The sequence below is a fragment of the Lepus europaeus genome, chromosome 10, assembly GCF_033115175.1.
Source record: "Lepus europaeus isolate LE1 chromosome 10, mLepTim1.pri, whole genome shotgun sequence".
Classification (NCBI taxonomy): domain Eukaryota; kingdom Metazoa; phylum Chordata; class Mammalia; order Lagomorpha; family Leporidae; genus Lepus; species Lepus europaeus.
The window spans coordinates 46,371,472-46,515,650 of NC_084836.1; the positions used below are offsets into that span (position 1 = coordinate 46,371,472).

At 37.7% G+C, this 144,179-nt stretch overlaps 1 protein-coding gene and 1 pseudogene across 1 annotated transcript; one reads left to right on the forward strand and one right to left on the reverse strand.

Moving 5' to 3' along the window:
• The first annotated feature begins 39,221 nt into the window (after nt 1-39,221).
• On the forward strand, nt 39,222-106,095 carry LOC133768026 (thiopurine S-methyltransferase-like; annotated as a pseudogene).
• Nucleotides 106,096-114,602: 8,507 nt separating this feature from the next.
• On the reverse strand, nt 114,603-118,187 carry ATXN7L3B (ataxin 7 like 3B). The gene has a single exon (XM_062203212.1). It carries the CDS (start codon nt 117,890-117,892, stop codon nt 117,599-117,601), a length of 294 nt encoding a protein of 97 aa, XP_062059196.1. The 5' UTR covers nt 117,893-118,187; the 3' UTR covers nt 114,603-117,598.
• Between the last annotated feature and the right edge of the window lie 25,992 nt (nt 118,188-144,179).

Genomic DNA, 144,179 nt, shown 5'->3' on the forward strand with positions numbered 1-144,179 from the left:
TTGTCTTATTGTAGCCTAAGAATTGAGAGAAAGGTACAGAAGAATTAAAGGCAGTATATTCATAAGGAATTGAGAGAATATATTTACCTGTATGTCATGTTTACAAAATTTTAAAGCTAGAACCATCATGACCCAACATTTATGCTGTAACTAACTTATACTATGGAAGTTCAAACATTGTAGGGCAAATTAATAAAGATTTCGTATGTTACATAAAAATTATATAATCCATGTGAAAAAGCTGCCTTAAAAAGTTTCAGTTATGGCCGGTGCCGTGGCTCACTAGGCTAATCCTCCGCCTTGCGGCGCCGGCACACCGGGTTCTAGTCCCGGTCGGGGCACCGATCCTGTCCCGGTTGCCCCTCTTCCAGGCCAGCTCTCTGCTGTGGCCAGGGAGTGCAGTGGAGGATGGCCCAAGTACTTGGGCCCTGCATCCCATGGGAGACCAGGAGAAGCACCTGGCTCCTGCCATCGGATCAGCGCGGTGCGCTGGCCGCAGCGCGCCTACCGCGGTGGCCATTGGAGGGTGAACCAACGGCAAAAAGGAAGACCTTTCTCTCTGTCTCTCTCTCACTGTCCACTCTGCCTGTCAAAAAAAAAAAAAAAAGTTTCAGTTATGCAGCAATTATTTAAGAACTGAGATATATAAAAGAATAACTACAACATATTTTCTAAGGTTTATGACAAAGACAAGAATCAGATTCAGATGTATCAGATTCTGAAACTTACACACTTCCCACGTTGTTAGACCTTAGTTCTGTATAACCTACTTCTGTTTTTAAAAGATTGTTGCTTCCTTACTTGGAGCTATTCTTAAGATTATGTGCAAAAATATGCATCCAGTATTCAGTAATAACTAATATACTATTTCAATATACTGTTTTTGCCACTAAAGCTTTTGAAACAAGTCATTTAAAAGTAAAGCAAAGATCACCACAGGAAATGTATCTTAAAAGAGTTGAGTTATGCTGCCATCTAGTGATCATCTGGTTGTTTGATAGTCAACTATTTAGAAAAAAGGTTAAAGGTTTTCTATGTACAAAGTAGACTAACAATTCTGGTGAACAGGTTAACATAGATTTGTATATTGGAGTTTATATAGATTGATATCGATAAAAATATAATAACATAAATACACTAACTGAAAATTTATTAATTGTTAGCACTTTCTTCTTGCTAGTATAATCTGCAACAGTTTACAAAAAATAAAACTAACAAGGTCCTTAAAAAGAATTTCTATGTCTCTTAGATCATGAGGTATATATTTCTTGTCTTATCACTTAGAATTTTCCTCGCAATTTATATCAGGGCATCAGTTTAGAGACATTATGTTTTAGGGAAAGTGGTATCTCTCTTCATAGTCTGGAGGTGAAGAAAAGAATTCAGAACAATTGAATGAAGTGTTCTTGTGAGGGTTGTGGGCAGAAGAGGAAGTAGCAGGGAATTCAATCATCGCAGAGGAAACTTTCAGGAAGATTTGAACAATAACCAAGAAGCAGGGGTCTCAAGACACTTAAATGTACAGGATTTCTATTTCAAACAACCCTATCTGAAACTCTCCAGGCATATGTGATATTGATTCTGGTTGATATGGGATTTTAAGAAGAAGACAGAGATTTAGATAGAACCTTACAGCTTTTCTCAAGGTAAGTGCACTAGGAACAGGAAAGGAAGGAGAGTCAATTCTGCTGTTCTGGAATGCATTCGACCAGAGTATTGACACTGCTGGAAACATATGAGAGCTGAGCACTGTGTTAAGTACCCTAGTGCACGACACTTCTCACTGTCCTGGAGGAATGTATAATCAAGTGGCAGAGAAAGACATCCACACACTACTGAATACACCAAATGTGGAGGCATGATGGTGGGGTTCTAGAAGAGCCTCATTTACTTCAAGATCCCGACAGATTCGAGTTAAAAACCTTTCTCTCTCACCTAATTCAATACTTGTTACCTAAGGTAAGCTCAGGGAGGGGACGCAGGAAGGGCAAACCTGTTCCCACCACCGGGCTCTTACTGACTTCTGGCAAGTACTGGGAGAACGGAGAAGGGAAGTTCAAAAGAAAGGTCCTTGGATTTGGCCTGTGCCATCTGTTGTTCACCATGGTAGGTGACGTTCTATCAAAGTGAACTGTTGGGGATGTTGAAGGTACCACATTCCACAATTTTATGAGTCACTTTTAATTTGTGACTTCAAATGTTTGATATTTCCATTTTCCTAGCCATAGGTTCCATGAGGGCAGAGGGAACACACATTTTCATCACTGTTGTACATTTAATTTAGTGCTCTGTGTTTGAACACACTGAGAATCGGAGGATCATGGAACTTCATAGTTAAAAGGAATTTAAAGCAAAAGAGAATGACAAACAGCCTGTAATTCATGTGTAAATGAACTGGAAACATTTGGAATACAAAACTTGGAATGCATGTTCATCATTTTTTGTAAAAAAGATCTATTTGAAAGAGTGACAAGGAGAGGGGTGGGGGAGAAAGGAAGAGCTTGGTGGAGGGAAAGGGAGTTGGGAGAGAGAGACAGAGAGTGAGAGAGAGTGAGAGAGATTAACTTCCATCTGCTGCTTCATTCTCCAAATGTCTGAAAAGCCAGGGCTGTGCCAGATTAAAGTCAAGCGCCCAGAATTCTATCCTGGTCTCCCATGGTGATGGCACAGGCCCAGCCAGCTGTTTGGGGGTGTTGTTTGCTGCCTTCCCAGGTGCATTTGCAGGAAGCTGGATTGCAAGCAGAGGAGCCTGAACTCAAAGCAGCACCTTGACATGGGATGTAGGTAGCTTAACCTGCTGTGCCACAACACCCAACCCAGTTATTGGCTTTATTTGATGTGCTAATTGGTCAACTTCACATTCTACTACTCTCTACCACTGTGTGGCACTTCACAAACAAAACATGGCCTGAGAGGTGGGAAAGAATCCATTCCCACCTTCGCTGACAGCTCACAAGGTCCACCACTGTGATTGCCAAGCAAAAAATAATCTTAAATAATTTCAGGTTGGAATAAATTTATCCTAAAGTCCAGGAACCCTTTCAGGGAGGGTTTGATTTAATCAAGTCTGATTTTGGCTCATTTTGTTCCAGAACTTCACATCAATTTAAGGCAGCTTTTGCAAATTAATTGTTTCCAACTGACTTTTCAAGTGACTATGTACACGGATGAAAGAAAACAAAAACAAAAAACAACGTTTGGAGAAGGAGAGGACCGCAGGGTATGGCACCACTCTATTGAATAGCCCTCTGAGGTCCAAGAAGGTAAGCAACAATGCATATGTGGCTGCTGAATACTAGAGTGTGACTTGTCCCAATTGAGATGTGATGCGAGTGTAAAATACACAGTGGACTTTTCACACTTGGTACCAAAGAAAATAAAATATATCTGTAATAGTCATAATGATTATAATTTTTAAAATCATAGGTTGGATATATTGAATTAAAACACACTGTTAGGTTTACCTGCTTCCTCTTACTTTTATTAATGTGGCTACCAGAAATTATCAAGTATCATGTGTTATTTTTATTGAATAGCTCTGGTCTCAAAGATTTCTCCTGGACTGGAAGAGCAAAGAGATCTCTACCCCTGAGGGTGAATTGTCCCTTTGTTCTCTCATCTGGAGATTTCTCTCTTTTAGTGTTGCTGTCTGCATTCTCCTGGCCCTCATTGAATATACATCTTTGCATCTTCCTTAGTCACTTTAAGTAATTTCACTTCAAACTCAGGCTGTTTGCAGTTCTACCCTGTAATGTGTATTTAGACCTCAAGATCTAAAGGGGAGCTCCTTATCTATGAATATACCATCCAAACAACTTCATTCCTCAGTGTTTCTAATTCCTGCCTCTGGAAAGGAGATCACAAAAGATTCAGGAAAGACTTATATTTACTTTGATGTGGCAGCATTTCCAGGCCTTGACAATGAGGGAACTTTTACTAACCTAAAACCAGGGCAATGGAGAGTTTAGCTTCTGAAGTTTTACTTCTCTGAATTCTAACTTGGTGTACTTCTGATGAGATGCATTTTTACCCTGTATTTCTTGGTAATGTTTTGCTTGCCAATACCAGCAACTTAAATCTATCTAATTGAATCACTAAGTGAATTGGCAAGATACTCAGATCCTATGAAACAACAAAGTTGTGTGTAAGACAGGCATTATATTTATGTTCAGGAATAACAGAATTAAGACTTAGAAATAAATTAAAAATCTCTACTCATTTCTTATATTTAATTATTTTCCTCTTTTGTTTCATTTTATAACTCTTGATTGACTTTCTCTCAAAAAACATGATTACTGGATCTTAGGTAAAAATTAACAAATAAAACATTTTCGTCCTTTCACTGAATTGGAGTCACTATTCTCCTTGAACCCACACAGCTTCAAAACTCTTAGCTTAACTCTAAATTCCCTTGTGTGCTGTTTCTGTGTAAAGTGAGTCTAACAATCTTCTTTATTTTTCCCCTTGACTTTCCATTGTGACCATCAATTCTATTTCTCCCCAACTTCTCACTTTGCATTCTGCCTCTGCATAATTTTGCACCCACTGTATTGCTATTCAAATTACAATTATTAAAAATCCTCTAATTGCAAGGATTTTAGTAGCTGAGTTCATCTGAGGCTTCTTTGTATCCATGGATAAATATTATTATAAAAGTAATATAAAACATTACAATCAATTAAAGAAAGAAAAATATTGATTTTTTTCAAAAGATAAATTAAGAAAAATATTTTACCTTTGAGTTTTATGAGTTCCATGATAAATAAGTTATTCATCTTCAAACTTCATTGCTTTAATATAATAAGCAGAAAAATGTTGCAGTTAGAGTCACTTGATTTCAGAATGAAATTTCCAAAAGAATAAAGACAACTATTACTAAGTGCCACGTAATTTATAAATACACATTCTTAAATATGGTCTTCTTCCAGTATGGTCACAGTTTGGGGGGAAGTTATTTGGTAATAAATGTCTGTACTTGGAAGTTAATGAAAAAATGAGAAATGAAATTGCTTTTTAAAAGGTTTCTGAAATGATAAAGACACATAGGAAAAAGGAACTAATTATTTTATCTAAAGGTTAAGCAACAATACAGAAATAATTGCAAGTTTTGTGAGCATTGCTAATATTTTTCATCTAGATATGTTCATGCATGATTTTTCCTCCCCAAATTCCTTCAATAAGGTGGATTTCTTTTTTGATCTTTAGGTTTCACTTGCTCTAGTTACCCTGAAACACAGGCAAAATGGTCAGAACTAATGTGCCAGGTAAATATAGTAAATACAGACAGACACCATTAGTGGAAAAGAAAAAAGGACTTTAATGCCTACATGACTTTATCTATAGTATCACAAGAAATCTGCCTGAAATGCAAAACAGGTTTCTTTATCAGAGCATACTATTAGGTGCAGAGGATGGCAACTATTTTTCCCTTTACCTCCAGACTGGAAAAATATTTGTTCTTAGCAACAAATGACTTAACGTCCATCAACTCAACACAGGCACCACAAGATTTTGGGCAAGGGGATAAATGTGATTTTGAGTTTAGTTTCAGAAAGATACAGTTTCATTAAGAGAAGGGACAAAATTATAGTTACATTTCTTCAAATACCTATACTCACACAATCTTTGTTATTCAAATATATTTATTTTTATATAAATTCATAGAAAGTCCATGAATAAGTAACACAATAAAGGCTTATGGAATAACTAATAATCATTTTTTTCATTCCTAGAGCTGAGAATTGGAAGAGGAAGAAGTTTAGTGTGACTCATTATAATGATAACATTCATAATTGGAGAACTTTTTTATTTAAGGTAAATAAATTTCATGTGATCCACATATACAGATTTAGGAACATGGTGATATTCCCCACCCTACACTCCCTTCCACCCATGCTCCTACCCATCCTTATTCTTCCCCTCTTATTCCCTTTCTTAATTTTTACAATGATCTACTTTCTGTTTACTTTCTACTCATAAGATAAACTCTACACTAAGTAAAGACTCCAACAAATAATAATAAGAAAAAAACACTGTTCCTCAACAGTAGAGACAAAGCTTTAAACAAAGTTATTGCTTTTATAAGAAGAATTATTAGAACATGCAGGTTTCAGTTCTTTTAAAAAATTTCTGGCCGGCGCCGTGGCTCAATAGGCTAATCCTCCGCCTAGTGGCGCTGGCACACCGGGTTCCAGTCCCGGTCAGGGTGCCAGATTCTGTCCTGGTTGCCCTTCTTCCTAGGCCAGCTCTCTGCTATGGCCCAGGAGTGCAGTGGAGGATGGCTCAAGTGCTTGGGCCCTGCACCCCATGGGAGACCAGGAGAAGCACCTGGCTCCTGCCATCGGATCAGCTTGGTGCGCCGGCCGCAGCACACTGGCCGCGCCGGCCATTGGAGGGTGAACCAATGGCAAAGGAAGACCTTTCTCTCTGTCTCTCTCTCTCTCTCTCACTGTCCACTCTGCCTGTCAAAAAAAAAAAATTCTGCATAATTTTGAAAAATGTAGTAATAATTGTTAACATACGATCTACTTTCTTAACAAATTCTTCAGTGCACAATGCAGTATAGTAGATCTCTATCTAGAACCTGCTCATTTTGAAGAACTAAAACTTGATACCCATTGGATAACCATGACTTGATCCCTTGTTCCTGAGCCCCTCTAATTCTGTTACTGTGAGTTTGACTGATACGCATGTCGTATGTAAGTGGAATCATACAGTATTTGTACTTCTGTGAGTGGCTTATTTTACTTAACACAGTGTTCTCCAGACTTACCATACAATTGACAAGATTTCATTATTTTTCAATTCTGTGTAGTATTTTTGGTATGTATAGGCCACATTTCTCTTTATCCATTCATCTATTCATATCTTATCTCTTGTAAATAATGTCGCATTGAACATGGGAATGCAGATACTTTTCTAGATCCCATGTGACATTGTTACAACTTTGTAGGAAATGTATGATCACCAGCTTAAAAATATTTTACTTATGTACTTATTTGGGATGCAAAATGACAGAGAGAGAGAGATATATATATACAGAGAGAGAGCTTTCCTCTTCTAGTTCACTTCCCAAATAGTCACAATAGTAGGAGCTGAGCCAGGCCAAAGCCAAGAACTTCATCCGGGTATCCTATATGGGTGGTAGAGGCCCAAGTACTTGGGCTATATCATCCACTTCTTTCTCAGGCAGATTATGAGGAAGCTGGATTGGAAGCAGAATAACCAGGATTCAAACCAGCACTCCAGTATGGGATGCCAACATCACCAACAGTAGCTTAACTCACTGCACCACAATGCAGGTGCCAACTGAGTTAATTTAATCTCCAAATTGTTAAAAAAATTCCTTACTTTAAGAATACTGATAAGACCGAGAGGAATACTCTCCTTGTAAAAAAATTTAGAATGTCAGTTACTTATGATCTCAGCCTTCCCCACAGCTAATTTTGACTTGGTACCTTATAAGCAGCTTCTCTCTTTCTCTGCTGGTGAGAATAGCAGCAGATTATAAATGCTAACAACTTTGAGAATACAAAAGTCTACCATTTGAAGGCATATTCTTCAACATATAAATTCCATACTGTGGTTTCATGAATTGCCTCTGGAAATTGTTTCAAAAGTTGACTTTTTGATCTTTTCAATGAGTCTTTAAAATTTTTTTTTCTACATTTTCAGATAGGGGAAGATTCTGTTAATTGAACCAAAAAATCTGATGTGTTCCAATTTCATGCTTTTTTTTTCCTTCCTTTGGAATTTGTAGAGCATTTAGTCTATTTGTCTTTGTTTCTCCATTTAATTATAAACTGCTTGATTATGGAAAATGTATCATATATTCCTTATATAATCTATAATATTTAGAAAAATGCCATCTTAATATGAATGCTTCAATGAACATGTGATCACACAGAAAAGGTGTAGGGCTGAGAAACACTGAAATTCTCTGCTAACATTCTGCCTTGTGGGAGCCGTAGTATCTCTGGTCACACATTTTTCAGATTTAAAATGAAATGGAAAGATGAGTTTTATGGACCTAGAAACTCTGTATTATTTGTCTTAGCCTATTTTTTTTTTCTGTTTATACTAAAGTTAAAGATCCTCTAATGTGATATTATTTGCTAAGATTTCTGGAGCAGGTGTACCTAAAATGGATGCACAGTCCAAATTTAATCCATGTTTGTCATGTTGTTTTCCTGCCCCAAAACCAAAGATTGATTAAACAGGTGTCAGATAACCTGCACTCAGAGGAAGAGAGTACTATGTTCCAGCATAGTACTACTTTCACCCACTCCTCTTTTTGTTATTTCACCTCCTCTTGAGACCAAGCAGCTCAAAAATTAGAGCAGCATAGTGTTCTAAAATCTCCCTTCCCTATAATTATTCATCTATTTCAACCCCTGAGCTCCCATCCCAAGCAGCCTCTTTATCTGATCTTTGCTTGCAGATGAAACAATAAGCGGCAGGTGTATCCAGACTCGTTTTCTCTGTATCTCCGAAGAGATCACTAATGAATCACTTCACTCTTTCTTGCTGAGCCTGCATATGTTCAGCCAGTCCTTGGAACAACATTCCAGAAAGTCAATACCATTCAAGGTTGCCACAGTTTGTTAAAGACACTTCATATCAACTCACTCACCACTCATTTTAATACTTTTTTTATTGGCTTGCTTTCTTGAGCGATACAGGCTAGCATCACACAAGCTGAATTTCCCCAAATCTTTTTGACTAGTGTGAAGAAGTGGGACTTAGATTCAGCTAAGCAAATGTACTTACATGAAAAATGAATGAAGAGATCAAGGACAGGAAGTAGCTGTGTCATGTACTTCCCCCTGACAGCTGTGGTAGAGTTTCCAGCTTATATTTCATTTGTGGGGCAATGCAAATGGCCATTTTTTTTTTCATACCAATGACCTCATGGCATGAGTAGACATTTTTCCTACATATGCTGTCCTTCAAGTATACTAGTTTCTTCCATATATGTAGCTTCCAAGTTTAAAGGATATCCCAACAATTCTGTGTTATATGCCTTTCACTAACCAATTCTTTAATGAATGAGCCAGTTAGAATACTTTTAATTTCTGTTACTCAGAATGGTGACGTATACAAATTTGAAAGGTCCTGGATGAATACAAATGGTTAACAGATACATGAAAATATACTCAGGATCACTAGTCATCAAGAAAATGCCAAAAAAAAAAACAAAAAAAAAAAAACAAAAAAAAACAAAAAAACCCACAATGACATTTCACCTGCCTACAGTTAGAATGGCTATCTTCCATAAATTTAAAAATAACAAGTGCTGGTAAGGATGTGGAAAAAGGGTACTCTAATACACTGTTGGTGGGAATGCAAAACCATTATGGAAGACAGTATGGAAATTCCTGAAAATATGAAACCTAATCTACCATATGACCCAGTCATCCCACACCTGGGAATTTACCCAAAGGAATGAAATCAGCATATGAAAAATCTATCTGTACCCACACGTTTATAGAACTCATAATAGCTAAGATATGGAATTGATCCAGATCACCATCAACTGATGACTGAATAAAAAAAAAGTGGTACATATACACCATGGAGTACTATTCAGCCATAAAAAGATGCAGTCCTAACTTTTGCAACAAAATGTGTGCAACTGGAGACCATTAGGCTGTTGAAATAGGTCACTCCCCAAAAGGCAAATATCATGTTTGATTTGTAGCTAATACATAGAGTACAAAAATGTATGAGTGAAATTATCACCTTGAGATTTGATTATTGTTTATAGCCATTGTCTGTACACCTGTGCAATAGTGGCCCTTCTACTTTCTGCTTGTTGAATTCTTTATTTAGTGGAGGATTAAGCCTGTGACTATAAAGTAAATTGAGAGTATGTTATTGTAAAAATTAAAAGAATAGAAAAGAAGAAAGAAAGGAGGAGGGAGGATCAAAGGGAGGGTAAGAAGTATTATGAGTTTGAAATTGTATGTATGTGTTAAGCCAACAACAGGAGTCACTGTGTACTTACTTCTCATGTGGGATCTGTCCTTAATGTGTTGTCCAATGTGAAGTAATGCTATAACTAGTACTGAAACAGTATTTTACACTCTGTGTTTCTGTGTGGGTGCAAACTGATGAAATTTTTACTTAATATATACTAAATCAATCTTCTGTATATAAAGATAATTGAAAATGAATCTTGATGTGAATGGAATGGGAGAGGGAGCGGGAGATGGGAGGGGTGCAAGTGGGAAGGAAGTTATGGGGGGGAAGCCATTGTAATCCATAAACTGTACTTTGGAAATTTATGTTTACTAAATCAAAGCTAAAAAAAAGAAAAAAACAGAAAATGTATATATGAATTACACTAAATCTGTTCTGTTTCTATCAATTAAAAACATTTTAAAAGGTATTGGTTCTTCTTTTCAAATAGTTATGTGTTGTAAATAATAGAAAATTTACCAGTCACTTAAATAAAGGGCTCACATTTTACATGGTGGGTGAAAGGGAACTATCTTCAACATGTGATTTCCCTTCATTTTTGCAGGAGGGATTCTACATTCTTATTTTGTTGGTCCACTAGATGAGGGAGAGGGGAGGCACCAAAAGCTTTCTACTAACTGCTTTATTTGAAAAGAGATGCCATACCCAGAGATTATTATTGAAATCTCATTGGATAAAACTCTGTCATGTGTCCTCCATGAGTCATAGACCTGACAGTCCACTACTCCCTGTTTATAGTGGAGTTTGGAAAGGGAATGGAAATTATCAGTTGTGTTGAATTAAACATCCTAGAGTATCTGCCATGCCAGCACTGCCTTAGTTGCTAGTTTCACTTGGGATCCCTCTGATAAGCTCTTATCAAATCTGATATATTTAGATGAAATATTTACTTATCAACTTGATGGAAGGAAAGCATACCAAAAAATCCATCTGTTCATAAGCAACTTCCCCAAAAGCTTGCCACTGAATGCAAATTTTCTACTTTTAAATTCACATATTGGAATTAAGATATTTGATGTCTAGAATATTTGCTAGACTGCATATGTTCATTGGTGACAACTCAAAAACACATCACCACTCATCTTTTTATTACTACAGAGAAAATTATTACATAGACTTGAATATCTTCAGGCAGAATAGAACAGAATAAAAGCTTGGTCTGAGGAAGGTCAGCCTAGAGTAAGCTACTGGGCAATATAAACAACTGGATTCCAGAAACCATGAAAAAAACTAAGGGAGGCAACTAGTCACACTAAACTTCCTGTCCTTTGCACCATAAAGCCAACCAGCTTTAATTAGGAATACACATGAAATAGTTCCTTCATATATTAGAGTTTTTGGAGATTAGTTCGTACTAGTGCTCTTTTCTGTGCTTGGGATTGGAACTGAGAAATGGACTGATAGATGGTAATTACATCAAATTTTTACTCATAATGATTTCCATGTGTGTTATGCTTAAATTTTAAGCCAAGCAAATCAGTAATAGTTGACCTCTGTATTGCCATTATTAACAGATCCAGTCCATGGCACACTTGGACAACCCTAGGATTAACAATGCCTCTTCACCCCCAACACCCAGCATTGGACCATGCCTTTTCATGAAGGCAGGAAGAACTAAAGAGGAATCAGAATGATTCCTTATGGGATCAGTCAACTTATATTTGCAATTCACTCATGAGAAACATAATTTCCCTTGATATTGGTTGTGGGATGGGGGAGAGTGCAAGACAAAACAAAAGTGTCATCTGGTGGAATGTCCTCCCTATAGAAATGTCAAGAGATGGGAATATGCATTCCCCATTGAAGATTCTTAAGAATTAAAGTCAAAGAGCCAAGGTAGGTGATGACAAAGCAGTTACAGACAATAATACTGTCACCATCCATGTTGCAATGTCCTAAATTATTTTTAAAAGAATAATGATAATTCCTATGTTGTTATTCTTGTAACCTTATCATAGCACTTACAGAATTTATTTTTTTAAAATTTATGTTAAATGATTTTACTAAAAATATTTCTAATCTATATATTTTATTATTATTATTGTACCTTTTCTTGGGTATAATGTGGTAATTTGATACATGTATACAAAATGTAATAATGAACTATATTATAACTTCATGTATCCTTTCAAAGATTTTCATTCTATGAAGCAAATAAGAGATATATTCAAAAATTGCTTCTTAAGTACCTCTCTATCATCAACCCCTTCTTGTTTTGAATTTATTTTATAATCTAGTAAAAATAATCTGCCTGTAATGAACACATGACTGTTCTTTGCCTCTGCACTTGTGCACTGCTATTTTCCCTGAAATGTGTTCAGATGCTGTGAGCATTAAGTGTCCTTCAAATCTCAGTTTAGGCGCTATTTTATCCCACTAAAAAGATTTTTCTGAATCTTCAGCATACAAAAAGTGATCATTTCTCATTTCATAATAGCACTTTTCTCACTGTTTGAAATTGTGTGTGGTATTTGTTAAGGACCTGGAGTATAAGTGGCTTAAGTTGAGGGTTATTTTTTAATTAATGTTTGTATCTTTATAACTTATCACAGAGCTTGTTCTAGTGAAGGCACTTAAGTGCTTTTTGAATGAAAGAGAAGACAGACAATGGAGTTATTAAGACAGAAAAGAAATTCAGAGAATGGCAAACTGAAGGAAGAGACATTCAGTGAAAATATTTTAGATGATTGGGTAATGGCATAATTCTCTAAACAGTAGATATTTATCCTTATAATTACATATTAATGTTTAAAACATTAATAGTATAGTATTTTTTTATATTTTAGAGGAAACACCCTTAAATGACACTGAACTCTTTATAAAAAAATTTCCAGGGCCCAGCATTGTAGTACAGCAGGTTGAGCCTCAGCTTGTGATGAAGCATCTCCTAGCAGAGTGCAACATTCAGTCCTAGCTGCTCTGCTTCCCACCCAGCTTCCTGCTAATGCACCTGGGAGGGCAGCAGAAATGGCCCAGATACTTGGGCCCCTGCCATCAATGTGTGAGACAATGATGGAGTTCTTGGCTCCTGGCTTCAGACTGCACCAGACCTGGCTATTAAGGCCATTTTGGGAGTGAATCAGCAGATGGAAGATCTTTCTGGGACTTTCCTTCACTTTCTGTTGCTCTCTTTTCCAAATAAATAAATAAATCTCTTTTTGAAAAAGTTTCCAAGCCAAGCATTTGGTACAGCAGTTAGGTCACCTCTTGGAATGCAGGCATCCAATATCAGAGTGCCTCATTTGAATGTTGATTCCCTCACTTTTGATGGATACAATTTCCTGCTAATCATTGCTTTGGAGGCAGTAGGTGATGTCTCAAGCTCCTGGGTCTCTGCCACCTATGTGGGAGAGCCAGAGAGAGTTCCAAGCTGTTGACTTCAACCTGGCCCAGACCTGGCTGTGTCAGGCTTTTGAGGAGTAAACCTGGGGATGGACGATCTCTCTGTCTCTCACTTTTTTTTTTTTTTTTTTTTTTACAGATAGAGTTAAACAGTGAAATAGAGAGAAAGAGAGAAAGCTCTGTCTTTGTTGGTTCACCCCCCAAATGGCCACCACGGCCAGAGTTGCGCCGATCCAAAGCCAGGAGCCAGGTGCTTCTTCCTGGTCTCCCATGCGGGTGCAGGGCCCAAGCACTTGGGCCATGCTCCACTGCCTTCCCTGGCCACAGTAGAGAACTGGACTGGAAGAGGAGCTACCGGGACTAGAACTCGGCACCCATATGGGATGCTGGCGCTGCAGTCAGAGGATTAACCAAGTGAGCCACAGCACCAGCCCATGTCTCTCATTCTTTTAGTCTCTCTGCCTTAAGTATACACATAAAATATCAAAAAAATTTAAAAAAGGACAGCTCAAAATAATGATTAAAATATGATTTCAGAGACAGCTACAAAATGATCAGAGACTTTAGATACACATTTATATTGTTTCATTTTATTTTGAATTATGGCCATCATCAGAGATTTGAAGATTTAATTATGTTCAACTACATTGTCATTCAGTTATATGTATTGCTTAATCCAAATGCTAGAATAATAAAGAGTAAATGGTTTTTGAATTCTAAGGTATAGCTTAAAAAAATAAGTGCAAATCATAATTACATAGATATTTATCATTCATTCTCTATTAATATGTTTTCAAGCCCTGTTTCTTTAGGAGCACTTTTGAGCATACAGTCTGTTATATTTAAATAACAGTAGGTGAAACTCAATTTCTGAAATTATATCTATAGAGGCAAAATTAATAGAACACCTTGGACAATAAGAAGTTAGATCTGGAGCTGGCGCCATGGCTCAACAGGCTAATCCTCCGCCTTGCGGCGCCGGCACACCAGGTTCTAGTCCCGGTTGGGGAGCCGGATTCTGTCCCGGTTGCCCCCCTTCCAGGCCAGCTCTCTGCTGTGGACCGGGAGTGCAGTGGAGGATGGCCCAAGTCCTTGGGCCCTGCACCCCATGGGAGACCAGGAGAAGCACCTGGCTCCTGGCTTCAGATCAGTGCGTTGCACCCGCCGCGGCAACCATTGGAGGGTGAACCAACGGCAAAGGAAGCCCTTTCTCTCTGTCTCTCTCTCTCACTATCCACTCTGCCTGTCAAAAATAAATAAATAAAAAAAAGTTAGATCTGATTTTTTATGCCAGATTTTTGAAACTGTTTTCTTCCACACAGATGTGGTAAGATTGAAAGCTTTCTGTTTAATTCTTTTATCTGAAGTCCATAGAGGAAGCATTCCTCTTGTGTATCACCATATTTAGGCAAATTTGGTGGGACAACTCTAGTTAACAGGGAACAAAATCTCACAACTCAGTCTTGTTTGTTGAATTCTTGCTTGAGGTTCAGTGTTCCTATTCTAGAATTCTACACTATTTACTACTTATTTAAAAATAAAAATATAAAAGGGGCTAAGATTTATACAGAATCTTTTTTGTGACTTTCATAAATTATTAACATTTTTAGGGGAATATTGACTTCAAATTTTTCTTTTATGATTTACAATTCACTAGGACAAAGTTGGATGGATGCCTTACAGTTAATGTAAACAACGCTTCCTCACTTAAGCAGTCAAAATAAATGATAAAATTGCTCATTGCTAAACCAATTATTTATTTGAATTTTTCTCAGTCATTCATGTACAATTAATCATTCTGAGAACTGTTAAATCCTAAAGAGGTTTGCCAAATGGTGCACTAGAAACAGTCTGGTTTTCCAAATTACATCTTCTGTACTTTTATTTTTTTATTACTAAACATATTTGCATAAAATAACATCAAATTAAATAAGCTGTCAATTTCATTTTAATGAAGCTAGAATCCTCTTGAAATTGCTATAAGTCAACAAAATGTAAAATTGTTTGCATTAGCATGTATGCCTCAGAGAGAAAGCATATGGAACTCACTTCCTAGTTGTAGCTCTGTAAAAATACTGCTTTAGTTTATTATTCAAATGAAGGAACAGTAAAATATGCCTAAAAACTGCCTCAACTAATGTTTGTTAATTTTTGCAAATGCAAGAAGAAAGCATAGGATTCCATGAAGATTAAAATGAACTCTTGGAGACGGCGCCGTGGTGCAGCAGATTAATCTGCTTGTGGCACCGGCATCCCATGTGGGCACCGGTTCTAGTCTTGGCTGCTCCTCTTCCAATCCAGCTCTTTACTGTGGCCTAGGAAAGTGGTGGAGGATGGCCTAGATGCTTGGGCTCCTGCACCCACATGGAAGACCAGGAGGGGGCTCCTGGCTTCGGATCGGCACAACTCCAGCCATTGCGGCCATTTGGGGAGTGAACCAACGGAGGGAAGACCTTTCTCTCTGTCTCTTACTCTCACCATCTGTAACTCTGCCTCTCAAATATATAAATAAAATCTTTTTTAAAAAACTGAACTCTTATTAGATTTCAGCTGTTCTATCTCTCTGAGCATGATTGTGCAAAGTCATTTTTAGATTACCTATGAACATTGCAACAAAAAGTCACATGAAGACTACAGACAATGTATGGCCAAGATAGTTTTACAGATTCTATTTTTCATGTCTTCCTTCCACTAACTTTTCTTTAAATTTTTTATACAGCAGCCATTAAAATATCAGAATTATCTCTGAAAACTCACATTTATTCTTATAATTTGTTTTCATTCCATTTCTTTATCATTTTCACCATAGAAATATTCAGGCTAATATAGACTTAAGCACAACAGTAACTTACTTTTCTTGATTTGCTTACTGGTCAAGGCGAACTTTTACTTTTGAAAATGGTTAATGTTTTCTGCCTTTACAGGCACTCTTACTGAAATAGATACCAATCTTTTAGTAATAATAACAGACAATGTAATTTCAGGATTTCCTATGGGAAAAGACTTTTATTTACAGTTCCCTAGTTTCTCCTTCTAACCTAATCCCCCCGCCCCCCATCAATGTCTTCATCACTAGTTTAGTTTAATTTATGGTATGCTTAAGCCTGAATGTTGCTATATCTTTTTGACTATTGTGAAAACTTCCCCCTGCATAAAATTTACAAAACTATTTTACCAAATAATAAACAATCGCTGTAATTACTCCTCTGACCAAAATCCATAAAAATCTCACCTGTTGCCTGTCATTTCAATTATAAAACAGTTTCCTTGCTTTGAACCCTATTAAAATAGGTTCACGGAAGCTTCATAGAGCAGCTAAAGAAATGATGCTGAAAAAATTGGTGAGTAAAGTTATTCAACAGCATCACTTTGCCTGGAATCTTCCCTATTCCCTGTCCTCAACTGTGGGTACTTTTCCTGCTTAAGGTAGAGGGCTGATTTTGACAATCCTAGTGATCTCATTTTTAAAATTTATTTATGTAATTTCTTTATTTTTATTATTCAAAGAAATATATCACAAAATTGTCATGATTCTGAAATACTTTCCATTTTAGCTCCTTATTTTATTACTTCCTCAAATAAAAGTTTCTCCAAATGTTTGCAATTTTAGGAAGTAAAACACTATATATCTTTTGATCTCCAATTTGTTGTCTGAGGATCTACTGGGAAACCGTGAAGATTTTTATTCTGGAAAGAGAAGATGTTATACCAGGCAACCTGAATCAAGCTAAAAACGGGGGAAAAAGAGAAAGAGAGTGCATAAACATATAGCCCAGTCACACCGGACATCCAGGTGACTAACAGTTTATTTAATCTCTTTTTTCTGTAGAAAGCTTTACTGGAATGAAAGTCTGTGTTGTCTTTCCTTGGATATCCTTACCGCCATCAAAGTGTTCCTTCTGGTATAAGGATAGCCAAGAAGATGTGCTGAAGAATGTTTTAGCAGAGCTAATTTTTTTTTTTTTTTAATTTTTGACAGGCAGAGTTAGAAAGTGAGAGAGAGAGAGGAAGATAAAGGTCTTACTTCTGTTGGTTCACCCCCCAAATGGCCGCTACAGCTGGCACACAGCGCCGATCTGAAGCCAGGAGCCAGGTACTTCTTCCTGGTCTCCCATGCGGGTGCAGGGCCTAAGCACTTGGACCATCCTTCACTGCCTTCCTGGGCCACAGAAGAGAGCTGGACTGGAAGAGGGGCAACTGGGACAGAATCCAGCACCCCAACTGGGACTAGAACCCAGGGTGCCGGTGCCGCAGGTGGAGGATTAGCCTAGTAAACCGCGGTGCCGGCCAGCAGAGCTAATTTTGACCCAAGTTTTACCTAAATTATTAGCAACATGTGTATAGATAAAGATTCAAGTATAAATATAACTAAAAACAATTAAAGATTAAATCCAAGTTCTGGGGCCAGCGCTGTGGCTCAGCGGGTTAACACCCTGGCCTGAAGCGCCGGCATCCCATATAGGTGCTGATTCTAGTCCTGGCTGCTCCTCTTCTGATCCAGCTCTCTGCTATGGCCTGGGAAAGCAGTGGAAGTTGGCCCAAGTCCTTGGACCCTTGTACCCACATGGGAGACCTGGAAGAAGCTCCTGGCTCCTGGCTTTGGATCGGCACAGCTCTGGCCGTTGCAGCCATCTGGGGAGTGAACCAGTGGATGGAAGACCTCTCTCTCTGTCTCTACCTCTCTCTGTAACTCTGCCTGTCAAATAAATAAATAAATAAATAAATAAATAAATAAAACAAGTTCTGTTAATCTCAATCTTATACTTCGTCTACTTATTAGTATGATCTCCTCCATGGGTGAAGTATGAGTAGATAGTTTTTCCCACATTGCTTAATTTTAGCCAATCTTGCAAAAAATACAAAATTAAATTTGAATATTCTGAATGGATGTTTTCAAAATTTTATTTCGCACACTTACATAAATGCATATTTCTCATATTTGGAAATATGAAGGATGGAGAAAACATGATTTTCATTCACTTTTGAGTACAACTTAGTTTCAGAATACATAAAAATATCACCCAGCTTTGTAAACTGTAAAATAAGGTTTAAAGCATTGCATCTTTACAGTGGTCTAATATATGCAAGGCCATAGAATAGTGAGTTGTACTCAGATCTGACAAACATGGTGTTAGTTATTGTTATCATTATCCTCATCACTAGTGAGTTTACATTCTCTTGTGCCTGATGGTTCCACAGTGTCTGAAGAAAATGATGGTTCACTCTCCTTCCCTGCTTTCTAATGAAGGAAGCACATGTCACTGTGAAGGTGTGACACTGAGCCCCATGGTGAGAGCTGCCCTGGAAGAGATCCTGTTCTGTGGCATACTGCATGCATGAAAAATATACATTTTCTTTTGTGCTGCAGAGATTTGAAAGTTATTATTACTTTATCATAACTTAGCATTGCCACTAATAAATGACCCTACTGGCAATCTAATATAACTTAGGAGTATTCAGAACTGGCTGTACCTTCACCAGTTTCTAGCCATGTGAATTTAGCAAGCACTCTATTGCTTATTTTAAAAAAAATCTATATAAAAAGTGACACTTTTATTTATGGTGAAAGATGAACATGACAGTAAAGCAATATGAACATGATAAATGCTTCACATGTAGTAGCCCTCTGCAGTCATTACTATTTTTAATGTGGAAAGTGTTACTTTTATCTGAAATAAGTGTATTGGAGGACTTTTTGATAATCAATAAACAAAATGGAAAATTTATGGTAATACCTGATCCGTAACTGTGGGAGTTGATGAAGTTGTAAATTGGAATAATTCCTATGGAGGAAAATCTGACAAAATTTTCCAAAATTAAAAATAATAGTCATACTTTCCAGTATGTCTGCTTATGAATATTATTCTCCATATTTGAAAAAATCTAGATACATAAATATTCATTAAAATATTATGTAAAACTAACAGCAAAGCACAAAAACTAAGTAAAATTAAGCAGTTATTAATAGGGAATCGACTAACTAAATAATGATAAATTCTTACATTGGAAATAGTATTAGATTATTTTATTTTATTTTTTAGATTTTTATTTATTTGAAAGTCAGAGTTACAGAGAGAGAGAGAGAGAGAGAGAGAGAGAAAGATCTTCCATCTGCTGGTTCACTCCCCAAATGGCTGCAACAACCATGGCTGGGCAAGGCTGAAAGGAGCCAGAAGCTTCATCCAGATCTCCTACATGGGTGCAGGGGGTCCAAGCACTTGGGTCATTTTCTGCTGCTTTTCCACATGCATTACCAGGGAACTAGATCTGAAGAGTTACAGTGGGATTCGAACTGGTGCCCATTTGGGATGCCGGCACAGTAGATGATGGCTTAAACCACTGCACCATAGCCAAAGACCCAGTTTATTTATTTTATTATTATTATTATTTTTTTTGACAGGCAGAGTGGACAGTGAGAGAGAGAGACAGAGAGAAAGGTCTTCCTTTTTCCATTGGTTCACCCTGCAGATCAGCTGCAGCTGGCACACCGCGCTGATCCGATGGCAGGAGCCAGGTGCTTCTCCTGGTCTCCCATGGGGTGCAGGGCCCAAGGACTTGGGCCATCCTCCACTGCACTCCCTGGCCACAGCAGAGAGCTGGCCTGGAAGAGGGGCAACCGGGACAGACTCCGGCGCCCCGACTGGGACTAGAACCCGGTGTGCTGGTGCGGCAAGGCGGAGGATTAGCCTAGTGAGCCGCGGCACCGGCCATCCCCCAGTTTATTTTTGAAATGAAGTCATCAGAAAACTCTAACATTGAAAGTTTCCCAAATACACAGTCAAGTAAAAAAATGTAAGGTGTGGGGCAATGTCTAATATGACACTAGGCATATGAAGAGAAGATTTATCTGCATTGAGTATCTTTGCAGGATTCAGTATGCACAAAAAAATGATAAAATTATATTTAGGGAAAGGAGCTATGATTTGAGACAAGAAATAAATGAGAAATCTATTCTACATTGTATTTCCTAAGGTAGGTTTTTATACTTTCACTCTAACTTAAACAACACAGTGCAGGAATACCAATGTTTATATAAAATAGAATATTGTGTAACCTGGAATATGAATTTGCATATGCAGACAGGTTAAGAAACTTGACTAAGTTCATAAAACTAAATAATAATAGATTTCAATCTAGAACTATCTGATTCCAACTCTACATCCTTCATACCATCCTAGCTAGCTACATTACCAGATATACTAGAAACTGATTAAAATGAATTTTATTAACTCATGCACTGAAAAGCTTAAAGGGTAGGGCTAGCTTCAAATGGAATTGGTTATTGGGGTTGAAAAGATAGTCCCAGTGGCCGGCACTGTGGCTCAATAGGCTAATCCTCTGCCTGCGGCGCTGGCACACCAGGTTCTAGTTCCAGTCGGGGCGCTGGATTCTGCCCCGGTTGCTCCTCTTCCTGTTCAGCTCTCTGCTGTGGCCTGGGAGTGTAGTGGAGGATGGCCCAAGTGCTTGGGCCCTGCCCCTTCATGGGACACCAGGAGAAGCACCTGGCTCCTGGCTTCGGATCAGCACGGTGCGCTGGCTGCAGCAGCCACTTGGGGGATGAACCAATGGAAAAAGGAAGACCTTTCTCTTTGTCTCTCTCTCTCACTGTCTACTCTGCCTGCAAAAAAAAAAAAAAAAAAAATAGTCCCAGCATCCATTTTCACCCTCATTCTCTTACATACCTACTTCCTGTGTTGGCTTCATTTTTAGCTGCAGAAACAAACACTACATCTTTCTACTATTTAATCAAATTCTACTCTTTCATTTTTCTGAAATTCACCAGCAAAGACATAATTGCATTGTATTGCCCTATTTTAGGATTATCTACATTCCTTAAATATACTCATAGAGATAAAATATGATAGCACTTCAGAAAATCTGTAGAAAAGTAAACTAAAATATGGGTTTATTTTGGTGGAAAACATTTTTTACAAAAATATTTCTTAATTTATTTGAGAGTCAGAGAGACAAAGAAATACTTGAGTAATCACCACTGCCTCCCAGGGTTTGCAATGGCAGGAAGCTGGAGTCAGTAGCTGGAGCTGGGTATTGAACCCATTTCACATGCAATATGGATGTGGGCATCTTAACCACTGGTCAAATGCCTGCCCCTGGTGCAAAACATATTTGAAATCTATTTTGTCATTTTACATATTTTCCATGGACACTTTGAAGTTCCCTCATATAGTGATTTACATAAACAAGTAAAGATTGATCTTTGGAATGAGGGATTCTGTTTTACCAAATCATGTGGATAGTGAGTACCAATAGGAGAGTCTGTGATAGAAATGACAGGCTGGTAGAAGTGGTGGAAGGGAGAGGACCTGTGGTTGGAAAAGTTGATTCTACCCAACATCCACTATCTTTGTTATTATAAAACTTGTCAAAATTCCAGAGTCACCTACTAAAATTGAAACACATGCTTTAAATCTAATAAACTGACACCTTTAATGTGATATGGCTGGCAGATATTGGGGGTTGAATAGTGGTCTATTTGAGAACAACACAGGTTTTTCAGAGTAAACAACAGTGGATCAACAGACAGCTGGTTTGAAGAACTTGAACAGAGAGAAACATATGGAAGACACACGCACACACAAAAATTTGCGTCAACTGACTTTTCGCTATTGGCAGTCCTTCAGAAGATAGCCAAATTCCACTTAAGCTGCTAGATATTGGATCAAAGCTAGAATCCTGACTCACTACTTACAGTAAGTAGATTTGACTGGTGTAAGAACAGTTGGACCTCTAAGCACATAGTTAAAACAGAGACTAAGGACAAGATCCTAAGAACCAGAGGTTGTGTAAGACAAGACAGGACAACAAGGAAAATTTTATAGCTAGAGTAGTAACTGCAGATTTCATAAAAAGTGAGAATTTTAGTCTCTCTTGCTTAAGGTCTGTAATAGTTCTGATAAACAGGTATCCAGGCAAGTGATTTCAGACTTGACGTTAAGTTTTGGAAACATGAGGCCTGAAAACTTCCAACCAAGATGTATTACATCCTAGTGTCATTCTTTTGATCTCTTCAATTAAAACATAGATTTTCTTCCCCTTCTCAAAATACTGGCAAGTCTTAAATTTTCTGTCTTCAGGATTTAAATAATTGAATAAATGCATGATTAATGTGTTAATGTGTACTTGCACAAATTACCATTTTTAAGGATTGGTATAGATAACTATAAACCAAGTAAACAATATTGATCTTAAATAGTTATTTTTAGAATTGTACCAGTGTGGATATATAGCATAGGTACAAGAATATTCTTGGTGATTCACAAATTAATTAAAAAATCAATATCGATAGTTGACTCATTGTTGAAGACAATAAGGCTGATTCCACTCTTATTTTGGGAAAATCTGCCCAACAGTACATGGAGAGCTGAGTGTATCTTATAGTAGCAGAATGAAAGGAAGTGATTCTCAGGCCGGTGCCTCGGCTCAAAAGGCTAATCCTCTACCTGCAGCACCAGCACACCAGATTCCAGTTCCGGTCGGGGCACTGGATTCTGTCCCAGTTGCTCCTCTTCCAGTCCAGCTCTCTGCTGTGGCCTGGGAGTGCAGTGGAGGATGGCCCAAGTCCTTGGGCCCTGCACCCGCATGGGAGACGAGGGAAGCACCTGGCTCCGGGCTTCGGATCAGCGCAGCGCACCGGCCACAGTGGCTATTGGGGGATGAACCAACAGAAAAGGAAGATCTTTCTCTCTGTCTCTCTCTCTCACAGTTCACTCTGCCTGCCAAAAAAAAAAAAAAAGAAAGGAAGTAATTCTTAAAAATGTCCACAATGATGAAAACAGAGCATGTCAAAAAGGCACACACAGGGATCAGCTAAAAGAACTCCCAATGGCCAAAGCAGAAACAATTTGAATAATAAATAAATACTGTATTATAGTATATAACCCAAATCAAAAACTAATATGGGGTATGGTATTTTGTTCTGTGGTCAAAATACTGCTTAGGGCACCTGCACCCCATATCGGAGTGCCTGTATTCAAATCCTAGCTCCACTGCTGATTCAACTTTCCTGATAGTATGTACCCTAAGAGGCAAGAGGTTATGGCTCAAGTAGTTGAGTACTTGACATTCATGTGGGAGACCTAATGTGAGATCTAGAATTCTGACTTCAGCCAGTCTAGCACTGACTGTTGTGTGCATTTGGTGAATAAACCAGCAGATGAAAGATATCTCTCTGCCTTTCAAATAAATAAAAATAAATACATTTTAAAATCTTTAAAAAATAAAAATAAATATCTGTGTATCCATTCTTATATAACATGATTAGATAAATTAATAACTGATAGAGAATAGATAATTATTCTATGAAGAATTGTGATAATTTATGTAGATACTCTACCCTCAAGAACATTTAATATGACTCCTCTCCCTGAGTAGGGGTGGTACGTAGTCAGAATACAATATGGAAAGGGAAAAGAATGACTTTGCAGAGGAAAAACATGGCAAACCCATGTTCAGCTATGTGACTCAGAATAACACCAATAATGATAAGTCATGCTGTTAGTATAACCCTTGATACATTTTGATAGAAGGGCACTTTGTTTCTGTGAGTCTTCTTCCTAAGAAGACATAACACCAAGAAAAATATCTGCAGATCTTAGAACTTATTTATCTTGCATAAGTGAAATTCTATAAACTTTGGACAACTTTCCATCTTCTCCCAACCCCCAGAAGCCATCATTCTATTTGACCTAGGAGTTGATTACTTTTTTTTTTTTTTTAAGATTCATTTATTTATTTATTTGCGAGGTAGAGTTACAGACAGTGAGAGGGAGAGACAGAGAAAAAGGTCTTCCTTCCGTTGGTTCGCTCCCCAAATGGCCGCAATGGTCAGAGCTGTGCTGATCCGAAGCCAGGAGCCAGGTGCTTCTTTCTGGTCTCCCATGTGGGTTCAGGGCTGAAGCACTTGGGCCATTCTTCACTGGAGATTTGAACAATAACCAACAACCAGAGAGCTGGATTGGAAGAGGAGAAACCTGGACTAGAACTGGCGCCCATATAGGATGGCGGCACTGCAGGTGGAAGATTAACCTATTGTGCCACGGTGCCAGCCCCGGAGCTGATTACTTTATATTACCTTTTTTTCTTGGCTCTACTTATTATTTTAATTTTTTTAGAGATTTATTTATTTATTTGAAAGTCAGAGTTACACAGAGACAGAAGAGGCAGAGAGAGAGAGGTCTTCCATCCACTGGTTCATTCCCCAGTTGGCCGCAACAGCCGGAGTTGTGCCGATCCGAAGCCAGGAGCCAGGAGCTCCTTCCTGGTCTCCAACGTGGGTGCAGGAGCCCAAGGACTTGGGCCATCTTCTACTGCTTTCCCAGGCCATGGCAGAGAGCTGGATCAGAAGTGGAGCAGCTGGGTCTCGAACCTGCGCCCATACGGGATGCCAGCGCTTCAGGCCAGGGCTGTGCCACAGTGTTGGCTGCTTCTTCTTCTTCTTCTTCTTCTTCTTCTTCTTCTTCTTCTTCTTCTTCTTTGACAGGCAGAGTGGACAGTGAGAGAGAGACAGAGAGAAAGTTCTTCCTTTGCCGTTGGTTCACCCTCCAATGGCCACCGCAGCCGACGCACCGCGCTGATCCGAAGGCAGAAGCCAGGTGTTTCTCCTGGTCTCCCATGCGGGTGCAGAGCCCAAGGACTTGGGCCATCCTCCACTGCACTCCCGGGTCACAGTAGAGGCTGGCCTGGAAGAGGAGCAACCAGGACAGAATCCGGTGCCCCGACCGGGACTAGAACCTGGTGTGCTGGTGCTGCAGGTAGAGGATTAGCCTATTGAGCCATGGCGCCGGCCTACTTATTCTTTTTATGGGTAAGGAGAAAGTAAGAAAAAAAAAGGTTTGGTTTCTACTTCAAAGAGCTTCCACAAAGGATGGAGATGTGTTTCATTATGTGTCATCATGACGAACACCATTCTCATGGTTTTCACGATAGTTTGGATTAAAAACAATACATATAGCATGATTTTTTCTAAAATTCAATGTATTCATTTATACATGGGTATTCCTTCTGCTTTTTTTTATATGAAAGAAATTGACACTTTGACTTCAAGAACAAATAAAAATCACAAATCTAATTTGTCTTTAATTTGGGTCTAGACTAATTACTAAGGAACCATGCAACAATAATGGTTTCAAATATTTAAATATCCTCTAAAACTGCAATTAATTTAGAGGATGCTGATATAAGAACTGCACAAGGAATTGTAAGTCTATATCTATTCCTATGAATTCTCTATTAATAAAGTAGAGAGAAGGGATAACAATCATATGAATAAGGCTAAAATATGTAAAAAGAAGTTGGAAATTTTTTCCATTAAATCCCCACGTAATTTTAGTTCATTAAAATGCCTATAAAGAATCAAAGTAGAAGATTCATTAGTTACATTGTCATCTAAGAACTTTTGAGAGCAAAAAAAATAAGTATCTGTCAACTTCCTTGGTTTAAGTTTTCATTTAAAAAATTTTTATTAGTATAGAGAACAGATTTGATGTATTTAATAGGTACAATTTTAAGAAGATAATCATTATTCCTGCCTTCCTCCCTCCTTCCTCTCCCTCCTTCAATTCCTCAAACATGTCATTTTGAAACTTGAACATCATGCTTTGAAAATTTAGAGCAAAAAATAAAATCATATCAAAATCCAGAAATCTCACAATAATCTAGATAGATTCTAGATAAATGTTTGCTTGTAGTTTTTCTGAATCCAAAAATCTTCTTTCCATATAATGCACGGATGACCTTTTTGTAGGTGCAGTCCTTAAAATAATGAGAAACTGATTAGTGCACAGAACTTCTATAAATTATGCAAGTGGAGAATTTGTTCTTTTTATTTGATCAAATCTTGTTTTATTTTTAATTTTTGCTCAACTTTCTTCTACCACTTTCTGTGGTAGTCCTTGTATCTTCTTTTCATGATCTAGAGTGGCAATAGCACCAAGTTTCTTTTCACATTTTTGGCACACCATCCTTCCACCAGCATTTCTCTTACCTGCAGAAGCAACAGCAGTTTAAAAATATCAGTGGAGTTTGACTATAGTTGACACTTCATGTAAGTGGAATCATGTCTTTCAGTGACTGTTTTTTTGTTTTTGTTTTTGTTTTTGACAGGCAGAGTGGACAGTGAGAGAGAGACAGAGAGAAAGTTCTTCCTTTGCCGTTGGTTCACCCTCCAATGGCTGGTGTGGCCAGCACACCGTGCTGATCCGAAGGCAGGAGCCAGGTGCTCTCCTAGTCTCCCATGGGGTGCAGGGCCCAACCACTTGGGCCATCCTCCACTCCCGGGCCATAGCAGAGAGCTGGCCTGGAAGAGGGGCAACCGGAGCAGAATCCGGCGCCCCGACCGGGACTAGAACCTGGTGTGCCAGTGCTGCAGGCAGAGGATTAGCCTATTGAGCCATGGCGCCGGCCATCAGTGACTGTTTATTTCATTTATAAAAATGTCCTCCAGGCTTATCCATGCTGATGATAGGATTTCCTTTCTTTTAAGGCTAAATAGCAATTAAATTGATATAAGTATCACATTATCTTCATTAATACATCCACTGGTGAACATTTTTGTTGTTTCTATATATTGATTATTGTGAATAATGTGGCAATGAACACAGGAATAAGATTGCATTCTTTGGGGTATTTGCCCAGAAGTGGTATTGCCGGATTCTCTTACAATTTTTTTGAGGTAACACCATACTGTCTTCATAGTGATTGAACTATTTGACATTCTAATCAACATGTTGGACACAAAGATTTCAATTATTTGATAATCTAGCCAACACTGCTTATCCTTTGTTTTTTGATAATGGTCATCCTAACAGGTAGGAGGTGATATCTCCTTGTGATTTTGATTTACATTTCTATGATGATGATATGAGTATTTCCATTATGATGATATTGAGCATCTTTTCATAACCTGTTAATCATTTTCCAGATTATGTGATTTTATATGTAGAAATTCATAAAGGCTCCACATAAGAGCTATTAGAACTAATAAATACATTTGTTAAAATTGTAGCATACAAAATCAACAAACCAGTTATGTTTCTACACATTAGTAATAAACTATCTGAGCAGGAAACTAAGAATAATAATCTAATTTACAATAGCATCAAATATAATAAATTACTTAAAAAGGTAGAAGAATTATACACTGAAAGCTACAAAATATTGATTAAAGGATAATCCAAAGAATATCTCCACAATGCCAAGCAACAAACTCAGAAGAACAAGGAAGACATTATGACATCCCCAAATGAACAAGACACCCCAAGCCAAGATTATGAAGATGATGAGATGGAAGCAATGCAAGACATGGACTTCAAAAAATTTATGATAAGAACAATTAGAAGTGTTCAAAAACAAATGCTTGAGCTACGGAATTCCTTACTAGACAGGATAGAAAATCTTCAAGAAAATGAAATCTTAAGGAGGAATCAAAATGAAACGCAGAAACTAGTAAAACAGGAAAGTGTGATAGTGAAGAGTAATCAAAATGAAATGAAGAACTCAATAGATCAAATGACAAACACATTAGAGAGCCTTAAAAACAGAGTCAGTGAAACAGAAGAGAGAATATCGGACTTAGAAGACAGAGCACAGGAAAGTATACAGTCAAACAAAAGAAAAGAAGAAGAAATTAGAAATCTAAAAAATATTGTTGGGAATCTACAGGATACTATTAAAAAACCCAACATTCAAGTTCTAGGAGTTCTTGAAGGCATGGAGAGAGAGAAAGGATTAGAAGGCCTTTTTAGTGAGATACTTGCAGAGAACTTCCCGGGTTTGGAGAAGGACAGAGACATTCTAGTACAGGAAGCTCATAGAACCCCTAGTAAACATGACCAAAAGAGATCCTCACCATGACACGTTGTAATTAAACTCACCACAGTGAAACATAAAGAAAAGATCCTAAAATGTGCAAGAGAGAAACGCCAGACTACTCTCAGAGGATCTCCAATTAGACTCACAGCAGACTTCTCATCAGAAACCCTACAAGCTAGAAGAGAATGGCGAGACATAGCCCAGGTACTAAGAGAGAAAAACTGCCAGCCCAGAATATTATATCCTGCAAAGCTCTCATTTGTGAATGTAGGTGAAATAAAGACCTTTCATAGCAAACAGAAATTGAAAGAATTTGTCGCCACTCGTCCAGCCCTGCAAAAGATGCTTAAAGATGTGTTACACACAGAAACACAGAAACATGGTCATCAAAATGAAAGAAGGTAAAGGAAGGAAACCTCACAGCAAAAGATCACATGAAGTTCAAAGTATATATTAGAAATCATCTTTGGCAAATGGCAGGGCAAAGTTACTACTTATCAATAGTCACATTGAATGTTAATGGCCTGAACTGTCCAGTTAAAAGACACATTTTGGCTGATTGGGTTAAGGAACAAAACCCAACTATTTGTTGCTTACAAGAAACACATCTTTCCAACAAAGATGCATACAGACTGAAAGTGAAAGGCTGGAAAAAGATATACCATGCCAACAGAAATGAAAAAAGAGCGGGTGTAGCCATCTTAATATCGGACAACATAAACTTTAACACAAAAACTGTTTAGAGAGACTAAGAGGGGCACTATATAATGATTAAGGGATCAATTCAACAGGAAGATATAACAATTATCAATGCATATGCACCTAATTACAGGGCACCGGTTTATTTAAAAGATTTGTTAAGGGACTTAAAGGGAGACTTAGACTCCAATACAATAGTACTGGGGGACTACAATGCTCTACTCTCAGAAATAGACAGATCAACAGGACAGAAGATCAACAAGGAGACAGTAGATTTAAATGACACTGTAGCCTAAATAGATCTAACAGATATCTACAGAACTTTTCATCCTACACATAAAGCATTTACATTCTTCTCCAATGTGAAGCAATGCTATAACTAGTACTGAAACAGTATTTTACACTTTGTGTTTCTGTGTGGGTGCAAACTGATGAAATCTTTACTTAATATATACTAAATCGATCTTCCATATATAAAGATAATTGAAAATGAATCTTGATGTGAATGGAATGGGAGGGGGAACGGGAGATGGGAAGGGTGTGAGTGGGAGGGAAATTATGGGGAGGGGAAGCCATTGTAATCCATAAGCTGTACTTTGGAAATTTATATTTACTAAATAAAAAAATACTTAGAATATTTTAAAAATAGAAACAGAAATAATTCTTAAAATTTATATAGAACCTTGAAAGACTCCCAGACACCAACGTAATCTTCAGAAAAATGTACATAGTATTGCAAAGCTACAGCAATTAAAACACTATGGTTCTGGCATCAAAAGAGATATCTAGATCAATGGAACAAAGTAGAGAGCCCAGGAATGAACACATGCATATGTGGTTAGCTGATTTTTAACAAGAAGGGTGCTGAAAATACATAATGGAGAAAAGCTAGTCTCCTCAATAAATGGTGTTGACAAAACTTCAAAGTGTGTGAAAAAAGGAATTTCATTTTTGTGAAAAAAATTGAAATCTGTGGACATAAAGAGTCTTTAATAAGTTAGTGAAAGTTATGTGTTACAAGAAAAATCATGAATGGATTTCATAAAAATTTTTGTACCAAAATAAACTTACTTTTAATTTAATTTTCCATGAGCTTTTCTGAAATACCCTAATAGATGAACAACTCAAATAAATTACTTATGATGGTAAACCAAAGAGAGAAAACAATAAAGACCGCAGACATAAGGCAAATAATCAGCAAGATACAGAGGAAAGAATATTGGAGTTGTAATGGACAGTGCAGTTGTAGTCTTAATTCTGCCACTTCATGTAACATCCATTGTTTACCTCACAAATGACAACTAACTTTTCTGCATGTTTCATATTAGACCAGAATCCTTTTTCCCATAGCTCTGGTCTCCACAAGAAGGAATTTTTTTCCCCCTAAATACCCCTACCTCTTTCCCTTCCATTACTCCTGGTACAATGGAATGAGTTTCCTTGATGGGTGATAGTCATGAATTCATGATTTTTAACTAAATGAGACCAATCTAGAAATATTCCAAATGGGAAAGATTTGGTGACTTATTCACTCCTTTCTGTTGTGGAACAGTGTCAGGCAGCAGAACAACATCTGCAGCATTTGCTACTGGGGCTAAATGCTCCATTGTGATTCACCATCTATATTTAATTTCTCCTTACCAAGAATTTGCTAAAAGACTTATCAGAAAACTATGTAAAATCCCAGGATTCTGCCTTCTAAATACCGGGAAAGAAAGTTCTTCCAGCTTGATAAACTCCCTAAAAGAAACAGGGTAAACAAATTAGTCTGTAATTAAATTATTTTACACATAGGGAGTGGGCAGGACCATCTGCATTTCATCCCATGTCCTCCACTCCAGTTTTATTGGGAACAAGAGATGTTTTCGATTTCCATTTTGCATTTGTGTTAGTGTTCACCTGGTCCAAAACTTAGATGAGAAAAAAGGAGATGTTAGTCCTAAGATCTTTAAATCAACCCCAGTAGTTGAAGACCCAATATAATCACTTATACTGTGGTAATTTGAAAATAATGATTCACTATATAAATATAATTTGTTATCATAATAAAATTGAAGTTTTTGAACACAGCAGCCATATGCATTCTGCATCTATGTGAAGAATATTGAATTGTTAGAACTTTTGGTACTATGCAAAATAATGAAATTCTCAGCTTGTTTAAAGTTTGTAGCATGCATGCTTAGCCTTATAGAATGGACTCTCAAATATTTCTAATTGCCAATTATTTTCTCTCTCATTCTTTCAGTGCATGTTCAATATAAAACTATGCTTTTAATTAACTTCTGCTCAGTAAATAGGTATTCAGATGCACATTTTGTGCATCAGAATCACAAAGCTGTAGGGTTAGATTTTGCAACATTATTCTAATTAAAATACTTTTAGCTGTATTTGGCATGCATTAAAATGTCAAATAATTGACAGCCCATAAGTGAAAAATTGATCCAATTATCATGCCAGCTAGAACTCTTCCCCCTCCTTTTTCAACTGCTAAGATTTATTATGGCCATTGGAATTACAGATGTTTATATGTTTGCTTTTAGTAATTGAAATTCATTTAACTTTGCCATGCCCTAAGTGTTGTTTCTGCTCTTTGGTAGGATAGACAATTCCTCAATCTTTGAAGTGCACATTTAGAAAGGCCTCTCAAATCTCTCTTCACATGGAGTGGGTAATCAGGCTTTCATTGGAATTTAGGGACTAGATTTTTCTTTTCAATTCTCCAGATGGTCCTTTTGGTAATGAGTCACAGAGGAACACAGCTTGTCCTAAGATATGTCTTCTATACAATGTGCTATATGTTTAAATTAATAATGCCAACCTTTAACAAATTAATTAAGTTGAGTCATGCAAATGGGAAAAAGGAAAATTTAATGAATGTTAACTTCTAATTGCAGCCATTTAGTTTTTCTCTCCTGCAATGAAATAAAAATATTCAATCCTCTCAATGAAAGTCAGCCACATAATCCCCCAAAATATCAGTTATGTACATGCTTTAAAGGTATTTAATTTGAAACAATTATCAAAGAAAAAAATGGGATTTAATATTTACTCAATTATTTATATTGAATTTTTGGATCAGTACTGTCAGGGGAGAAATAAAATTTATTTCTAAATAACTTTTATCAATAAATATAATTTACTAGAAAACATTTCTTAATTTTAAAGAATTATTTTTTTTTTGAAAGGTGGAGTTTGAGAGAGAGGGAGCAAGAGAGGGAGAGACATAGAGACAGAGTCAGAGAGACAGAGAGAGAGGGGTCATCTGACCACTGGTACCTTCTCCAAATAACTTCAGTGACTGGGGCAGGACCAAGAAGAAGCCAGAAAAAAGGAACTCCTTCTGCATTTCCCAAGCGGGTGGCAGGGGCATAAGAACAAGGGCCATTTTCTGCTGCTTTCTCAGGAGCATTAGCAGGGAGATGGATCGGAAGTGGAGCAGCCTAGATGAGAGCTGACAGTGCAGGCAGCAACTTAATCTACTGCACCACAACAGCAGCCTGAAAAAAAAATTTCTTATGGGGTATAGTATTTAGATACTGAATTTATCTGGATCTGTTTAATTACTACAACTGGAATAAATATCAAACATAACTTCCAGTGCCTTCCATCACTAGTCCCTCTACTAATCCAATCACAGCCCTAAGATCTCTGATCCAGGTTACATATTTTCATCCAGGATATCTTGATCAATTTGCCCTCTTTGCTTTTTCTCTGCTGGTTTCTTATTTTTCTGTAGTCTTCCCTTTTCCTATAAATGGTTCAAAGAGGACTAGGCACAAAACTTACTTTCGCCAAGAACATTCTTTGGTGAACCCATTCTAGAAATAATTGATGATTTTAACTTTTACAGTAGTCTTATAGGATGTGGTTGACTATGAGAGATGTCTTTAAAGTCAATTCTCATTATTCATGGTAGCTATATCCTGTAAACCACTGTGATCACTCAATAGTCTTTATTAAATCATTGCTGCTTTTTTTTTTTAAGTCTTTATTTATTTGTTTGAGAGGCAGAGTTATGGAGAGAGAGAGGAAGAGACAGAAAGATCTTCCATCCACTGGTTCACTCCCCAAATGGCTGCAATGGTCAGAGTTGGGCCAGAGCATCCAGGACAGGAACTGGCACCAAATGGGATTCCCATGCCACAAGTGGAGGCTTAGCCTACTATGCCACAGCATTAGGCCCCAAATCATTGCTTCTTGATGAAATAAAGGATGGGTGCCTGTGCTGTGGTGCAATACATTAAACCTCCACCTGCGGAGCCAGCATCCCATATTGGCACCAGTTCTAGTCTTGGCTGCTCCTTTTCCAATCCAGCTCTCTGATTACGGCCTGGTAAAGCTGTGGAAGATGGTCTGAGTCCTTGGCCACTGTACCTGCAAGGGAGACCTGGAAGAAGCTCCAGACTCCTGGTTTTGGATAGGCCCAGCTTTTGCCGTTGCAGCCATTTGGGGAGCAAACCAGCAGATGGAAGACTTTTCTTTTTGTCTCTCCATCTTACTGCCTGTAACTCTACCTCTCAAGTAAATAAATACAATATATAAATAAAACTATTAAAAAATAAGAAGAAACAGAAGATTAAGTTTTTAGGATCTTCTGATCACAAGATTTTTTTTTATTAATCCAACAGGTAACCTTGTTTTATGTATGCTTCTGTTTCAAAACACCTTACTTAATATATATTGTTTATTCAACACCATTGAATTCATGAATAGCATCACTATACCTCATGACTATATGAAATGTATCCAAAACAAACATTTTCTTCTAAGACACACCACAGCCTTCTTTTACTTGGGTGGGAACACTAGACAATACTGCTGTAATAGGCTTAGGGAACATTTTAAACAAGGAAATCACCAAGAAAAAGTACAAAATGAGAAAAACACAGCATTAAAATAGAATACAATAACACTTTTTCCATTATGAGAGTTGAAATAAGATGGCAAAACAATGCCTTATTCTGCATGAGCTGGGATCATGTGTATTGCCCAACTGAAATTTACACTACACTGAGCAAGCACTGGTTCTGCAAAACTGAAACCCTTGAGTATTGACTTTGGGTTTCCAAATAAATTCTAAGAATGAAATCTGTAAATTTAAAGATCAACTCTAGATTTCTTAGTTGCTTAAACCATTTTATCTTTTTCCCATGTTCAGAAGCATGAAGCAAGACCCCTACCTTTCACCTTACACAAAAATCCACTCGACATGGAGTAGAGATCTAAATCTATGACCTGACACCATCAAATTATTAGAGAACTTTGGAGAAACCCTATAATATATAGGCACAGGTAAAGACTTCTTGGAAAATACCCCAGAGGCACAGGCAGTCAAAGCCAAAATTAACTATTGGGATTGCACCAAATTGAGAAGTTTCTGTACTGCAAAGAAACAGTCAGGAAAGTGAAGAGGCAACTGACAGAATGGGAAAAAATATTTGCAAACTGTGCAACAGATAAAGGCTTAATAACCAGAATCTACAAAGAGATCAAGAAACTCCAGAACATCAAAACAAACAACACACTTAAGAGATGGGCCAAGGACCTCAGTAGACATTTTTCCAAAGAGGAAATCCAAATGGCCAACAGACACATGAAAAAATGTTCAAGATCACTAGCAATCAGGGAAATGCAAATCAAAACCACAATGAGGTTTCACCTCACCCCAGTGAGAATGGCTCACATTCAGAAATCTACCAACAACAGATGCAGGCAAGGATGTGGGGGAAAAGGGACACTAACCCACTGTTGGTGGGAATGCAAACTGGTAAAGCCACTATGGAAGTCAGTCTGGAGATTCGTCAGAAGCCTGAATATAACCCTACCATACAACCCAGCCATCCCACTCCTTAGAATTTACCCAAAGGAAATGAAATTGGCAAATAAAAGAGCTGTCTGCACCTCAATGTTTATTGCAGCTCAATTCACAATAGCTAAGACCTGGAATCAACCTAACTGCCCATAAATAATAGACTGGATAAAAAAATTATGGGACATGTACTCTATAGAATACTATGCAGCAATAAAAAACAATGAAATCCGGTCATTTGCAACAAGATGGAGGAATCTGGAAAACATCATGCTGAGTGAAATAAGCCAGTCCCAAAGGGACAAATATCATATATTCTCTCTGATTGGTGACATCTAACTGAGCACCAAAATGGAAACCTGTTGAAGTGAAATGGACACTATGAGAAACAATGACTTGATCAGCCCTTGCCCTGACTGTCGATGAACAACTTTTATTCCTTTTAGTATTTTTTTGTTCTACTTAATACCATTGGTTGAACTCTGTAATTAACACACAATTATTCATAGGTGTTTAAATTTAAACTGAAAAGTGATCCCTGTTAAATATAAGAGTGGGAATAAGAGAGGGAGGAGATGTACAGTTCGGCACATGCTCAATCTGACTTACCACTAATGGGAGAGTTAGAAATGTGCCAGGGGATTCCAATTCAATCCCATCAAGGTGGCATGTACCAATCTCACTATTCCAAGTGATCAGTTTCAGTTCACAATTGATCATAATGATAGGACTAAGAGTCAAAGGGATCACATAAACATGACTGCTAATACTAATTGATAGAATTAAAAAGGAGAGAATGATCCAACATGGGAAAAGGGAAACACAGCAGACTCATAGAATGGCAGATTTCCTAAACAGCACTCTGGTCTCAGAATCAGCCCTTAAGGCATTCAGATCTGGCTAAACAGCCCATGAGAGTTTTGCACCCATGGAAAGCCAAGACACTCTGGTAAAAAAAAAAAAAAAAAAAAAAAAAAAAACAAACAAAAAAAAAACCTAAATGAAGATCTTTGTGAGTGAGATCCCAGCTGAAAGAACGGGCTATCAAAGAAGGAGGTACCTTTCTCTGAAGGGAGGAGAGAACTTCCACTTTGACTACAGGCTAAATAAGGTCGGAGTTTGTGAACTCAAGAGGTTTCCATAGCCTTGGCAGTTCATGACAAGAACCTCAGGTGATTACTGACGTCATAAATAAGAGTGTCAATTGTTAAATTAACAACAGGAATCACTGTGCACTTACTCCCCATGTAGGATCTCTGTCCTTAATGTATTGTACTATGTGAATTAATGGCATAACTAGTACTCAAATAGTACTTTATACTTTGTGTGTCTGTGTGGGTGCAAACTGTTGAAATCATTACTTAGTATATACTAAATTGATCTTCTGTGTATAAAGATAATTAAAAATGAATCTTGATGTGAATGGGATGGGGGAGGAAGCGGGAGATGAGATGGTTGCAGGTGGGCGGGAGGTTATGGGGGAAAAAAGCCGCTATAATTCAAAAGCTGTACTTTGGAAATTTATATTTATTAAATAAAAGTTAAAAAAAACTATTTTATCTTTTTCGTTATGTTCCCCCTTCCAAATATAAATTAGAGTCCATTATAATATCTTTAATACATACTTGCTTAATGTGAACATAATTAAATGTTACTTTAACATAAGCTATATTATACCTCTGAATGTCAAAATCAAATTATTTCAATTTCAAAATCTCTTGGCTCATTTGAAAATATGCACTGATAGGTCCTTATTTAGTACTCAAACTCAGATATAGAGGAAAGAACCTAATTATGTCAAGTGATAACTTTTGAAAAAAATGTGAATAATATTGTTTTGCTGTTTTTAATATAATGCTGGACTATCTCACAGGGTAGAGAACACATAGATATACAGAGCATTTAGGAGGTTCTTGAAATATCTACACTTGAGATGACATGAGGAGGCACTCCACTAAGACTGTCTTTGGCAGAATATTAATGAACTAACAGTTGCTAGTAAAAAATCACTATGACTTAACAAGCTTCTCAAATAAAGCTAACCAACACCCCAAGTCCAAATTAATTGCTTATTTGAGTGAGAAAGGCTCTGAATAACACATGCCTCCTTCCCTCATCTGTCTCAACTGAGAAGATTCTTCATGGATTGCTAAGCCATCATGAGGCTGCCGGATTGGAAACTAAATGCTTTTTGCTGTAATTTCCCCATTGTGTGGGATTTTGTTTCTGTCCATTACATAAATGCAATGGGCAGTTTTCAAGAACCCAAATTTTCTTCAAAGCTCGATTTTACTACAGTCAAATTTGGAAAAAACACTGTCTTGCTTTCCATTTCATTAATACATATGTTCAAATTGTTAATGAAAAGGATTCATAAGTTGCTTCCTTTAGGAAACTAGTGTAAAATATAATCTAATAACCCTAAGTGAGTATTTTCCTAATACTCTACATTGTGCTGTTATTAGAGATGGCTAGTTTATAGTATAACCAGTATAAAAATTAAACTGATCCTTTTTCTTTTGTTTCTCTGTCCATTGGGAGGAGCCATTGCCCTTTAGAAAGAGAAGAGAGGATGGTAACAGAGAAATTCGTCTGTTTCTACTTTCCTCTGATATTCGGCCTTTATGGCTCTGGATAAAAATTCGTTCTAGGAAACACGAGTTTTTAGTAATGTCTGTGTTATTACTGACTCTCTCCATAATAACAAATCCACAAAAGCAGTTTATTTCAGAGGATGCTTAACACAAAGCACGGTACAATTTAACTATTTCAGACATAAAGAGCTAAAGTGAATACATGGTTTTACTTGTTTGTTTTTAGAATAACATATAACAGTGAGTAAAAATAGTTACTAGAAAACCATAGGGCACATTGTTCTTCACTGATAAGTAACTCTCAATTTTTTAGATACTTCTTCACTTTCAAAAATGTGTAAACATTAAATTTGCTTCTTCTCTAAATGAATTTTTAAAGGAGATTTGAATATTTGGCTAATTGAAATAACCATATGAAAACATGAGATATTTGAGAATCAATCATATACAAACTGACAGTGGAAAGTATGAAAATATTAAATTGAGTTCCATGATACTGAAAAAACCATACAACTAGAAATTGAATGTTGTATCTGATGTATAATTAGGAAATGATCTTTTGGGTTTTTTTTCTGGTAAAAGACTTGTTATTTAGGGCTGGCGCACTGGGTTAATCCTCCTCCTGCGGTGCCGGCATCCCTCGTGGGCACCGGTTTTAGTCCTGGTTGTTCCTCTTCCAGCCCAGCTCTCTGCTGTGGCCTGGGAGTGCAGTGGAAGATGGCCCAAGTGCTTGGGCCCTGCACCCACATGGGAGACCAGGAAGAAGCACCTGGCTTCTGGCTTCTGGCTTCTAGCTCCGGCTGTAGTAGCCATTTGGGGAGTGAACCAGCAGAAGGAGGTCCTTTCTTTCTTTCTCTCTCTCTCTCTCTCTCTCTGTAACTCTACCTGTCAAATAAATAAATAAAATCTTAAAAAAAAAAAGAACTTGTTAACTTAAAAAACTGGTGCAAAGGAATAGGCAATGACACATAAAGCATGGACAATGAATAGCGTCAATAATATAAAAAATTGTTTAAATAAATTCCAATGACAAACATTAAAATATGTAGGCCCAGGTCTCCAAGGAATTAAAAAATAATAACTTTGGCAGGGCAGATTTCTAGTTGATTGTCTGGAATTGCAACTAAGAAAAATAAAATCCATTGTCAGTGGTTTGGCTGTCCTCATCACTATGTGTTAAAACATTAAAAAAATCTTCTTTTAAAAATCTGTGCACATTCCTATTCAGTTATTCATATTGCACATAACATTTGTTCAGTATCTGCCATGTGCTATTTCATTAGTTTCTTTACATTCATTAATATCTTTAACTCTTTGAAGAAACCTCGAAGATAGGAGCTATTATTTTACGGTCTTGGGAATTCTAGGTACATTAAGAAAAATTTGGGCCCCAGTCACTGAGCCGCCACTGACGACTCAGCAGCTCCCCCCTGGGCCCCTGGCTTCTAGACACAGACGCTCAGCCCCCCGCCCGCCTTCTCTTGCCCCAGCCTGCCGCAGGCAGATTCCACCGAGGAAGAGGAATGCTATCCTACCTCTGTTACCCAGAACCTCCACATTTTCGACCCCTTTGCTGATGCAAGTTAAGAGCGATGACCCGCTTCCTGCTGGCACTGGGGATTATATTCATGTAGGATTTCAACAGAGAACCGGTAGGAAGCCCCTTACTACTGTCCAAGGGATCGCTGAGGATGACCATAAAAAAAAAAAAAAAACTAGTGAAGGCGCCTGGCGGTGAGAAAGGCTCTGAGTAACATGCCTCCTTCCACGCTGAAACACAGCGATATCGTGATGTTTCAGCCAAGCCCGCAGCTCCGAGAGCGGAGATGGCTGTGTCTACCCAGAGGCTCATCGCCTGTCTCTCTGCAGAGTCCCCTGCCCTAAAAGATGCCACCACCTGCACAACCCTCAGTGAATCTGAGGATGGGGTAAGGCAGCAACAGCAGCTGCCCTGCTAGAGAGGCGAGATGGCCTGGTGCCTCCGACCTGACGAGGTGGGAGACACACATGGAGATCAGAGGCCACCTACCTCCAGTGAGGTGACCAGCCGTACCCTAGCCGGGGGTGGGGGAGGGGTGAGGGTTTGTCCAAATGCCAGTGCGAGGCCAGCCTTCTATAGTTAGACTTTTGACAAGGGAACAAATCCAAGCGGTTGTCATCAGTTAGAGCTAGCTATAGAGAGCTTGCTGCTTGCTAGCACCACCTGAAGTAACAAACTGGTTTTTACCTTCAGTTTTAATATAATGCAATGGACTTAAATCATTTAAATAAAACTTGTTTTCAGGAAAAAAATGAAGAAAGGTATATGGAGTTTTCAAATCCAGATCTACATCACTTCAAAGCCTGTCCTCTATCCACTTGAGACCATTCCTCCAATTAGCTAAATCTAATCTTCAGTTCTCAGACCTGAAGGGCATTTGACCCGATTGATTGTTCCCCCTGGAATCACTTTGCTTTGCTTCTGAAACATCACAGTTTCCTGTTTTTATTCCCATCTTCCTGACTTCCAGAAAAGCAAGCTTTGTCTGCTTTATGCACTATAAGATCCTTGTCACTTAGCTCAAAGAATACAGAACATGTAAGTAGAAAAAAAGGTTACTGAACTGAAACTATTTCTTCTAGAAAACATTGAAAATAGCTTAATCCTTAAATATACTAACATTTAATAGAAACATACTAGTAAACCCCCAAAATATACGTTTTACATGTATCTTTATAAAAATGATACTTAGAAAACAAATATTAAATATTATTTTTCATTTAAAATGCAGAGACAGAGACAGACACAGAGAGATGTTTCATCTGCTCGTTCACTCCTAAAAGGCCCACAGTAGCTGGGCCAGACCAGGACAAAGCCAGGGTCCTGGAACTCAATCTGGTTCTCCCACATGGGTGACAGGGACCCAGCTATTTGAGCCATCATGTGTTCTCTTCCAAGGTGTGCTTTGGCAAGCAGATGGATCAGAAGCAGAATAGGGGCCAGCACTGTGGCTTAGAAGGTAAGGTCGCTGGCTGCAGTGCTGGCATCCCATATGGGCACTGGTTCAAGTCCTGCTGCTCCACTTCTGATCAAGCTCTCTGCCATGGCCTAGGAAATCACTAGATAGCCCAAGTCCTTGGGCCCCTGCCCCCATGTGGGAGACCTGGAAGGAGCTTATGGCTTCTGGTTTCGGATCAGCCCAGTTCCAACTGTTGAGGCCATCTGGGGAGTGAACCAGCAGATGGAAGACCTCCCTCTCTCTCTCTTTCTCTGCCTTCTGCCTCTACCTCTCTGTAAGTCTGCCTTTCAAATAAATAAATAATTTTTTTTAAAAAAAGCAGAGGAATTGTAACTCAAACTCAGAAACTCTGATATGGGATTAGGACATCCTGGATGCTCCACTGCTGATCTAGCTCTCTGTTAATAAGCCTGGGAAGGCAGCTGAACATGGTCCTAGTATCTTGGCCCCAGTCACCTATGTGGGAGAACCAGATAGAGTGGCTCCTTGCTTCAGCCTGAGACAGATGTGGCTATTGCAGCATTTGGGGAGTAAACCAGCTGATGGAAATGACCACAATGGCCAGAGCTGGCTCAGGCCGAAGTCATACACCAGAGGCTTAATCTGGGTCTCCCATGTGGGTGCAGGGACCCAACAACTTGGAGCACCTCTCACAGCTTTCTGAGGCAATTAGCAGAGAGCTGGATTGGAAGTGGAGCAGCCATGACGTGAACTGGTGCCTATATGGGGTGCTGGCCTTGCAGGCAGTTGCTTCATCAACTATACCATAATGTCGGCACCATTGGTTCCATGATATTGAGAAATACTGTAAAATTTGTTGATAAATGACTAATAATAAGGATATTGCATGTTTAAGGGGAAATTTGAAATATTAAAAGACTTAGATATGACAGTTGTATAAATGAAAAATGGAAGAAAACTCAGCTACATACCTTACATATTTTGTGCTTTTAAAATATAAAATTAATAAATCTTGGAACCATGGGTGGTATAGTTTCTTATTTATGTTCATCATACGTCATATTACTAATTTGTATCAATGTAGAAACCAGATCTGTTTCCTCATAAATCAATCTGACTCAGAAATTAATACATACTGGAGTGCAAAAAAGGAAATAATTGAATGTCAGTGTTCATCCTTTCAATGCCCTAGTATGGTAAACATATATCAGCTTTAGAGACTTTTATAAAGATTTATTTATTTATTTGAAAATAAGTGTTACAGAGACAAAGACAAGCAGACAGAAATCTTCCATCCAAAAAATGATGCTGAAATTCATATGGAGACACAGAAGACCTCGAATAGCCAAAGCAATCTTGTACAACAAAAACAAAGCCGTAGGCATCACAATACCAGATTTCAGGACATACTACAGGGCAGTTGTTATCAAAACAGCATGGTACTGGTACAGAAACAGATGGATAGACCAATGGAACAGAATAGAAACACCAGAAATCAATCCAAACATCTACAGCCAACTTATATTTGATCAAAGATCCAAAACTAATCCCTGGAATAAGGACAGCCTATTCAATAAATGGTGCTGGGAAAATTGGATTTCCATGTGCAGAAGCTTGAAGCAAAACCCCTACCTTTCACCTTACACAAAAATTCACTCAACATGGATTAAAGACTTAAATCTACGACCTGAAACCATCAAATTATTAGAGAGCATTGGAGAAACCCTGCAAGATATAGGGACAGGCAAAAGACCCCAGGAGCACAGGCAGTCAAAACCAAAATTAACATTTGGGATTGCATCAAATTGAGAAGTTTCTGTACTTCAAAAGAAACAGTCAGGAAAGTGAAGAGGCAACTGACAGAATGGGAAAAAATATTTGCAAACTATACTACAGATAAAGGGTTGATAACCAGAATCTACAAAGAGATCAAGAAAATCCACAACAACAAAACAAACAACACACTTAAGAGATGGGCCAAGGACCTCAGTAGACATTTTTCCAAAGAGGAAATCCAAATGGCCAACAGACACATGAAAAAATGTTCAAGATCACTAGCAATCAGAGAAATGCAAATCAAAACCACAATGAGGTTTCACCTCACCCCGGTGAGAATGGCTCACATCCAGAAATCTACCAACAACAGATGCTGGAGAGGATGTGGGGGAAAAGGGACACTAACCCACTGTTGGTGGGAATGCAAACTGGTAAAGCCACTATGGAAGTCAGTCTGGAGATTCCTCAGAAACCTGAACATAACCCTACCATACAACCCAGCCATCCCACTCCTTGGAATTTACCCAAAGGAAATTGAATTGGCAAATAAAAGAGCCATCTGCACCTCAATGTTTATTGCAGCTCAATTCACAATAGCTAAGACCCGGAACCAAGCCAAATGCCTATCAACAGTAGACTGGATAAAGAAATTATGGGACATGTACTCCATAGAATACTATACAGCAGTAAGGAACAATGAAACCCAGTCATTTGCCACAAGATGGAGGAATCTGGAAAACATCATGCTGAGTGAATTAAGCCAATCCCAAAGAGACAAATATCATTTGTTTTCCCTGATCGGTGACAACTGAGCACCAAAGGGGAAACCTGTTGAAGTGAAATGGACACTATAAGAAACAATGACTTGATCAGCTCTTGTCCTGACTTTAGATGTACAATGTAATACTTTATCCTTTTTAGTATTTGTTGTTGTTCTAGTGCTAGTGGTTGAACTCTGTAATTAACACACAATTATTCTTAGGTGTTTAAATTTTAACTGAAAAGTGATCCCTGTTAAATTTCAGAGTGGAAAAAGAGAGGGAGGAGATGTACAATTTGGGACATGCACAATCAGACTTACCCCAAATGATGGCGTTAGAAATGTGCCAGGGGATTCCAATACAATCCCATCAAGGTGGCATGTACCAATGCCATCTCACTAGTCCAAGTGATCAATTTCAGTTCACATTCGATGGCTCGGATAGGTCTAAGAATCAAAGGGATCACACAAACAAGACAAGTGTCTGCTAATACTAACTGATAAAACCAAAAAAGGAGAGAAAGATCCAACATGGGAAGTGGGATACACAGCAGACTCATAGAATGGCAGATGTCCTAAACAGCACTCTGGCCTCAGAATCAGCCCTTAAGGCATTCAGATCTGGCTGAAGAGCCCATGAGAGTATTGTAGGCATGGAAAGCCAAGATACCATGGAAAAGAAAAAAAGAAGAAGACCTAAATGAAAGATCTCTGGGAGTGAGATCCCAGTGGAAAGAACGGGGCCATCAAAGAAGGAGGTACCTTTCTCTGAAGGGAGGAGAGAACTTCCACTTTGACTATGACCCTATCGGAATAAGATCAAAGTCAGCGAACTCTAAAGGCTTCCATAGCCCTGGCAACTCATGACTAGAGCCTAGGGAGATTACTGACGCCATGAACAGGAGTGTCAAATTGTTAAGTCAGCAACAGAAGTCACTGTGTACTTACATCCCATGTGGGAACTGTCCTTAATGTGTTGTCTAATGTGCAGTGATGCTATAACTAGTACTGAAACAGTATTTTTACACTTTGTGTTTCTGTGTGGGTACAAACTGATGAGATCTTTACTAATTATATACTGAATCGATCTTCTGTATATAAAGATAATTGGAAATGGAAAAAAAAAACCTGGTGTTAAATTGGAAATGGCATAGAAAATTAATTAATTTTTTAAAAAATATTATGTAGGATCTCTGTCTTTAATGTGCTGTACACTCTTATTTAATGCTATAACTAGTACTCCAACAGTATCTTTTTTTTCACTTTGTGTTGCTATATGGGGGCAAACTGTTGAAATCGCTACCTAATATATACTAAACTGATCTTTTGTATATAAAGAGAATTCAAAATGAATCATTATGTGATTGGAAGGGGAGAGGGAGCGGGAAAGGGGAGGGTTGTGGGTGAGAGGGAAGTTTTGGGAGGGGGAAGCCATTGTAATCCATAAGCTGTACTTTGGAAATTTATATTCATTAAATAAAAGTTTAATTAAAAAAAAAAGAAATCTTCCATCCACTGGTTCACTCCCCAAATGGCTGCATCAGCCAGGACTGAGCTGATCTGAAGCCAGGAGCTTCTGGGTCTCCCATGTAGGTAAAGGGGCCCAAGGACTTGGGGCATCCTCCACTGCTTTCCCATATAGATTAGAAGTGGAGCCTTGAACCAGTGCCCATATGGGATGCCAGCACTGCTATTTGTGGCTTAACTTGCTGTTCCACTATTAAGTGATTTGTTTTTCTTTTAGCTATTTTTACAGATGTATGTGTGTGGGTATGTATGTTTAAGTGGGTAGAAAAAAACATTAGGAAGTATGACTTCATCAACTGTTTATAGTGCTTCATGAACAGAAAGAGAAAAATCCCATGTCCCTTCACCATGAAGAACAATGATACATTAGGGTTTCATATCCTGTAAACATAATTCCAAGTGAAATTTACTGGAAATATGTAAATTAGTTCTTTCCATTAAGATGATTTCTTATGAGTTTTATTTGCAAGCAGAGTAAGACATGGTGACCTTTTTCTGCTAACTATTTGGAAAAGAATCAATTTGTGCATGCCCTCTCTGTCTCTCTGGGATGCACAACTGAATGATCATCAGCCTGAACTCCGAGTTACATGACTGTAATTAATTACATCACAATTGACCTGCTGGTCTGATCCTCAGATCTCCATTTGCCCTTGCCAACCTGGACCCATAATGTTCTACTAATAGACAAATTGCATTTTGGACTCCTTCACTCTAATGGAGAGAGAGAGACAGAAAATGCACAGTGAATGCTTGAAAGCAACATGCTGGGAGCAACCTTCACAATACCCAAGTGTAAGACACCAAACTGGAGCTCATATAGAGAGCTTAGGAAAAAATATTCTAAGAAAATTGCATAAATGACACTTTGACAACAAAACAAGATATGAACTAAGTGAAACATTTGTGTTTACTATAATCTACCAAAGAAATGTTCATATTCAAATTGGGATCAATTATTTGATTGCAAACTAAATAAAAAGATGAAAGTTGTACCTCAGTGGATGGTGTTATGAATTTTTTTCATGATTTATTTTATTCATTTGAAAACAGAATTACAGAAAGAGTGAGAGACACATGCACACACACACACACACAGAGAGAGAGAGAGCGAAGGGAGAGAGAGAAAGAGAGAGATATCTTTCATCTGCTGATTCACTCCCCAAACGGCTGCAATGGCTGGCGTAGGACTGGGCTAGGCTGAAGCCTGGATTCAGGAACCCCATCCATGTCTTCCATGTGGGTGGCAGGGGCTATCTTCCACTGCCTTTCCAGGTGCATTAGCAGGGAGCTGGATCAAAAATGGAACAGCCAGGACTCGAACTGGTGCTCAGGTCGGGTGCTGGCGTCACAGGCAGCAGTTTAACTTACAGTGCCACAATTCTGCCCTCAAATGTTGTCTATTTCCAAATAATAATTTTATCTGATTAGAAGACAATATGTCTTCTTTGAGTTAGTGAGATTTCTCCTGAGAAACAGAACAGTATATTATTACATTATAATTATATAATATATATATATACATATAGAGGTATATAGATATATAAATGGAGATATTTTGTATATACATATATATGGATATATATGTAGAATACTGACTAATATAAGTAACAAATATATTGTCTTATAAAGCAAGGCATCCTTTAGTCTGTCAAGTTGATTCATAAAATTAGCCATCAAATGCCTACCCTTTAGGAACTTGGCACAAAAACATATCTCCTTAAACTGTGCTTTATGTCCAATTGAAGTCTTAACAAAGCCATAAGCCTATATAACATTATACCTCTCCACCAAACAACCAAAAAATATAGTAATCCCTTCTCTAGAAGAACAGGTAAATTCCTTGAATTATATTTACTCTTCTCTTTATAGCCCATAAATTATTATTATGTAAAATTAACAATCCTTAAATACTGATATAAAGTCAGTACATCATATGTTATATGAAGTGGGAATGAGGGAAGAAAGGAAAACAATGATATTAGATATCTACTACCCACATGAAAACACACATGAAAATGTATTTATAACAAAATAAGAAGGAAATACTCATGAGAATTAGTCTTCACTTCTGTAACTGGGCACAGGACTGTGATATTTATCATTGCCTTCTTCTACTACTCACTCTTTAGTTCCTTTGCCTTCTTCAAATACTCCCGGTGGTCATGTTCTTTGTCTGGTGTGCAAACTTCCATTCCTGAAGGGCCTGGACTATTTGTTTCCCATTGAACTTACTCACAGAGAACTATAACATTAAGGGACACCATAAGGATCTTCTCTATTCCAGACCTACACGTCTTTACTTCTAATGGAAGTAGTGGTCAAATGCCTCATGGGTAGTGAAGATCAATCACTTCAACCAACACTGTGTCTGTCAATCTTCCTTATCTTGACTCAGAATCACCTAGCAGAAATGTTCTTTCCTTTCCAGTTAAGTTCTTTAGGCCAGAAAGGCAGAAATAATCAGGAAAACAAAGCAAAAAAAAAAAATTTAGTGTATCATTATGGGAGATTACAAGTGAAGTCATTCCCATTTTCATCCCCTGATGCCTGGATCCATTAATACTGGCTAGAGAAGAAATAGTACTATCCACTGCAGAGCATATACTCTTTCTGAAGAACCTTGCCCTTACTGCAAAGTGCTGCCAATCACTAGAAATGTAACAAAAAACCATTCCTCCACTCTCAAGCCAGCTGCTGCAAGGTGTTGGAGAATATGGTAAGTCCAGTTAATTCCATGAACACGCTTTCCATGTTGCACTTATTTGGCTGTGAAGTGAGTTCTTTAGTCAGAAATAAGGCTGTGTGGGATAGCATGATGGTAGATAAGGCATTCTGTAAATACAAAGATGGCAGTTTCTGCAAAAGAATTATATGTAGGACTGGTAAACCCACATTCAAATTCAGCGTCTGTTTCAATAAGGACAAAGAGCTGCCTCTTCCGTGATGGAAGGAGCCCAATGTAAATCAACCTGCTACCCTGTAACTGGCTGATCACTGGGGATGTTGCCATTTGGGAGCCCCAGTGTTGGTCTCTGCTGCTGGCAGATTGGTCACAATGTCCTTAGCCAGATCATCAGTGGTGAATGGAAGTCTAAGTTGTTGAGCTCATGCATAACCTCCATCCCTGACACCATGGTTACTCTATTCACCAGTCCACTGAGCAATGACAGGAGTAGTGGGGGAAAGAAGCAAATTTTTATTCACAGAATGGGTTATCCTACCCATTTCATAATTAAAATTCTTTTTATGTCATACTTTGACATGTGTTCACATGGAACACAAGTATCTTCACATTCTTTGCCCATTCACAGATATCTATCCATATATACCTTTCCAAATTTCTTCTGTCATCTATTTTCCAAACATATTCTGTCCAAATCCATTAATATCCAGCTTTACTAAATTATGAATTGCAAGTCTAGCCATTTCTCCTTCCCAGTGTACAACTGGGTGCACCGCCTAAAGTTCTGTCCACAGGAAGCATTTCCCTTTCCCTGCCCTTCAGTGATGTCTCAGGGAGGATATTTAGTACTGCTGCTGTCAATATCGAAGTGAAGCATGCCTGTCTCGCAGAATCATCTGTAAAGAAGGCCTAAGTCTTTTCTTCCTCTGTCAATCGTCTTTGGGAACTCTCCTTGAGGCCATAGGTGCAAGTTGGGATAGTGAAGGCAGGGTAGCAGGAGTGGGATTATGGAAAAGTAGAAAAAAAAATGTATTTCAGGGTTTTAATGATTGCATACTTTTGAATATAGTGTTTTGTAATTTCAAGTAATGATATCATCTTATAAGACCCTCATGCTTGTGGACAATTTAGTAGCTAAAATAAAAAATAATGACAGGATTAACTAATACAATATCCTATCATGTAAATATATAAACACAATTAAGTATTTTAATTTTTGTCAAGACCATAATCATTGATCATGAAGTTTTATGTTTATTTTAAATTTTATATGGATCTTTATTCTCTTTTGTTTTCCCTTAAGAGATACTTTTAAAATTCCTATTCATTTCTAACACAGGGATACAGAATAAAATGGTTCAATTTTGGCACTAATCAGAGGATCTAATTTTACATTCTTAATTACCTCTTATTATTTTTGATTTTTCAAAAATCTGCTATTATAAGTGATATCTTGTTGGATATCATGAAAATATATAAACATTTTAATTTTTAAAATCCTTCAGATAATTTCTCAGAAATGTATAAACACTTTTAGCACTCTTTTTTTTTTTTTTTTGGACAGGCAGAGTTAGACAGTGAGAGAGAGAGAGAGACAGAGAGAAAGGTCTTCCTTTTTCCGTAGGTTCACCCCACAATGGCCGCTATGACCGGCATGCTGCGGCCGGCTGGCTGCGCCGATCTGAAGCCAGGAGCCTGGTGCCTTTCTTGGTCTCCCACGTGGGTGCAGGTGCCCAAGCACTTGGGTCATCCTCCACTGCACTCCTGGGCCACAGCAGAGAGTTGGACTGGAAGAGGAGCACCCAGGACAGAATCCGGCGCCCCAACCAGGACTAGAACCCAAGGTACTGGCACCGCAGGTGGAGGATTAGCCTAGTGAGCCATGGTGCCAGCCATTTTTAGCACTCTTAATATTGAAAATTTTAATTACATGTCCCCCTGTATCCCACTAGTGTCATTTTTGTGTGTCACAATTTATCTATGAAATTATGAAAGGTAACATCTTGCTTTAACAAGAATTTCTTATGCTATTAATAATGCCAATTACAGGAAATTCTCATATTTTTAATTTTATGGACATTCATATTAAAAATTAATTTCTGGCCGGCGCCGCGGCTCAATAGGCTAATCCTCCACCTTGCGGCGCCGGCACCCCGGGTTCTAGTCCCGGTTGGGGCACCCTAGTCCCGGTTGGGGCACCGGATTCTGTCCCGGTTGCCCCTCTTCCAGGCCAGCTCTCTGCTGTGGCCCGGGAGTGCAGTGGAGGATGGCCCAAGTGCTTGGGCCCTGCACCCCATGGGAGACCAGGAGAGGCACCTGGCTCCTGCCATCGGATCAGCGCAGTGTGCCGGCTGCAGCGGCCATTGGAGGGTGAACCAACAGAAGGAAGACCTTTCTCTCTGTCTCTCTCTCTCTCACTGTCCACTCTGCCTGTCAAAAAAAAATTTTAAAAATAAAAAAAAATAATTTCTATTTTAGAACAATTGTTTCCAGACAGTGCTTCATGGAGATGTAAGGATCCAGGGAAGATCCCTTGTGAAGCAAAGGAAGTAGGAGAGAAAAAAATGTGTAATCACAGTGAGACACCAAATGTTGACCTGAGCTGACATGAGTCTATCAACTTTACAATTTAAGTATCATATAAATTTAAAATGTGAAGTGGATTTTAGTAATCATTATATTTTATTGTTAATTACTGATTTGTAATAGCACTCTATATATATTTGAAATGTAAACATATGCATTAAACACATTGACATTGTATTCTTCATAAATATTGCTTAGTCTACTGGTTTTTGATGATTTATAATGACAAGAAATTGTTCTGCTTAGTTAACAAAATGCATTTATTAATTTTATTCATAGAAATGACAGCAATTTTATATATAAAACTAAGGAGTTGTAAAAGGGGACAATCAGGAAAAATAGCACAAAACATTTCCGAGACATTAGAAAAATAGTTTAGAATAGAGGTGAGGTGTCCCATCTTTATGAATGGGGATATCAACAATTGACATGTCTTATATAGGGTGTCACTAGGAACCCACTCCAAAGGAAATTTGTGTGAAGGCAGTTTTTTGAGGAATACTTTTAGAAACAACATTTTTGAGGAAACAGGAATTTGGATTAGGCAGAGAAAGAATTTAAACTAGTCCAGTCACAAGAAACATTTCAGCCAATCCCATAAGGGGCTTTGAGACTGGGATGGTCCTTTAGGGATGTCTTGGAAAGTCAAGGGGCTGGGGGCTTGTTCCTCTACATTAACCAATATTATCCAATAGGCACCCTGTGAGAGGTATAGCCTTGGACAATTTTTAGGAGAGAGATGAAGATGTACATGACTAGCAGCCAGTATTCCTAGTAACTTTGTAGTAAGAGCCTCACATTCACTATATGTTTAGATGTCAGTTGCCTTCCTACAGTGGAGTGTAAATTGGTTTAAATATCTTTAAAAGAAATTTTGTTAATGTAAGTCAAATTTTGTACCAATCAGTTTGGTTGTAAAATTTTTTCTAATAAAATAATTAAATGTTTAAGAAATATTTTTAGGCAAGTATTAACTTTTGTATTCTTGTTCTCTACCTATAAATAGCTATAAATACATAATTATAACTAAGTTATATAAAACAAATACTACAATAAACTATATTTCTTAGCATATATTATATATACTATAACATGATAATATGTTTATATTATGTATGCCAATATAAATGAAAATATACCAGGGTATTTATGCAAATTGTTCCCGGGGGAGGAGGGCGGCGCTGTGGCACAGTGGATTAAGCCTTTGCCTGCAGCCCTGGCATCCCATGTGGGAGCTGGTTTGAGTCTCGGCTGCTCCACTTCTGATCCAGATCCCTCCTGGTGGACTAGGAAAGCAGTGGAAGATGGCCTAAATGCTAAGGCCACTAAACCCATGTGGGAGACCTGGAAGAAGACCCTGGCTCCTGGTTTTGGATCAGCCCAGCTCTGGCCATTGTGGCCATTTGGGGAGTGAACCAATGGATGGAAGACCTCTCCCTCTGTCTGGAGATCTGCCTCTCAAATAAATAATAAAAAGTCTTTAAAAATTTTAAAAATTACTCCTTGCTTATGTCTGCTTTAGATTATCTCTTGGCTAATTCATAGCAAACACATGAGTAGAATGATTTTTTGTCAGTTTGTTTTCAATGTAGTTCTGTTCCCAAGCTTAATGTTAAATTTCACAAACGCATAGAAGGCTTGTCTTCCCTATGCAAATATGTCTCCCTTGGGCATGCTGTGAAGTTGTTTTTTACAAATGGGAGAGAAGTCAGGTGGTTATTTTTCAAATTTTTATCAGCTTATTGGGAAGCAACTTGTCACTGAACTTACCTGTGATCCCCCAGAGTAACAGTCTTGGTAGAGAGCACAGGCCACAGCTTCCAACAACTGTCATCTGGGCTCCCAGCTCTGTTGTTTGCCAGCTATGTCATCTGGAGAAAACCTTTTATTTTTATTTATTTATTTATTTATTTATTTTGACAGGCAGAGTGGACAGTGAGAGAGAGAGAGACAGAGAGAAAGGTCTTCCTTTTGCCGTTGGTTCACCCTCCAATGGCCGGCCGCTGCAGCAGGCATACCGTGCTGATCCGATGCCAGGAGCCAGGTGCTTATCCTGGTCTTCCATGGGGTGCAGGGCCCAAGCACTTGGGCCATCCTCCACTGCACTCCCGGGCCACAGCAGAGAGCTGGCCTGGAAGGGGGGCAACCGGGACAGAATCCGGTGCCCCGACCGGGACTAGAACCCGGTGTGCTGGCGCCGCAAGGCAGAGGATTAGCCTGTTGAGCTGCGGCGCAGGCCGAGAAAACCTTTTAACTTCTCCATTCTTCCGTTTCATCATCTGTATAATGGAGACAATAATTCATTTCAAAGAATGATGTGTACATTAAATGAGAAAATATTTGAGTAATCCTGATGATTTTAGCCAAATCTGTGGAAAAATTAAGTGGTCAAAGTGATAGACATTTTATTATCATTCAATGTAAAAAAATTTTCTTAGAGTTACTGACTGGAGCCAGCAATGCAGAGTAACGTATAAATCTATCTCCAGTGATGCTGGCATGCCATTTTGGAGCACTGGTTTGAGTTCTAGCTGCTCTGCTTCTGATCTAGCTGTTTGCTAATATGCCTGGGAAAGCAGCAAAAGATGATCTCTGTGTTTGGGTACCTGCCACCCATGTGAGAGACACAGATGGAGGTCCTGGCTCTTGGCTTCGTTTGGCCTGACCCAGCTCTGGCCATTGCAGGTATCTGGGGAGTGAGTCAGCAAATGGAAGATCTCTTTGTCTCTGTCGCTCCTGTTTTCTGTCACTCGGCCTTTCAAATAAATAAAATTAATCTTTCCTTTAGAGAGTTGTTGGCTTTCATTTGTATCCAAACTGAAGAAAAGAAACTATAAAGAGAAGTACATGTCACAGAATTCTTACAATGCGTTGGCCTAATTACTGTAATTTAATGAGTGGTAATCAGCAGTTTGCTTTGCTTTATTTAAGTCAGAGGAAAATATAAAGCCTAACCAGTAATTTTGAGGAAGAATATCACTAGTGCAACAAAAGAAGGTTAAGTTATGAAGAGAAATGAATGTCCATGTGTATTGCTATGTTATTTAAATTATATTGTATATACACTTTTTTCTTACTCTCCTTGAAAACTTTGTGCCTTTATTTGTGTCAGAAGAATAATATATTCTTGTTTTGAGGTGTTACAAGAAATCTTTGCATAAAAATAATAGGGTTTTCCAGGACTTTATGAAATTAAGAGGAAGGGAGAAGTACATATGTTGAGAGTCTAGAAATCTGCCCGAAGCATTCATTACCAGCAGTTAAACAGAATTCTGACAAGCTTGGTCCCACCTGAGATCTGCCTTTCCCCTTCATAATTATTGGGCAAAGCTGCCAATAAATTTTAATGCAGTTTTAAAAACTATTTAGTTTTTTTTATTTACTTTTAAAAGTATTTTCGATGAACAATTATTGTACATAGCGTTTTTCTCTTTATATATAATTAATCAGATTCATAGTCTTGCAATTCAACAAACACATTCATTGAAAAACTCTACATACAAATACTGTCACATTTCTTCAATCCTTTTGAGCCTTTTTCCTCTGAGATTGATTAAAATTGAAAGATAACCTAACAAGCAATTTCACAAAGTCCCTGAAATGGCCATTAGCAAAGCAGTCTTCTTCAATTAAATCTTCAGGCTAGTGAAATGAAAGGGCAGCTGATTCATCCACTAATGCTCTTTAGACATGACATGACCAAATAAAATCTCTGTCAACAAATGGAGAGTGCTTATCACAAGTGGTTTATTTGTAATGCTAAATTGTGAAAAGCAATTATTTTTCATAACCCATCTGGAAACGAGTGAGAATTTGACTCAGATTTCTATTTTATTTTCAGAGTGGGCCTTTTGTATAATGCATTTCATAATGTATTTTAGTGGATCTTCATGAAATATTTTTTCACCAGCCGATTAACATAACTGATGCTTCATTAATTTCTTCTTCATAGTTTAAGGAGTAGCCTGTGTTAAATTAATCATGTGGCTTTGCATTTTCAATCACAATATGCAAATTTAGATCAGATTTCAAATGAATCTTTTTTTCATGAAATGTAATAATTTATTAAAAGAAAGAAATAGGTACTAACACTGTGGCATACAGGGTAAAGCTGCTGCCTGCTGTTCCAGCATACTGTATGGGCACCAGTGCTTCACTTCTGGTCCAGCTCCCTGCTGGTGCACCTGGGCAGGCAGCAGAAGATGGCTTAAGTGATTGGGCCCCTGCATCCATGTGGGAGACCTGGAGGAGGCTCTTGGATCCTGGCTTCAGATCAACTCAGTTCTGGCCATTGTGGCCATTTGGGCAGTGAATCAGTGGATGGTTGATTCTCTCTCTCTCTTTCTCTCGTGTGTGTGTGTGTGTGTGTGTAATAAAAAAAATTAAACTGAGAATCAAGAGTCATGTAATTAAGTCTAGGCTCAATTCCAGTCTGTGATTCTGACCACAAAATTTTCTTCATATTTTCACTTATAAAATGTAAAATCACCTCTCAGTTGTTTTCTTTTTTCCCTTTCCTCTAAAATGTCGTGCTTGGGTTGTGCACTTGATGCAAAGATTATGGGAGTGCCAGGGTTCAGGTCCCCGCTGTGCTTCCTAGTCCAGCTTCCTGCTAATGAGCACTCCGTGAGACATCAGGTGGTGGCTAAAGTGGTTGGGCCCCTCCCACCATATGGAAGACCCAAATAAGGTTCATGGCTCCTGGCTTCAGCCTGGTACCTTGCAGCCACATGGGAGACAAGGAAGAAGCTTCAGGCTCCCGGCTTCGGATCAGCCCAGCTCCAGGCACTGCAGCCATCTGGGCAGTGAACAAGCAGATGCAAGAATCTCTCTCTCTCTCTCTCTCTCTCTCTCTCTCTCTCTGCCTCTATTTCTGTAACTCTGCCTTTCAAATAAATAAATAAATCTTTAAAAAAAGTTAAGTGAGAAATCTTCATTTATTTCTTGTTATAGGACACAAAGAAACAAAAATGAAGGAATCATAGCAACATCATTAATATGTCTATTGTCCAACTCCTTTTTCTTTTGGAAATCTGGAAATTCACTCATCCTTAAGTTTCAATCTACCTTAAGAAAGTAATCACTTTCACTCTATTTTTTTTAAATTTTTAAGCCTACTACAAATGCAATTTAATTACACACATACATTTCAATAAAAGTTAAAAACAGTTTCAGTCTTAAACTTTTTTAAGATTTGTTTATTTATTTGAAAGAGTTACACAGAGAGAGGAGAGGCAGAGATGGAGAGAGGGAGAGAGAGATAGAGACAGAGACAGAGACAGAGACAGAGAGGTCTTCCATCCACTGGTTCACTCTCCAATTGGCCCAACAGCTGGAGCTGCGCTGATCCAAAGCCAGGGGCCAGAAGCTTCTTCCAGGTCTCCCACATGGGTGCAGGGGCCCAAGGGCTTGAGTTATCTTCTACTGCTTTCCCAGGCCATAGCAGAGAGCTGGATCGGAATAGGAGCAGCTGGGACTAGAACCGGCATCCATGTGGGATGCTGACATGTCAGGGGCCACAGCGCTGGCCCCTTAAACTTAAGAAAAAACTTACAGAACTTACAGAAAAACAACTTACTCAGCAAAATGGGGTGCACTGGGGAAAAGGTCTAATAAAGAATAAATATGAAGTCTTGGGAATTTCCCAAACTTAATACTAATAGCCATAGACAGTTTCTTTGTTAGTAAAATTGGTGCACAATTTCTTTAAAATATAAGGTAATATAAATTATATCAAATTATATCAATTATATTTTAATATGCTGTGGAAATTATATATATGTATATATATAAAATATAAGATATACTTTGAGCAAATTTAAAATATTGTTTATGCTGGCCGGCATTGAGGCATAGTGGGTAAAGCTGCTACCTTTTACAATGGCATCTCACATGGGTGCTGGTCTGTGTCTTGGCTGTTCCACTTCTGATGCAGCTTGCTGCTAATGTGTCTGGGGAAAGCAGCAGAAGATGGCCTAGGTGCCTGGGCCTCTGCCACCTATGTGGGAGACCTGAATGAAGTGCCTGGCTCAGCCCTGGTCACTGGGGTCACTTGGGGAGTGAACCAGAGGATGGAAGATCTCTCTCTTCTCTCTGTAACTTTCAAGTAAATAGATTTTTTGAAAATAAAAAAAGATATTGTTCAGGCTATGTCTATGTAAACCACATATGACCTTGTCGTTAGCAGATCTGACACGTATCTTCTAGTTTGCCTGTCTAGAAATGAAACAGGAAAGAAATTTTTGAGGTAGCCCTAGTGTATTATTTCATATTAAAATAATCTTTTGATTTATGATGAAAATCCTGTTTCTAAATAATTATGGGTCCATTTTACCCTAATGCTCTAAGAAACAGCTTAAAATGCAAAGATAGGTGTAACAATATTGTGTTAAGATAGCAAAATGAGGAAAATTTGAAATACAAAATAATAATGTAAAATGTACATACAAAAATTTTGAAGTAGGAAAAAGAAAAGTAAATGTATCAAATATGGAAAAACTTGAAGGAAGGGATGTTACAAGTAAAATCTCTGGAAAGGCACTCTCCCTGGCAGAGCATGCTTTGATGTATGTAGATTTATTATTAGCTAGAGGATAATTACTTCATGGTTTGAAAGCAGTGAAAAGCAGCCTAGGGTTTGTTTGGTTTTCTAAGATCAGAATGATCTACCAAAAAAGGCTTGGAATAAGGGCCAAGCAAAATTCTGGTGGAGATGGCCTATGAAGTTAAAAAATCATTGAATTCAGAAAAAATAACATCAACCTACTATTCAAGAATGACATAAAATCTACAGTGGCATGATTATCTAATGACACATCTCACATCTCTCAGGAAATAGAGGTCTAGCAACTGAAAAATCATATGACACAACATTACTAAACAGAATTAGTGAAAATTATTTTACTCTTTCTTTACATTTATGTAACTTTTATTCAATTTTTTTTCTGGGTTATAATAATTTTCTTTGAAGAAGCCAGTGACTTCCTGAAAAAAACGATGAGAACAGTTCGAAGGAATTGATTTCATAAAATAGACCCTTTCTAAATCCTTATCAGAGATTTCCAATAGTAGTAGTAATAACATTGAGAATTTCCAAGAATCTTCTTTCAGATGCTACTGTGTACCAATGTAAAACCATCATCACTACAGTTTCAGTTTAATAGCTTGGGAATTAAGGGTATGACACTTGAGAAGTGTATAGTTTCCAAACTTGATTTCATAGATTAATAAGTAGTTTTGTACCACCTGCTCTTCTTATTGAAAGTTCAGAATTTGTCCTGTTCTTGCATATTGTTTTATTTCATAATGAACATATCCAACTTTTTATGCTTCTTTATTTTATTGAAATTTCAAAGACACTTCCCCCTGATTAAGTTCCAGAGGTCTTAATGGTTGATAGACTAATCAAATGGAACTAGTAGAAGATGGCAGTTTTCTTATATCTACTTTTTCCATAAATCAGTGCTAATTATTTAGCTTTACTGAGACTGAAAAATGTTAATATCTACAATTGATACAAATTTTAATTTTTATTGGCGTTTTAAAGAATGTCTAATTTTATTATTTTTTTAAAAAATTATTCATTTATTTATTTGTGAGCAAAAGACTGACTTATCTTCTGGTCCACTCCCTGAATGTCCACAACAGATGTGACTAAACTGTGGCTGGAGATAGAAGCCAGGAACACAATCCAGCGCTCTCACATGGGTGGCAGAAACCTTACTTGAGCCATTGCTGTCTCTCATACCCTGTATTAGCAGAAAACTGAAGTCAGTAGCTGGAGACAGAAATTGAACCTGAGCACTTCAATGTGTAGATGGGCATTCTAACCATTAGGATATAGGCTGGCTCCATAACTGATGTAAAAAAAAATTTAAAAAAAATTTACATCTCATGTAAGATATTATATCTTACAGTCTACAGCTTCCTATAATACAAGTTTAAATTTCCACTAATTCCAAAATTATTATGCTTTTGATTGTTCATGATGACATTATAAAATTAACTATGGAAGAGAATTTAATAAAGGGTACAGTATTTACCTTATAACTATTCCTTAGGTGATTTAAATTTTTCAGTAAGCTCATGTAATTATTCATGATGGCAGGAAGGATTATTTTAGAAGTCTATCTTTTCAGTTTATATATTGAATTAACATGTACCAGTGGAAAGAAGTAATTGAAACTATTTTTGAAAAGGAATAAAATCATTCACAAATATCATTATCAATGCATTTGCAAGTATTTCCATCTATATTGTACTTAAAATCAAATATACGGAATGCTATTGACACTTGGTTACCCTCTGTCTTGCTGTTGAATGTTTAAAATGTTATTTTTGTGTAAATGTTAGTCTGAGTCCTTAGTTTTCCTAGTAATTATATTTTTCATAGTGCCAGAGTCTCAGGATAGATTTTAAAGTATATTAATCTGTATTTTTTCATGAGTACTCTGTTAATCTATCTCAAACTGGAAGCTCTATCATGACTTTCCTCAACTTCATGGCCAACGTCTCAGAAATCAAAGGTTATTTGAAGTCATTGGTTCTTCTTTTCTTTGCAGAGGATTTAAATTATTGTAATCAGAATCTAGGAAAGTAAATTCTTTCCAAGTTTTTTTTTTTTTTTTTTTTTTTTGACAGGCACAGTGGACAGTGAGAGAGAGACAGAGAGAATAGGAAAGTAAATTCTAAAAGCAAATACAGTGGGGCTAATTAAGACTTCTACCAGTATGGCTGTTCATGACATAACCTGCTTGCATCTCACTGACCCAAAAATCAATACACCTCACAAACGCTGACTAAGGTCACTTCTGATGGTCAACATCAGTGTCACATAAACGAGGTACTCCCTTTGTGCTAGCCAACCTCCCTCCAAAAAGCTACAAAAAAAATCCACTCATAATGGTGAAGTCTCTAAGGATCTGCATTTTAATAAGCTTTCCTTATGCATTTTATGAACCCTAAAACAGAGAATCACTGCCTTAGTGGATAGTTTTAGTATGGTTATAGGAGTAATAATCAAACTGCCGCAGGAAAGAAGGTGCATAAAGTTTGTAACTATTGAGGCAGAAAGTAAAAAACCGCATGGAGAAATTCTGAAGGAAAGGAGAAAGAAACGGAATTTTTATGTTGTCAAGTATGAATTGCACTAACTAATCAAAAAAATCAAAATTTTTTAGAAAATTCTGCCCCTAATTCCTGCATACAAGGAATTTTTTATACTCTGCTTTTGTGTAATTGGTAGAATGTGTCTGAATTAATAACTCAAAGGGATAGCAGTTTGAGTTCCATTGCAATGTAAATACCAGAATGTGTTTTCTTTTACCTATCTTTATTGCATTTTGTAATGTTTGAATCGGGGTAAATGTATGTATTTCCTCAAACTTTTATCTTTAAAACTTTTCCTGAAAGTGATGATACATATATTGTACCCCTGTTAATTTACCATAATCTGATATTTTTGTTCTTTTCAAAATGTGAAGGAACTCACTATTTTTAATAAATCAGAACTCTGGTGATTCTCTCTGGACAGCTGGCACTCGTGTTTATAGCCTTAAAGGGAACGTGTTAACATCTGCGTTTGATGAATGACTCCATGTGTATTGTAGTTCTTTCAACAGAAATTGTTTGGAGGTTTGGAGAGCTAGTGATAAATAATTAATGAACACAGAAACAATAGGCTCACTTTATTGCCCAACTTAGAAGAGATACTCAGCATGAGCTGTAAACCAGGCTTTCTTTCCTCTTTTGTCTTCCTTTTGACTAGTCATTTATTTGATTGCAGACTCTGCCTCTCAGAAAACCTTCAGGCCTATAACATATCTTCATTTTATCTTGTCTTTAATTCATTTTGTCGAATGAATATCATGAATATTGAAAGTTTCTGTCCTTCAAACGCCACTGAGACATGACTTTGGGAGGCAATAGCTTATATGTGGATGGGTAGTTGTGAGCACATCTACTTACTGTAAGAGACTTTTTTTGGTCTTATAAAGGAATTGAAAAATTAGAGAAATTAATGGAAGAATTCTGTGTAACTTCTATATAAATCTTAGAAGCAATGTATGAATATAACTAGTGACAGTTTCACTGACATAAGGATTCATTTCTAAAGACTTGCTCAAGATTGGAATTCTTACAAGGCTATAGTAACTGAAGTTTAATATAAACCTTTATGAATAGAGGGATACAATCACTGAAAAAGAGATAATTTAGTATAAGATAAAATCTTACAAGGAATTATGTATGCTACCAGCTAAATGGATACAATGCACAAAGGGGTCTTCTATGACCTTTAATATAGGTATTATTAATTAAAAAATAAAATTTCTTATTCAAAAAGTCATATTTACTGTATGTTAATTTTTATAACATCCTGCTGAAAGTTTTGAATTCAAAATATCCCTCAAGAATGGGTCATTGAGGACCTGTATTGTGGCACAGCAATTTAAGCCACCACCTGCAACATTAGCAATCCCATACAAGCACTAGCTGCTCCACTTCTGATCCTGCTCCCTGTTATTGTACCTAGAAAGGCAACAGAAGATGGCTCAAGTACTTGGGCTCCTGTCACCCATGTGGAATACCTGGATGGAGTTCCTAGCTATTTAGTTTGACCTGGCCCAGCTCCAGCCCCAGTCCCAGCCATTGCAAGCCATTTGAGTAAACAAGCAGATGGAAGAGCTCTCAGTCTCTCTCTCTCTCTTTCTGTCTCTCCCTCTTGCTCTCTGTAACTCTGACTTTAAAATAAATACATCTTTTTAAAAAGAATGATAGTAATTTAGATGATGAAATCTATGGATCAGGAAAATCTTAATAAATAAGTATATTAATATATATCATTACTATATATCTCTATATATTCACATATATATATATATACATATATCTTTATGCCAGGCACACTATCACAAATATTATCTAATTTAACCCTCCCAATAATTTATATAATACATATGATGTCTGTTTTAAAGATGAATGGAAAGAAACTAGGAGACTATATACTTTTCTCCAGTTATCATGGCTCATGAGTACCATAATCTGGACTCATATCTAGAAATAACTTGCTCTAAAGTTCATGTTCATTCTATTGTGTTTCCTTGTAGAATACCTGACTTTGCTTTGTTTGATATTAATACTGTATTCATGATGACACAAGACTCTTTCCTGGCATCAAATACTGTAAAACATACTATCATTCTATAGCTCACAGTAATCAAATATTAATGCTATATGTTTTATAATACTTATATTACATTTTGGAATGTGATTTATGATCATTTTCATAGTTTTTCCTTATTTTCTTTCTAAAAATCACTTCTTTATTTTTTAAGTTGATAAATAAAAATTACACATATTTATGGTGAACAGCGTATGCTTTTGAAATATGTATACATGTTAGAATGTCTAAATTGGGCTAATTAATGTGCATAATTTCTTGCACTTATTTTTTGTGATGAGAACACTTAAAAATCTACTCTGTAAGCAACTTTCAAAAATACAATTAATTGTTACTAAGAGTAGTTACCAGGTCATACATAGACCTCTTGAATGTATTCTAACTGAAATTTTGATCTCCTCTTTTCTATAATCTTTCTATCCATCCATCCACTAATTTGCCAAGTATTTGTTTACTCTCTTACTAAACATTGTTGAATTTATAATGAAAGCTGGAACTGTATCACATTCAATATTGTTTCTTCTTCGGTGTCAATCACAGTGGAACGGAAGTTTGTTTAATAGAAAATAATGTAATCCTTTAGTTATGACAGGATTAATATAGGGAGGCAGACTAATGCCCAAGATTGTTGTAAATCAGTAAAGTAGCAATGGAACTGAGAATTAAAAGGAATTTACTGGCTCAATTTTTAATTTAATGACTCTTTGTACTTATGAAGGGTGAATACTCAGAGAAAAAGACGTTCTTGGTAAAGGAAAATTGTGATTCTTGTGATTTACTTTTTCAGGTGAGAATCATCCTTTGGACAAGGGTTTCTGCTAATATTGACTAAATTTCTACGTTATAGAAATATTGAATCAGTGTTTACTACTGGAAACAAACTATTTTCTACCTCTTCAAACAGTTCCATTCTCTTTATTTTTTCTTATGAGTGAAAATGTATGGTGACATGGAAGTATAAGGCAGGAAAAAGAAACTGAAGTTCTAGTTTTGACTAATTTAATCACTAGATATAAGATTCTGAGTGATATTTTGAGTTTGAGCCTTACTTACCTAATATGGCGTAATAATATGGACATGTCTTTGGAAAATTTTTGCTTGATTTACTGAAAATCAATCTATCAAGGATAGAGTAACATAAGCAATGGCTTTTTATGATATGTTTTATTCTTATTTCAATCTGATTAAACTGAGCAGTAAAACAAAGCTAAAATAATTTACTCAAACTAATGCAAGTAGCAGAACTGGTGTTTATACATGTCTAGTCCAGAAGTGAACGCTCTTGCTTTACTGGTAATTAGTGAGTTGGGTTTTGTTTTGGTTTTTATTATGTTTATACAAGTGAAAAATCATAATTCCCCACACCAATATTAAGTTTATTTTCTATGGAAAAATCTGCTGGATTCTTTTCCATGGGCATCTTAATTTGCATATTGAACTGATATGTTAATTCTGGTAGACTTGAATAAAAGATCACTGATAACATTTTATAATCTCACAAACATAAAAGGCAAAGTAATCTGATTTTAATTTGCTTCTGTATTGCCTTCCTTAACATATCACAGAATTGATTGTCTTAATGATACATATTTGCAAAGTTAGGATTTTTTTTTTTGTCCTGGAGATTATTTGATTTGTAAGAAGTTTTGTTGCATAAAAACAAAGCTGTTTATTATTGCATAGAAAATTTGTACCATCTTTTATTTAGAAAGTAACACACAATAAACCTTCACTGCAATGAAGTATTTAGATATCTGAAGGTCAATATTCCATAATTTTTATCTTTTTAAGAATTTCTACCTTTTATTCCATGTTTATTCTGTGGGCTTACATTTGATCTGAATTTGGCTTCTGCCACTACCTTAGGAACTCCTCTGTGTTTCTCTTTATTATTAAGCTTGAAGATGAGTTTCGGATTCGCCCAACAGAGAAAGAGGATGGTTCTGTTATTTTCATGTCCAGAAATTCCTTTTTGTAATAGAGACTAAGGATGCTTTCTTTTTTTTTTTTTTTTTTGACAGGCTGAGTTAGTGAGAGAGAGGCAGAGAGAAAGGTCTTCCTTTGCCATTGGTTCACCCTCCCCAGATGGCTGCTACGGCCAGCACGCTGCGCTGATCCAAAGCCAGGAGCCAGGTGCTTCTCCTGGTCTCCCATGCGGGTGCAGGGCCCAAGCACTTGGGCCATTCTCCACTGCCTTCCTGGGCCACAGCAGAGAGCTGGACTGGAAGAGGAGCAACCGGGACAGAATCCGGCGCCTCGACCAAGACTAGAACCTGGGGTGCTGGCGCCGCAGGCAGAGGATTAGCCAAGTGAGCTGCGGAGCTGGCCAGGATGCTTTCTTGACATTGTGACAAGGATTCTAATCTTTTATCAGAATCACAAGCAACTATAAATCGTGGGTCATTACTTAGTTTTCATAAGGTCAAGCTATATCACCGATTTTGGATTTGTCAATTCATTTTTAAACCCAATTCTTAGACTCCATGCTTATACTAAACTTCTTTTTTAGGTTTACGCTATTATTCCAACTTTATAGGATTATGTCAGCCCAAATTGTTTGCTATTCCTTGATAAATTTGTTTTTAAAATCACCTCGATTTTTATACAGGCACTTTTGTGTATGCAGTCAGATAAGCTTTGATACCTAATATAGATATACAGTAATCTTTTAAAATACCTTTTTGTAAAGATTTATTTTATTTTTTATTTGAAAGGCAGAGTGTCAAAGAGATAGGGAGAGATCAAGAGAGAAAGGGATCTAACAATGCTGCTTCACTTCCAAAATGACCAGAAGAGTCAGCTCTGGGCCAAGCTGAAGCCAAGAACTTTAAACTCCATTCATGTCTCCCAAATGTGTGGAAGCAGCCCAAACCATCTTCTGCTGATTTCCTAGGCACATGGCAGAGGGCTGGATCCCAAGTAGAGCACCAGGGACTCAAACCAGCTCTCCTGTATGGGATGCTGCTACTGCAGATGGTGGCTTAACCTGCTGTGCCACACACTGACCCCCAGTAATATTTTGTTGCAATATTACATCAGTTATGAATTTAAATTTGTAATCTACATCTTTTTCTTTATGTCCACAAAATATTTTGGTAGACACTGGTAAAATTGTTGATGAACTTCAGGTTATAATCAGAGCTTCCAAATTCATAGGCTTAGTTGGAATTTGTATTAGGCTTTACATATTGTTTGGGCTTCAAGGATTTTAAAAAAGAAACTGAAATTCGCAAACTTTAGGAAAGGCTTATGGTTTCCACTCTCTGCAATCACTTCAACCTGTTATTGGTTTACAGTTAATTGCTTCATTTATGTATACTCCTTGTGTGGTCCTTGAAAGTGTATATATTCGGCACCACTACATCATTGCCTCAGTATACCAGCTTGTTAATCCATATGCATCTTAGCAATTTGTGAGCTCATGGGCAGAGTTAGCATTATCTCCATCCTAAGTGTTCACACAATGATGTTAGAAAATTAATTCTTGAACTTTTACTTGGTTCAGTATTAAGCCCACTAATCTTGAATTTCCTATGCTCTACTTTTCCAAAAGGTGGTCCTCTACTTTCTCATTTAGTCTTCATATTCTTCATGATTATGGCCAACAGCAGTAACTTTACATGAAAATTTTTCAGTATCATGCAATTTAATTTATCCAAACATGCAAACTTAAGATTCATATAGAATAACTATATGAATAAGAAAAGACCAAAATCTTGTGCCTATTTTGAGATTCAATTCCTTTTGAATGTTTCTCAGATTAAAAATGGCAGCATGCCATTATTCTTCAGAGAGAAAATGGTAGAAAGTTGGAGTTGAAATGTGGCACCTTAGTTGTAATTTTAATCCACGATGAAATTAACTTTCTCCTTCACAAACTTTGGGCAGGTTTCCTCCTGGATGTCTGCTCCTACAACCTCTTTTTTCCTAGAGCATGCACCTGCAATTACAAATTCATCATCTGTCCTTGGAGATACAAATCTTCCAGCCTTTTGTCAGCTGCCCAAGCCAAGAACGTTTGTCACAAGGACCTGGAGGCATCCTTTGGAAATCATCAGGAGCAATTATTTCAATCTTCCAGCCTCTGAGAGGGGAATAGGAGCCTAACTGTGGTTAAGTGCCAATTAGCAAACACAGATGTCCTCATCACATTGACCAGCTCCCTTGCTAAAGACTACCAGTAATTTTTCACTTCCTACTTTTGTTTCAGGGGAGTTGAATTGAATATCTCTCCCTCACTCCAATAGCCTTGAATCAACACTTCTTTTCCCATTTCATTTGTGTGGCTCAGTTTTTCTTTGACATTATTAACCAGTCTACTGCTTACCTTTTCATTTTGAAAATAAAGTATTTTTCTTAAATGATTAATTTACTTCTCATATCATCTTCATAATAATATCAAAGGAAAAGTTCTAGTATTGCCCTTTATTTACAGAACAACTAACTAGGCTCAGAGAAGTTTGCTAACTTGCTTAAGATGAAGTAGCAAAAGGCAAAGCTTAGATGCCAACACAGGAAATCAACTCCAGAATTCATGCATTTACCATTTGGCTCATTGGCTTGGTTTTTAAATTGTACTTATTTATTTGAAAGAGAGGCACAGGGAGAAACTGACAGAGAGGTCCCATCCACTGATTCATTCCTCAAATGGCTGAGACTAGGCAGAGCCAGCAACAGGAGCTGTAAATCCAATGTATGTCTCCCATGCTGGTAGCAGTAGCACAACTGCTTGAGACATTACTGCTGCCTCCCGTGGTCTGCATTAGGAAGAAGCTAGTATCAGAAGCCTGAGCTGGAAATCAAATCCTGGTACTCAGATGTGGGATGCAAGCATCCTAATGTGTGTCTTAACTGATAGGCCAAATACCTGCCCTTAATATGACTAATTCTAAGCATTATTTTAATAGTATGGATTGTTTTTCAATTCAGCCTTCCTCTTCTAAAATAATATTTATCTTCCAGTTTGTTTATTTGTCCTTATCACTTAAAGTATGTATTCAAAATCTGAGCTCAAGGGGATGAGCACATCATTCTTAAGTGACTTTAGACCCAATGGTTTGACATTCTTCTTGGTGGCTCAGTTCATGCCTATGTTTATTCTCAACTTTTGTAGTCCATCTTTCTCAAGTTTGAGCTAAATTTCTTACATGCCCAGCATTCTTCCTTCTGGCTATCACAAATTTGAAAGTGATGCAGTCCCTTTCTCCAAAGGTTAAACAGCATGTGCTCATTTTCTAAATAAAGTAATGAGGCATAAAAGGTAAACTGCAGCAGCAGTAGCAACAAGATCAGTTGCTGATAGGGGAAGTTTTTAGCAGTGATATTGATGACACTGTCTGTCAAATATATTCTTTGTTGCAAATGACAAAGCAGAAGAGCCTTATAGCAATCCACTGGACCATCCCAAATATCCACAGTGTACAACTGATCATCACCCTCCCTTGGGCATTCAGGGTACATTAGATAGTTGTGTTGTTGGAGTTCTTTCTGTTACCTGGCTTAACTCTTTCGCTATCATACTAAGAATAGTTCTTTTCAAAAATGTCTCCTAATTTCAATTATGATACCTGTTTATGTTAATTTATTAGTGCTTTTATTTGTGTAAAATTCAATTAGGAGGCTTTAAGTTCTGCAGCTTGATTTTATTTATTTCTTGAGGAAAAGTTTGATAATTTTCTTCACTCTATAAAAATAATCGACTACAATAAGGGAAAATTTTATTTTGGTTGGAATTGTGGCTTTCGTGGACTCTTAGGAAAATATTAATTTAAAAAGATATACACAGTGGGTATTGTGGTACAGCTGGTGAAGCTGCTGTCTGGGACATCAACATACCATATTAGAGAGCATTGAATGTAGTTCCACTTCTGCTTCCCACCAAGCTTCCTGTTAATGTGCATCCTAAGAGGTAGCAGATGATGGCTCAAGTAATTGAGCCCCTGCCACCAATATATGAGAGCTGGATACAGTTCCAGGCTCCTGGCTTGAGCCAGGCCCAACCCTGCCCTTTTCAGGCATTTGGAAGTGAATAGGTAAATGGCAGACACCACCCTCCCCCCCCCCCCATCACTTATCTTTCTCTCTCTCTCTCCCTCGGTCTTATAAAATAATGAACATAAATAAAGAAACTAAGAAAAAAGACACACAGGAACACTCATATATACTACCAGGGAGGGAAACTGACTAGTAACATACACCATGCTATGCTTCATCTTTGGATGCCTGCCAGGAAATCTCAGTGAAAGTGTGAGTGAAAAATAATGGAAAAAGTAGGAAAAAGATTCAATGCCTTTTGTTAGGAAGCCTTAACGGAAGTTAAAAATCTAATTTCAAAGAAAAGCATGAAGTCTCATTTGAAGACAGGAAACTTTCTTTTTTGAAAATTCAAGATGTGTTCTCTTCTGTGAAATTAAATAAGCTGATATGAATCAGTATCTTAGCATTCTACCTAGAAGTGGAAACCAAAATTATCTTTCTGACCAAAATGGTGACACATAATTACTCATTCTCAAAAGAAATGATTAACACTACAGAGTTTTCAAATGCACATTTGACTAGAAGTGATATATATCTTGAAGAGTATAATTTAATGAAGAATATTCTGTCAGCGTTTGGAATTTAACTGAACGTGCAAGTAACTAGAAACCAAGCTCTGAGTAGAGAGTAAGTCATTTACTTATAACAAAGTCGTACAGAAATACTAGATGTAGTGATTTCACAGAATCAAAAAATATACTGTTCCACATCAAATATGTACAAACACTATACTAATTAAAAATATTAAAATAAATAAATATTGGTTAAAAATTCACTTGAAGGTATATCACTCACTCTGCCATCTACCTGGCTTAAAATATAAGTTTAAATTGCATTCTTGGGGCCAGTGCTGTGGCACAGTAGGTTAATCCTCTGCCTGTGGTGTAGGCATCCCATACGGATACTGGTTTTAGTCCTGGCTTCTCCTCTTCCGATCGATCTCTCTGCTATGACCTGGAAAAGCAGTAGAAGATGACCCAATTCCTTGAGCCCCTGCATCTGCATGAGGGACCTGGAAGAAGGTCCTGGCTCCTGGCTCTGGATCAGCACAGCTTTGGCAGTTGTAGCCATTTGGGAGTGAACCAGCAGATGGAAGACATTTTTCTGTCCCTCTCTCTGTAACTCTACCTCTCAAATAAATAAATAAAATCTTAAAAAAATTTAAAAAATGCCTTCTTAGGGGAAAAAAAGGTGGTTGGGCATTATGGTACAGTAAGCTAAGATGCTGCCTATGAGGCCGGCATCCTAGCTTTGGAGTGTGGTTCAAGTCCTAGCTTCTCTGATCCAGCTCCCAGCTAATGTGCCTGGGAAAGCAGTAAGAATGGACCCAGAATGGAGTTCCTGGCTTCTGGCTTCATTGGGGCCCAACCCCAGTCATGGTGACCATTTGAAGAGTGAACCAGCAGATGGAAGATCTTTCTCTTACTCTTTGAACTAAATAAATAAATCTTTAAAATAAAATGAAAAAGAATAAATCTTCATCAACTCAAATGAAAAATATTTGAAGAGGAAGAGCTGTGAATATGAAGTTAAGACCTAAAAGCTCTCTCCTTACAGAACTGCTTGCTCATTTTAGTCATTTCTACATCATTTTCAAAGGGACACAAAAAATGTTTCAATAGGATGTTTCCAAATAGACTGTGATAGTGTAATTACTTGAAACACCATGTTATTCTGAAATACAGTCATGTATCTTAACACTAATACTCATTAAGGTGCAAATTGATTATGATAAATGAAAATTCTTAATTTTTCAAATTGCAGTGAATTTTCCAGAACCATCATTACATTATTATATTATTATTTTTATGGACATTGGTCACAAATTTCTAACTCAATTTTTAACCTTTTTTCAGTATATCTCTTTGTAATTCAATGTGAGGGAGAAATTCAAGTAACTAGTACAGTAATGCTTGAAAGGATTTTAAAAACTCTGATTTTATAGAAAAATTAGGTGCCATGGCTCACTAGGCTAATCCTAGTGAACCCCGGGCTCTAGTCCGGATTGGGGCGCCAGATTCTGTCCCAGTTGCTCCTCTTCCAGTCCAGCTCTCTGCTGTGGCCCGGGAAGGCAGTGAAGGATGGCCCAAGTGCTTGGGCCTTGCACCTGCATGGGAGACCAGGAGGAAGCACTGGCTCCTGGCTTTGGATCAGCACAGTGTGCTGGCCGTAGTGGCCATTTGGGGGGTGAACCAATGGAAGGAAGAACTTTCTCTCTGTCTGTCTCTCTCTCTAACTCCACCTGTCAAAAAAAATTAGGTTGATAATATGATAATGGTATTGACTAACTCAGAAAATAATTTGGACCAAGTTCTCTCATATATATAAAAGTAAAATATGCTCCAAGAGAACTCATTCTAAAGTATTTCACCTTTCGCTTCATCATTCAATGAGTTTTGCTCATTATTTATAAAATCTTGACACTGTGCTAAGCATTCTAGTCATATATATTAATTTCATTCAAAATAAATCCTATGAGGTGTGGGTTGATAACAAACCCATTTCAAGTTGGATAACTGGAGCCCAAAAAAGTGAAGCAACATGTCCAGGAAATACAATTAGCAAATGATGGAGCTAGGAAACAAGCTCATTAGTTTGACTTCAGAGTACTCCCTTAAGTGATCTGTTAAATTGTAGCTCAAATATTCAAATATATAATTGAATCTCCATATTGGAAAAAACATCTTCTTTCCTCATTTTAGTATAAAATTCTTAGGATATTAAATCATGTATAGAGATTAGCATAATAAGACATTTTATAAGATTTCTGTTGAAAGATTGTTATACATGGCCGGCGCCGCGGCTCAATAGGCTAATCCTCTGCCTAGTGGCGCTGGCACACCGGGTTCTAGTCCCGGTCGGGGCGCCGGATTCTGTCCCGGTTGCCCCTCTTCCAGGCCAGCTCTCTGCTGTGTCCAGGGAGTGCAGTGGAGGATGGCCCAGGTGCTTGGGCCCTGCACCCCATGGGAGACCAGGAGAAGCACCTGGCTCCTGGCTTCGGATCAGCGCGGTACGCCGGCCGCAGCGCGCCAGCCGCGGTGGCCATTGGAGGGTGAACCAACAGCAAAGGAAGACCTTTCTCTCTGTCTCTCTCTCTCACTGTTCACTCTGCTTGTCAAAAAAAGAAAAATAAAAATGAAAAAAAAAAAAAGATTGTTATACAACCACTAGAGTCAAAATATTCTTTTTTTTTTTTTTTTTTTTTTAGGTAAAAAAATATGTAGGAGGAGTGGACCTTTAGCTTAATGGTTGAGATGCCAATTAGGACATTGCATCTCAGATTGGAGTCCTTGGGTTTGATTCCTCAATTAACTTCTGATTTCAGTGTCCTGCTATTGTACACCCTGGGAGGTGGCAGGTGATGGCTCAAGTGAATGGGTTCCTCCCACTCATGTTGGAAACCCAGACTGAGTCCCTAGTGTTCTCACTCTCTTTATTTTTTAAATAATGAATTAATAACATTTAAGAGAAAAATAGTCTACTGTAACAAAAATGTCTAGAATTTTAATAGACATATACTGACAAAGAGGATACCTAAATAATGAATAAATAACATTTAACTTCTAAGAATACAAATAAAATGTTTTGCATATAGATTTAAGAAAACATTTAGAAATTTACAACTTTCTCCAATTATTCTCATTCTCAAAGTTGCTTATTTCTTAAGAGGCAGAGTCTGGTGAATACTGGAATTTTCCCCAGGCCTTAGCAACAGGCAGTGGGGAAGACAACTGCAAATCCTTTTTAAGAATATTCTCAGATTTCCCTAGTGGTAGCCATGAAAACTCTTGCTATCTCATCAACAGCTTCAAATTTGAAGTACATAAAAATTGCATTTCCCAAATGCACTATCAAGGACTGTGCTATAATAAAGGGTTGAACAAAGACTGTCTTGCAAATGTCTGCTTGAGTTCTAGCATTTAAATCTGCAGTATTGCTTGTAGAATTTTTGTGCCTCATAATTAATACCTTAGAAAGAAGTGAAGACAGCTTCAGGAAGTAGATTTTAATCTGAGTATTTCACAGACCAATAAAAGTACCTGGAACTCACTAAGTGTATGCTGAATGGGTGAGTGAGATGATTGCCTGTTTGAAAAACAAGTACAGATGAGAACAGCAAGGCTGATAAAGCTGGAAGTAATGAATTTTCAACACAGTTGTTTTCAACAGCATTCACAGGAAATCCAGAGACAACTTTATTAGTTAGTGAAGAATTTTGTTGCTGAAACAATATTTCCTCTGTCTTATGCCACTGCTTCATTGAATTGTTCTAAGAAACCTGTTTTCTGGTAGCACTGCCTCTGGCTAGAGGGAGGACATAAGAAGACACCATAAACAGCTACTATGTTTGCCCTTTCAGATTTTCCAAGACCTCCAAATTCTCTAAGACCTCCATGCACTCAAAGTCTCCAGGCTAATCCGCAGACACTATTTCAGTCTTCCAAGGGATACGGCAGGGGGCATGTGGAACTTGTTAATAGAAGAAGATATTTCTACTTGAGTTTGTGGGAAAATTAAGACATCAACTGCCCATATTATATGAATAAAAAATGATATGTGAGCACATAAACCAGATTACTAATGCTGGAAATAACTGGGACAAGATTAAAATAGTATTTGATCTGAAACACAGGGATGACAAAATCCTACCTTTGATGTGGCGTTTTACCACACTAGGAGCCCAAAACCAGGTATAGAATATAATGAGATCTTGGTCTTAATGCCCAGGGCAAAACTTTGGAAAAAACGGAAATCTTTTTGTCTTTGCTGGAAGTAAAGTAAAGGACCTACAAACCAGAGAATCTTCCTTTAGGCCTGAAGCAGTGGTTACTTATTTTAAATTATAAGCATTTCCAGAACTATCACAAGGGATTTGTGCCAAATAGGAAAAAACAAAAATAAACACTATACGCACACACACACATACACATACACACACAATGAAGACAGTTATGACTGAAATACCTCCCACTCCCCTGCTACAATGGACTGCCTTTATCTATTTGACCGATTTTACCCACAAGGAAAATCTGAAAGGCAGGCACTAATAGTTACATGCACCTCAGTACAGGGAAGGCTGTGGTTTCATTTTGCTCCTAGTATAAAGTCAGCTTTAAGTGTACTTTATCAACAATCCAAAGATAATATTATCTGAGTATAAAAACAATTATACTTTCAAGGTGAATTTTAAAAGGGGATTGGAGGAGGAAGCCAGGAACTGTAAGTTTAAGCCTCTGCTTGGGATGCCTCCTCCCCTCCCCCGCCCCCAGCAGGGCCCTGGCTGCATCAGGCATTTGGAGGGTGAACCCCTGGATAGAAGACACTCTCTCTTTGTGTATGTATGTGTATGTGTGTTTGTGATTTTTTTTTCTCTCACTGTGCTCTTTTAAGAAGATGAAAATAAATAAGTAAGCATTTTTTTAAAAACTTTTATTTAATGAATATAAATTTCCAAAGTACAGCTTATGGATTACAAGCCCTCCCCCCCCATAACTTCCCTCCCACCCACAACCCTCCCCTTTCCCGCTCCCTTTCCCCTTTCATTCACATCAAGAATCATTTTCAATTCTCTTTATATATAGAAGATCCGTTTAGTATATATTAAGTAAAGATTTCAACAGTTTGCCCTCACATAGCAACACCAAGTGAAAAATACTGATGGAGTACTAGTTATAGCATTAAATCACAATGTACAGCTCATTAAGGACAGAGATCCTACATGATATTTTTTTAAGAATTGATTAATTTTCTATGCAATTTCCAATTTAACACCAAGTTTTTTTTTTTCATTTTCAATTATCTTTATATACAGAAGATTGATTCAGTATATACTAAGTAAAGATTTCATCAGTTTGCACCCACACAGAAACACAAAGTGTAAAAATACTGTTTCAGTACTAGTTATAGCATTACTTCACATTGGACAACACATTAAGGACAGATCCCACATGAGAAGTAAGTACACAGTGACTCCTGTTGTTGATTTAACAATTTGACACTCTTGTTTATGGCGTCAGTAATCTCCCTAGGCTCTAGTCATGAGTTGCCAGGGCTATGGAAGCCTTTAGAGTTCGCTGACTTTGATCTTATTCCGATAGGGTCATAGTCAAAATGGAAGTTCTCTCCTCCCTTCGGAGAAAGGTACCTCCATCTTTGATGGCCCCGTTCTTTCCACTGGGATCTCACTTGCAGAGATCTTTCATTTAGGTCTTTTTTTTTTTTTTTCTTTTTTCCATGGTGTCTTGGCTTTCCATGCCTACAATACTCTCATGGGCTCTTGAGCCAGATCCGAATGCCTTAAGGGCTGATTCTGAGGCCAGAGTGCTGTTTAGGACATCTGCCATTCTATGAGTCTGCTGTGTATCCCACTTCCCATGATGGATCATTCTCTCCCTTTTTGATTCTATCAGTTAGTATTAGCAGACACTAGTCTTGTTTGTGTGATCCCTTTGACTCTTAGACCTATCAATGTGATCAATTGTGAACTGAAATTGATCACTTGGACTAGTGAGATGGCATTGGTACATGCCACCTTGATAGGATTGTATTGGAATTCCCTGGCACGTTTCTAACTGCATCATTTGGGGCAAGTCCAATTGAGCATGTCCCAAATTGTACATCTCCTCTCTTGCTTTTTCCCACTCTTATATTTAACAGGGATCACTTTTCAGTTAAAATTTAAACACCTAAGAATAATTGTGTGTTAGAAAATAAATAAGTAAGCATTTTAATAATGGGATTGAGATAGGCATTTAGTACAGTTGTTAAATTTCCACTTAGAATACCCACATCCCATGTCAAAGTGCTTGGTTCAAGTCCAGGCTCATCTAATTCTGATCCAGATTCCTGCTAATGTGAGAGGCAGCAGATGATGGCCCAGGTACTTGGGTCTCTGCCACACACATGGGAGAGTCATATTGAGTTCCAAACTCCTGGCTTTGGTCCAGTCTAGCCCAGGCTGTTGTAGGCATTTGGAAGAGGGAACCATAAATAGCTACTATTTCCAGTGTTTCATATCAGCTTTGTACATAACAGCCCTGTCTGGAAACCACTCATATGTATGTCAAATAAGTGAACAGACAAACACATTGTGGGGTTTTCATCAAAAGAATGAAAGAACCAATAGGAAGGAGTGGACCACTGATGCGTGTTATAACATCAGAGGCATTTTGTTAACAATGAAAAAAGCCATATAAAAAGGAAGAGAAAGTATAATGGTCCCCTTTAAATGACATTTTAAAAAGACAAAATTATTACACAGAAAGAAAATACTTAAACCTTCTTGGGTAGGTAATCTGGGGTTTCTATTGGCTGTGCTAAGAAGAGGAGAATGTTCATAGTTACTGTTTCCACTGAGTTTAAGCTGCTTATAGTAAGGGAGATGGGGATGGAAGGGTGAGCAAACAATTTTGTTTGAAGATAGCAGATAATCTCAGTTGCTTTTTTTTTTTTTTTTCAGGCAGAGTGGACAGTGAGAGAGAGAGACAGAGAGAAAGGTCTTCCTTTGCCGTTGGTTCACCCTCCAATGGCCGCTGTGGCCACAGCACCACGCTGATCCGAAGGCAGGAGCCAGGTACTTATCCTGGTCTCCCATGGGGTGCAAGGCCCAAGCACTTGGGCCATCCTGCACTGCACTCCCGGGCCACAGCAGAGAGCTGGCGTGGAAGAGGGGCAACCGGGACAGAATCCTGCGCCCCGACAGGGACTAGAACCTGGTGTGCCGGTGCCGCAAGGTGGAGGATTAGCCTATTGAGCCACGGTGCCAGCCCTCTCAGCTGATTTTAAAACTGAAATTTTGCCAAGACAGACTTTCCAAGGGAAAAAAAAATCCAATATTTGGGTATAATTCCATTAAAGAATTCAGGGACAATATTAAGACTACAGAAAATGAAAGAGAACTCTTTTGTATGGGAGCAGCAAAGAAACTCTACTCTTCTTGAAGATACCTTTCTTTAGTGGCTGGTTCATCATAAAATCAGATGCATTGATAAATTGCAGTGCTTATGTTAAGGATCATGACAAGTTCTTTTTTCAATAGTGGTAGCATTTCCCAAGGTAGTTTAATTTTTGGTTTCAATTTCGAAAATAGCAACATAAACAGAGCAGGAACGCGAAGGTGAGGCAATTTGAGAAACATGACATTAGGAAATGCATGAAAACTCAGGGCACTTTCAAAGTCATTGCCTTTCATTATTTGATTTTCTACAGATGTCAACTGTCCTTAGCAAAATGTATCACCACCCTGCAAATAATTGATGTGCCATTCTTGCACTGCCAGAAACTTTTATTCCTAAGTCTCCAAGATTTTGTAGAGCAGCACAGTGGTACAACCAAGGGCCTTTTAGAAGAAGTTACTATCATTTTATTTGCCTCAGAAATGTTTCCTTATAAGGCATAAAGACTGAAATAATTATAAGGAGAAATTGATGATCTCAAGAACAGCAGGATTTAGATATTTTCACATATGGGAAATACCTTCAACTTCTTTTTTTTTTTTTTTCTTAATGTAATACCTTCAACTTCTCATTATCCTTGACATTATCAGGTGAACAGATAAAGACAGAATGAATTCAAATATCAACAAATCAGATTCAAATGATTTTGTATCTAAATGGACTAATTCATTTCCCCATCAATTTTAAATCAACATTACTAAAAGTAACAATAAATTTGAGCAATTAGTCAATAAAAGTAAATCATTATTAGACATACTGCAATTTCTGACTCAGTTTCCTTTTGGAGTTCATCGTTACCTACAATGTGAGTAGAAAGCATCAGCAATGACAACAAAAAAGTGACACATCAATGGGTAGAAAGTTACAGTTAGCGCTGAGGAATAAGTTCTTGCATTTATGGCATAGTTGGGTGGCTATAGTCAACACCATTGTATTATATATTTCAAAATAGCTAGAACAGATACATTTTTAAAAGATTTTACTTATTTATTTGAAAATTAAAAATACAGGGGTGGGTAAGCCTGGAGCCAGCAGCCTCTTCTGGGGCTCCCAAATGGGTGCACAGGCCCAAGCACTTGGGCCATCTTCTGTTGCTTTCCCTGGCACATTAGCAGAGAGCTGGATTGGAAGTGGAGCAGCTGGAATACCAACTGACACCAATTTGGGATGCCAGCACTGCATCCTTCTACGCCACAGTGCTGGCCCCAGAGAGAATTTCAAATGTTCTAATCACAAAAGAATGATAAATGTTTGAGGCAACAGACACTAATTTTTTTTGTTTATTTTTTTCAACTTTTATTTAATAAATATAAATTTCCAAAGTACAACTTTTGGATTATAGCAGCTTTTCCCCCAATAACCTTCCTCCCAATCACAACTATCCTATCTTCCACTCCCTCTCCCATCCCATTCACATCAAGATTCATTATCAATTATCTTTATATACAGAAGATCAACTTAGTATATACTAAGTAAAGATTTCAACAGATTTCACCCACACAGACACACAAAGTATAGAGTATTGTTTGAGTAGTAGTTTTACTGTTAATTTGCATAGTACAGCATGTTAAGGACAGAGATCCCACACAGGGAGTAGGTGCACAGTGACTCCTGTTGTTGATTTAACAATTGACAGTCTTATTTATGATGTCAGTAATCACCTGAGGCTCTTGTCATGAGCTGCCAAGGCTATGGAAGCCTCTTGAGTTTCCCAACTCCGATCTTATTTAGACAAGGCCATATTCAAAGTGGAAGTTCTCTCCTCCCTTCAGAGAAAGGTACCTCCTTCTTTGATGGCCCCGTTCTTTCCGCTGGGATCTCACTCACAGAGATCTTTCATTTAGGTCTTCTTTTTTTTTCCTTTTCCATGGTATCTTGGCTTTCCATGCCTACAATACTCTCATGGGCTCTTCAGCCAGATCCGAATGCCTTAAGGGCTGATTCTGAGGCGAGAGTATTGTTTAGGACATCTGCCATTCTATGAGTCTGCTGTGTATCCCGCTTCCCATGTTGGATCTTTCTCTCCCTTTTTGATTCTATCAGTTAGTATTAGCAGACACTAGTCTTATTTATGTGATCCCTTTAACACTTAATCCTATCATTATGATCAATTATGAACTGAAACTGATTACTTTGACTAGTGAGATGGCACTGGTACATGCCACCTTGATGGGATTGAATTGGAACCCCCTGGCATGTTTCTAGCTCTACCATTAGGGGTAAGTCCAAGTGAGCATGAGGCAACAGACACTAATTACTCTGACTTGATGATTACCTAATGCAGAATGGTGCCTCAAGAAGTTCATGGAAAATGGAATTAAAAGCTAATTTTATTTTGGTGCAAAATTATTTTTTCATATTACATGGAGGATGCACACCTTGAAAAACTATGCACAGATGCCAAAAAATCTTTTTGCAGTAAAATAAACTTAACTTTTAATTTCATTATACTTTTAATTTCCATGAACTTTTTGAAGCAGCCTTGTACATATATCAAAATGGCATTATATACAAGAAATATATACAATTACTATGTGTCAATTAAAATAAATCTCTTCTGTGTTTGTTGTAAATTCTTTTCCCAAGTACTAATTACATTACAGTGCAAAATTGGAATGACAGGACATAGCTTTTACCAAATCCAGGAGGGCTTACTGTCTTATTTCATTCTTTATAGTGACTACTCGGGAATTTTCCAGTCTCTGAAGGCCTCACTCCGAACTTATACCTGTCATCCTCAAAAAACACTTTTCTTTTGTAGTCAAGGAAATCACAACTTGTAAGCTACATATTTTTTTATAAATTTCTTCACTGAACTGTTAATCCTTTAGTTTCCTCATTTCTAAGTTTGGAAGAAGTTATGGTGTACATCACATATGTTTCTTGAGAAGTTTAAAAAATAGTAAATGTGAATTGTGGCAACTCATGACTAGAGCCTAGGGAGATTACTGACACCATGAACAGGAGTGTCAAATTGTTAAGTCAGCAACAGAAGTCACTGTGTACTTACATCCCATGTGGGATCTGTCCTTAATGTGTTGTCTAATGTGCAGTGATGCTATAACTAGTACTGAAACAGTATTTTTACACTTTGTGTTTCTGCGTGGGTACAAACTGATGAGATCTTTACTAATTATATACTGAATCGATCTTCTGTATATGAAGATAATTGGAAATGAAAAAAAAAAAACCTGGTGTTAAATTGGAAATTGCATAGAAAATTAATCAATTTTTAAAAAAATATTATGTAGGATCTCTGTCTTTAATGTGCTGTACACTCTTATTTAATGCTATAACTAGTACTCCAACAGTATTTTTTTTCACTTTGTGTTGCTATATGGGGGCAAACTGTTGAAATCGCTACCTAATATATACTAAACTGATCGTTTGTATATAAAGAGAATTGAAAATGAATCATGATGTGATTGGAAGGGGAGAGGGAGCGGGAAAGGGGAGGGTTGTGGGTGAGAGGGAAGTTTTGGGAGGGGGAAGCCATTGTAACCCATAAGCTGTACTTTGGAAATTTATATTCATTAAATAAAAGTTTAATAAAAAATATAGTAAATGTGAATTGTTTGAGTATATCTCCTAGACATTGCAAAGGTCAATATGCTATAGTGTTATTATCATTTATTCATTTCTATCCCCTCTTGGCCATCTCAGAAGTTTCTCTTAAGTTTTCATCCATATTCCCTTTTATTTAGCTGTTTTGAAGAAAGAAGACCCTCTCCTTTACAATGTCATATTTACCCTAATTAAAAAAAAATTTAAAGGTCTGATGATTTGACGGCCCAAAATAAACTCGCCAGTGTTTGTTGTCTTCCAGGTATATTTTAAATACCTTAACCTAGAACCCACCATTTTAAATTACTCTATCTGCTCAACTTTTACACATACAAATCCATTTTCCTAGAAGAGGCATTAAAAAAAAAAAAACAGACCTTTCCTATATAGTCATAATTTTTCCTTTATCTAGAAACCCATTCACTTATTTAACAATCAAAACCTCCCCTTAGTCAACATTCATGTAGCATTCAGAGTATTGTGTGGTACAGATAATCGTTAGTCATTCATAACAATGTATCCCCCCAGCCCCACATTTCCCCATCCCCTGCTTTTGTGGTAGATCCGTGTGACTTGTCCTAATCAATGGGTTTTAGTGAAACAGAAGTGGTTTGAATTTCCACATGTACTTTATCCCATCAAGGGATTCATAGAGACTTGTGTTCCTAAATTCACAGCTACAGGGTGCTGAAATTTCCATTAGTGTGAGGCCCTGAGTAATTGAGTAGCAAAGCCAACACTGGATATGTGTGGTGAGCAAGTAACAGTGTTTGCAATGTTCAAGTACTGATGCATTACGGTTGATTTGTTACCACAGCAGAATACAAACTTCCCTGACTAATACAAGAGCCAGAGACAAATAAATGAAATGCAAACTTGTTATCCTCAAGGACTCACAGGGTACAGCTTTTCTGCCTAATATGATAGCCATGAAACACATTTTTAATTTAGTTAATATTACATAAAATTTAATTTTCTTTGTCACATCTCAAATATTTAATAACTACGAGTCTAGTGGCTCTCATATTGGCACGATCTATGAGTATCTCCATCTATAATATTATTCGACAGCATGGTCTAAGGGAATGAGAACACAAAGATATAATCTATGGCAATACCATGACATAACAAAACTGTAGGTACACAATACTGAAAGAAAAAGTTATTGGATAATAAAAATTCTTTAAAAATGTTAATTTTAGAGCATTTTGACAACAGTGGAAAGAAATGACGTGCCACCCTTCAATTTTTATAATGTGCAAAATCAGAATCCATTTTTAGGACAATGATAGCTGCAAAACTGTTGGCTACAGCAATGGAGTTTTGATACCAGATGAGACAATTACATGCTCATCTATTTGGGCCATAGAAATAGAAATTATGACATATCAATGAATATTATTTGGTTTGTAAAATAAAATGAGTTTGAGTGTTTTCATGATTGGGCTCCATGTTATAAGAGTCCTGTATGACGAAGAAAAAAATAACTATCATTGCAAAGTATATTCTCTGGGCGCAAAAAATAAAGCTGAGCCTGAGCCGGTTGTGAGGCTTTTCATGCTCTGGAGTCTGAAATTTCCCTGGTAGAGCAACTCCAAGGAGTACTAATCACTTCCTCCATCTATAAAATCATGGCCTAGTTTTAGAGATCAATTAGATAGGCCAGCGCCGCAGCTCACTAGGCTAATCTTCTGCCTGCGGCGCCAGTGCCCCGGGTTCTAGTCCTGGTTAGGGCGCCAGAATCTGTCCCGGTTGCTCCTCTTGCAGTCCAGCTCTCTGCTGTGGCCCGAGAAAGCAGTGGAGGATGGCTTAAGTGCTTGGGCCCTGTACCCGCATGGGAAACCAGGAGAAGCACCTGGTACCTGGCTTCAGATCGGTGCAGCGCATTTCAGGGGTGAACCAATGGAAAGAAGACCTTTCTCTCTATCTCTCTCTGTGTGTCTAACTCTGCCTGTCAAAAATAAATAAATCAATTAAATATAGGGATGTTGCTTTAAACTTTTCTCACAGGAGTAGAAATGTCTGGACACTGTCCAGAGAGACTTCTACACAGAAATGATGTTGAAGTAAGAACTGTACTCACTGAGAGTCTGTGTCTCTGTAAAGTGCAGTCGAGGCATATTGCCTTGACCTTTCCACTCGAGGCAATGGAAGTCTTGGGCAATACACACGAAGCGGCTGGCAGGTGGCCTGGGAGCTCCCCATCAGTATACTGGTAGTGAGTTTCCTGTTTTGGTCTAGTTTTCTTTTCCTGTCATTTCCAAGCATGGAAACAAAGACAGCCTGGAACTGCACACCAGCTGCAGACAGAAATGGTTTTTGAAGACTTCTCTTTTTGGTTTGAGGAACAGGAAATGGACACCCTATGAAACAGACAGTAGAGAAATGTACTGCTTTTATCTGTGATGTTTCCGGGTCCTTACTGCCTTAGCTTCCAGACATTGCAGGAATGTCTACCTAACCCACTAGTTGGTGAGCTCTAAGAGGCCAGGTGTTCTCTTGCCTCTGAGGTTCTGTAACCATGATTTGTATATGTGCTTGCATATTGAAAATTCTTGATAATTGTTTATATGAAGAAGCTAAAATACAATGTGAGGAAAAAGGTGGAAGAAGCTTCATTCACAGACACGTGAAGGAATGAGAGATTCAGACATTCAGGAAACTTAAATCTTGGAAAGTATTAGCCAAAAGTGGCAAATCGAGTCAATAGAGCAAATCATTTAAATTAAAATAATGTATTTAATAGGTGAGGCTGGAATCAAGAAAAAGACCACATGAGTTAGGAAGAGGAGGAAATTTCAGTGAAAGTTTATTTTAGGTGTAATGATCCATTTTGTCTCATCCTTAGTTTTACATGCATGTAAGTAATACTGGTACAGAAGCATTCATGCCTCACAACATTTAAACAAACTTCATTTTCTATGTTATGGAAGGGAAGCCTAAAATGAAGCACAAAGTGCCCCCTCTTACTACTGTTTTTAGTTTAATTTATTAAATTGTTAAAGATTTTTTTTCTAATATGCAGCCTCGGTCAAATTTTATAACAGTCCTGGTGCATTCTAAGATTCTGGGAAGCTCAAAGAACCCAAGTTGCAGCTGTCTTTTGTGGGCAGGAAGTTTTGCTTCCATTATCTGTTCTCAGTGGTTTTCCTTGTATTTTTCTACCTCATTTTTTTTTCACAGACATCTGCGATTTCAGGGTTCAGGCAAGGCTATAAATTATATCATACACTTTCTCTTGGACATCTTCCAAGCAAAATGCCCTCATTCTGCTATTTTGTACAGTCTATGTACCATCTCAGGATTTTATTGGATACATCAATTGTGCCGAGCGTTTGATTGTATATGGGCAAACATGACCATACAATTTCTCTAGTTTATCTTCTGTGTAATGTATCCTTTAAGCAATCTCATAAATAAATCCAGTCATTTCCCCAGCTTGTCGTCCCTGTACAGATGCATGCTGAGAACAAAGTGTGCAGATTTTTTTACAAGAAGATTACCCTACCCTGGGGACTGGATGGACAATTACTTCTCCTTTTGAATTCACTTTATGTCATTTCCTATGCTGGTTAATATTTACAAAATCTCTTCATTTACCTAGTCTCTAAGTCTAGGCGTTAAGTTCAAGCTTATGGAGAAGTCAAAACAGACCAGATTTCCTGTCTTGGAACTCTTGTAGCTCTGATTTCATGAGCCGAGGTGTGACATTCTGACAAAATTTTGGTTACTTGGTACAAATAACAAATGAATCATTCTGATCAACTGAGATTTCTGAAAAGCTGAAGATAGGGATTCCAAGGAGAAACTCATAAAACTAGGTTTGAGTGGACATCATTTAAAGATGTGTTATGTTTCTTTTAGGTCTAATTAAAAGTCACTAAAATTGTCAGCAAACTGATATAAGGACATCATTATGAAAATCATTAACAGGAGGATTCTAGCATGTTTTTTTCTTCAAAACTGGCACATTCTCAAGCAAAATCACTTTGATAACAAAAGTAAGATTGGGCTTTACTATAGAACAATTGAATCAGACTTTCCCAGAAACTAATTAACTACATGTGCAAGCTTTGGGGGGGGGGGGGGGGAGGGCGCAGTGAGACAAGGAGGTTAGCCCCAATGTAAAATGAAGAAGACTGATGATTTTACAGTTCTTAAAGCTGCTTATTACAGTGTTTCTGTTTTCTCCCTTGCTTTGAGGTTGTCATGTTCACCACTGTCAGTGTGTCAGGAACAATCATTCGCCTCACTGTCTAATGTAGTTTTATTTTAAAAATGATAAATATTGCAGAAATGATCAACTTCTTCACAAAATCAGAGTAAATATTGTGCAAGTGTGGGCCCGAGGGTTCCTCTTATGCATGTGTAACCAGTTTATATAACGAGCTATATTTCAGAAACAACTTTCCTTTTTCTCTCCATTGTGCAGAACCATACTGTCTTGAAGCCTCCTTCCTGCCTTTTCAGGAATAAATTGGGGGTCACTTTCACATGTGAAAATGTCCAATCCAATCTACACCAAAACTTCAGCTGTTGTTCAAAGCTTTCTCCAGTTCCTAACCCTATGCTGTAGGCCGCTGAAGAGAAAAGAGTTGGAGGGGGCATGGAATCTGTTCTTTTATCGCACACACTCCCACTCCAAAAATTCTTTTGTTTGCGGTTTTCATTTGGCTTTGCTGATGTGTTCATGTTTGTATGTGTCCTGGAACATACTAGAATTTCCTTTGGAGATCACCAAAACCACACCATTTCCTTTTGTGGATGATTAATTTTCATGGAGACCTCTCACACTTCCCATACTGATCTCCTGCCCTTAGGTTACAAGCAAGAGTTCCCACTGCCCTCAGAGGCAGCCCTCTTAAGAATCATCCAGGATTTAATTTTCAGCCATTACACAAGTTACAAAGTCTTGTGCCACGGAACAGGGGAAATACAAATTTATTCCCACCACGGTCTTTTCCTGCACTGGCCTCACCTTTCGTTTCACTCAGCCAGCTTTTGGAGTTTTCCATGGAATGTCAGACTTCTTTCTTTCCTTCTAAATTCCTAGGAACAGATGACAAATGTTTACTCACGAGCCCTTAATCTTTCCCTACACATGTCTTCAGCTAGCCATGTCTCTTCTACTGCAGACAACTCCAGACTGTTAGGAGTCCTCTTGGGTCTCCCCATTTTTCTGAGGTGCAGAGGAAGGGCTTCCTTCCTGCGGCCCTGGGAGAGGGAGCTGGGGAAATGCCATAGCAGCCTCTGTGTCTAAAGTTACTAACATTTTATATCAATTTTTGGAGACTGGAGCAGCGTATTGACTGTGACCATGGTGGTCACTTCTCGGCAAGCCCTCGGCAATGTGTGTATGCCTTTCTTCAGAATGCTGATATGCACTTTTTACCCTTTGTCCTGAGCTTTGCAGGCTCAGTCAATACTCCACATAGTACTCGGTACTACTCAGTCAATACTCAACATAGTGAAAACCTCAACGTAGACAATAAGAACAGAGCCACTGACAGAATACTGCATGAATGGAGGAACAACTGAAAAATCAGTTTTAGCAGTCTAGAAGCCGTTATCGTTTTGACTTATTCCAATATTGATATATTTTATAATTTTAAACATGTAGTTAGTGATGTTTCTCACTTTTTGTCAGAGTAATGATATAGGCTGTCCTTTCTTTTTTTTTAAATCTTTTTTTTTTTTTTTTTGACAGGCAGAGTGGACAGTGAGAGAGAGAGAGAGAGAGAAAGGTCTTCCTTTGCCGTTGGTTCACCCTCCAATAGCCGCCACGGCCGGTGGGCTGCAGCAGGCGCGTCGTGCTGACCCGAAGCCAGGAGCCAGGTGCTTCTCCCAGTCTCCAATGCGGTGCAGGGCCAGAGGACCTGGGCCATCCTCCACTGCACTCCCAGGCCATAGCAGAGAGCTGGCCCGGAAGAGGGGCAAGCGGGACAGAATCTGGCTCCCCGACCAGGATTAGAACCTGGTGTGCCGGCACCCCAGGCGGAGGATTAGCCTATTGAGCTGCGGCGCCGGCCTTGTCCTTTCTTTTTATCAAAATGTTTTAGGTTTGTAAGTCACATCTTCCCAAATTAATCACAAGTGACTATGCAAACTCTTCAAATTTCCTAATTTTAATTAAATAAGTATGTATTAAATATCCAGTGTTGCATAAGAAAGGCACTCAATATGTATTTGCTTATTAATCATATTTGTTTTTCCTATGCAAAATTTTTACCATCTACCATGGAAATGTTTCAAGAACAATACTTTGCTATTCCTTGTTAAAAAGAAAACAGACTGGAGTTTAGGTGATAAATTCAAATGTTCCAAGTATTTACTAAATATGAGATTTGAAGAAAGTTTCTATTTTCAGCCTCAGTTTCCATTTAAGGACAATACTTATTTTGTATGATTGTGAAAATTAAGTGATATACCAAGTAAATCTTCATGTTAGTACCTTTTACTCACCCTTCAATTATTTTTCCCTTATTTAAGATATCCTACTCTTAAGTGTTCTTCTTCAGTTTGCAGTAATGTTTTCTTACTCTCAGAATAATTGATCTTTCAGAGTTTGTACTTTAGGACATGCAAATCAATTGTCTTAGCCACTCTTCACTCATTTGTATTATATTATACTGAGAGTCCCTAGAGAACTACAAAAATATATGCATGTGCCACAGGCTGTACTATTGCCTTTTTCTAATTCCTTCTGAATTCTATGATGTAATTAATCTGAGCTTGGTGCTCTGTCAACTTCAATAATCCTGACGACCTTATTACACTCTCCAGCGGAGAGATAAGTATTAAGTGAGCACCTGAGGGAATTAGATTCTACTGTCATCATTACCAGCCAATGTTTTTAGAAGCCATTTCACCTCTTTGTATATATGAGAAATTGTATATTAAACAGAGAATGAATAGGACTGTTGTGCTTGCCAACTCATTTTTATAACTGGAGGCAGGGTGGAGGAGGAGAACTAGTGAGGATTCTAATAAGGACAAAGAAAATTAAATTGCATCTGTGAAGGTAAAACCAAGAGTCTATTTTCATTATTAAAGCTGTTTGTCATTGCAACAACCGCTAGTTGTTGTCTTAGGGAAGTATTGTGCGTGCCTGCAGTTTTAGAATACAACATCTTTTCAATTTTGCTTTGCTGCGTTAGACTTGATTGCTGGGATGGTAGTGTGATTGGATACCTGAAAAATAATAAATTTTGGCATGCAGATTTGAACAGTGAAGAAAAAGGATGAGGAAAATAATGGTGGTGGCTTAAGCCCATGTTAAATTTATGCAAAAATGTGGTTAGCCAAATGATGAACAGATGCAGCTGAGTATTTTCATCATTTTTGTTAAATATCTTGCAAATGATTCTGGCTGGTTATGCAGGAAAATTGCATTGAAATGAAGTGTGTACATGAGTAAAATATTAATGACTGAGTTACATTCAATGAGGTACAGATAATGCAGCTGTTTTTAGCTTCCAGCTGTGGAAAAATAACTTACTTTTTTGGGGGAAAAATCAGACAACCCATTTTGTCTTATTTTAATATAATTTCTTATCTATCCATTTTTTCTTTAGTTTTCTGATATTTCCTTCCTTCAGGGATGTCTCCAATATATTTGTAGTCTTCTCTCAGTAACAGGCGTCAAAGAGTTAGCACTTATAACCTTTGTTTAGAACTTTTGGTAATATGGGTCATGAATGGTGGACACGTTTTAAAGGAGCCTATTGGGTTTCCGCATCTGTACCACCCTTTATGATGTCTTTGGTTCCATAATCACAATAAGCTAGAAGTGGACTGTGGAAATACAAACTGGCCATGTTTTCCATAAAATAGTGGCCAAACCTGAGTGACAGTGACTAAAGCAAAAAACTCTATTTAGAGGGTTGGGTAAAGCCATATAGGTAATAGGACAGGATGGAGGTAAGCAGGTGGTTAAAAATGTTACTAGGTAAGATCCATGAAGCAGAAGTGGCAGAAAATGAATAGAAAACAAACGGAGAAAAATCAAGAAATAAAGAGAATTTTTTAATTATAATAGCAAAGACATATGTAAATAGACACCATGTAAGGATTATTTTTTAAAAAGATTTATTTTATTTATTTGAAAGACAGAGTTACAGAGATGGGTAGAGAGAGAGAGAGAGAGGTCTTCCATCCACTGGTTCACTCCCCAGATGGCCGCAATGGTTGGAGCTGTGCAGATCTGAAACCAGGAGACAGGAGCCCCATCCAGTCTCCCACGCATGCGCAGGGGCCCAAGGACTTGGGCCATTCTCCACTGCTATCCCAGGCCATAGCAGAGAGCTGGATTGGAGGAGGAGCAGCCGGGACTAGAACCTGCGCCCATATGGGATGCAGGCGCTTCAGGCCAGGGCTTTAATCCGCTGCACCACAGCGCCGGCCCCACCAGGTAAAGATTATTAAATACACTATGTAATCCATTCACCACAGCCATGCTGCTAGTATAGGATGCTTCTACGTTCTACACACATGGAAAACTGAAGTACAGGGGGATTAGTAAACATGTCCAAGATCATGGAATGAGTTGAGCCCAGCTGTGTGGCTCCAGAGCTTATACTATTAAGCATGCTACGTTATTGTATTGCTTTCAGTAACATCTATAGTAGTGGAAGGAGTGTTGAGGGGCTAGTGCTATGGCATAGTGGGTAAAAACTGCTGCCTGTAGTGCTGGCATCCCATGTGGGCACTGGTTCTAGTCCTGGATGCTCTACTTCTGATCCAGCTCCTTGCTATAGCCTGGGAAGGCAGTGGAAGATAGTCCAAGTTCTTGGGTCCCTGTGCCCGCATGGGAAGACCTGGAAAAGGCTCCTGGCTTCAGATAGGCTCAGCTTCAGCCATCGTGGCCAACTGGGGAGTGAACCAGCAGATGGAAGACCTCTTTCTCTCTCTCTCTGCCTCTCCTCTCTCTGTGTAACTCTTTCAAATAAACAAATGTAAATCTTTTTTTTTTTTTTAAAGATAAGCAATTAGGTCAGAATAACAGCAGAAATGGAGAGTAAAGAGTGGTTACTTCAGCTCAGATCAACTTCATTTCACAGCGTCTCTACAGCCTCAAACTATAAACAAGGCCTTTAAGTCCAGATTATGAAACACATGCTTTTTTTTTCTTCCATGAGCTTTGCTAGATGTCCCGAAGCTCCCACTGTCTTTACCCTATTAAAATATTCCAAAAACAATATAGGAAGAGAGTGAAAAATGAAAATGAGATGTGAAAATTTGAGCATGAACTGGTCCAGGCAGGAATGTCAACAAACGTAAATGCCCTAAAATAGGATCACTGTTGGAATATTCTGATCTTAGCAGAAAGGCCATCTGAGCTCTATTCTGAAAGAGATTCTGTCTTTGCTAATTCAAATGCCTGAACAGTAGGAACACAGAGAGTGGCTGATACTTTGAAAGGACCCAGTAACCACTTGTTGAATGGATAAATGAATGAAAAAAGGCATGAATGAAATCTGAAAAACATATCTCACTGGGCATTGGTGATTGAAAGTCAAAATTACAAAAATGATGTTAGGAAAAGAAAGACAGCTTGAGCATGTCAAATGAGAAAAAATTTCCTCCACTGGACAATTTGTTCTTGATTAGTTCTGCTTCTTTATACTTTGCTTTACCAAATAGCCTCATATGTTTACTTGGCTTCAGAGACTTGTTTTTCTTTTCCCAAGCAAGCTGTCAATTGAAAAGGCCATTTCTGGCATTTTATGAATGGGGAATAATGCCAAAATTTGACAACTTTATTTCATTAGGATCATTTACTTCTAAATATATGCTGAATTGATAGCTAAGTCAAAACTCAATCATTGCCAAATTGTCTACATATACATTTTGAATTACTTCTACATTCTTCATGACTGACTCTACAGACATGTTATTTGGTCAACGCAAACTTTTTTTTTAAAGATTTATTTTTATTTATTTGAAACAGAATTATAGAAAGAAAGAGAGGGAGAGAGAGAGAGAGACCTGGTTCACTCCCAAAATAGTCACAATGGCTGGTGCTGGGTCTGTAGGAAACCAGGAGCTTCTTTTAGATTTCCCATGTGGGTGCAGGGATCCAAGCACTTAGGCCATCTTCTACTGCTTTCTCAAGGTACATTAGCAGGGATTTTGATTGGAAGTGAAGCAGCTGGAACTCGAATCAGTGCCCATATGAGATGCTACTGTCAGCTTAATTTGCTGTGCCACCATGCGTGTCCCAATGCAAGTTATATAGATTATACAACAACCATTTTCAATATAAACTGTAATTGGGCCGGTGCCGTGGCTCAGTAGGCTAATCCTCCCGCCTTGCGGCGCCAGCACACCAGGTTCTAGTCCCGGTCGGGGCTCCGAATTCTGTCCCGGTTGCCCCTCTTCCAGGCCAGCTCTCTGCTATGGCCCGGGAGTGCAGTGGAGGATGGCCCAAATCCTTGGGCCATGCACCCCATGGGAGACCAGGAGAAGCACCTGGCTCCTGCCTTCGGATCAGTGCGGTGCGCCGGCCGCAGCGCACCGGCCGCGGCAGCCATTGGAGGGTGAACCAACAGCAAGAGGAAGACCTTTCTCTCTGTCTCTCTCTCTCTGTCCACTCTGCCTGTCAAAATAAATAAATAAATAAAATAAAAACAATATAAACTGTAATTTCATATAATTGTGTTCCAGAGTATTAGAACTAACAAATTAATTAAAAATATACAAATAAAATACCTGACTTCCACTTTGTCTCTGATGTATGTCAATCAAAACACTCTTCCTGTGATTTTGTTGCTTTGTCACATGTTGGGATTATCTGATACTCTGGTCCCCTGAGTTCTGCATCAGGGTCTGTTGCTGATATTAAAGCCATCATTGCACAGAAAGTGGTAAACATATGCTTTTACTCACTGTTAATTTTCAGTGCAACCCACTGAACATTGAATATAACTCAATTTGGAAATACCTGAGTTATAGACACCAGGTTGTATTAAGCATACTTCCTCCCTATGTATGTGCAGTGATGAACACTAAAACAAATCTCTTTGCTTCAATATATAATTTGTAAGGAGTATCAAAAGAAAATAACACATACTAGATGAACTGAACAACATAAATTCACTTTCTCACAGTTCTGAAAACTAAAAATCTAATATGAAGGTGTCAGGAGTTGGATTTTTTTCTGATTTCTGTCTTTCTACCTATAGATGGCCACACTTTCACTGTCATCACATGCATCACTCTTGTCACACTGTCTGTAATCTAATTTCTTATTCTGACAAGGACAGCAGTCACACTGGATTAGAGCTCACCCATGTGATCTCATTTGACCTTAATTATCTCTTAAAGGTTCAGTCTCCAAATGTAGCCATATTCTGAGGTATTAGAGGTTCGGGAGTCAAGTTATGAATTTTGAGGAGACCCAATTCAGCCTGTAACAATTGTATTTCCTCATTATACGTTTCCTAGAAGATTCTTAATGACCCTGCTCTTCTAAGTATCCAGACAAATCCAGAGCACTTCGAACTCAAAGGATGTGCCTGCTACAGGTACCTAGGCAAATAAAGTGAGGATATCTACACTGAATATAGTTTTGTTACTCCAGAGGAGAGATAGATAATTATACACTAAGTGCATATATAAATATGTGTGTGTAAATTTTAATCCTTATAGAATCATAAAAAGCTGCTCTTAAAATTCCATTGTACTCATGTAAAAAAGACACAGAAAAGTTGTCTAACGTGTAAAATGACAAGATTACACGTGGTGGAGTAGGATTAAAATCCAAATTTTAATAATTTTAAAATGCATACCCCATTGCCATTGCATAGTGCTGTCTCTCTAAAGACTGGACTTGGTTTTAACTAAAGTCAAAAGATAATTATTCAATGAGATTCACTGAAGAGTTATTTTCCTCTTTTATTATTGTAGACAATAACTTGGGATGACAGATCAAGAATTTCAGTTTAAGTAGGGTGAGAGTCAAGAGCAATTATAAAACTTAAAATCCCACCAAGACAACAGAAAATTAAACCATCTGTACTTATTACAGATGATATTATCAGTGTGCACATGCACCTTAAATCTGCACTTAGAGACATCCTGTTTCAATATTATATCTCTATTACAAATGAAATTTAATCATTTATCTATATAGTATATCTGGAAAAAGGAGCCAGATGGTTTTCCCCAAAATTAGAGTGTATCTGTAATAGCTTGGCCCACAAAAATTCATGTTGGGAATTAGGGGAGAAAATTTCAAGGGATAAAAAGTTATCTATAGTGTAATAGAAATATAACCAGAAGCTATTCGACTGAGTATACAAAGAAACATGAAATATTCATTAAGATGCCATAAATAACTGTTATTTGTGTTAGAGTTCAGGGATCAGTAATTACTGGGACATACATATACTTAGAAATACTGATATGGTAACTCAAACTGAGAAGTTTAAAATTCTCTGTATTTGGGCATAGATATTTATAGCATATTAAACAAAAGTTAATATTCCCAATTACATTGGGAAAACCAGAAATTCAAATTAAAAAAAAGCTATGTTGCACAATTATGCTAGTTTCTATTATAATTAACTATACTGCTCCAAAACAAAATTATAATGATAATTGAAATTAATCATAATAAAACTGAAAGCAGAAAGGATGACTTTTGTCATTAACTAGAAAGTGATGAGACAAGAAGTTATTCTGAGTAAATGAATGATTCTGTAATATAAATCCTGATTTAACAGATAAAAATAACCTATGTATTCAATGTACCATCTTAAATAAGATCCTTAATCCTATGACATTAACATCTGAATACTTTCCTTAATTAAAACCAGGTTATCAAAGGATAACTCGAGTTAATTAACACTGCCCTCCCCCTAAAAAAAGTACAAGACAAAAAGACAAGAATATGCAATAAATGAAACATGTTTGAGAGACATACTTTCTTGCCCTTGGCAGTGGGTAAGGTGGGGTGATGATGGTGGTAATAACATAATATGCAACATTTACAATTAGAAAAAGTTGAAATACATGTCATGCAACATTTAACTGGGTATCTACTATGTATGTATCTATGGAGAAGCATGTTTCTTAGCATTTCAAAATATGGCTTATACATTTACATATTGTGAAAAATAAGGACAAAGTTTCTGTTATGGATATTGCATTAGTTTTCAGATGTTAAAGCGATGGTTTATTAATCTTTTTTTTTTTTTTTAAGATTTACTTGTGTATTTGAAAGAGTCACAGAGAGAGAGAGAGAGCGAGAGAGAGATGGAGAGAGAGATGGAGAGAGAGAAACTTCATCCACTAATTCACTCCCTAGATGTCTGTGACAGCCAGGGCTGAGGCACGCTAGAGCCAGGAGCCAGGAGATTTATCGGGGTCTCCCATGTGGGAAGTAAGGGTCCAACACTTGAGCCACCTTCTACTGCTTTCCCAAGTACATTGGCAGGGAACTGGATCGGAAGTTGAGCAGCCAAGACACAAACCAGTGTCCATATGTAATGTCAGTGTCACAAGCAGTGACTTTACCCCCTAAGCAATAACACTGGCCCCCAAAGTAGCATTTTTTTTTTTTTATTTGACAAGTAGAGTTATAGACAGTGAGAGAGAGAGGGAAAGAGAGAAAGGTCTTCCCTCCTTTGGTTCACTCCCCAAATGGCCGCTACAGCCGGCGCTGCGCCGATCCGAAGCCAGGAGCCAGGTGCTCCCTCCTGGTCTCCCATGTGGGTACAGGGGCCCAAGCACCTGGGCCATCCTCCACTGCCCTCCTGGGCCACAGCAGAGAGCTGGTCTGGAAGAGGAGCAACCGGGACTAGAACCCGGCACCCATATGGGATGCCAGCACCGTAGGTGGAGGATTAACCAAATGAGCCATGGCACTGGCCACCAAAGTAGCATTTTCAACAAAGATTGGCAACTAACTTCCTGTATTGCTAGGTGACAATGGGATGGGTTATTGATAGAAGGAATCATTATACAGCCCATGTCCGTAGAGAAAAAAGAAGGAACAAAAGAGAGAAGTTACGTATATTGTGTAACTACATTGTTTCTCATATTTAAAAATTATACATGGACAATAATTACAATGGAGGGCATCAAATGTTTTGCCACGGATTAGTATTATTTGGATCGGCACTGAGAACAGCACAGATATTGGTGATCCTGTGGTAAAAGAGGACTAGGCTTTTAGAATATGCACAGTATACAGTTAAGAAAAGAATTGATAGATTTGTGAGTCTTGTGTAAGTGCTCTTTGGTATAAGCTGTGGTACTCCACATGTCACCCAGCAAAAGGGAGAGATAGAGTGGAGAGGTTTTAGAAAGTTTTCTCACTGTGAAAATAATTTTAATTGATATGTACATTAAGTTTGAAAGGATTTCAGAGTAGCTGACCATTCTCTTTGCTCCTAAAATCTTTTTAAAATGGCATATTTGTGTGTAAGTGTAATTATACAAGTTAATTTAATTTTGGCATAATAATTTTTTTCTCAAAAATATTTTATGCAATTTTGCAGTAAAATCACTGCAGTGCTTGAATACATGGCTCATTTACCAAAAATACAAAGAAGTAAAGAGGTACAGAGAAGTAACTTTTTTTTCTTGAAAGTATAACTGACACAAATCTTTTGATTATAACTGAAGTTCGAACTCAGATAACATCACATGATACAGAGGGTAACTTATGAATGTTCTGCAAGATCTCTGCTAGAAATATTAGCGAACTTTGGGTGTGCAGGTGCAGTACTGAATTGCACTGATTTGTCTGAAGCAAATAACAGGAATAAAACATATTGAGATTTTAAAAGCCCTGTCATATTTGTGACAACATCACTATGAGAAAACAGTGGCAGCAACAATTATCCTTTTTTTTAAATGTGAGAAAACTTGAATATAAAAGATAATTTGTCAATGATCAGAAGTCCTTTGTAGTAGAATTGGTAGAAACAGTCATGTCTCCTTACTCCTAGTCAGGGGCTTTAACTCTCTCCTAAAAGTTTACTTTGAAGTAATCTCATAAATTGGTTTGATATCTCTCTGTGGCTGCATGTGAATTTTTTTTTAGTTGAAATACCCTTTTCGCTAAATGATGCTCAGAGCCATTTCACTGATTCTCTAGCTGAACTCTTCATTAATTGTTTGACCTGCAGCAAATGCACAGAATTAAAATCAAAGAATGAAATCACTGTGTGAGAGTGGGTGGCATTTAAAATTATAGCGTAAGTAATTTATTATTGTTGTTATTTTCTTAATAAATGGACTGTCTTTGATCTCAAATCAAAAATTAATGTTTCCAACATGTGAACTCTTCTGAAAAACAATTGTTTAAAATTCTATTCAAATATGCATTTATCAGCCACATTAAATATCTTCTGCTCTAAATAGACCTGAGATTTGAACACTATTGTTTGGGTACTGAAAGAAATTATTTGAGATTCTAATTTAGCAAGAACAGATATGCCAGAGTTGATAAAATCTTAGGTTAAATTAATTTTATCAAGTACAACAGTAAAAACAAGCAACAGGATATATGAGTGATACAAATGAAGAAATATCGTAAAGTCACAAGTTTTCTCTGTCCTGGTGGTTAAATTTAATTATAGCTTTCTACGAGTTGTTACATAATTTGGTTATGATATTCTATGTTTTATTATAAACTTTTCTTTTACTGTATTAATCTACCAAATCGTAAGTATGTTCCTCCACATAAAATTAAAATGTAAAATTTCTGACTAAATCATCATATAATTTTCCACCCTTATAAATGAGCAATTTAGCTTTCTACAAAAGTTGTGATGATCTCATTAATGCTCCCCCTAAAAAATAGAAAATAAATTAATCAAAATTTAATTGCCAAGGTACTTACTGGGAAATGGAAGTTATGAGATGAATATTAATCCATTTGATTTGCATTTTGCAACCAGATACAATACTTCATATCTCACTGTTTGGAGTCACAGTATTCTAGGCAAAAAAGAAAAAGTATTCTGTTCCTATACTTCTTGTAGATACATGTAAAATGTCATGATTCTTGGAGACTTTGAATTTGATTAAAAATGTTATTTCTTCAAAAAATTTAACAATAGTTGCCCATACTTATAGGTTACAGTGTGACACGGAAATACATTTATAAATTGTATGCTAATCAAATCAGGGTAATCAACATTTCCCCTTTATTGACACTACTTTATGATTGGAAGATTGAAGCTCTTTTCTTCTATTTATTCATAAATTTATTCTTTTGATCTGACTCTGATTTAGTACCAGTTATCCAAACTCCCTCTCCTACCCCTCCTAGCTCTAGTAATCACTATTCTGTGTTCAGATTGATTTCTTTAGCTTCCACAAATGAAGAACATATAGTATTTGTCTTTCTGTGTCTTGCTTATTTCATTTAATATGATGCCTTTCATTTCCATCCATTTTGATGCAAGTGACAGGATATCATCTTTTTTTATGGCTGAATAATATTCCAAAGTATAAGTGTGTACACACACACATGCACACATCATATTTTCTTTATCCATTTATCTGAGTGTATTGGCTATTGTGAACAGTGTTGCAATAAACATGGTGAACATTAAGAATTGACATTATAGAGATTCCAAGATGATGGATTAAGGAGAGACATGCTGCGCTGGGATAAGGATAAACAGTGGAGAGAAAAGTGTAGGAACTGCACTCTCAGGGGAGAATTGGAGAGAAAGCTGCACTGGAAGTCCTTTGAGAGAAGAGGAATGTTGTGGACCTGTGTGGAGGGTGTGCATGCACAGCACAAGCATGAGCACAGGAGTAGTGGCCAAGAGTCGGAGATGGTGGCAGTCTGGAGATGGAGCTGAGACCAGACTGCAGCAACCCATGGTGCCTTAGCTGGAGGGAAAGCATGGTGTGTGTCTGGACTGGCATCCTGGGGGCTGGAAGTTGCTGACAGTTGCCCATGGACCCAGTGGAAGAGGAGGGGGTATGTTTGTCCTGCCCCAACTTCCCACAACAGCTCCCACTGCTCAGCTAAGAGAAGGCAATGGCAGGTGCCATTTTGGGTTAGGGCAGCAGCTACAGAAGCCTTTGTGTGCATGCACAGCAGCTGACTGAGACAGGACACCTAATCTGCAGTGCCAGCAGCAGTGGCAGGCAGGTAGCAATGTTTGGCCAGTGGCTCTTGTGTGAGCATGTGATGCAGAGATTCTAGCAGAGGGAATAGACAGCAGTCCCCCCTGACTGTGAACCTGGCTGGGAGGTGGCTGGGCAGCCAAGTGGGACAGTGAGGCAACTGCAGCCTCCCAGGGTCAAGACACCCAGGCAGAGCTGTCTTGGGGAACATCTACCTCTCTATTGACTGGATAGGCTGGCAGGTGGAGAGAGACCTCTGGACCTGATAACTGTGGGAGCCTTGTGTGATGAGACCATGGGGACTCGGTGGTTACATGAAAAGGTGCAGGGTGTAGCTGGATATTGAGATCTACCACACTTAATTTGGGTGTTACCCTGGATATCCACCCTACCCTAGAGCACTGACCAGAGCTCCCTGGCCATAACCAACACACAGACCTTGGCATTCACTGAAAGTGCAGGCATTCCACTAAGCCACAGAGGCATAGCTCGAAGATAGAAGCCATCAGAGAAAAAAAAAAAAAAACAACAACATGAAAATAAACTCCACAAATGACTAAAAACAAACACAGAAATTCAAGAAACAAAAATAAGGAATACACCATGACCTCCTCAAAGGAACACAAGATTTAAATATTAGAATGTGAAGATGAAGAGAAAAAAAGCTGGAAATGGAATTCAAAAAATTAATCATAAGATTACTAAAAAGCAATCAGAAGCAAATCTATGAACTAAAGAAAACCATACATGACATAAATGAAAATTTTTCCCATGAAATTGAGATTTTAAGAGAAATCAAAATGAAATATTAAAAATGAAAAATTCAATAGAGCAAATAAAAAATATGGTGGAAAGCCTTAACAACAGACTTGTTGAGGCAGAAGAAAGAATATCTGAACCACAATACAAATCTTTGCATCTCATGGACCTAGAAAAACAACAAAAGAAACCCAAAATTACTATGAAGAAAGAAATAATTAAAATTAGAGAAGAAATAAACAAATTGAAGCCAAAATACAACACAAAAAATCAGTGAAATGAAGAGCTGGTTTTTTTGAAAAAAAATAAAATTGATAAACCTTTAGTACAACTAATCAAAAAAAAGGGAGGAGGAGAAGAAAACCCAAATCAATAAAATCAGAGATGAAAAAGGAAATGTAACAACAGATCAGATGGAAATAAAAAGAATTATCAGGAATTACTATCAAGAGCTGTATGATTCCTAGACACATAGAATCTGCCAAAATTGAGTGATGAAGACATAGAAAGCCCAAAGAAACCAATAACCAAGATGGAAATTGGATCAGTAATAAAAACCTTCCCAACAAAGAAAAGCCCAAGACCAAATGGCTTCACTGCTGAATTCTACCATACATTTAAAGAACTAATTCTAATTCTTCACAAGCTATTCAAACTAACTGAAAAGGAGGGAATCCTCCCAAACTCCTTCTATGACGCCATCATTACCTTAATTCCTAAGCCGTAAAAAGATACAACACAGAAAGAGAACTATTGACCAATACCCCTGATGAACATAGATGAAAAAATCCTCAACAAAATTCTAACCAATCAAATCCAACAACACATCAGAAAGATCATTCACCTGAATGAAGTGGGACTTATTCTTGGTATGCAGGGGTGGTTCAACATTTGCAAATCAATAAATGTGATACATCACATTAACAAACTGAGGAACAAAAACCATATGGTTATCTCAATAGACACAGAGAGAGCATTTGATAAAATACAACATCCTTTCAGGATGAAAACCTTAAGCAAATTGAGTATAGAAGGAACATTCCTCAACACAATCAAAGCAATTTATAACAAACCCACAGCTAGCATCTTATTGAATGGGGAAAAGCTGGAAGCATTGCCCCTAACATCCAGAATCAGACAAGGATGCCCACTCTCACCATTGCTATTTTAAGTTTTAGCCAGAACCATTAGGCAAGAAAAAGACATCAAACTGATACAAATTGGAAAGGAGGAAATCAAACTATCCCAATTTGCAGAAGACATGATCCTATATATAGGGGATCCAAAAGACTCCACTGAGAGACTATTGGAACTCAGAGTTTGGTAAAGTGGTAGGATATAAAATCAACATACAAAAATCAATAACCTTTGTATACACAATGTCATGGCTGAGAAGAACTTTAAAGATCAGTCCTACTCACAATAGCTCCAAAAAGGATCAAATACCTTGGAATAAATTTAGCCAAGGATTTCAAATATTTCTATGATGAAAATTACAAGCCACTAAAGAAAGAATTAGAAGACATTAAAAATGGATAAAATATTCCATATTCATAAATTGGTAGAACAAACATCATCAAAATGTCCATACTACCAAAAACTGGATCTCCACATGTAGAACTATGAAACTAGACCCCTACCTTTCTCCTTACACAAAAATCCACTCAAAATGGATCAAAGACCTAAATCTACAACCTAATGCCATCAAATCATTAGAGAATATTAGGAAAAGTCTTCACGACATTGGCCTAGCAAAGAATTCTTGGAAAAGACTCCAGAAGCACTAGTAATCCCATCCAAAATAGACAGTAGGGATTACGTCAAGCTGAGAAGCTTCTTAACTGCAAAAGAAATACTCAGCAGAGTGAAGAGGCAATGGACAGAATGGGAGAAAATATTTGCAAACTATGCAATTGATAAAGGGTTAATATTTCAGAATATATAAAGAACTCAAGAAATTCAACAACAACAAAACAAACAATCCAGTTAAGAAATGGACAAAGGACTTGAACACACATTTTTCAAGAGAGAAAATTCAAATGGCCAAAAGAGACTTGAGAAAATGCTCAGGACCACTATTCATCAGGCAAATGCAAATCAAAGTTACAATGAAGTTTCATCTTACTCCACTTAGAATGGTTCTTATACAGAAATCAACAAATGAGAAATGCTGGTGAGGATGTGGGGAGAAAGGTACTCTGATCCACTGCTCATGGGAATGTAAACTGGTGAAGCCTCTATGGAAGACAGTATGGAGATACTTCAGAAATGTGTATTGAGACCTACCATATGATCCAGCCATTCCATTCTTGGGAACTTACCCAAACCAAAATAAATCAGTATATGAAAGAGTACTCTGTACCCCCATATTCATTGTTGCACAAATCACAAAAGCTGAGATATGGAATCACTCCAGATGTCCAACAAGTGTTGATTGGATAAAGAAATTATGGTAAATATACACCATCAAGTACTACTCAGCTGTACTACTCAGCCGTGAAAAAGACAATGAAATCCTGTCTTTTGCAACAAGATGGTCACAACTAGAAACATTATAATTAGTGAAATGAACAGTTTCAATAAGACATATATCATATGTTTTCCCTGATTCAAGGTAACTAATAGAATACCTGAAATGTAATGTATTGGAGTGAAATAGACATTTTGAGTATCAATGATTTTTTATAACCCTTTTATAACCTCCTCTTCCATTGAGGAACAGTGTGGTCTTTTTATTGTTGTTTTTCTTTTTTGTTTCTCTTCATACTATTTATTGAACTATTTTACTTAGAGTAGGGTTAACTACATGATCATTAACATACTGAAAATAGATCATTGTGAAAATTAAGAGTGGGAATCTAAGAGGAAGGGTTGGAGTGTGGGTGGAAGTGGGGTGGAGGGAAGTGCCACTATGCTTCTAAATCTGTATATATGAAATGTATGAAACTTACATAAAATAAAATAAGAATTGACATATACAACAATTCACAGAAAACAAAAAATAAATAAATAAAAATACATCAACATAGTGACAGTATCTCTTTGATATGACAAGTTCATGTCCTTTGGAAATATACACAGTAGTAGGATTGGTGGACCACATGGCAGTTCTGTTTCTAGTTTGTTAAGGAATCACCATACTGTTATCCATCCATAGTGGTTACACTAATTTACATTTCCACTAACAGCATATAAGAATTCCCCTTTCTCCACATCCTCACCAGCATTTGTTACCTTCTGTCTTATTTATTATAGTTACTTTAAGAGGGGTGAGATGATATCTCATTGTGTCTTTGTTATAAAAGTATATTAAAAGAAAAAGCCTAATATTTAAATTCCATAGGATAAAATCCTGGAATATACAAATCTCTATAAAAGATTTCATACTTGAAATAAGGATGAAAATTGTGTTCCTTCTTGCTGTGAATAAAATTAACCAATTGGTTCACTCTTAGAATTAGCCTAACAAAATATTACTGAATTGAATGCACATTTACCTCTGTAGTTCATTCTATCAATATGTTCAGTGTATATCCATGTTATCCATTGTGCTGAGAAACATACAAGACAATTGTCAATTCTTATTAAATTTATTAAACTTTCTAATAGAAAATTCCTGCTTCTATGAAGTGAGTTTAATTTGCACATCTACATTGGTAAAGGCAGATGTGAGAGTGATATGGATAGAGGATTTGAAACTGGTGGAGACAGCAGGGAAATTGAAATTTGGAAATGCCTGAGCACCCGGATATCAAATGTGTTTAAATAAATGCCACAAGGGAAGGGTTGTCATCTCCCACACATTACTGGTAAGACCTTACTGTGAATGGGAATAAAGTCACCTGCCAAGATCCTTAAATATCTGATGCTGACTCACTTTGATGAAAGTACTGCTGGGGCTGAAGGTCCAAGGACAACACTGCATTTCTATAGGGATGAACTAAACACCCCCAGAACTCAAAGATATGGCAGATAGGGCATTTTGGGGTTATTTATATGATGGCACAGTGACTTTGTACAACCCTGTGCCCAGGATTTATCTCAATGTTTATTCTCCTTGAAGATGAGATAAGAGCAAACAGGAGTTCCACCCTTGGGAACTCCACCCTCAACCTCATAAAAGTTTAGCACTCAGGATATTTATAAGCAGAGCAGTGGAGTAAAAGTAGTAGGTAAGTGGTGTGGTAAGCATGAATCTAAGAAGGATTCTAAACTTTTCACTCCCTGGTATCAACACCCTGTATAATCAACTCATTGAACATGTGTGCTGGTGACATTCCTGGTGAGAGGCTGTGATTAAAACAGCCCCTGTGATTAGGTTGCTTTTTACTCAGAGTTCGGCAAAAGGAAAACTGCCATTAATGGGCCTCAACATGAGAGACCTTAAAAGTATGGGAAACATCAGAGACATTCTCCTATTGTGTGAGGTTCCATACTGTGAAAGGCAGTAGCTTCAATTCAAGCACTGAAAGGTAGCTTCCAGAAAGTGAGCAGTGGCTCTAGTTGACAGCTAGCAAGACAGGACATGATAATTTGAAAATGTGAACAGCTCCTATTCATGCCAATGAGAAGGCAGTCACTATAAAATAAAGTTCAGCAACCAAATATCGATTGTATTTGGTATTGATGAGAGTTTTATGAAAGGCTTAAACTCAAGTCTTTATCTTGGAAAATTTGAAGGAAATATCAATCTATTGTTCTGGTAAATATGAGAAAAAAACCTTGGATTCCAATTTTAAGGAAATAATTAGAAGAGAATGCCAAAAAGGTGGTGGTGGTGGGGTTTAAGGGCTTCATTCTGTATGATCCTGAGTATGTGACATTCTAGAAAAGGCAGAAGTATAGAAACTAAAAGGACGAGGGGTTATTGGGGTTAGTGTGGAAGAAGGGATGAATAGACATAGCACAGAGAGTGTTAAGGACAGAGCAACTATTGTTAGGAAACTATAATGGTGTTTATATGCCATTATCCATTTGTCAAAAGTCATGTAATATGCAACACCAAGAGTGAACACTAGTGTACACTATGTATTAATGATGTGTCCATATAGATTTCATCAGTTATAATAAATGTGCCACTCTGGTGGGAGATGTGAACAACAGAGAAAATTATGGATGTGTGGTGTTAGGGAGGATGTTATATGGATAATCTGTGTACTTTCCTTTCAATTTTCCTGTAAACATAAAATTGCTCTAAGGATAGTCTTAAAATAGAGAATCAAGATCTCAAACACACAATAACATAAAAATGAATCCTGCTAACAACAATGGATTTAGAAGAGGAACTCTGGATAAGATAGCAGCTCTGGCTGACACATTGATTCTACCTGGAGAGACCCTGAATAGAGGACACAGTTAATCACTACCTGGATTCATTATCCACAGAAATCATCAAATATTGCTTTGGCTATTTGAGGCCTTTTGTGTTACCATGTGAATTTTAGGATTGTATATTCTATTTCTTTCATTAATGTTGCATTAATGTTTTGTGATTTCCTTTGTAGATATCTTATACATACTTAGTTAAATTTATTTCAAGGTATTTAAGGGCTTTTTTTTTTTTTTGTAGCTATTGTGAATGAGATTGATCTTACAACTCACACAGAAATATAAAAGAATCTGAATAGCCAAAGCAATCTGAAACAATTAAACAAAGTTGGAGGCAATACAGTATCAGGTTTAAGGATATACTACAGACCTAGTATAATCAAAAAGTCCTGGTACTGGCACAAAAAAAAAGGACAGAACAATGGAACAGCACAGAAACCCCAGAAATGAATCCTTGCGTCTACAGCCAACTAATCTTTGGCAAATGAGCTAAAATCACTCCCTGGAGAAAATACCCTCTTCAACAAATGGTAATGGAAAAATCAGATTTCCATATGCATAACTGAAACAAAACCCCTACCTTATACTCTATACAAAAATCAATTCACAATGGATCAAAGATCTAAACCTAAGACCTAAAACCATCAAATTACTAGAGGAAAACTTAGCAGAAATATTGCAAGACATTGGCATAGGCAAAGACTTCTTGGATAAGATCCCTGAAGCACTTCAATAAAAGCAAAAATAGACAAAGGGGATTATATCAATCTGAGAAACTGTTGCACAGCAAAGGAAATAATCAACAAAGTGAAGAGGCAGCTGACAGAATGGGAGGAAAAATTAGTAAACTATGCATCAAATAATGAGTAGCACTAATCTATAATAAGTAACTTTTAAGACAGAGACAGTGGGGCTAATATTGTGGCTTAGTGAATTAAGCCTCTGCCTGCAGTGTGGCATCCCATATGGGTGCCGGTTTGAGTCCCAAATGCTCCGCTTCCAATCCCGCTCCCTGCTAATGAGAAACTGGCCCAAGTGCTTGGGCCCCTACATCCACATGGGTGATTTGGAAGAAGTTCCTAGCTCCTGTCGGGCCTGGCCCTGGCCATTTCAGCCATTTGGGGGGTGAACCAGCTGATGGAGGATCTCTATCTTTCCCTCTTTCTCTAATTCTGCCTTTGGAATAAATAAAAAAATAAATCTTAAAAAATGACATAGAGATTATTCCCACCAGTGCAGCATGACTAACTATAAACTGCATGTATTAAGTGACTCTGACTGACTTCTGGCCTCCCTCAGTTTACTGATGCTAGCTGCTGGCATTTGTGGGTTTCTAAGAGTTTCCTGCTATGCAGCACTGTTAATGGTAACTCTTGCCCAATATGTTGCTTCCTACTCATGTAAGCCATGGCTGAAGTTTGGAAATTTTGCTTTCACTCACAAGTGCTCTGAATGGAACTCTCAGGGTACATAATAATGATTTTTTGTTTCATTGCACCAGTTTGTCCTCTTTCCATTATTTACTCCAATGTAAACAAACCATGAAGAATACAACTTCAAATATTTTTATCTCTTCTATTTTCCTTATATTCTGAATTATTCCATCAGCTTATCCTTTTATGTTTTTGATTACTGATAAATTTTAAATATAAAATCATGCATTTATTTCTAACTTCTAATTAGGTACATTTTACTATCGAAATACCACACTAGGTGTAAATTTAACACTTTCTTTTGAAGATTTGACTTCATAACTTTCATTATAGTTTGGCCTTCAGTCTCTTAAAAAAATCTTGGGTTTTCTGGGAGTAACCATATATTATCCAAAACACACTTTTGAAAGGACAAGAAGCCACCGCCGATAATACACTTGAAAAACAGTTGCAAACCAAGACTCTTCCAGGAAAACTGTGATGTATGATGCATGTGGTGATAACTCTTTACCCCTTGTAAGGTAAGAGACTTGATGACTACTTGCATATATATGTGCATATATATATGTATATATATATACACATATATGACAAACAACTTAATTATCCTTTTCCATCTGAATCTAAATGTTCCTCCTATACAACTTTTTTTAGCATCCAGTGCCCTCTTAGGCCTATTGTATAGCTTTCCCAATAAGCAATAGAAATGACAACTGTTACAGATCAATTAACATCACTTTTATGGGAGAATGGCTTATTCTATATATAATTATTTCTACTGCGAATAATTAAGAACATATAACCAATAGCAGATAAATAAATTGGGGTGCTTACTCTTTCATAAACTCTATTTTAATAGAGATTGTGTTGTAAACATCTGTCATTTAGTTGCTACCTCATCACCCACTTTTCAACCTTCTGTAAGTTATTAAAGCTAGTTATACTCCATTATTGGGCATTGCATAAAATAGTCCCTAACAACATGGCGCCTGGTGGATGATCAGGGGACATGTCTGCGGCCACTGCAGTTACACTGTGCAGGGATAGGTCCGATTTATTTCCGGACACGTGGACAGTAGGTGATCCCTATACCTAGCTTAAGATGCCCTGTGCGTGGTCCACCCATGCCTGCGTGACCTTTTCTCTGATTGGCTCCCCTACTGCGCATGTCCTTTGTAAGCTTTATAAGCCTGTACACTTCCTCAATAAAGTGGTTCCTGCTTCGACAGAACTCACAGGTGCTTGCTGTGGTGTGCTTGACCCGCCGACATTACCTCTCCCGTTTGCCTTGTCAGGGAGTGCTTCTACTGCTCCCTGCTGGTCAGGGTACAGTCTCAGGCTTAAGACCCCAACACTCCATTTTCTTTGGTCTAGTTAAAGCTTCCTGCCTGGTGTGGTTGTTCATGATATAGCCTTCTTGTTTCTCATTTCATAGACCCAAAACCCAACACACACTGCAACAAACCTAATGGTCATCAGAGTCATGTACATAATAAGTTCCTCTCTCTGTGTACTTTTGCACTGAAAATAGCTGATCCTTCTCAGAAAAACCTAAGGGATAATGCCCATAGATATTTTTATAAAGGCAAAATCCCACAGGTTCTCTCTTTCACTCCCCACCCACTAGTTGAGCCCTCTCTCTCTCCTCACTTCTTTTGGCTTCCTTTCAGCACATTTAGTGTCTCTGGGACCTGAGAGTAATGTATTTCTTCTCTTTTGTGCATTTTAGTTTTATTCACTCATTGTGTCTCACTTGACACACATAAACTCAAACCTAACTTTTTACCTCCTCAGGGCTCTCCTAGCGAGTGACTCTTTTGACTTACAGCCTCTATCAAGAGACAGACATCAAGGCCGAAATAGAAAGAAATGACAGAAGGGTTTATTCTTCTATTATTAACTGCCATTGCCCAGAAAGAGTGATTATAGTTAATGCTGAAAATAAATTGGTGAGAAAAATCAAGGTCTTCTTAAATTTTATCAATAGTCATTAGGCCTGTTGGGGGTAAATCACTTACTCTAAGTGTAATGTTATTGAATCAAAGTTTCAGCTGAGGGTTCTGGGGAGGGAACAACAGAGGCCAATGATATGCAAAGGCATTGAAGACATCTGCCTGTGAGACAAAGGTGTCCTCAAAACTATAGATTATATAAAAATTTAACTTTTTAAAAAAGATTTATTTATTTGAAAGGCAGAGTTACAAGGAGGCAGAAGCAGAGAGAGGGAAAGAGAAGTCTTCCATTCACTGGTTCACTCTCCAAATGGTCACAATGGCTAGAGCTGGGCTGATCTGAAGCCAGGAGCCAAGAGCTTCTTCCAGTCTCCCGTGTAGGTGCAGGGGCCAAGTACTTGGGTCATCTTTCACTGCCTTCCCAGGCACATTAGCAGGGAGCAGCAGGGACTTGAACCAGTGCCCATTTGGGATGCTGACACTGCAGATAGCGGTCTTACCAGCTATGCCATAGCGCCTGCCCCAGCTTAACTTGATATGAAAGAGAACCTCAATACTGAAGTACAGTAGGACAGTACTAATTGTGGAAGAATGGTTAAGACAAGTGGGTGACCTGCAAAATTACCTTTCACCTAGAACAAGGACATAAGCTGTTAAAGAAGCATCTGGATGCCTTTTTGAAATACAGAGTAGATTGAGGGTATTTTTTTCTCTTCACGGAAAAGCAGTAGAGATGAAATGTTTTGCAAATCAGGGACACAGTGTACTTGGTGTGGAAATCAGTGAACTTGAGCTTCAGGACTTTTACACAGGGCAAAATATTTCTTACTCAGAAGACCCAATCATGGAAATTTTGGAGCCAAAGTGTTGAAGAGTTCAGTAGAGAATATTTCATTACATTTTTTCAGTTTTTATTTTTATCTCCCCAGAGGAAATACTGATGAATTGGATAAGATTTGGGACAGAGGGGTATTAGTGGTCATTAATCCAGGTGATTGAAAAATGCTATGCAGATATAATGTCCCTACTGAGAAAAGGGTTTCACTAACTCCCTTTCTTATGATTCAACAAAACACGTAGGCCCACCATTTTATGTTCATGATGCTGAAATTATAAAGGTTGTTTGACACAAAATGCCATATTCATTGTCTTGAGAAGGCTGATGGTCTTGAGTGACATAAAAATTCAGGAACTGATCACATTTTTCAAGTTATATCTACTTACAGAAAAGTTAGTCAAGTAAAAATTGAGTGTTATCAACATGGTTTTGAATTTTCAAGCAACTGAAAATTATAGTAATATCTTAAAATATAATGAATGAGTATTTTGTACAGATTATAAATCATATAATAGATCTTTGCTCAAAAATACATGTAACTATTTAGAAGAAAACACATACAAAAATGCTTAATTAGCTAGTTTGGAGAGGACATTATGTATTAGGGCAAAAGATTATATGTAGCTGTGTTTTACAGATCGCATGAGCCTTTTTAGGGATAGTATGTATTACTTGTATAATTTAATAATAAAAGAAAAAATGCAATTGCACACAACTTAAATATAGGTACAGGTATTGCATTGTGGCACAGAAGATTAAGACAATACTTGGAACCCCAGCATCCTACCCTGAAGTGCAGGTTCAAGTCCTGGTTGTGCTGCGTTCAGAGTGGTCCAAAAATTATATAAATTAGCTTTTATCATAAATCCTCACCTTATACTCAAATAGTCATATCCCTTTGATATATTTTCTCCACATATAATTTTATACATAATAGAATCAAGAAACATATATTTTAATTTAGCAAACTAATATACGTGAAACAACATCTTTCCTTGAAACTGAGTTTAAATTTTTAATACTTTTTCGGAAAAAAAAAAGCTGACTGGAAAGCAGGAAAATAATTTTAAGAGATAAAAGACAGGAAAGTAATATCTAAAGGAAGCAAGAAAATACTTCAATAAAATAATTAATACATGAAGAAGCAAGAAAATACTTCAATAAAACAATTAATACATGACAAATACAACTGAATACTTCACTATAAGTAAGCTTTAATTCTGAAACAGTAAGGTAGAGGGTGATAAACTGAATTGCTTCATATTTTCAATATATTATTTCAGATTGCCATTTTTGTCCATACTGTAGTGCATAGACAGTTGTCATTTCTGGCTATAGTACATGGACAGCAGATTGAAGATCTCTCTCTCTCTGTAACTCTTTCAAAAAAGAAAATCTAAAAAAAAGAATTCCTCTTCAACTTCACTCAGAGACACACTGACACACACACACACACACACAGACTAAAATAAAAAAGTGAAAGTGCTAGTGTATTTCTCACATAATTCCAGGTGTGAGGAATCACAGGATCATAACTTCAGAATAAATAATTCTAAAACTTCAGTCCTCATAAAAAGTATTACAGGGGCCAGCGCTGTGGCATAGTGGGCTAAGTCTCTACCTCTGGCATCCCATGTAGGTGCCAGTTTCTGTGCTGGCTGTTCCTCTTGCCATCCAGCTCTCTGCTTATGGATTACGAAAGCAGTGGGAGATGACCCAAGTGCTTGGGCCCCTATACCCACATGGAAGACCCAGAAGAAGCTCCTGGCTTTGGATCGACTCAGCTCTGGCCATTGTGGCCATTTGAGGAGTGAACCAGTGGATGGAAGACCTTTCTCTCTATCTTTCTCTAACATTTTATATACACAAATGGACTTCAGGAAATGTTTACATTTTTATCTTATGAATCGTTTGTGTCTAAATATTTCCTAGTATTTTTAAAGATATTCAGGTATAGGTTGGTATAAAGAGATTAAACCATATTTTATTTTTAGAATATATTATCATTTTATATAAAATACTGAAAATGATGGAATAATATGATTATGGTAAAATATCATTCTAATGATTTCTGTCTCATTAGTTTTACATTTGCAACTTCCCTATGATTTAAGAAGGAACAGGTAAAATAAAAGTGGAAAGTAATTTACAGGGAAAATAATCCCTATTATATATCCAAGCTAGACAGTTTAAATTGAAAAAAATCTTTATACTAAATTGATCTTCTGTATATAAAGAGAATTGAAAATGAATCTTGATGCAAATGGAAGGGAAGAGGGAGCGGGAGAGGGGAGGGTTGCGGGTGGGAGGGAAGTTATGGGGGGGGGGAAGCCATTGTAATCCATAAGCTGTACACTGCAAATTTATATTCATTAAATAAAAGTTAAAAAAAAATTGAAAAAAAAGGTAAAATGACATTACGTAGAGTATCTTTTTTATGTTTAAAATTCTTTGCATAATAGGAGTTGAGGTAAAAAATAGATAACACATGCCTCAGGCTTTTATAAGTGAGAATTAAATAAATACATATTTTAACCTCTCACATTTGGGTAATTCTTCATTATAATACTGAGAATATGAAAATCAAGTTAAATAATGACAGGTAATTTAAAATATTATGAACATAAAATGCCACACAATTGCTTCAAATGTTTGAAATATTTGAATTACAGTACATATGAAATAGCCAACAATAAAGTAACAAATTATTTGTTTTGTCAAATCATTCCATTCCTAGAATTTAACAACAAAAGACAACATCAAATATTACAAACTATTTTTCATATGAAAAAAATTACATGCCCTATACGGAACATTATAGAAAGATCTAGTAGTAAGTCTTATTATGTAAAATCTTACTAATTCTTATTAAACTGAAATGTGAAAAGAAAGCTAATTGCTTCTTCTGTAGAAATGTATCTATTCTTTAAGGTAATATGTGACCTGAATCTTAAATTGATAATTGTATTGACATGTAACACATGCCATATAAAGTATCTTCCAGAATTCTAAATTTACATTACATTCATAGACATGGACAAAATTAGCATACAGCATTTTATGTTAAATAGAAATAGATCTACAACTACTTGTTCTAAGATAAATAAAACTCTGTAATTCCTTTTCACTTTTATTTCTTCACAGAATACTTCTTCATCATTAAGAGTAAGAAAGTGCTGGGGTTGGCGCTGTAGCATAGTGGGTAAAGCTGCTGTCTGCAACGCCAGCATACCATACGGGGTGCCAGTTCCAGTTCCAACTGTTCCACTTCTGATTTAGCTCCCTGCTAATGGCCTGGGAAAAGCAGCAGAAGGAAGGTGGCTCAGGCACTTGGGTCCTTGCTAGCTATATGAGGGACTTGGAAGAAGCTCCTGGCTCCTGGCTTCCGTCTGGCCCAGCCTTGGCCATTGTGGCTATCTGGGTAGTGAACCAGCAGATGGAATATCTCTCTTTCTAATTCTGACTTCAACTAAATAAATCTCAAAAAGAAAATGAGAAATTGCTTACATATATTTTGACTTTATTTATTCTATCATTAGCAAGTAATAAACATAATAAATATGAATAATATAAAAGGCATATAAATGTAAATGTCTAATTAATATAAGCATAAATAAAATGGATATATTTATGTGTATCCATACAATACTAAATAAATTATTAAGTAGAGAAGTACTAAATATTAAAACACCAGAAATTCGGCTCTTCATGCCATCATAAACATTCTTTTTCTTACCATAAAAACTTTGTTTTTATTAGAACTGTGCAAATGTCTTCTATTTCACATTGAAGGTATCACAATTTCTGAAAATATATTCAAGAAGTGGTAAAAATAATGTAGTATTATGTTAACATAAACATAAATAATGTAGTATTATGTTAACATAAACAATTTACTCTTATTTTCACTAGTAATATGTTCAGCTTATTTTGGATAAAATAGAAACAAAATAACTTAAAATGGGAATAAAAATATATTTCCATGGTTTTGCAATTGTTCAATTGCTATATTTATGAGCAATTGGATTCTTGAATATTTTTACCACTGGCTTTTCCTAGCATCCTATCACAAAACTTTAGCCATTAAGTAATCACTCCCCATTCTCACTTCTTCCTAATCCCTGGTATCTCTGGACTACTTTTTGTCTCTATGGATTTGCCCATTGCTGATGTATCACATAAAAAACAAAAACAATCATGGTCTTTTGTGTTTGTTTTTTTTAATAATATTTTCAAGTTTCATCCTAGTTGTGGCATTTGTCAGAACTTCATTGTTTGTTATAACTGCATAATATTTCATCTCATTCATACATGATGATTTGCTCACTCATCCATTGTGATAATGTTTAGGTTATATCTACTTTTTTATTACTAAAAATAATGCTAAGAACATAGGTATACCTTTTCTTAGTACTTTAAATATGTTGCTATGAATATGTATTTTTTCATTTCTCTTTGGTACATACTTAAAAAGTGAAACTTCTGGGTCATATGATAATTCCATTCAACTTTTTGAATTTCCTCTTTTCTTTCTTAGTCTTACAAACTTCTACAAAGCTTATCTGGAGGACACTTATCTTTTGTTTTAGGCTAAGGCTATCATTGGAAAGTTGATATGTCATTTGTTAGATGCTATTAATTTGAAATACATGTCCATATATACTAGAAATGTGTAATAAAAGAAATCATACTGAATAGGCAGCCATAGCTTGCTTGTTGTGTTGGACCGTAAAAATTGATACTAGCTGAAATTATGTAAAGCATTTTCAATAATAAATTGGAAGAATTACGATCATTTAGTGACTTTTAATTTTTTATCACATTAAGAAATTCTAATCTGTAATAAATGAAAAAAAAAAAAGAAACAGTAAAACTAGTATTACATTCACTGTCCGCTTAACATTAGAAACATTCAGGACAAATGTGTTTTTATTGGTAAAAAAACTTGTCCAAAGTAGTTTCCTTCAAGCCTCTTTCTATGCCTGGGTGCACTGTTATACCCTTAAGCTTGGATCAGCTTATACCTGTATTACTATTTACTAACCACAAACTTAACTGTTTTAAAACAACCCTCATTTATTATCTCACAGTTCTCAACTTCAGAAGTCAATGCAAGATTAGCTGACCTTTGTGTTTAGGGTTTTGGAAGGCTATAGACGAAGAATGAGCTTTGAACATATTTGTAGAATATGCTTCCAACATCATGTAGAATATTTGAGGAGTTCAATCCTCAACATACGGTTCTAACTCAAACATTCCCACTTCCTTGCTGACAGCTAGAGGACACTCTCAGGTCATGTGTCCTCCTCCATCTTCAAAGTCAGCAACAATTCATTGAACCCTTCAAATCTCTGATGTCATCTATTACCAAATGGAGAAAAAAACTGCTTTTAAGTTATCTCAATTTTTTACTTATTTAAAGGGAGAGGGGAGGGAGGGAGCGAAAAGACAGAGAGACAATGATTTCCACCTAGAGCAGGCTCCCATCTATGAATTCACTCCCCACATGACCACAAAGGCTGTGGCTGGGCCAGGCTAAAGCAGAGAATCAAAACTCCATCAGTGGGGCCAGCGCTGTGGCGTAGCGAGTAAAACTGCTGCTTGCAGTGCTGGCATCCCATATGGGTGCTGGCTGAGTCCCAGTTGCTCCACTTCCGATCCAGCTCTCTGCTATGGCCTGGGAAAGCAGTGAAAGATAGCTCAAGTTCTTGGGCCCCTGCACCTACATGAGAGACCCGTCAGAAGCTCCTGGCTCCTGGCTTTGGATCTGCACAGTTTCAGCCATTGCGGCCAACTGGGGAGTGAACCAACAGACAGAAGACCTCTCTCTCTCTGCCTCTCCTCTGTGTAACTGACTTTCAAATGAATAAATAAATCTTAAAAAAAAACTCCATCAGGTCTCTCATGCAGGTGGCAGGAACCCAGCAACTTGAATCATCACCCACTGCCTCCATGGGTGCATGCTGTCTGGGAGCTGGAGTCAAATATTAAACTCAGGTATTAATATGGAACATGTCCATATTCACCAGTCTTAATTGCTAGCCAAACTCTTGCCCCAATTCCCTGCCTTTAACTTGCTCCAGCGATTAAATCAACACTACCCAAAGAATCTTTGTATATTAAGGTCAACTAATTTGGGACTTTAATTTGCAAAAATCCATTCTCAGAAGTATTTCAATTACCGTGAGGCTGAATAACAAAGGGATAGGAATCTTGAGAAACAGTATTAAAATTCCACCCAGGCCAGCGCCATGGCTCACTAGGCTAATCCTCCGCCTGCGGCGCTGGCACCCCGGGTTCTAGTCCCGGTCGGGGTGCTGGATTCTGTCCCGGTTCCTCCTCTTCCTGTCCAGCTCTCTGCTGTGGCCCGGGAGTGCAGTGGAGGATGGCCCAAGTCCTTGGGCCCTGCACCCGCATGGGAGACCAGGAGAAGCACCTGGCTCCTGGCTTCGGATCGGTGCAGCGCCGGCCATGGTGGCCATTGGAGTGTGAACCAACGGAAAAAGGAAGACCTTTCTCTCTCTCTCTCTCTCTCTCTGTCTCTTGCTGTCCACTCTGTCAAAAAAAAAAAAAAAAAAAAGAAAAAAAAATTCTGCCCAACACCCTACTTACCCTTTTCAATTTCAGTATTTTGAAATATCTTTGACATATCCTTTGTCAAATAAGCAGCTTTGCTTCCTAACATCTTTACATTTTTCATTGCAACAATTTCCCCATGTATGCCAAAAATTTGACTAGCTGTATATCTTGGGCATCTAGAATGTTGGCAGCGTCACCATTCCTAAGATCAGCTATCAAAAATCATAATTAACAGGCCGGCGCCATGGCTCACTAGGCTAATCTTCTCCGCCTGCGGCGCCAGCACCTCAGATTCTAGTCCTGGTTGCTCCTCTTCCAATCCAGCTCTCTGCTGTGGTCCAGGAAGGCAGTGGAGGATGGCCCAAGTGCTTGGGCCCCTGTACCCGCTTGGGAGACCAGGAGGAAGCACCTGGCTGCTGGCTTTGGATTGGCGCAGTGCCGGCTCTGGCGGCCATTTGGGGAGTGAACCAACAGAAGGAAGACCTTTCTCTCTATCTCTCTCTAACTCTGCCTGTCAAAATAATAATAATAATAATAATCAAACTTCCACTGCTAACCGTTTTTCTTTGCAGTATTTTCACTTTTGATTATTAAAATAGCATACAGGTTTATCAATGGGAGGCAAGGAGGCAACACTAGTCTGCTCTGTATTTTAACTGCTTTACTCTAATTCATTCACTTTTTGTCTAGTATGACTAAACTAAGGTTTTACCTGTGCATTAATTCCTTTTAAATAGTTTTTTTTTTCATTTTTAGAAGTTTTGTTGCTTTCCTTTTAAAACTGCCACCATATTATACAAATTTAAAATAAATTAAACAAAAGAAAAGCCACATCAGGGCTACTGTGTGTCTGCTTCGATGATATGCCTGCATTCCAGATCAGAATGCCAGTTCAAGCCTTGGCTGCTTCTAGTTCCTTGTAAATGTGCCAGGGAGGGCAGCAAATAATAGCCCAAATGCTTGGGCCTCTGCCATCTGTGAGGGAGAACTGATGAGTTCTTTGCTTCTGGCTTTTGCAGCCAATTGGAGAGTGAACCAGCAGATGGAAGAGCTCCCTCTCCCTTTCTGATGCTCTTTCAAATAATAAATACATCCATAAATAAATTTTTAAAAAATAAAGCTGCATCCTCATTCTTTCCTGTTATTTTCTCATGTTTAAAATTCCATTTAATACTTTAAAGGTTTTACTTATAGGTGTTTTATTATATACCTAATAATTCCATTCATAAGAAAGGAGGTATAATTCAGTGGGATTAACAGAAGTAATAAACTACAGAACTAGATCTCTTTTAAGCAGAATTATTATAGTATGATGGATATAAATAAAATTTTTAAAGTTTTCCTTTTATTACCAGCTTATGATTTGTGAAAATGATTCATTCTACACCTACAAAATAGAATCCCAAAGTATTTGCTGCAGTAGCATTTGAACACTAGTTGATAGTAGACCCTTACAGTAAATTTCAATCAAGTAGTAGAAATCAGACTCAAGGCAAAATAATTAATGTTGGTAAAATTTCATTCCAAGAATTTCTATTATAGGTTTCATCATATCCTTTCCTTTCTTGTAAGACAATTTTTTATATTTTCCCAACTTACATCATCAATACATTGGCTATATCATGTTTGAACTGATAAGTGACATTTAAATGTAGTGCTCTTAGAAGAAAAGATGACCCAATGCTGTTACATTTCTGTAAGGTTCTTAAAGACATCTGGATGAGTCAGTTCTTCCTCTGGTCCCATTTCTATGACAATTTTTATTCTTACAAATATTTCTTCAAATCTGGAACTGTTTAATGAATTAGAACATTTAGCAATAAGGGGATTTTGATCAGCCCAAAGGAACATTATGTGTAATTTATATGAGGAAGTGCTCAAACTCAGGATTAGAAACTAGAAGAAACGACAAGCCTAAGAACTACTCTTGGGAGCAAAATGAAAAACCTAAAACATTGGATAAAATAGAAAATAATTAGGAGTAATTAGCTAAAAAGATTGCAAGAATGTATAAGTTAACATAAGTTCCACTCAAATTGAACAATCTTTAACAGTGGGCTTTTAGAGACTGGCCTAGATTACACTTAAATTATCCCTTTCTTACTTCATATGTAAGAAGGAAGGCTATATATAGTCATCTCTTTCCCTAGATGCAACAGGTAAATTTTTAGGACCTAGATTGTGAAATATGCTGAGGCAGAGTTCCTCTATCCTGATTAAAGTTTCATTAAGAAGAACTAAGGTTCAAGGGCAATGCAACATTTCTTTTACTATGTCAGTGCCTGAAAAACATGTACAATTTTAAAGGCTGAATATATAGAGTCCAAGTAAAGTCATTTTTTAAAATTTTGTTTATTATTACCATTTACCAATGGGGAGATGCAATTTATTTACAACAGCAGCCATAGGGGCAAAGGGAATACAGTTAGTCATCTATCTATACAGGATGGACTACTTATGCAAAAAAAAAAAAAAAAAAAAAAAAGTCTAAAAACCAAAGGACAGTGGTGAGCTTCACTACCCTCCCCCAATGTTCCCAGCATGTGATTATGCCAGGCAGTGGCCCCTGGGCATGCGGCGGTAGGAACAAATGTATGGAAGAAAAAAGCCACAAACCACAGATATTTTAAAGAACCCCTTTCCCCACTACACACACACACACACACACCCATTCAGATACATAATAGGATTATAGGGTGATCAATACACTTAAAGAGAGGATAGGAATTTTGCTGTTAGAGGAAATGCAGAAAGGGAAAAAGTGTTCCTAACCACTGTGAACTATCATGGTTGGGAGCATTTTTCTCCCTAAAAAGGAGTTATGTACCCTCAGAGAATCTGTTGGACTAAGACCACCTTATACCCAGCAAGGACAGAAGGCTATTGCCCTAATGGTAGGATGATGGGAGAAGCAAAAAAGAACAAGAAGGTAATGCGAATAAACCATTAATCAAAGATACTTCTCACTGCCCGCTTTAATCAGAAGGGGAAAAAATGCCAAAATGGTAACAGTAATTATCAGAATTTTTTTATTGGAAGGGAGTGTAGGCCAAGGCCTTTCTTGCTTACCTTGATTCTACTGCCAAAACATTGTTTGGCGGTAGGGTAGTCTCAACTAGACCCTCCTTTCCCTCTGCATTCTTAGATGTCTACAAAAAGATAACCTAAGAACATTTTAGCTTCTGTTAAGATGTGACTTTTCATAAAGTTATCACTATTCTTGAATTTGAGCCCAATCTGTAATTAGGCCCCAACCCTAACAACAAGTCTAGGGGAAAAAGGCAATAATGGACAGTCTCAAAGCTCATCTCTATGGATTCTTTAACCCCCAAATGTGACTCTAATCAGTCCACACTATTAGTTCCTTCTGAGACAAAAAGTATACACACAAAGCAAGGGTTAGAGAAAGAGGATCAGGACCAACTCCAACCCGGTGTGTGTCCATCAGGCTCTACAACTCTTCTAATTAGGCTGGAAGAGTAAGAGGCAGTATTCAAGTGGAGGTGGGAAAATACAGCTCCACATGAAGACACAAAAGTGGAGCACACTAGCAACACCGTTGGTCCTACAGAGGACAATGCTTAGGCATATTACCTTTTAAATACAGAAATTTAAGTCACCATAACCACAGACAGGGAGCCATAAAAAAAGATTCTTTGAGCCTTTTACCAAAACAGAACAACAAGCAGCAAAAAACAAAACAACAACTCTACAGGAAAGTGTGCAGGCTTCATAAGCAGAATTAAAAGAGATGAACTGAAACCAGTCAAGGTGGAAGTTGGAATGGCAAGCAGCACCTGGGGACATGAGCTGCACCAGACAGGCAGTGAAGCAGGGAATAGGCAAACACAGGGCCAAGCCAGACAGATGAGGCTGGACCCCTTACTGGGTCACAGAATGAGGTAAGAAAACATTTCAAATAAAGCAGCACCGTTCCTGCTCGCCTCAGAGCTCCCATTTCTCTATGCTTCACAAACCTTCACTCAGGAAGTAAAGGGGAGGCTGGTTTTGATATGAGGTTCTTATTTCCTATCTCCTCCCTCACCCTGCCATTCCTTCAAGTCAGGAGATTCTACAGGTCCTTCTCTGACTTCCAATAACAAAAGAACTCATTGTCAAGAAGGCCCAAAGGGGAACAAGTGGAAAGGACTGTGCCTTTTGAGCAGTAAAAAAGGTGGTGATCTGCCTGTTAACTATAGCAGATCAGCTTATCAACCAAAAGAGGGACATTCAACAGGATTCTACACACAGGCATTTGAGAAATGACAGCCCCGCTCTAGCACTAACCCATTCATATTATTGAGGTCAGCTGGAAGAGGTCTCCTTTGGGCTCAGTTTTCAAGCCTCCTGTACAGCCAAGATGCTCCTATTTATAGTTCGGTCCTGCCCCTGTCAAAATGACCAAGTCATACCCATGGATTGGCTATGTAACCAGTAACTCAGAGTAGGAAATGACTGCCCCACCAAACTATGTCCATGGCAAAATGCATCCAGACATGAATCTTGCAGTTTGAGAGATGAAGCACATTTGCAGAGATCCCTGCAACCTCCCAAGGCAATCAAAACGGAATCCTCAGCCAGTCTGGACAAGTTGTCCCATTTGTGAAAACTAGGAAACCAGGTGGGAGAGCGAAATAGATGGTTCTGCGCAGCCAAAACTAGTCCTTGTCCCCAAGTCTGCTGAATTCACTGTAAACGCTGAACCTCTGGGAAACAGGTGGTTTTGACTTTTTCTTCTTGTTGGAGTCAAGGTCACAGTTTTCCTGTCAGATTCGAATGGAAATTCTCTTTTTTTTTTTTTCCAAGTTGAAGTTGTTAACATCCAGCTTTTATATGTGCCTTTTCATTTGTCTCAAAGAACCCCAACCAGAAGCTCAAAGATCAGCAGTCCCACTGAAGCCCACCAACTATGGCACACCCACCAGTAACGTCCAAACAGTCCACGAAGCCCTAGGCAGATGGAAAGGCCAAAGAACCAAAGGGCTCTATATACTGGGCACACACCTGCTCACCTGTGCACTGGGGGCAGCACAGTGATCCTGTACACATCCTGTGTGTCTGACATCAATAGGCGTTGCATGGTGCCCAAGGTGCGCCTCTCCTCCTGCCTCGGATTTCAGAGTGGGCGTCGAGGGTAACATACTTAAAAAAGAAAAAAAAAAAAAAGATCTGAATCACTCAATTCTCCACTTTAGGTTTTTAAATGCTGAGATCTTCAAAGGAAATTGGGACTTTCGTCTGATTTTCTTTCTGCTTAGCTTACTCCTCCACGCCACAGGACCAGTCTCTGTTACTGTCCTGGTCGCTCTCAGCCTCTCTCATGTTGCAACTACTGGAATTCCGGAGGTGAGCGCTGCAGCTGCTGATCGGGCCCATTCCCAGGTTCTCCAGGAAGGGAGCAGAGCGGGAGGCGGCACGCGCCTTTGTCTTCCACTGGCTGAATGCCAAACTCCTTCACGCTCCCAGTGTCTGCGAACTCCAGGTAAAAGTAGCCACACTTGACCGCCCGGTGCACCTCAAAGCAGAATCCCAAGCAAGAATCCTCTATCAGGTCTACGTAGATCTCCTGAGCGATGGCCTCCAGCTTGTTAGTATCCAGGTTGGCCAACGAAATTTCCTCCATTTTAACGTATAAACGACGGCGGAGAGGGCGTTCGTTTTACTCACGGCAGCGACACGTCGGGCTCCGCAGGCCGCGCCTAGGCCTGCCGCTCAGGGCCGTGTCCTCCGGCGGCGGGGACGGCGGCGTCCGCGGCGGCAGAAGGCACGGAAGCGGCGACGGCTCCGGAACGCCAAGTCCTTCAATTCGTTTGGCCGTGGCCGGGTTTCGGGGGACCTGAGATGCGCCTGACCCGCCGACTCACAGGCGAACGGCCTCAGAGCCTCAGCGAGCTGCCTGGGCCACTTCCGCTCGCCGGTCGGGCCTGGCCCCGCCTCCCCGTTTCCGCTCCTTAGTGCGCCTGCGCCGAGGCTCCGCGCAGACTCGCCGGGCCGTGCTGTCGCGCAGCTGCCCTGCCGGTGTGGAGTTAGGCAAACGGGTGGACGCTGCCTGTCGTTATCTTTGGTTTTAAAAAAGATTGCAAAGATGCTGTTATGTAATTTTATCTGTACGTTTAAACGTTCGCCAGCTTCACGCGAGCTTCATGGATCTCCTCCAAAAAGGGAAAAATATAATTACGTACACTAGTGTAGGACGATCAAAAATACCATTTTAATAGCAATTCCCTAGATAACGTTTGAAAACTTGATTTATGTGATTGACTTGTGATCATTTACAGGGCTGCCGCAGTTGTCATTTAAATCCACTAGATGGTGCAAGGAAACAGATTACAAGGTAGTTTATCTTTGAGTCTTGAACGGAAAAAAAAAACCTAGTAACTCGAGACTAAAGGCATAATTCATATATATTGATCAAATAAACCTAAAACATTTATCTCACTTGTAGGATTAGTCAGCGTGACCGTATAGAGATGATTACATACATCTCTGAACGAGTTCGAAGAGAAAATTTTGTATCTATTCTGTCTTGAAGAGAAGAAACCTGAAAGGCAGCTTTTCTTAAAGTTACGCAGGAGAAGAATTGGAGTTAAATTACCTGGGTTTACATCCAGAAGCTAAGGTTTAACTGTTTGATGTTAACATCTTTAAAAAACAAAACAAAAACGAACAAAAAAACTAGTCCTTATTTCATGGTTAAGATGAAAAAAACTCCCCTTTGTGACAGTGCCCTGCATGTAAGCAGTGGTTTTGTGAACGACAAGCTTGAGTTATGAATTTGAATTAAGAAAGTTACAATAGTATTTCCACTGTTCTGCTTTTGTTTTGTTCCCTACCACTACCACATACTTTGATATAATTTGAAATATAATGATTAAGCAGACAATTTCTTGAGTCAGACTGCCTCCTATGATTAGTTACTGTCCGTTTCCCATCACATAGGTTTGTCATGATATTTGAACGTGACAATAATTATGAATGTCTTCACACAGTACCTGACAAATAGTATTAATAGTGTGTGTTCTATGACATGCCTAGTTTGGTGAGAAAATACAGGTAGTAATACAAGAGTTTTCACTCCCTCCTTCCCCTACCTTCTCCACATTTAAATTGGGGCTTCTCAAACCATGCATCTGAATAACTAAGAGGCCCTTTAAAAAGTGTGTTATGGCTCATAGTTTGGGGGTGAGACCTGAGTTTCTACATTTCAAAAATACTTTGATGTGTGCTCATTATCACACTTTAAGTAGTAAATACTTGATAGTAGACAACTGTTCTTCATAGTGATTGACTTCCATAGAGTTTGTTCTTGGCTAATTATTGTGAGAATCTGCACTCTTGATTTTAGTAGAAGGGGATAAGGGATTGTTTTTTTCTACTCCTATATCTGCTTTCTACTGTGAGTGTTGGAACTGAAATCCCCAATTCCTGTAATAAACAAAGTCTTTAATATAATTAGCATTATGCATATGCTTAAATTTCTTATCAGTATTATATTTACTCTTAGACAAGAAACACTACCCTGACATAAAAAATTTGTACTAATACCAATTGTCACCTTATCACTTCTCTTGAAATTGTGTTATATAGCTAGATTATCTGACATTTTACTCAAATGTACTGAAATAATTTATGCTAAATCAGTTACATGCCATGAAAAAGGTTAAAAAAATCCTTAGGTCCTTAGGTTTTTTTTTCCCAATTAATATGAATGGAAGTAGTATTTAAACTTTTGGTACAAATTTTTTAAAATAGAAACTTCCCATTTCTAAGTCATCTTTTCCATATAAGTCAAGTAACCTGGGTTATTTCTTCATAGGTAAGTAATAGTGAAATGTTTGCCTTAAAATATATCGTGTACAGATTAAGTTGTTAAAAGAAATTACCTTAATTTGTGCACTAAATTTTAATTTCATGTTTTCTTTCAAATCAATAATTTTAATGTGTGCACTGGGAAAATCAGCTCTTTCAAGGAGGAACATATTTAATTTTAAAAAGCTTTTTATTTATTTATTTGACAGCAGAGAAAGATTAAGAGACAAAGATCTTCCATCTGCTCGTTTACTTCCCAAATTCCTGCAGCATCCAGGGCTAGGCCAGATTAAAGCCAAGAGCACAGAACCCAAACTGAATCCTCCCACATAGGTGTCTGGGAACTAAGTATTGGAGCAATCACCTGCTGCTTCCCAGGGTGAGCATTAGCGGGAAGCTGGAATCAAAAGCAGAGCCAAACTCAAACCCAGACACTTGAAAATGGAATGAGGAAGTCCCAAGGGGCTTCTCAACTGACCAAACACCTGCCTCAGGAATACAGACTTAACTTGTCATTTAAAGGTCTTAATTAATGACTACAATTCCACAAAACATGTTCTTAATAGTTGTATATTTCCTTGTGGTCACATAACAAAGATCCCTGAGATAGTCAGTGCATTAGAGATAAGACCTGGGAGTCAGGTGAGCTGCTGTGGTATTTATGCCACTAAACCTACCAGAAGCCCTTGGCCAAAATTGACTTTTGTAAAGAACACATAAGTGAAATTGATGCTTTGAAATTTGATTATTGTTTATTACCCTTGTTTATTACTCTTGAGGAACAGTGGTTTTCCTGTTTACCATTTGTTGAATTCTTTTTTTAGTGGAGCTTAAGCTTGTGACAGTAAAGTAAATTTGAAAGGAGTAGAGAGGGTGGGAGCAAGGGAGGGAAGGTGGTTGGGGTGGGAAGTATCATGATGTTCTTCAAACTGAATGTATGAAATACATGAAATTTGTTCCCTTTATATAATTTTAAAAATTCAAAAATTAGAACAGAAATAGGGACTCATTTTTTCACAGTGGTGCTTCCAGAACTAAACTTTTGTGATTTGAGGAATCAAAAGAAATAGATTGCACCCAGCTATAAGTTTAGTAAATTCTTATATACAGGTTCATGAATCCCACATTTTGGATTCTCAGCTGAATGTCAGAGTTTTTTTTTTTTTTTTTTTTTTTTTTTTTTACTACAAAACAATCTGCTCTGTTCCCTAGGGCACCTTGAAGCACACCAATATTTTAGTGTTGAAAGAAAGAATTTCTCAGCCACTGAATCCCAGCTGTGTGTTGTAATTAGCTTGCTTACCATCCAATGATGTATTATTTTAGTTAAAGAATTTAATTTATCTAGGGACTTTGACTCATATAAAGTCCATTTTCACTTATGTAATATTCATTAAAATTTTACTTGTTTTTCTTTTCTTACCCAGATATTTTAAGATAAATGAATATTAAATCAGAGAGGGAGGGAATATTTTGCCATACCATATTTTATAAACAGTATTTTCATCAGACTGTGGTTTATATTAGAAACAAACTATGGATTATTATGCTTGTTGTCAATAATTTGTGTAAAGAAATGTATGTATGTCATAACTCATTTGTAAATATTGGCACAAGCTCCTTGCTATGAAGTTTCTGTGGCTTAGTATTTCAAGAAAGTTTGTCCTCTGCTGAAATCTAATTTTCAGGAATTACATTTAAAAACGTCTCATGGTTCATTCACATGAGATTCAAATGTGCCATAATTTGATATTAGGATAGGGTATCATGTTAAAATCACAAAGTAGGTCTTTTTTTTAAACAGACAACTTCACTTTATTTTTTTCTTTTTTCTTTCTCTTCTTTTTTCATATTTGACAGATAGAGTTAGACAGTGAGAGAGAGAGACAAAGAGAAAGGTCTCCCCTCCGTTGATTCACTCCCCAAATGCCCACTATGGCTGGAGCTGCACTGATTCCAAGCCAGGAGCAAGGTGCCTCCTCCTGGTCTCCCATACAGGCGCAGGGGCCCAAGCACTTGGGCCATCCTCCACTGCCTTCTTGGGTCACAGCAGAAAGCTGGACTGGAAGAGGAGCAACCAGGACTAGAACCTGGCGCCCATTTGGGATGCTGGTGGCACAGGTGGAGGATTAACAAGTGAGCCATGGCACCGGTGGCCCAAGCAAAGTAGGTCTTTATTCCCATGATTATTGTGGATTACTCATAATAGCCAAGAGACAGAATGACATAAGTGTCCATCAATGTATGAATGATTATAGAAAATATAAATGTGAACAGTGATACTAGTTAGCCATAAAAATGATGAAATCTTGGTATTTGTGATAACATGAATGGTAATGGAGGTACTGGAGTTAGGGACAGAAACATAAGTACCATATATCCTAAAAAAGTTGATTTCATAGAAGTTAAAGTAGAAGGGTGATTATCAGAGGCTGGGAAGAGGAGAGGGGCAGGAAGGATAGGAAAGGTTGATTAAGAGATGTTAAATTAGATGGAACAAAATAGGTCCTGATTTTTTATTGCACAGTAGGGTGAATATATATAACACCAATGTACTGTATATTTCAAAATCACTAGAAATAAATTTAATTGCTTAATCACAAAGAAATAATAAATATTTGAAGTGACAGATGGGCTTACTTTGATTTGAACTTTGTACAATGCCAACTTGATTTAAAACATCATGCTATTTCATAAATATATTCAAATTTTATGTCAGTTAAGACAAAGTAAAAAACTGCCATGGTTAAAACAAGCTTATGGTTTGAATATGCCCTACTAGATTGTGAAATCAAGATATTTATTACAATTCTGGATTATGCTCTACTAAAGGGAACGGCACAGTAATTCTAAACTAGATGCATTTAGCAAAGTAGAATACTATACTAATCTAAAATAAGAACTTTAGCAGTTGATTGGATTAGTCTGCTTTTCATTACATTAACAAAAATACCGGAGGGAAGCTTCTTAGGAAGATAAAGTTTTATTTTGGCTTGTAGTTTGGAGGTTCACAGTCCAAGATGGGTTTGTCTACTCCATTGCTTTTGGTCAGAGGATGGTGGATGGGCAATTCCTTGGTAAACCAGGAAGCAGAGAGATGCAGAGAACAGATTCTATCTACCCTCTGTGTGTTTCTTCTAATGTCATCGTGATTTGATCATGGAGCTCTACCATAATAACCCAACCCAATCCAATCACTTCCCTAAAGTCCTACCATCAGACATTGGAGATTAAGTCACCAGCCTAAACCATGAACTACTAACATTAATTTATTGACCATTAGCATTAGACTTTGGAAATTAATGTATACATGAGTATGGGGAGCCAGATCATTTTCAAACCATATATTGGTATAATAAAGTAAAATTTAAAAGCTGATCTATAAAAGTACCAATTCTTCACAACTTTTGAATCTATGAAAGGGCTTCTGATCTTGGAATTATTTCCACATATTCGTATGTACAGACATCTGTTTCAGAAAACATTTTAAAATATTTATGACACCCTGGAAATTATAAGCTGTTTCTTAAATAAAAATGAGATAATGGTTTATGGCCCCTCCCTATGTAGGAAAGTCTACATGGTAGCGCAGAAAAAAGGCATGTGTATATCCTCTATGTAGATATAAGAATGAGGTCAGAAAGACATAACTTTGAACCATGCACATAATCTATTATTAGGCATTATGGATATATGAATAATAAAAAGACTTAAAAACCATTATCTTGAAGGAATTTTAAGCTTATAAAAGGATTGCAAGAATATAACTAACAATTTCTATATATTTACTTTTTTACTCAAATTTAAACACATTACTTTTTTCCACTTATATTTTATCTCTGTTTTCTCCCCCTGAGGTTTGCTTATCATGAACAAATTTGAGCCATTATTTTCCCTTATCTAGTTGACAGTAGGTTGTAGAAATCATGCCCTATTTCAGCCTGTGAGTGCCCTAAAATCAAGGTGCTCTCTTCTACCGCCACCATACATTTGCCATATTTTAGAATTTAAACAGTTTATATATTCAGTAATACTATTGTCTAATACAGAACACTTATTCAAGAGTTGCCAGTTATTCAAATACTATGTTATCATTTTTTTCTCAATCCAACTAGGGTTATATATTTCATTTACTTATTTCTATGCACTCTAATATTGAATAGTTACATAGCAGAGAAATTTAGAAAATAAAACTATAATGTATATAATGTGAAAGAAATTTAATTGCAATTTAATACAGACAAAATAAAAATATTTTAAAAGACATTCTATTTACCTAATTAAGGCCAATAATAAAAATGTATCTTAGTAGATTAGGATAATAGAGCAATGTAATGTGAAAACAAAGACGATTCTGAAGAAAATGTTCACCAGTCACCAGGGATATTTCAGGCATGGGTATCTTCTGCTATTTCTGTTATAACAGTTCTTAAATGTATTTAATATAGCATGTTGATTCCTATTCTTTCCCTCCTAACCAGCGTTCTTTAGGAGCTCTTGATACTGCTAATTATGATTTTTACGAACAATGCTTTTCAAAAACAACAAAGCCCAACATTGGTGAGGTAAACTGCTGATTGGTTCTCTCTTGAATAGCAAACTGTGTCTCATAGTTCCTAGTGCATGTCAGAAAAAGAAGATGGCATGGGGCATCTGCACAGAGAAATCACAGAGAAATTCACTTGTGCGGCAAACTAAAATACTAGTTTGATTTCTGATAAAAAAAAAAGTCAGACTGGAGCTATTAATTGAGTTGGTGAACTATCCAAATAATTGTTGGCAGAGTTAAGTCTAAATGCCAAGATTTGTGACTTCTAAATCACTGTTATGTAGTGGTTTCTCCATGTAATATTTTTATTGTATTATCTTTCATAATGACTATTTTCTATAGTGCACTTGAAGAAACATTTTCGAATCAGCACTAACATATAACACATCAAAATCTTCCTGTTGGGTCTGGCTCTGTGGCCTAGCTGGTAAAGCTGCTGTCTGCAGAGTCGGCATCCCATATGGGCGCCAGATTGAGTCCCGGGTGCTCCACTTATGATCCAGCTCTTTGCTATGGTCTGGGAAAGCAGCAGAAGATGGCCCAAGTCCTTGAGCTCCTGCACCAGGGTGGGAGACCTGGAAGAAGCTCCTGGCTCCTGGCTTTAGATGGGTGCAGCTCTGGCCATTACAGCCATCTGGGAAATGAACCAGCAGATGGAAGACCTCTCTCTCTCTGCCTCTGCCTCTGCCTCTCTGTAAGTCTGCTTTTCAAATAAATAAATAAATCTTAAAAAAAACCACCTTCCTCTCAGTGTAGAATATACCAGTGATTGAAGACATATAACCTACTTATGCATTCTTTGCCTAAATTTGTTCTCTAATTTTTTTCATACTAAGAATTAACAAATCATCTATTTTTCTAAAAAGAACATAAACTTAATTTAGAAGTATTCCTACAGTTTTAAGAATTATATCATCATACAGAATTGCTGGCCTCCCCCAGATTACATGTTTATAACTTTTTTCCTTATTTATTTATTTATATAAAAGGAGTACCTGAAATGTAATGTACTGAAGGGAAATACACATTTTGAGATTAGATGATTGTTTACAGCCCTTATCTCTTCTGTTGAGGGACAGTGGTTTTTTTTCTTTTTTGTTTGTTTATACCATTTGTTGAACTCTATTACTAAGTATAGGGTTAACTATACAATTGTTAAGTAAACTGAAAATAGATCTGTAAAAATTAGAGTGGGAATGTGAGAGGAAGGAGGAGGAAGGGTTGGAGCATGGATGGGAAGGAGAGTAGGGGGGAAGTGTCACTATGTTCCTAAATCTGTATATATGAAGTACATGAACCTTGTGTAACTTAAATAATTTTTTAAAAAGGAGTGAATTTCATGTATTTTATATTTACTGATTTAAGAACATAATGATACTTCCTATACTTTCAATTTACTTTATAATCACAAGCTTAATCCTCCACTAAATAAAGAATTCAACAAGTAGTAAATAAAAAGACTTTTAAACCAAATTAGTTTATTATAGCTGGGTGCAAAATTAAGCTTGTTTCTATCTTTCTTTTTCCATAGCGCTTTGCCTTCAAGTTATAAAGAATTCATGTAATTGATGAAGATAGTCTTTTCTGAATTGACTAATGTCCATTGTGTTTGCTTCTGTTTGTCTTCTCCCATCAAGAGCTGTCTCATATTTTCTTAAGTCAAGCTGTTAAACTGGTGGGTGGGATGCTTTTACTTCTTGTATTCCACAGACAGGCATCTGGCAAATGCCACCAAGAGAAAGATAAATTTTCTTTTAAAAATCTTGGTAAATGCAAAACTAGGAGCAAGTTTAGGTACTAACTTGAAAGTAAGTATCTCAGACTTTCTATTAATCACAGACTTTTTTTTTTTTTTTTTTTTTTTTTGTATTAAAGCAACTCTGGTTTCTCTTTTTAGGACTTCATGTAATTTTCCCTCTCTTCCCTTCACTTATGCTGCACCTGCTTTTCATTTTTCTGTTCTCAAAGGAATTCCAGAATCTTGATTTGGCCCCATGCTCAGAGATTGTTACTTGCCATCTAGTCTCACTATTTGTATATCATAAGATATTCTTCTTCGTTATCTTGTTCTAATGTTACCAATCCTCTGTTTTATTCATGCTAACATTTTTTTCTACTCATTATCTTAGTCAGTCCCCACTGCTATTAAGGATTTATTTTAGTTAACTGTGGGTAAATCTGCAATTTAGCCTTAGGGCTATTTCTCTCACTTTTGTGTTTGTGCAGCTCTCATTTACTTAATGTGCTAGACTGTATTTTGTGGGAAAAATTATCTTGTTTCTTACTAATTTACATGTCGTATCACATGTGATAACTCTGTATGATAGTATTTAAATTTTGGGGTATCCAGGAAAAGAATGAACATCACCAAAGACCTCATCTCATCTTGGAAAGAGGTGACTGTGTTTCTGTTGTACTTAAGATTGTTGTATCATATTAGTCAGGATTATGACTGTATTATTGTCCTTACTGAACATTATGTATACTTTAAAGACATGCAAAGGAGTGCCAAATTGACACAGACTGGACTCATGATGGTTAATTTTATGTATCAGCTTAACTGGGCCAGCAGATTTGCAGATATTTGGTTAAATATTATTTTATGTGTCTGCTAGGATGCTTCTGGATGAGATTAACATTTGATTTTATAGACTGAGTAAAGCAGATGTCCTCCTCATCAAGGGTGGGCCACACCAATTCCTAACTTTGGAATAGAATAAAAGGCTGAGTGAAAAACAATCATCTCTGCCTGGCCATCTCAAGCTGGGACACTGATCTTCTCCTGCCTTTGAACTTGGGCTGAGACTGGAACTATATCATAGATTCTTCTGATCCTGGGCTTTTCTCAGCCTCCATATATAAGTGACTCAATTTCTTAATTTACGTATAAAAGAATATTTCAAACATCCAATTAGTGGCAGTAAGAGAATAAGCATAAAATCATGCAATTAAGGATTATGAGAGCTATAATAAAAATATGCATAGAATTCAGAAGCACATCCAAAATGGAGAGATCAGTTCCATGTGAAAAGAAGGGAAATATTGTGAGAATAAGATGTGTGTATGTGATATATGGATATGTGTATCTGTATGCACGTTTACAGCCATGCGTTTCATTACAGCCATGTAATGAAATTACATCCATTTTCATGATGGAACTATGTTCTTTTTTAAGGTTTATTTATGTATTTGAAAGACAGAGTGACAGAGAAGGGGAGAAAACAGAGGAGCAGAGGAGAGAGAGACAGAGAGAGAAAGAGAAAGAGAGAGATAGATGCTGCATCTGCTGGTTCTTTGCTCAAATGATCTAAAAAATCATGGCTGGTCTAGGTCAAAGGCAGGAGCCTGGAACTCCAATTGGGTCTCCCTTGTGGGTGGCAGGAGCCTGCTCACGTGGGGCATTTTCTGCTGCTTTGCCAGGCACATTAGAAGGGAGCTGAATTGTAAGTAAAGCAGCTGGGCATTGAGCTGGTACTTAGATATGCGGTGCTGCTGTTGCACATGGTGACTTAACATGTTTCACCACAGTGCCACTGAGGATATGTTCTGAGAAATTTATACATGATTTCATCATTGTATGAACAGCATAGAGTGTACTTACACAAACTGAGATGATTATGAAGATATGTGGCTCATTGTTGACCAAAACTGGTTTGTGCAAGTGCCACAGTATATTTTCAATGTGTACATATGTATATACATTCAATTCAACACAGTCACATTTATTTGTATACTATCAATGACTGCTTTTGCTTAAATGTTAGTGTAGAGAAGTTGTAAATGAGTACATGTGCCCCATAAACCTAAAATACTATAGGAAAATTTTATCTATACTAAGTTTCCATTAGAAGGACAAAATAGAGGCGGCAAGATGGCGGAATAGGAACGGAGCACACGATTAGTCCGGAGAGAGAGACAGGTTAATATAAGTGGAGATACTGCAGGGTCAAGGAAGAGTAGGGGATGAAACAGCATAGGAAACTCTTCCGGAACTAGTGATTCACAGTGTACCTGCGTGGAGAGCGTGGGAGCCCAAGTTCGGGACACCAGCAGCAGACTCAACGCACCAGCGCTGGAATGCGAGGTGAGCTGAACCACAATAGCCCGAGACACCAGCGGGGAAGCGGAAAGAGGAGGCTAGAGGGAACGAGGCTTGAAACTTCGTGGGGAAAAGTTCACCAGGCTAACTAGAAGAGAGAGAGGAAAAAAATAAAAAAAGCGACCGATACGGACACAAGTTTCTCTCTCTCCGCTCACCCCTCAAGGGCGAGCAAGACAAAGAGCAGGCGCCATTTTGGACATACGTCATAAGAAGGGCGACCTCAGGTCTGCACCGGCCCTGAGCCTAGCAGAAAAACCTGACTCTGGGGGGAGGGGTGAAATAACTGGAGATTAGCATCTAACTTGGCAACCCAGTGGGAGATTTCAGGAGAATTGGAGCCCACACTGAGGGCAGCAGAGATTCCCTGTGTGGTCCTTGGGAAAGAGCTTCCGATCTCTGGCTCCTGTGGGTATATCATTTGCCTGCTAACTACCTCCAATTACGTTCAGCTGTGCGGAATTACTTCCCTTTTGAATCAAAAAAGAGAGAGATTTACCACACCTAACCTGGGAGTGTCATCTTTGACACACCCTCAGCCCTGAGGAACCAAACACAGCTCTCAGTCCACGCTCATCTCAAGCCTCTAAGGCACCACTGAAAACAGACAGTCCACTTAATATAGAGCCATAGTGTAACAAGAAAAAACACCACAGTGAAGAAACCAAATATCTCCAATATGCCAAACAACAAACGCAAAAACCGAGGTAACAAGAACAAGGAAGACACTATGACACCCCCAAATGAAAAAGACACCCCAATTCAAGATTATGAAGATGAGGAGATTGAAGAAATACAAGAAGCAGATCTCAAAAAATTGATAAGAACATTAAGAAGTTCTCAAAAACAAATTCTTGAACTACAGAAATCCTTCATGGACAAGATAGAAAATCTTAGTACAGGAAGCTTATAGAACCCCTAATAAACATGAACAAAAGAGATCCTCACCACAGTGAAACATAAAGAAAAGATTCTGAAAGATGCAAGAGAGAAACGTCAGATTACTCTCAGAGGATCTCCAATTAGACTCACAGCTGACTTCTCTTCAGAAACCCTACAAGCTAGGAGAGAATGGCGAGACATAGCCCAGGTGCTAAGAGAGAAAAACTGCCAGCCCAGAATATTATATCCTGCAAAGCTCTCATTTATAAATGAAAGTGAAATAAAGACCTTTCACAGCAAACAGACATTGAAAGAATTTGTTGCCACTCGCCCAACCCTGCAAAAGATACTTAAAGATGTGTTACATACAGAAACACAGAAACACGGTCACCAATATGAAAGAAGGTAAAGGTAGGAAACCTCACACCAAAAGATCACAGGAATCTCAAACCATATATTAGAAAGTATCTTTGGCTAATGGCAGGGCAAAGTTACTCCTTCTCAATAGTCACATTAAATGTTAATGGCTTGAACTGTCCAGTTAAAAGACACCGATTGGCTGATTGGGTTAAGGAACAAAACCCATCCTTTTGCTGCTTACAAGAAACCCATCTATCCAACAATGATCCATACAGGCTGAGAGTGAAAGGCTGGAAAAAGATATACCACGCCAACAGAAATGAAAAGAGAGCGGGCGTAGCCATCTTAATATCGGACAACATAAACTTTACCACAAAAACTGTTAGGAGAGACAAAGAGGGGCACTATTTAATGATTAAGGGATCCATTCAACAGGAAGATATAACGATTATCAATGTATATGCACCTAATTACAGGGCACCAGCTTATTTAAAAGACTTGTTAAGGGACTTAAAGGGAGACTTAGACCCCAATACAATAGTACTGGGGGACTTCAATACTCCACTCTCAGAGATAGACAGATCAACAGGACAGAAGATCAACAAGGAGACAGTAGATTTAAATGACACTATAGCCCAAATGGATCTAACAGATATCTACAGAACATTTCATCCTACATCTAAGGACTTTACATTCTTCTCAGCAGTACATGGAACCCTCTCTAGGATTGACCACATACTAGGCCATAAAGCAAGTCTCAGCAAATTCAAAAGAATTAGAATCATACCATGCAGCTTCTCAGACCACAAAGGAATGAAATTGGAAATTGGCAACTCAGGAATCCCTAGAGCACGTGCAAACACATGGAGATTGAACAACATGCTCCTGAATGAACAATGGGTCATAGAAGAAATTAAAAGAGAAATCAAAAATTTTCTGGAAGTAAATGAGGATAACAGCACAACATACCAAAACCTATGGGATACAACAAAAGCAGTGTTAAGAGGAAAGTTTATATCAATAGGTGCCTACATCAAGAAATTGGAAAGGCACCAAATAGATGAGCTTTCAAGTCATCTCAAGGATCTAGAAAATCTGCAGCAAACCAAACCCAAATCAAAGTAGGAGAAGAGAAATAATTAAAATCAGAGAAGAAATCAACAGGATTGAATCCAAAAAAACATTACAAAAAATCAGCCAAACGAGGAGCTGGTTTTTTGAAAAAATAAACAAAATTGACACACCATTGGCCCAACTAACTAAAAAAAGAAGAGAAAAGACCCAAATCAATAAAATCAGAGATGAAATGGGAAACATAACAACAGACGCCACAGAAATAAAAAGAATCATCAGAAATTACTACAAGGACTTGTATGCCAGCAAACAGGGAAATCTATCAGAAATGGACAGATTCTTGGACACATACAACCTCCCTAAATTGAGCCAGGAAGACATAGAAAACCTAAACAGACCAATAACTGACACAGAAATTGAAGCAGTAATAAAGGCCCTCCCAACAAAGAAAAGCCCAGGGCCAGATGGATTCACTGCTGAGTTCTACCAGACATTTAGAGAAGAACTAACTCCAATTCTTCTCAAACTATTCAGAGCAATCGAAAAAGAGGGAATCCTCCCAAATTCTTTCTATGAAGCCACCATCACCTTAATTCCTAAGCCAGAAAGAGACGCAACATTGAAAGAGAATTACAGACCAATATCCCTGATGAACATAGATGCAAAAATACTCAATAAAATTCTGGCGAATAGAATGCAACAACACATCAGAAAGATCATCCACCCAGACCAAGTGGGATTCATCCCCGGTATGCAGGGATGGTTCAACATTCGCAAAACAATCAACGTAATACACTACATTAACAGACTGCAGAAGAAAAACCATATGATTCTCTCAATAGACGCAGAGAAAGCATTTGATAAAATACAACACCCTTTCATGATGAAAACTCTAAGCAAACTGGGTATGGAAGGAACATTCCTTAATACAATCAAAGCAATATATGAAAAACCCACGGCCAACATCCTATTGAATGGGGAAAAGTTGGAAGCATTTCCACTGAAATCTGGTACCAGACAGGGATGCCCTCTCTCACCACTGCTATTCAATATAGTTCTGGAAGTTTTGGCCAGAGCTATTAGGCAAGAAAAAGAAATTAAAGGGATACAAATTGGGAAGGACGAACTCAAACTATCCCTCTTTGCAGATGATATGATTCTTTATTTAGGGGACCCAAAGAACTCTACTAAGAGACTGCTGGAACTCATCGAAGAGTTTGGCAAAGTAGCAGGATATAAAATCAATGCACAAAAATCAACAGCCTTTGTATACACAGGCAATGCCACGGCTGAGGAAGAACTTCTAAAATCAATCCCATTCACAATAGCTATAAAAACAATCAAATACCTTGGAATAAACTTAACCAAAGACGTTAAAGATCTCTACGATGAAAACTACAAAACCTTACAGAAAGAAATAGAAGAGGATACCAAAAAATGGAGAAATCTTCCATGCTCATGGATTGGAAGAATCAATATCATCAAAATGTCTATTCTCCCAAAAGCAATTTATACATTCAATGCAATACCCATCAAGATCCCCAAGACCTTCTTCTCAGATCTGGAAAAAATGATGCTGAAATTCATATGGAGACACAGAAGACCTCGAATAGCCAAAGCAATCCTGTACAACAAAAACAAAGCCGGAGGCATCACAATACCTGATTTTAGGACATACTACAGGGCAGTTGTTATCAAAACAGCATGGTACTGGTACAGAAACAGATGGATAGACCAATGGAACAGAATAGAAACACCAGAAATCAATCCAAACATCTACAGCCAACTTATATTTGACCAAAGATCCAAATCTAATCCCTGGAATAAGGACAGTCTATTCAATAAATGGTGCTGGGAAAATTGGATTTCCACGTGCAGAAGCTTGAAGCAAGACCCATACCTATCACCTTACACAAAAATTCACTCAACATGGATTAAAGACTTAAATCTATGACCCGAAACCATCAAATTATTAGAGAGCATTGGAGAAACCCTGCAAGATATAGGCACAGGCAAAGACTTCCTGGAAAATACTCCAACAGCAAAGGCAGTCAAAACCAAAATTAACATTTGGGACTGCATCAAATTGAGAAGTTTCTGTAGTGCAAAAGAAACAGTCAGGAAAGTGAAGAGGCAACCAACAGAATGGGAAAAAATATTTGCAAACTATACTACAGATAAAGGATTGATAACCAGAATCTACAAAGAAATCAAGAAAACCCACAACAACAAAACAAACAACCCACTTAAGAGATGGGCCAAGGACCTCAATAGACATTTTTCGAAAGAGGAAATCCAAATGGCCAACAAACACATGAAAAAATGTTCAAGATCACTAGCAATCAGAGAAATGCAAATCAAAACCACAATGAGGTTCCATCTCACCCCGGTTAGAATGGCTCACATTCAGAAATCTACCAACAACAGATGCTGGAGAGGATGTGGGGAAAAAGGGACACTAACTCACTGTTGGTGGGAATGCAAACTGGTTAAGCCACTATGGAAGTCTGTCTGGAGATTCCTCAGAAACCTGAACATAACCCTACCATACAACCCAGCCATCCCACTCCTTGGAATTTACCCAAAGGAAATTAATTTGGCAAATAAAAAAGCCATCTGCACATTAATGTTTATTGCAGCTCAATTCACAATAGCTAAGACCTGGAACCAACCCAAATGCCCATCAACAGTAGACTGGATAAAGAAATTATGGGACATGTACTCCATAGAATACTATACAGCAGTAAGAAACAACGAAACCCAGTCATTTGCAACAAGATGGAGCAATCTGAAAAACATCATGCTGAGTGAATTAAGCCAGTCCCAAAGAGACAAATATCATTTGTTTTCCCTGATCGGTGACAACTGAGCGCCAAAGGGGAAACCTGTTAAGTGAAATGGACACTATAAGCAACAATGAACTGATCAGCTCCTGTCCTGACTTTAGATGTACAATGTAATACTTTATCCTTTTTAGTATTTGTTGTTGTTGTTGTGGTTCTAGTACTATTGGTTGAACTCAGTAATTAACACACAATTATTCTTAGGTGTTTAAATTTTAACTGAAAAGTGATCCCTGTTAAATCTAAGAGTGGAAAAAGAGAGGGAGGAGATGAAGAGCTATGGGTTATTTAACTATGTGCTTATTTTCAAAGACTTGAATAATCACCTTGTAACAATGATCAGATTTGGTCTATGTTATGTCATGATTTTAAGGAATCTTATTTCAACCAGATATTTTGGATTTTGACATTGGTCTATTATGTTATGTTATATGTGCGTACATATTGTATGTCCACATGGGGAAATTTTATTAAGAGTTTTATTTTAAATGGCTTTTAGATAAGATTGTCCATAAATTGAAGCTGCTAAAATCAATCAAAGATACATTTTAATTTGTATGACCTGAATCTGTGTATCATATGTCTTAAACTTGTTGGTAGAAAGAAACTAAAAACATTTTATATGGTTGTGCTTAAGTTTACTGGTTAAACAAACTACACCATGTTAGATATTTAAGACGTGTTTTCAAATACATGATTCTTAAAATTTATAGAAGGCATTGGACCTTCCGGTAAATGTTTTATTAAGTTCTTATCTAAGGGTTGAAACGGTTTGCTAAGTATTCATGTAATATTGCTATTGTCAGCAAGCGATCTAGGACTTGCTCCCTCATCTCTCTATTCTAAGCCCAACTTGTTCTTTCACTTCTCTATTCTCTTCAAGGTAGGGAACTAATTCTATTATGAAGGAATCTGTAGGATGCACAATTTAATCTTTAGACCTTATAAGAGATGGCTAACATTTTTCTGTAATAGCATAGCCAAAATAAGAACTTAACTAATAATCTCATAGCTAGATTCACATCGCCATCAGCGAAGTATACAGTAAGTAGAAAAAAAAAACCTCCCTTTCAGACCAAAGGGAAAGAAAGTTTTAAAGTGAGAATATAATTTTCCTCATGGGCATTGTCTACCTTAGAAAAACTACTACAGAACATGCCTGTGACTATATACTTGTAGTTCAGGCCACCAAAGATTAGAGATGGGACACGGGCACTCCCTTGACTTGCATCCTCTGGTCTGCTTTAACACAAACCAGGAGGAAAAGAAAGCTAGGCATCAGAAGCAATGGGTGGCAGGCCTATTAATGGCTGGTCTGTACAGTGATCTGCCCTCAAGGAGACCCAACAGGCCAGTCCACTGCAGTGGCTTTCAATGTGGTAAGCCTGGGCTTCAGCAGAAGTCAGCTTGTGAAGAGCCCTGGCAGCTCTGCCAAGAGTTGGATCACTGGAAATGGACCTGCCCTGGAATCGAAGGATGCCCAGGTCAGAGCCACAGATCTTATTGGCTCCAAGCTGAAAAGCCCTTCACTCAGCCCAACTTCCAAAGTGACCACTGCAGTTGAGGGGACAGCCAAGTAGGGTCAGCAACATTGCAGGCAGAACTGTAAATTTCTTGTTAGAGATGCCCCCTGCCTTTACCTGGCCAGCTCTCCTCCCAGGCCAGCCAAGTAATGAAAGTCAACAGAGTGCCTTCCCCTAGGAGGTTCACACCTCCCTTAGGATATACCCCATGTGAAGAGATAGATAGGTCTGGGCCTCTTAACTTACAAGGCCTAAAGCCCAACAGATTATTAGCAAGCCCCTTCTGTCAGGTTCTATTTGCCTCTCAATCAGAAAAATTACTTGTAGCTTAGACAGCACCTTTCTTAGCTCCTCTAATAATGACTCTGTCCTTTGTTCTAGACCCTGTCTAGTGCACTTGGGCCTCATTCCTTTGTAATCATAACCTCTACTCTACCACCAATGGCTCTATTCCCAACCTGTGTGTACTGATGGTCCTCTTCCCCACTTAATGCTGTATAATTGTTCAGACCTGGTTAAGGCCACTCTTAGGATCATTGGTTACTATCCTCACTCTGTCTTTTATGACCTTGTCTAAATATGATCAGAGTTGGCAAACTTGGAAGGCTTCCATAGCCTTGGCAACTCATGACGACAGCCTAGGGTGGTTACTGGTGCCATAAACTAGAGTGTCAATTTGTTGGGTCAACAACAGGAGCCACTGTGCGCTTGCTCCTGATGTGGGATCTCTGTCCTTAATGTACTGTACATTTTGATTTAATGCTATAACTAGTACTCAAACAGTATGTTTCACTTTGTGTTTCTATGTGGGTGCAAACTGTTGAAGTATTTATACTAAATTGATCTTCTGTATATAAATAGAATTGAAAATGAATCTTGATGTGAATGGAAAGGGAGAGGGAGCGGGAGAGGGGAGGGTTGCGGGTGGGAGGGAAATTATGGGAAGGGGAAGCCATTGTAATCCATAAGCTGTATACTGGAAATTTATATTCATTAAATAAAAGTTAAAAAAAATAAATAAATTAAGACCAAAAAAAAAAAAAGAAGGACAAAATAATAGAAGTATTCTTCTTCGTCTAGTTCCTTTACTCTTTCCCTCAAAACGTTGCATCATCTTTCAGAAAGATATAAAAGAAACCTGGAGAGAACATCACTTTAGTCTACTTTTTGCTTTTATTGAACACACCTGAGATTTCAGAATTTTTAATTTTTTGCCCTAATAGCATAGAAAAAATGATTAAGAATATGTTCTACAATTATTAGTGAATCAAAAAAATGAATTTAAAAAGTCAGATAACAATAACCTAATAAAGATGGTGAAATGGATCATGTACGTGATCTCTCAGATCATGGAAGAGTGTCTTCAGAAGACTGTAACTACATGAATTTTCTCAAACTCAAGTATTTATAAGTCAACAATGTATTTCCAAGGAAAAAAGTAATGTGACAATTTCATCCAGCTAGTCATTAAGTAGGGAAGATTTTATCACACAACTAAAAATTATTTATATTCTTTATTTGAAAGGCAGAGGGACAGAAAAGGACTGAGATAGAGACAGAGGGAGATCTGTCCTCCACTGGTTCACTCCTCAAAATGCCTGCAGCAGCAGGACTGGGCCAATCTGAAGCCAGGAGCCATGAACTCAGTCTGGATCTCCTATCTGCGTGACAGGGATTCCGATCATTAAGTCATCACTTGCTGCTTTCAAGAGCACTCATTACTAGAAAACTGGAATCAAGAACAGAACAGGGACTGTAACTCAGGCACTCCAATATGAGATGTGGGCATCTCATGGCGTGGGCTGGGGAGAAGAGAGGGGGCTTAGCCACTAGGGCAAAGACCCATCTTCAGACAATGTTTTGCAGCAAGAACCTAGAATATAAGTACTGTTTTTCTAAAGGAAGGTAGAAAATATTTTTCATCTTCCAGGTTTATATGCCAAAATGTGCTAGAAGAAGATATGGTTTAATTTATTTAAAAAATTGTAACATTTTTTCCATTATCCCTTTATTCTTATTTCTATAAATTATTTATTATAAGAAAAATTATTTGGTGAGCATTGTGGTGCAGCTGGTTAAGCTGTCAGTTGGCATGCTTGCATAACAATTGGAGTGCTGCTTCCAGTCCAATTTTCTGCTAATGCACCTGGGAGGCGGTGAATGATGGCCCAAGTACTTATTTTTCTGCCACCCACATGGTAGACATGGATGGAGTTCATGACTTTAGCCTGGCCTCCCCCTGCTCTTTCAGGTATTTGAGGAGTGATGCAGTGGATGGAAGAACAATCTCACCGTGTCTCCCTCTCTCTCTCTATTACTCTGCCTTTCAAATGAATAAATAAATCATAAAAATGTCCCTTTAAAACAACTCCTTTGGAAGAGATGGCAAATGATGGTAATAATTTTCTCCACGCATGGAGGGAGAAATATTGGTGAGAGGAAAGAAAGAAGAAAAAATATGAGGAAAAAACTTAGGCAAAGTAGAATTAGTGATTTTAATTCATAGCTTTTTAAAATTGGTGCAATATTGTGATTTTTTTTAATGCTAAATCTTTTGTTTTTCTCTAGCAGGAGAGGCTGTCTTCATCCCACATAAAACCTGAATCAGTCATCTTTAAATTGCCTTTATAGAAAATTTTTTTCAAAACAGCTAATTGAAATGTGTCCTTGAAACAGTTCTAAGCAGGAAAATTCTCTTCCTGCTAAACACAGATGCTCTTTTTCCCATGCTTCTTTAGATCAAGTATAGGTTCCTGGAGTTAGTTTTTGTTTTGTAGTTTTTCCTTTGTGTGCCTGCCTTTTCCCTTTATTTTTAATTCTAACAGGAGATTTTATGTCTAGAAATTAGATTTAAGAACCTCTGCTTTGATGATTTTTCCTTGAGAGTTTTAAGAAAATAATGAGGCAGATTTTTTTCTTTTGTTTTTAAAGGGAATAATATCTGTATACAAAAATACTTGGTTTCATAATCATATACACATCAACAAAGTGGGGCCTACAACACAGGAAATAAAAATGCTCTCAATAGCAAAATAAGCAAACAAAATAATTGACATAATTTGCAAAACATCTTGACTTATCCTTGTAATAATGAAGTCAGTGTTTTGGTCTATAACACATATTTTGACACCTGGTAGCAGAGGGAAACAAGTTAAGTTAATGGCTTGAGACTTAAATTTGGCAATTTGCAGGCTAGCAAAAATTTTCTCTTTTTTAAATCAATCTACTTTTCCTTGCACAGAATTCATTACAGTGCTATACAAATACCACTGTATGATGCAGATTTTCTCCTGAGAAAGCATCATGGAAGAAGATACAAAAAAGGAGAAAGGTAGAAGAGATCTTGTTAGTTTCTGACTTGATGCCAATAACCCCATTAAATTATTCAAAGAATAAAGTCAGATTTGATTTCACTGATTTGTATTTATTTTTCATTTTCATTTTTGTTATAAAAGCATAAAATGGCAGTTAAATCTGTTTGCTCTGAAGTTAGAGCCTGGGCTACATTGTATTTGTGTTACTCTAGGAAAGTGTAGTAACAGCCCCAACTCAACTGTAAACTTGACATCAAAAGAGTATGCTTCTTATAAAGCTATTGTGAAGTAAAACAAAATGTAAATTTCCTTTTTTGAAAGATTTATTTATTTATTTATTTACTTATTTTTGACAGGCAGAGTCTGACAGTGAGAGAGAGAGACAGAGAGAAAGGTACTCCCTCCATTGGCTCATCCCTCAGATGGCCGCGGCCCGAAGCCAGGTGCTTCCCCCTGGTCTCCCATGCAGGTGCAGGGACCAAGCACTTGGGCCATCCTCCACTGCCCCCCCCCCTGCCCGGGGCCACAACAGAGTGATGGACTGGAAGAGGAGCAACCGGGACAGAATCTGGCGCCCCAACTGGGACTAGAACCCTGGTTGCCAGCACTGCAGGCAGAGGATCAGCCAAGTGAGCCGCAGCGCTGGCCAGATTTCTTTATTTATTTGAAAGTCAGAGTTACACAGAGAAGGAGAGAGAGGGAGAGAGAGAGAGAGAGGTCTTTCATCTGCTGGTTCACTCCTCAATTGGTCACAATGGGTCCGAGCTGCACTGATCCAAAGCCAGAAGCCAAGTGTTTCTTCCAGGTCTCCCACGTAGGTGCAGGGGCCCAAGGACTTGGACCACCTTCTACTGCTTTCTCAGGCCATAGCAGAGAACTGGATAGGAAGTAGAGCAGCCAGGTCTTGAACCGGCACCCTATGGGATGCCAGCACTGCAGGCAGCGGCTTTACTCAACAGGCCACAGCACCAGCCCCCAAAATGTAAATTTCTTAGAAGTCTCTTGAGGGAGTGTTTGTTTGGCATATCAGTTAAGATCCCAGTTGGGATGCCTACATCCTAAATCTGCGTGTCTGTATTTGAAGGCCGTGCTCCTGATTCTAGTTTCCTGCTAATGTGCAAACCTAGCATGTGATGGCTCAAATAGTTGGGTCCCTGACACACGCATGAGATACCCAGATTAATTCCTGGCTCCTAGCTTTAACCTTACACTCTTGACTTCAGGGTTTCTGTTCCACCCTGGTTGTTGTGGATATTTGGGGAGTGAAATTGCAAATGGGAGACCTGTCTGTGTGTTTGCCTCTCTTTTTCTGTATCTCCCTTTCAAACAAGTAAAGAAAAAATAATTTTTCAAAGATTTTTAGCATTAAACATTCAATAAACACAGTAATCTTATTTCCTAAAATGATATGAGAGAAATGTAGAATTTGATTTAATACAATCCTAAAAATCTCAATCTGAACACAGAATAGTGATTACTAGAGGCTGGGAGGGGTAAGTGGGATATAGAGGCAGTTCACATAATAGATACCAAATCAGAGTGAGATTGAAGGAATAAGTTTCTGGAGTTACACACCAGTGCGGTGACTGCAGTTCACAATGACCTAACATGTATTTTATGAATAAAAAGAGGACAACAGGTACATGCTTCTAAACACAAAGTGATGTCAAAGGAAGAAAAATTGTGATTACCATGATTTTGCTGGTACACATGGTATACATATATTGAAATATCACGCTATAGTTACTTGTGATGAATCGTGGTCTGAAAATGTTAGAAACTTCAGAAATAAATAATTCATAGGTTTTAAATAACTTTTATAAAAGTACTTTATATGATTATTCTACTTTAATATTAGTTATTGTTAATCTTATACTATGTCTAATTTATAAATTAAACTATGGTAGATTTGTAAGTATAGGAAAAAACACGGCTTATACATAGGGTTTAATATCTGTGGTTTCAGGCATCCACCTGGTGTCTTGGAACATAATCACTGCAGGTGAGGAGAGACAACAATACTTATACTATCAGGTCTGGTTGATCAAATGTTAAAATTTTATCTGAAGACACAATGTGCACACACACATATACACAAAGAACTGCTCAAACATAAAGTTGTAAACAAATTTTACAGTATTTTAGCTATTTTGCTAAAAAAGGTTACATTATGTCATAAACATGTAAATAAAGAAAAAAATCAGAAATATATTTCAAAGGAGACTTGCAGGATATGTATTTTCGAACTGAGGCTCAAATTGTCTTCCTATGTACAGGTGACAGTGAATTCACTTCCAGGTGATAATCATCCTTTTCACAAATCTAACTTTGGTGGCCACAGCTCTATAGACGCTGACAAATGATTGCCTGACATGCACCCTAGGTCTTTGACACGTTTATAGTTAGAGGAATCCAGCCTTGCCTGGCATGAGTTTAAAAACGTTCAGAGATCTCGTTCTCATATCCCACATTTTGGGACCATTTATCTGTTGACATTAGGACTGCCACATCTGTTCATGCATTTAAATGAAAGTTAAAGACCTTCCTTTTTGATCAAGTTTTAGTGTTTTTATAATTTATATGCACCACCCGATTTTAGAAGAGTTGTTCAGAGTAATTTTCTCTGTTTTATCTGTCATTGGTGTTTTTATGCCTTTTATTTTGCACGCTTTAAGATGTGATGTGAATAAAACAGCTTTCTAAATAAAGTATGATTCTTGGGAAGCAGTTTCCCAATAACCCATAGTCTTCATATGAGACTAAAAGAATAACATACGTTGATTTAAATGATAGAATGATGCACATCTTAATTTATCAGGGTATACAGGAAAAAATACCCTCATCTTGGGGGTTGGTGCTGTGGCATACTAGGCTAAGCCTTCAGGTGGGGCACTGCCCTCGATGTGGGCGCTGGTTCGTGTCCAGGCTGCTCCTCTCCCAATCTGGCTCTCTGCTCATGGCCTGGGAAACATTAAAAGATGGCCCAACTCCCTAGGCCACTGGAAGATATGGAAGAAGATCTTGGCTCCTGGATTCAGATCTGCCCAGCTCCGGTTGTTTTGGCCATTTGGGGAGTGAACCAGTAGATGGAAGATCTTTCTCTCTGTTTTTCCCTTTCTCTGTAACTACACCTCTCAAATAAATAAATAAAGTCTTTTAAAAAATCCTCATCTATAAGTTAAAATTAGAATTTGTTGAAAAAAATATTTTGAGAATTGTCTTGCTCAACTGAGTGAAAACATTTGTGTACAGTGTTGTTTTAATATGGATATTAGAACCAGCAGTTTTCCCCCCATGGAGTTTGATTCTATTCTTTTTGGGATTGAGTAGTGTCATTGGAAATCATGTCCACAGGTGAAGAATCTCTCTTAATTAATTTTCCTTTCTTATCTTAATCTCTACCAATCTCTTTAACACCTTTCAAATTTTCTCAGAGGGAATGGAAGGTTTAGAAGAAAAGTTACTAGCTTTCCTTATACAAACAAATTAGTTTAATTTATATTCATGTTATTTCTTTAAAAAATAGAATGTGCTTCAAAGGAGCTGTATTTTTTCCCTGATCCTCAATAGAAAAATGAACTTGTGCTCATAAAATAATAATATAAAATGGCCTTTAAAATTGTGGTGTTTAGTTAGAAGTATAAAGAAGCACAATATTAAAATAATGTGAATACATAATGGAAATAGAGCTGCATTAATCAAAATAAGACCGTGTCCCAGAGACATCATTGCAAAACAACTCCCATTATTTGATATATACAAGGATGCATGCTTACTCTGACATGCTGCCCTAGAATTTAACCAAACATTTCCTTTTTCATTTAATGGAATTCCAAATACAGATTACATTTTCCTCCCTAATGACCTCAATTTTTATGTTTAAAATTGTATCAACTTATATATAATTTTATGTTTAAAACTTTTGGGTTTAATGTCCAATTTCTCTTTCATTCAAGTAATTCATGAATTAGATCTTGAATTCTAATTACTATTGTGAATTCTAGACTACATGCATAACTGAATAAAATCCCCATCTGATGATCTATTGGGTCTTTCAAACACTCTTGACCAGCCATCCCACTCCTGGAAATGAAAATCAGCATAGAATGTGTTATATTCATACCCCTTTGATTGTTGAAGCTCAATTCACCATAGCTAGATGCCCATCAACTGATGATTGAATGAAGAAAATGTGGTATATGTACACTACGGAATAATACTCAGCCATAAAAAAGAATGAAATCTTATCTTTTGAAACAAAATGGATACAACTGGAAATCATTATGCTTGGCATAATAAGCCAGTCTTGAAAAGACAAATAGAATATATTTTCTCCAATATGTAGCAGTTAATATAGAATACAAAAAAGTACAGGAATGAATTGGACATTTTGTGTTATTGTTCTTTTTAGTCTTGTTTATATCCTTTGGAACTTTGGTCTTTCTACTTTTTGTTTTATACTATGGCTAGTGGTGAATTGAGCCTATAATTATAGAGTGGCCTGAAATTATGTCTTTGAAAAAATTAATGAAAGCATAAAAGGAGAAAAGAAGGAAGGAAGGAAGGAAGGAAGGAAGGAAGGAAGGAAGGAAGGAGGGAAATTGAAGGAAGAAGACAGGGAGAAGGGAAGGGAGAGAAGTATGGTTATCTTCTTAGAATTATATGAATGAAATACATGAAATCCGTTCTGTTTATATGAATAAAAATTAAAAACAGAACTTTTAATTTTTTTTCACATTTTTCACAGAAGTTTCCTCCATTTTTATTATCCCAGTTCATTTACTACCAGTCAACCTGACAACTAGTCTAAAAATCTAGGAGTCATGATTGTTCTCCACTCATTTTATCTATATCTACCTGTTAGCGTCCTGTGGACTTGAAAATTAAAATTGTATCACTCTTCAAGCTAATCACCACCATCATCATGCCAAGGCTACCACTATGTCACATCTCCTTTGTGCTAATTTTCTCCTGACTGGTGTCTCTGCTCCCCTACCTCCTTCTCAAGAGTTCATTTGACCTAGAGTAACCAGAATGATACACATGCACACACAAGTAAAATTCTGTAATGTTCAGCATCTGGAACAAAATTTCATATTATTTAGTATTAGTGAAAGTCCAAACTCTTTAACCTACAATATCTCATATGATATGATGATTGATTTCCATTCCAACTCTGTCCTCTTGTACTCTACTTGTTATGCTTCAAAAAATGATCCTTGGCCGGCGTCGCAGCTCAATAGGCTAATCCTCCACCTATGGCACCAGCACACCAGGTTCTAGTCCCGGTCGGGGCGCCAGATTCTGTCATGGTTGCCCCTCTTCCAGGCCAGCTCTCTGCTATGGTCCGGGAGTGCAGTGGAGGATGACCCAAGTGCTTGGGCCCTGCACCCCATGGGAGACCAGGAGAAGCACCTGGCTCCTGCCTTCGGATCAGTGTGGCGCGCCGGCTGCGGC

Coding starts and splice junctions, on each gene's coding strand:
- ATXN7L3B (XM_062203212.1), bottom strand. CDS start 117,892: ATGGAGGAAATTTCGTTGGCCAACCTGGATACTAACAAGCTGGAGGCC.